Source organism: Salmo salar, chromosome 16 (genome assembly GCF_965601325.2).
Source record: "Salmo salar chromosome 16, fSalSal1, whole genome shotgun sequence".
NCBI classification, from domain to species: Eukaryota; Metazoa; Chordata; class Actinopteri; order Salmoniformes; family Salmonidae; genus Salmo; species Salmo salar.
Window position 1 is genome coordinate 84,418,658 of NC_138306.1, and position 117,125 is coordinate 84,535,782.

The 117,125-nt window shown below is 46.6% G+C and overlaps 6 protein-coding genes and 1 pseudogene across 10 annotated transcripts; 3 read left to right on the plus strand and 4 right to left on the minus strand.

Moving 5' to 3' along the window:
- The first annotated feature begins 11,981 nt into the window (after positions 1-11,981).
- Positions 11,982-17,351, plus strand: cryaa (crystallin, alpha A). The gene is made up of 3 exons (XM_014150795.2): positions 11,982-12,397; positions 14,703-14,825; positions 16,293-17,351. The coding sequence occupies exons 1-3, from the start codon at positions 12,200-12,202 to the stop codon at positions 16,503-16,505; spliced, it is 534 nt and encodes a 177-aa protein (XP_014006270.1). The 5' UTR covers positions 11,982-12,199; the 3' UTR covers positions 16,506-17,351.
- Positions 17,352-22,321: 4,970 nt separating this feature from the next.
- On the minus strand, positions 22,322-37,462 carry LOC106574764 (serine/threonine-protein kinase SIK2). The gene is made up of 11 exons (XM_082962430.1): positions 37,010-37,462; positions 35,481-35,597; positions 34,513-34,576; positions 32,807-32,968; positions 31,873-31,997; positions 31,473-31,596; positions 30,128-30,363; positions 29,495-29,795; positions 24,816-25,163; positions 24,272-24,479; positions 22,322-24,002 (listed from the first exon to the last, which is right to left on the minus strand). Exons 1-11 carry the CDS (start codon positions 37,154-37,156, stop codon positions 22,322-22,324), a joined length of 3,513 nt encoding a protein of 1,170 aa, XP_082818556.1. The 5' UTR covers positions 37,157-37,462.
- Positions 37,463-39,340: 1,878 nt separating this feature from the next.
- On the minus strand, positions 39,341-40,629 carry LOC106574766 (phospholipid scramblase 2 pseudogene; annotated as a pseudogene).
- A 763-nt stretch (positions 40,630-41,392) lies between these two features.
- LOC106574756 (heat shock factor 2-binding protein) lies at positions 41,393-51,529 on the minus strand. The gene is made up of 8 exons (XM_014150802.3): positions 51,320-51,529; positions 48,899-49,046; positions 48,626-48,729; positions 46,658-46,807; positions 45,682-45,826; positions 43,641-43,758; positions 42,609-42,712; positions 41,393-42,171 (listed from the first exon to the last, which is right to left on the minus strand). The coding sequence occupies exons 1-8, from the start codon at positions 51,461-51,463 to the stop codon at positions 41,912-41,914; spliced, it is 1,173 nt and encodes a 390-aa protein (XP_014006277.1). The 5' UTR covers positions 51,464-51,529; the 3' UTR covers positions 41,393-41,911.
- Positions 51,530-54,795: 3,266 nt separating this feature from the next.
- LOC123723692 (origin recognition complex subunit 4) lies at positions 54,796-59,846 on the minus strand. Of its 3 annotated transcripts, none has more exons than XM_045698227.2 (14): positions 59,710-59,846; positions 59,427-59,495; positions 59,010-59,086; positions 58,264-58,354; positions 58,088-58,163; positions 57,886-57,971; positions 57,756-57,804; positions 57,505-57,656; positions 56,995-57,168; positions 56,772-56,858; positions 56,578-56,686; positions 56,358-56,453; positions 56,205-56,272; positions 54,796-55,176 (listed from the first exon to the last, which is right to left on the minus strand). In XM_045698227.2, the coding sequence occupies exons 2-14, from the start codon at positions 59,481-59,483 to the stop codon at positions 54,994-54,996; spliced, it is 1,305 nt and encodes a 434-aa protein (XP_045554183.1). In that variant the 5' UTR covers positions 59,484-59,495; positions 59,710-59,846; the 3' UTR covers positions 54,796-54,993. The 3 variants fall into 3 exon arrangements, with proteins under 3 accessions (XP_045554183.1, XP_082819202.1, XP_082819203.1); XM_082963076.1 differs by having other exon boundaries at positions 59,629-59,779; XM_082963077.1 differs by lacking the exon at positions 59,710-59,846 and adding an exon at positions 59,679-59,697.
- A 1,037-nt stretch (positions 59,847-60,883) lies between these two features.
- Positions 60,884-80,975, plus strand: LOC106574757 (methyl-CpG-binding domain protein 5). 3 transcript variants are annotated; one of them, XM_045698231.2, is made up of 11 exons: positions 60,886-61,539; positions 63,456-63,643; positions 63,828-63,953; positions 64,164-64,266; positions 64,989-65,169; positions 65,605-68,097; positions 71,484-71,734; positions 71,977-73,323; positions 74,047-74,120; positions 76,249-76,324; positions 78,009-80,975. In XM_045698231.2, the coding sequence occupies exons 3-11, from the start codon at positions 63,832-63,834 to the stop codon at positions 78,078-78,080; spliced, it is 4,719 nt and encodes a 1,572-aa protein (XP_045554187.2). In that variant the 5' UTR covers positions 60,886-61,539; positions 63,456-63,643; positions 63,828-63,831; the 3' UTR covers positions 78,081-80,975. The 3 variants fall into 3 exon arrangements, 2 of the variants coding, with proteins under 2 accessions (XP_045554187.2, XP_045554184.2); XM_045698228.2 differs by having other exon boundaries at positions 63,456-63,953; XR_006759859.2 differs by lacking the exon at positions 78,009-80,975 and having other exon boundaries at positions 60,884-61,539; positions 63,456-63,953; positions 73,547-74,120; positions 76,249-76,322.
- Positions 80,976-81,322: 347 nt separating this feature from the next.
- Positions 81,323-107,089, plus strand: LOC106574758 (kinesin heavy chain). The gene is made up of 25 exons (XM_082963078.1): positions 81,323-81,781; positions 85,049-85,136; positions 86,125-86,198; positions 86,810-86,914; positions 87,217-87,265; positions 87,625-87,680; positions 88,064-88,151; positions 88,576-88,700; positions 89,112-89,216; positions 90,541-90,689; positions 94,009-94,157; positions 94,592-94,773; positions 95,027-95,095; positions 96,369-96,455; positions 96,871-96,990; positions 97,247-97,393; positions 97,679-97,876; positions 98,090-98,207; positions 98,305-98,381; positions 98,527-98,636; positions 101,094-101,256; positions 101,515-101,586; positions 103,488-103,592; positions 106,259-106,475; positions 106,582-107,089. The coding sequence occupies exons 1-25, from the start codon at positions 81,653-81,655 to the stop codon at positions 106,677-106,679; spliced, it is 2,880 nt and encodes a 959-aa protein (XP_082819204.1). The 5' UTR covers positions 81,323-81,652; the 3' UTR covers positions 106,680-107,089.
- Positions 107,090-117,125: the final 10,036 nt, after the last annotated feature.

A 117,125-nucleotide genomic window follows, 5' to 3' on the forward strand; every position in this document is an offset into this window, starting at 1 on the left:
TCCACCTGATCATTAATTGCACACACCTGGTGTCCCAGGTCTAAATCAGTCCCTCGTTAGAGGAAAACAATGAAAAAATGCAGTGGAACTAGCTTTGAGGTACAGAGTTGAGTTTGAGGGCTCTATATCATCCAAACATGGTTAAAACCATAATATTGATATCATGGATGGTGAGTCCTCGCATAATTGTCAGTCTTGTAGGCTACAAAATTCCTTCAACCGTGCAAACAGCATCTCTCGCAGACAGAAAGCTGTTTAGTTATGACATGGTAACACATTATGACCAATCCAAATCACACTTCAAATATCAATGGAACATATAAGCTCATTGATCATTTCAGCCATTGAAATATAGGCCACTCATTGAGTTTTGAATAACAGTGACTTATGAATGCCTAAACTAGTCAATTCCTGAAGTCTTTTAGCTACTGTACAACTAGCTATAGTAAGGGTAGGCAACACTGCTCCTGGAGTGCCACCTTATATTTTTGATTTAACCAGCCTGGAAGATCAGGTGTATTGAAGTTAGGCCATCACTGAACTGACCAATTAGCTCAGTTGGCCAGGTGTGGTGTCAAGCTGGAACACTACCCTGCAGTACCTGCAGCACTCCAGGAACAGGGTTGCTTACCCCTGAGCTAGAGCAAGCACACAGGCCCTAAGCAAGGCCTCTAAAGGCTTCCTTCCTTCTTTCCTTATATCTATCCAGCCTTCCATCCTTCCTTCTCTCCTTCCATCTTTCCTTCCTTCCTTCCATCGTTCAGTAGTGGTGGTTCAGTGAATCACACTTGTGTGGTGAGTAACCTTTCCAGAGGTCCAAAACACAAATTTTAGCTCAGTGTGCTAAACAGTCTTGTTGTGCCCCTGGATTCAAACCTTGTCTACCACATTTCCTTCCTTTCCTATTTCCCTACTCACTATCATTTTGTGATCACCTAAAGGAAGGAATACAAATCAGACTGTATTGGTAACGTACACAGTCGGCATAATAAAAGGTATAAAAGGTGCAGTGAAATGCTTGTGTGCTAGCTCCCTCAACATTCCAGTACAATAATCCATATCCCCATACATCCCCAACACCCTCAGGTTAGCCCCAGGTTAGGATACACACCGCTGTTCCAACCAGAGCTGACGATGAATAGCCTGACCTGTCTAGCGTACTGTAGGATATACACAGACCAGGGCTTCCATTGTCTGGACCATTGATAAAACCCTCTCTGCCCCTAAACCTGCTGACAGGGCTGTAACAAGGCCCAACCCCCGCCACGTCCGGCACCCCTAACCTCTTCCCCATCCCCCCTCTGGCCTCCATCCAGCCCCACAATGTCCCCTAAGCGCTCGGCCCTGGCCGAGGCCGGTTGGTCTTGGCGGGTGAGTCTGTGGGCTGGAAAAAGGGCCTGGCTGGTGCTTTGTGTAAGCCTCTGTGCTGGACCGGGTGAAAGCCCAGCGGGATTAGGTTAATACAGCAGTGAGCGAGGCCCGGAGGGAAGTCACCGGGAGAGGGATCAGAGCCATGGGAACTGGGGGTGGGTGCAGTGGGCGTGGAGGGGTCTGTTTGGGTGCATAGCTCCTCTCTCTGAGTTCTTAGGCTTTAATTCACACACACACAATTGTTCAGACACAAACACACACTGGTTCAGACACACACACACAACACACACAACACACACACAACAGACACACACACAACACACACACACACACACGCACACACACACACACACACACACACACACACACACACACAGACACACACACACACACACACGAGTTCAGACACACACACACACACACACACACACACACACACACACACACAACACAAACACACACACACACACACACACACACACACACACACACACACACACACACACACACACACACACACACACACATGGTTCAGACACACACACACACACACACAAGTTCAGACACACACACACACACACACACACACACACACACACACACACACACACACACACACACACACACACACACACACACACACACACACACACACACACACACACACACACACACACACACACACACACACACACACACACACACGCACATCAATAGAGACAGAAACTGTAAAAAGGCTACTGTATTTATTCATGTACATGACCCATGATACTGTAGGCTACATAACCCTGGGCCTAACATGACCCATGATACTGTAGGCTACATAACCCTGGGCCTAACATGACCCATGATACCGTAGACTACATAACCCTGGGCCTAACATGACCCATGATACTGTAGGCTACATAACCCTGGGCCTAACATGACCCATGATACTGTAGGCTACATAACCCTGGGCCTAACATGACCCATGATACCGTAGACTACATAACCCTGGGCCTAACATGACCCATGATACCGTAGCTACATAACCCTGGGCCTAACATGACCCATGATACTGTAGGCTACAGTAACCCTGCGGCCTAACATGACCCATGATACCGTAGCTATATAACCCTGCGGCCTAACATGACCCATGATACCGTAGACTACATAACCCTGGGCTAACATGACCCATGATACTGTAGCGCTACAGTAACCCTGGGCCTAACATGACCCATGATACTGTAGCCTACATAACCCTGGGCCCTAACATGACCCATGATACTGTAGCCTACATAACCCTGGACTAACATGACCCATGATACTGTAGGCTACATAACCCTGGGCTAACATGACCCATGATACTGTAGGCTACATAACCCTGGGCCTAACATGACCCATGATACTGTAGGCTACATAACCCTGGCCTAACATGACCCATGATACTGTAGCGCTACATAACCCTGGGCCTAACATGACCCATGATACTGTAGTACATAACCCTGGGCCTGTTTCACCCTGCTGTGTCCCTGCTGTTTCCCTGCTGTTTCCCATTCTGTTTCCCCTGCTGTTTCCCCTGCTGTTTCCCATTCTGTTTCCCTGCTGTTTCCCCTGCTGTTTCCCTGTTGTTTCCCCTGCTGTTTCCCATTCTGTTTCCCCTGCTGTTTCCCATTCTGTTTCCCCTGCTGTTTCCTCTGCTGTTTCCCCTGCTGTTTCCCCTGCTGTTTCCCCTGCTGTTTCCGTGCTGTTTCCCCTGCTGTTTCCCCTGCTGTTTCCCATTCTGTTTCTCCTGCTGTTTCCCCTGCTGTTTCCCTGCTGTTTCCCATTCGGTTTCCCCTGCTGTTTCCCTGCTGTTTCCCCTGCTGTTTCCGTGCTGTTTCCCCTGCTGTTTCCCATTCTGTTTCCCTGCTGTTTCCCCTGCTGTTCCCTGTTGTTTCCCATGCTGTTTCCCAGTCTGTTTCCCTGCTGTTTCCCCTGTTGTTTCCCTGCTGTTTCCCCTGCTGTTTCCCTGTTGTTTCCCCTGCTGTTTCCCAGTCTGTTTCCCAGCTGTTTCCCCTGCTGTTTCCCCTGCTGTTTCCCATTCGGTTCCCCTGCTGTTTCCCCTGCTGTTTCCCCTGCTGTTTCCCATTCGGTTCCCCTGCTGTTTCCCCTGCTGTTTTCCCTGCTGTTTTCCCTGCTGTTTCCGTGCTGTTTCCCCTGCTGTTTACCCTGCTGTTTCCTCTGCTGTTTCCCTGCTGTTTCCCATTCGGTTCCCCTGCTGTTTCCCCTGCTGTTTTCCCTGCTGTTTTCCCTGCTGTTTTCCCTGCTGTTTCCCTGCTGTTTTCCCTGCTGTTTCCGTGCTGTTTCCCCAGCTGTTTCCCCTGCTGTTTTCCCTGCTGTTTTCCCTGCTGTTTCCGTGCTGTTTCCCCAGCTGTTTCCCCTGCTGTTTCCCTGCTGTTTCCCATTCTGTTTCCCTGCTGTTTCCCTGCTGTTTCCCATTCTGTTTCCCCTGCTGTTTCCCTGCTGTTTCCCAGCTGTTTCCCCTGCTGTTTCCCTGCTGTTTCCACTGCTGTTTCCCCTGTTGTTTACCTGCTGTTTTCCCTGCTGTTTCTGTGCTGTTTCCCCTGCTGTTTCCCTGCTGTTTCCCATTCTGTTTCCCCTGCTGTTTCCCTGCTGTTTCCCTGCTGTTTCCCTGCTGTTTCCCCTGCTGTTTTCCCTGCTGTTTCCATGCTGTTTCCCTGCTGTTTCCCCTGCTGTTTCCCCTGCTGTTTCCCTGCTGTTTCCCTGCTGTTTCCCCTGTTGTTTCCCTGCTGTTTCCCCTGCTGTTTCACCTGCTGTTTGCCCTGCTGTTTCCCTGCTGTTTCCCTGCTGTTTCCCCTGCTGTTTCCCTGCTGTTTCCCAGTCTGTTTCCCTGCTGTTTCCCTGCTGTTTCCCAGTCTGTTTCCCTGCTGTTTTCCCTGCTGTTTCCCCTGCTGTTTCCCCTGCTGTTTCCCCTGCTGTTTCCCTGCTGTTTCCCAGTCTGTTTCCCTGCTGTTTCCCCTGCTGTTTCCCTGTTGTTTCCCCTGCTGTTTCCCATTCTGTTTCCCAGCTGTTTCCCTGCTGTTTCCCATTCTGTTTCCCCTGCGGTTTCCTCTGCTGTTTCCCATTCTGTTTCCCCTGCTGTTTCCCCTGCTGTTTCCGTGCTGTTTCCCCTGCTGTTTCCCCTGCTGTTTCCCATTCTGTTTCTCCTGCTGTTTCCCCTGCTGTTTCCCTGCTGTTTCCCATTCGGTTTCCCCTGCTGTTTCCCTGCTGTTTCCCCTGCTGTTTCCGTGCTGTTTCCCCTGCTGTTTCCCATTCTGTTTCCCTGCTGTTTCCCCTGCTGTTCCCTGTTGTTTCCCATGCTGTTTCCCAGTCTGTTTCCCTGCTGTTTCCCCTGTTGTTTCCCTGCTGTTTCCCCTGCTGTTTCCCTGTTGTTTCCCCTGCTGTTTCCCAGTCTGTTTCCCAGCTGTTTCCCCTGCTGTTTCCCATTCGGTTCCCCTGCTGTTTCCCCTGCTGTTTCCCCTGCTGTTTCCCATTCGGTTCCCCTGCTGTTTCCCCTGCTGTTTTCCCTGCTGTTTTCCCTGCTGTTTCCGTGCTGTTTCCCCTGCTGTTTCCCCTGCTGTTTCCTCTGCTGTTTCCCTGCTGTTTCCCATTCGGTTCCCCTGCTGTTTCCCCTGCTGTTTTCCCTGCTGTTTTCCCTGCTGTTTTCCCTGCTGTTTTCCCTGCTGTTTCCCTGCTCTTTTCCCTGCTGTTTCCGTGCTGTTTCCCCAGCTGTTTCCCCTGCTGTTTTCCCTGCTGTTTTCCCTGCTGTTTCCGTGCTGTTTCCCCAGCTGTTTCCCCTGCTGTTTCCCTGCTGTTTCCCATTCTGTTTCCCTGCTGTTTCCCTGCTGTTTCCCATTCTGTTTCCCCTGCTGTTTTCCCTGCTGTTTCCCCTGCTGTTTCCCCCGCTGTTTCCCTGCTGTTTCCCCTGCTGTTTCCCCTGCTGTTTCCGTGCTGTTTCCCCTGCTGTTTTTCAGTCTGTTTCCCCTGCTGTTTCCCCTGCTGTTTCCCCTGCTGTTTCCCAGTCTGTGTCCCTGCTGTTTCCCCTGCTGTTTACCCTGTTGTTTCCCTGCTGTTTCCCCTGCTGTTTCCCCTGTTGTTTCCCTGCTGTTTCCGTGCTGTTTCCCCTGCTGTTTCCCTGCTGTTTCCCTGCTGTTTCCCAGTCTGTTTCCCTGCTGTTTCCCCTGTTGTTTCCCTGCTGTTTCCCTGCTGTTTCCCCTGCTGTTTCCCTGCTGTTTCCCCTGCTGTTTCCCCTGTTGTTTCCCTGCTGTTTCCGTGCTGTTTCCCCTGCTGTTTCCCTGCTGTTTCCCCTGCTGTTTCCCTGCTGTTTCCCTGCTGTTTCCCCTGTTGTTTCCCTGCTGTTTCCCCTGCTGTTTCACCTTTTGTTTCCCTGCTGTTTCCCCTGCTGTTTCCCCTGCTGTTTCCCCTGCTGTTTCCCATTCGGTTCCCCTGCTGTTTCCCCTGCTGTTGCCCCTGCTGTTTCCCATTCGGTTCCCCTGCTGTTTCCCCTGCTGTTTTCCCTGCTGTTTCCGTGCTGTTTCCCCTGCTGTTTCCCCTGCTGTTTCCTATGCTGTTTCCCTGCTGTTTCCCATTCGGTTCCCCTGCTGTTTCCCCTGCTGTTTTCCCTGCTGTTTTCCCTGCTGTTTCCCTGCTGTTTTCCCTGCTGTTTCCGTGCTGTTTCCCCAGCTGTTTCCCCTGCTGTTTTCCCTGCTGTTTTCCCTGCTGTTTCCGTGCTGTTTCCCCAGCTGTTTCCCCTGCTGTTTCCCTGCTGTTTCCCATTCTGTTTCCCTGCTGTTTCCCTGCTGTTTCCCATTCTGTTTCCCCTGCTGTTTCCCTGCTGTTTCCCAGCTGTTTCCCCTGCTGTTTCCCTGCTGTTTCCCCTGCTGTTTCCCTGCTGTTTCCCCTGCTGTTTCCCTGCTGTTTCCCCTGCTGTTTCCCTGCTGTTTCCCCTGCTGTTTCCCTGCTGTTTCCCCTGCTGTGTCCCTGCTGTTTCCCTGTTGTTTCCCTGCTGTTTCCCATTCTGTTTCCCTGCTGTTTCCCTGCTGTTTCCCCTGCTGTGTCCCTGCTGTTTCCCCTGCTGTGTCCCTGCTGTTTCCCTGCTGTTTCCCATTCTGTTTCCCTGCTGTTTCCCCTGCTGTTTCCCATTCTGTTTCCCTGCTGTTTCCCCTGCTGTTTCCCTGTTGTTTCCCCTGCTGTTTCCCATTCTGTTTCCCAGCTGTTTCCCTGCTGTTTCCCATTCTGTTTCCCCTGCGGTTTCCTCTGCTGTTTCCCATTCTGTTTCCCCTGCTGTTTCCCCTGCTGTTTCCGTGCTGTTTCCCCTGCTGTTTCCCCTGCTGTTTCCCATTCTGTTTCTCCTGCTGTTTCCCCTGCTGTTTCCCTGCTGTTTCCCATTCGGTTTCCCCTGCTGTTTCCCTGCTGTTTCCCCTGCTGTTTCCGTGCTGTTTCCCCTGCTGTTTCCCATTCTGTTTCCCTGCTGTTTCCCCTGCTGTTCCCTGTTGTTTCCCATGCTGTTTCCCAGTCTGTTTCCCTGCTGTTTCCCCTGTTGTTTCCCTGCTGTTTCCCCTGCTGTTTCCCTGTTGTTTCCCCTGCTGTTTCCCAGTCTGTTTCCCAGCTGTTTCCCCTGCTGTTTCCCCTGCTGTTTCCCATTCGGTTCCCCTGCTGTTTCCCCTGCTGTTTCCCCTGCTGTTTCCCATTCGGTTCCCCTGCTGTTTCCCCTGCTGTTTTCCCTGCTGTTTTCCCTGCTGTTTCCGTGCTGTTTCCCCAGCTGTTTCCCCTGCTGTTTCCCTGCTGTTTCCCATTCTGTTTCCCTGCTGTTTCCCATTCTGTTTCCCCTGCTGTTTCCCCGCTGTTTCCCAGCTGTTTCCCCTGCTGTTTCCCTGCTGTTTCCCTGCTGTTTCCCCTGCTGTTTCCCTGCTGTTTCCCCTGCTGTTTCCCTGCTGTTTCCCCTGCTGTTTCCCTGCTGTTTCCCCTGCTGTGTCCCTGCTGTTTCCCTGTTGTTTCCCTGCTGTTTCCCATTCTGTTTCCCTGCTGTTTCCCTGCTGTTTCCCCTGCTGTGTCCCTGCTGTTTCCCCTGCTGTGTCCCTGCTGTTTCCCTGCTGTTTCCCATTCTGTTTCCCTGCTGTTTCCCCTGCTGTTTCCCCTGCTGTTTCCCATTCTGTTTCCCTGCTGTTTCCCCTGCTGTTTCCCTGTTGTTTCCCTGCTGTTTCCCATTCTGTTTCCCAGCTGTTTCCCTGCTGTTTCCCATTCTGTTTCCCCTGCGGTTTCCTCTGCTGTTTCCCATTCTGTTTCCCCTGCTGTTTCCCCTGCTGTTTCCGTGCTGTTTCCCCTGCTGTTTCCCCTGCTGTTTCCCATTCTGTTTCTCCTGCTGTTTCCCCTGCTGTTTCCCTGCTGTTTCCCATTCGGTTTCCCCTGCTGTTTCCCTGCTGTTTCCCCTGCTGTTTCCGTGCTGTTTCCCCTGCTGTTTCCCATTCTGTTTCCCTGCTGTTTCCCCTGCTGTTCCCTGTTGTTTCCCATGCTGTTTCCCAGTCTGTTTCCCTGCTGTTTCCCCTGTTGTTTCCCTGCTGTTTCCCCTGCTGTTTCCCTGTTGTTTCCCCTGCTGTTTCCCAGTCTGTTTCCCAGCTGTTTCCCCTGCTGTTTCCCCTGCTGTTTCCCATTCGGTTCCCCTGCTGTTTCCCCTGCTGTTTCCCCTGCTGTTTCCCATTCGGTTCCCCTGCTGTTTCCCCTGCTGTTTTCCCTGCTGTTTTCCCTGCTGTTTCCGTGCTGTTTCCCCTGCTGTTTCCCCTGCTGTTTCCTCTGCTGTTTCCCTGCTGTTTCCCATTCGGTTCCCCTGCTGTTTCCCCTGCTGTTTTCCCTGCTGTTTTCCCTGCTGTTTTCCCTGCTGTTTCCCTGCTGTTTTCCCTGCTGTTTCCGTGCTGTTTCCCCAGCTGTTTCCCCTGCTGTTTTCCCTGCTGTTTTCCCTGCTGTTTCCGTGCTGTTTCCCCAGCTGTTTCCCCTGCTGTTTCCCTGCTGTTTCCCATTCTGTTTCCCTGCTGTTTCCCTGCTGTTTCCCATTCTGTTTCCCCTGCTGTTTCCCTGCTGTTTCCCAGCTGTTTCCCCTGCTGTTTCCCTGCTGTTTCCACTGCTGTTTCCCCTGTTGTTTACCTGCTGTTTTCCCTGCTGTTTCTGTGCTGTTTCCCCTGCTGTTTCCCTGCTGTTTCCCATTCTGTTTCCCCTGCTGTTTCCCTGCTGTTTCCCTGCTGTTTCCCTGCTGTTTCCCCTGCTGTTTTCCCTGCTGTTTCCCTGCTGTTTCCCTGCTGTTTCCCCTGCTGTTTCCCCTGCTGTTTCCCTGCTGTTTCCCTGCTGTTTCCCCTGTTGTTTCCCTGCTGTTTCCCCTGCTGTTTCCCCTGCTGTTTCACCTGCTGTTTGCCCTGCTGTTTCCCTGCTGTTTCCCCTGCTGTTTCCCTGCTGTTTCCCAGTCTGTTTCCCTGCTGTTTCCCTGCTGTTTCCCAGTCTGTTTCCCTGCTGTTTTCCCTGCTGTTTCCCCTGCTGTTTCCCCTGCTGTTTCCCCTGCTGTTTCCCTGCTGTTTCCCAGTCTGTTTCCCTGCTGTTTCCCCTGCTGTTTCCCTGTTGTTTCCCCTGCTGTTTCCCATTCTGTTTCCCAGCTGTTTCCCTGCTGTTTCCCATTCTGTTTCCCCTGCGGTTTCCTCTGCTGTTTCCCATTCTGTTTCCCCTGCTGTTTCCCCTGCTGTTTCCGTGCTGTTTCCCCTGCTGTTTCCCCTGCTGTTTCCCATTCTGTTTCTCCTGCTGTTTCCCCTGCTGTTTCCCTGCTGTTTCCCATTCGGTTTCCCCTGCTGTTTCCCTGCTGTTTCCCCTGCTGTTTCCGTGCTGTTTCCCCTGCTGTTTCCCATTCTGTTTCCCTGCTGTTTCCCCTGCTGTTCCCTGTTGTTTCCCATGCTGTTTCCCAGTCTGTTTCCCTGCTGTCTCCCCTGTTGTTTCCCTGCTGTTTCCCCTGCTGTTTCCCTGTTGTTTCCCCTGCTGTTTCCCAGTCTGTTTCCCAGCTGTTTCCCCTGCTGTTTCCCCTGCTGTTTCCCATTCGGTTCCCCTGCTGTTTCCCCTGCTGTTTCCCCTGCTGTTTCCCATTCGGTTCCCCTGCTGTTTCCCCTGCTGTTTTCCCTGCTGTTTTCCCTGCTGTTTCCGTGCTGTTTCCCCTGCTGTTTCCCCTGCTGTTTCCTCTGCTGTTTCCCTGCTGTTTCCCATTCGGTTCCCCTGCTGTTTCCCCTGCTGTTTTCCCTGCTGTTTTCCCTGCTGTTTTCCCTGCTGTTTCCATGCTGTTTCCCCAGCTGTTTCCCCTGCTGTTTTCCCTGCTGTTTTCCCTGCTGTTTCCGTGCTGTTTCCCCAGCTGTTTCCCCTGCTGTTTCCCTGCTGTTTCCCATTCTGTTTCCCTGCTGTTTCCCTGCTGTTTCCCATTCTGTTTCCCCTGCTGTTTCCCTGCTGTTTCCCAGCTGTTTCCCCTGCTGTTTCCCTGCTGTTTCCACTGCTGTTTCCCCTGTTGTTTACCTGCTGTTTTCCCTGCTGTTTCCGTGCTGTTTCCCCTGCTGTTTCCCTGCTGTTTCCCATTCTGTTTCCCCTGCTGTTTCCCTGCTGTTTCCCTGCTGTTTCCCTGCTGTTTCCCCTGCTGTTTTCCCTGCTGTTTCCCTGCTGTTTCCCTGCTGTTTCCCCTGCTGTTTCCCCTGCTGTTTCCCTGCTGTTTCCCTGCCCTGCTGTTTCCCCTGCTGTTTCCCCTGCTGTTTCACCTGCTGTTTGCCCTGCTGTTTCCCTGCTGTTTCCCTGCTGTTTCCCCTGCTGTTTCCCTGCTGTTTCCCAGCTGTTTCCCTGCTGTTTCCCTGCTGTTTCCCAGCTGTCTCCCTGCTGTTTCCCTGCTGTTTCCCCTGCTGTTTCCCCTGCTGTTTCCCCTGCTGTTTCCCTGCTGTTTCCCAGTCTGTTTCCCTGCTGTTTCCCTGCTGTTTCCCCTGCTGTTTCCCCTGCTGTTTCCCTGCTGTTTCCCCTGCTGTTTCCCCTGCTGTTTCCCCTGCTGTTTCCGTGCTGTTTCCCCTGCTGTTTCCCAGCTGTTTCCCTTGCTGTTTCCCCTGCTGTTTCCCTGCTGTTTCCCCTGCTGTTTCCCAGTCTGTGTCCCTGCTGTTTCCCCTGCTGTTTCCCCTGCTGTTTCCCTGCTGTTTCCCCTGCTGTTTCCCCTGCTGTTTCCCTGCTGTTTCCCTGCTGTTTCCCCTGCTGTTTCCCTGCTGTTTCCCTGCTGTTTCCCTGTCTGTTTCCCTGCTGTTTCCCCTGCTGTTTCCCTGCTGTTTCCCTGCTGTTTCCCCTGCTGTTTCCCTGCTGTTTCCCCTGCTGTTTCCCCTGCTGTTTCCCTGCTGTTTCCGTGCTGTTTCCCCTGCTGTTTCCCTGCTGTTTCCCCTGCTGTTTCCCTGCTGTTTCCCTGCTGTTTCCCCTGTTGTTTCCCTGCTGTTTCCCCTGCTGTTTCCCCTGCTGTTTCCCCTGCTGTTTCCCTGCTGTTTCCCAGTCTGTTTCCCTGCTGTTTCCCCTGTTGTTTCCCTGCTGTTTCCCCTGCTGTTTCACCTTTTGTTTCCCTGCTGTTTCCCCTGCTGTTTCCCCTGTTGTTTCCCTGCTGTTTCCCCTGCTGTTTCCCTGCTGTTTCCCTGCTGTTTCCCCTGTTGTTTCCCTGCTGTTTCCCCTGCTGTTTCCCCTGCTTTTTCCCTGCTGTTTCCCTGCTGTTTCCCTGCTGTTTCCCCTGCTGTTTCCCTGCTGTTTCCCCTGCTGTTTCCCCTCTACTTTACATTCCATACTGGTCAATTGGAAAAATACCCATCCTCACAATGTTTGACCGCTGTTGTTGTGATGTTGACCGCTCCACGCCCTCACACAGCCACCCCCAGACTGTATTGTGACTGGAGTCTGCTCTTCATCCCAACAAAGTACCAGAACAATACTGTGTGTGTGTATGTGTGTGTGTGTGTGTGTGTGTGTGTGTGTGTGTGTGTGTGTGTGTGTGTGTGTGTGTGTGTGTGTGTGTGTGTGTGTGTGTGTGTGTGTGTGTGCGTGTGCGTGTGTGTGAAAGACAGAGAGAGAGGATGAGCATGTCGGTGCTCCACACCCAGACAGGTTTAATTCCCATCCCCCGTATCCAGTGTCAGAAACCCCACCAACCACAGGAGGCTGCTGAGGGGAGGACGGCTCATGATAAACCATGTTTTTGATTTGTTCAATACCATTCTATTTATTCTTTCCAGCCATTACTATGAGCCAGTCCTCCCCAGTTAAGGTGCCACCAACCCATTTATTTTCACCCCTGACCTCCTGATTCTCTCTCTCCATCTCCCCCTTTTCCTCACCAACTCGACAGGCCAAGCCTCGGCTTGTTTTGTCAGACCCTTGTCGTCCGGTTGGCGCTGGCACAGGTCCCGCACGTTACGAGGGCCAGGCTGTAGCTGAACGGGCCAGCGTGCACACCGCCCACCGATTCTGCTGACTGAGCCCGTCCCACCATGAGATAATGCCATTCCACAGAGATCCGCACTAAAGCCCCTCTTTTCTGCCCCACAGGTATATAAAGAGGGGGCGGCTGCAGAGGAGAGCACACGCACCACTTGGGACCCCTACTCCTCTCTACTACTACTACTGCTTTTGTTTCTCTCCCACGGCACCTCTAGTCCTCCCTCACGCCTCTCTCTCTCTACTCCTAACAGAACACAGGCACTAGCCAGCCGAGCTAAAGCCGAGCAGCAAGAAACTGCCTGTATTGAGTTTGGGCCCGTCGAGCTAAAACCTAAGCTACGCTAGTATGGATATTGCCATCCAGCACCCCTGGTTCAGACGTGCCATGGGTTCCATGTATCCCGCCCGTCTCTTTGACCAGTTTTTCGGGGAGGGCATGTTCGACTATGACCTGTTCCCCTACGCTGCCTCCACCATCAGCCCCTACTACAGACAGTCGCTGTTCCGCAACTTCTTGGACTCCACCAACTCTGGCATGTCTGAGGTAACAACTAACCTGTTCAACCTGACTGATTGATCACTGTGCTCAGCATTGGAAGTATTCAGTCTGATTTACCAGGCTGACCTGCTCCATCCTCTGGGGAAGAATAGGAGCAACTAAGACCTATTCATTCACCATCATTCTAAATCTGTAGTCACTTTAGTTTAGTTCAAACTACCCAAATGTATCATTTGCATGTTTTTTGTTGTCTATCTTTATGGATAGAAAGCAGACTTGGTTGTCAGTGTTTGATGGGGAAAGTTGTAATATATCATAGACAGAAGAGCCTGCATGTTGTCCTAGCTTACAGAGAGAGCTTGTGTGTCCTTGGGGGAATCGAATCATCCCCAGTTTACAATCCGCTCATTCATCCCCCCCTCCTCTCCACTGTAACAATTCTCCAGGTCGTTGCTGTGAATGAGAATGTGGTCTCAGTCAACAGACCTGGTAAAATAAGGGTCAAATAAATCAATAAATCAATTGAAGCCGGGTTATTAGTGCCATGATGCATTGGTTACATCCTCTACAGTTTTCATTAAAAAAGAGGATTCGCAAAATGGACTGAAATTGGACAGATTTGAATCGCACTGTAATTGCCCCAAAGGTGGTCTGTGTGCATATCTTTCACAGAGAAACTCAATGTATTTAATCTAGGAGGCCTACACTGAATTCATTACTAATACAGGGAGATGTAACAGTTATAGAGAAGAGAAAGCTGAGTGGGGGAGACAAGGACATGACCCTGGGGAAGTCACTATACTAAATCAGAGAGAAGCAGTAGTGCTAGCCAGATCTGTTATTGAATGGCTACGACAGCAGTAGCGCTAGCCAGATCTGATATTGAATGGCTATGACAGCAGTAGCGCTAGCCAGATCTGATATTGAATGGCTATGACAGCAGTAGCGCTAGCCAGATCTGTTATTGAATGGCTATGACAGCAGTAGCGCTAGCCAGATCTGTTATTGAATGGCTATGACAGCAGTAGCGCTAGCCAGATCTGTTATTGAATGGCTATGACAGCAGTAGCGCTAGCCAGATCTGTTATTGAATGGTTATGACAGCAGTAGCGCTAGCCAGATCTGTTATTAAATGGCTATGACAGCAGTAGCGCTAGCCAGATCTGTTATTGAATGGCTATGACAGCAGTAGCGCTAGCCAGATCTGTTATTGAATGGCTATGACAGCAGTAGCGCTAGCCAGATCTGTTATTGAATGGCTATGACAGCAGTAGCACTAGCCAGATCTGTTATTGAATGGCTATGACAGCAGTAGCGCTAGCCAGATCTGTTATTGAATGGCTATGACAGCAGTAGCGCTAGCCAGATCTGTTATTGAATGGCTACGACAGCAGTAGCGCTAGCCAGATCTGTTATTAAATGGCTATGACAGCAGTAGCGCTAGCCAGATCTGTTATTGAATGGCTATGACAGCAGTAGCACTAGCCAGATCTGTTATTGAATGGCTATGACAGCAGTAGCGCTAGCCAGATCTGTTATTGAATGGCTATGACAGCAGTAGCGCTAGCCAGATCTGTTATTGAATGGCTATGACAGCAGTAGCGCTAGCCAGATCTGTTATTGAATGGCTACGACAGCAGTAGCGCTAGCCAGATCTGTTATTAAATGGCTATGACAGCAGTAGCGCTAGCCAGATCTGTTATTGAATGGCTATGACAGCAGTAGCACTAGCCAGATCTGTTATTGAATGGCTACGACATCCTGCTATCCTATACAGCTGTAGTAGATGTTGCTGATTGTCATAAGAGAGTACAGAGAACAGAGAGGTCAAATATCCACACTACTGGAGCTGTAAACAACGATAAGAAGTGCATTTTGCAGTTTGCAAGATTATTGCAAGTATGTTGAAAATGAGCGGCAAATGGAATGCCTTAATGTTGAGTGATTCTCGGCAGGGAGGAGCTCAGAGACTGCTGCAGTGTTATCCACCTAGTCTACACCAGGCCAAACAGAGTCATGCTCTGTCCTGCCCATAATATACTGACTCATTCCATTACTAGCTCAAACTGCATTTCAACTTGGGTTATATGCCAGGATATCAGAATTTCGATGTCCAAACAACATCTAGTGTTTTGGTGACTAGTGACACACATTTTGTTTTGCAGCATCTACATACACACTAGAAATGGATAATCTTCATATCTCTCTGAGATATGACTCCATAACAACATATAGAACTGAACTGATATGGGGAAAAAACTACATTTCAGAAGATGAGCATCACTGTGGTTACCAGGTTCCCGCCACCCGTGACCTTTAACCTTCAACCCCTTTCCCTCTATCTCTCCAGGTGAGGTCCGACAGGGACAAGTTCTCGGTCTTCATGGATGTGAAGCACTTCTCTCCTGATGAACTCAACGTGAAGGTGACTGATGACTACGTGGAGATCCAAGGAAAGCATGGAGAGAGACAGGTGAGGCCACCCACCAGGGGTTAACATTCCATCCCATCCAAGCAGCACACACCCTAATCTCTCTGGACAGACAGGCCGAGCTAGCTCAAAACGGTCACTATGACTTGTGGTAGTACACCCACTCCTGAGTTCAAACACAATCCCTCTACTATGGCTTGGAACACCAAAGCCTGGTTTCTCACATGTGCACATCTATATCAGTGGGGGCTGCTGACGGGAGGACGGATCATAATAATGTCTGGAACGGAACGAATAGAATGGAATCAACACCTGGAAACCATGGAAACCATGTGTTTGATATATTTGATACCATTCCACTAATTCCGCTCCTGTCATTACCACGAGCCCATCCTCCCCTATTATGGTGCCACCAACCTCCTGTGTCATACTGTATATACTGTACATGTATAGTGTGAGTGCCTGCGCGTCTGTCACATCAAAACACCCTGTGGCAGTAATTGAAGCAACAAGCGCACCAGATACTGTCATCACTGTGCTTTCCAGGTCAGTGCATTCATCCTTAGGCAGGTTGCTCACTCCAACTAGCTAGACAGAGCCACTGCTACAACAACCAGCTTTAACCAGCCACGTCCTCAAAGAGATGCTAACAAGATGTGTTATTAGATTCAACATTTTGAGTCAGAGGAGAATTTCTCAACCTAATTAATTCAAAGAATGTGTGTGTTGTGTTGTTCACACGTGTGTTAAGTGAGTGTATGTGTGTGTTGATGAGCACACACACCCACAGCCTTGTTTTGTTTACTCTGGGAATTGGGCGGCTTACGCGCATTGCCCCTCATACAAATTCAATTCAACCCTTTTCAAGGCCCATGTTCAGCAAGGATGAAGTCAAACAACCAAGCAGTTACGTGTCCTCAGACCAAACTATACACACTGACACACTTTGCTAGGAAAAACATCTCCAATGATAGGGATTCCTACATAAACAATGGGACACATTGTTTGGGATCATTTCATTTCCTTGGCCACACGGTGACACAGAATAAATGTGATGTATGTTAGTCATAGAGGTGAACGTGACCCACAATGTTTTGTGTTTTTCTTTGTAAGATTTAAGCGTCATTAAATTAGATTACAATATGCTACTTATCTCTCTCTTTCTTCTCTCTCTCATCATTTATTTTCATTCTGGATGTTAGTGGCCTCCAGGGACACGCTGAGTGGGGGAGCCGTTGTAACTAAGGAACGTTTTGCTTTCTCTTACGTCCTTTCTGCGTCATTCCCAGCAGTCGCAGGTGTTTTGTTTCTTAGAGGGCTGAATTCATATGTTAGGCCCACATTTGACAGAAGGGATAATGATTTAAAAAGGCCTACATTTGACAGACAGTGCGAAGGGATAATGATTTAAAAAGCACTATAAAAACGTTCATAATTTTCCATCTAAAGTGTTGAACGTGGACACTATATCATTACTCTCATCCTCATTTCTCTCTCTCTTGTCTCCAGGACGACCACGGTTACATCTCACGTGAGTTCCACCGCCGCTACCGCCTCCCCTCCAGCGTGGACCAATCGGCTATCTCCTGCACACTGTCTACCGACGGCCTCCTGACCCTTTGTGGCCCAAAGGTCACCGGTGGCGGTGGCGACCTCGGCCGTGGCGACCGCAGCATCCCCGTCACCCGCGACGACAAGACTAACGCTGCCCCCTCCTCTTAAGAAGCCGGGCGTGCTGCCGGCCGGGTGGCACCGGGGATGCGGGGGGGGGGTCGAAGGGCGGGAGGGGGCATGCAGAGGGGGGCTTCTCTTCCAAATAAAGCAGCCGTGTGGCTGGGGCAGGGTGGGGGCTGAACAACACATTCCTTTACACCCAAAGTCTCCCCACCCCCTCGCCCCTCTCCCTTCCCCTCACCACCCTACCCCAATCCCTCTCTCCCTGACTCCACACTTAGAAGATATCAGTGTATTTCTAGTCTAATATTTTCTCCTTTTTAGACTACGCTAGACTATTATGGCAGTATTAATATTCTGGTTCTGATTATGACTCATGACCCATGAGGATGGATAAAGAGAGGGACGGTTGGGGCTTGGGGGGGACAACAACAAAACAAAAGGATTTAAGAGAGGGTCACATGACTTAACCCTGGCTTTCTACTTCCTGTGTAAACAAACAACAAATCGGTCACCCCAAGGGTACTGTGGGTAATATTTCACCAAGTGAGGAAGCTGCCGTCTTTCTCCTGGCTGTACTGAAGGGCTTTACTGAGCAACTCTTTCTAAGAGAAAGAAAGAGAGGGAGGGAGGGAGGGAGGATAGGGGGGATTTAGGGTTAAGTACATACCATTGTCTGGTCCTATAGGACTGCTGTAGTACTGAAAAGGGGTTCCATCGTTGGGCTTATACCACCACCTGGCTTTTTTCCATTCCTGTGTCGCAACTTTTTCCAAAACCTTCTCTCTTGTCCTTGAGTATTTCCTGTCCTGTAGCGTTAGCCCTGTTCAGCTGATATCTGCTCACTACCTGAGAAGTAGAAACAATAAAAGTGTAATATTAACCAAGAAGCAACCCCTTGTCTGTACTTTCTCTGTTTCATCAAGTATTCATTGGATGTGAACGTATCGGTTGCGCAGGTCAACCTGCAAAGCTACTGAGGAAAACTAGACCACATATTCATTGTAATAGAGGTGAGAGTGTTTGTTCTCTTAGAGCTATGATTAATCTTATCCTCTTCTTAATCAGTCACCTAAATAAGTATGAAATAAGTGGCACGAAAGCAAAAGAGTAAGACAGAGAGAGAGACTGAGACAGAGAGAGACAGACTGAAAGAGACAGACAAAGAGAGAAAGACAGAGAGACTGAGACAGAGAGAGACTGGGACAGATAGAGACTGGGACAGAGAGAGACTGAGACAGAGAGAGACTGAGACAGAGAGAGACCGGGACAGAGAGAGACAGACAGAGAGAGACTGAGACAGAGAGAGGCTGAGACAGAGAGAGACAGACTGAAAGAGACAGACAAAGAGAGAAAGACTGGGACAGAGAGAGACAGAGCGACTGAGACAGAGAGAGAATGAGACAGAGAGAGAATCTGAGAGAGAGACTGGGTCAGAGAGAGACTGGGACAGAAAAACTGAAACAGCGAGAAAGAGAGACAAAGATAAAGATAAGGGAGTGAGAGAAAAAGAGATAGCAGAGCCAGGGTCAGTAGTGCCAGTGGTGTAAAGTACTACTTAAGTCGTTTTTTGGGGTATCTGTACTCTACTTCACTATTTATATTTTTGACAACTTTTACTTTGCTACATTCCTAAACAAAAGGATGTACTTGTTGCTCCACACATTTCCCTGACACCCAAAAGTACTTTTACATTTTGAAAGCTTAGCAGGACAGGAAAATGGCCTAAATCACACACTTATCAAAAGAACATCCCTGGTCATCCCTACTGCCTCTGATTTGGTGGACTCACTAAGCACATGCTTGTTTGTAAATTATACTTGAGTGTTGGGGCGTGCCCCTTGCTATCCGTAAATAAATAAAACAAATATAGAAAATGACGCTGTCTGGTTTGCTAAATATAAGAAATATTTTACTTTTGATACTTAAGTATATTTAAAACAAAATAATTTTAGACATTTACTGAAGTAGTATTTTACTGGGTGACTTTCACTTTGGTCATTTTCTATTAACGTATCTTTACTTTTACTTAAGTATGACAATTGGGTACTTTTTCCACCACTGAATAGTGCATTGTCTCTCTCTCTCTCTCTCTCACACACACACACACACACACACACACACACACACACACACACACACACACACACACACACACACACACACACACACACACACACACACACACACACACACACACACACACACACACACACACACACACACACACACACACACACACACACACACACACACACACACACACACACACACACACACACACACACACACACACACCTAAAATAATGTAACTGAGATCATACACAAGATTTTGCTGTGACTCTTATGTGGATGATGTTAAAAATATTTGTTGGTCTGATTAATGAGGAGCATCCAGATGCTGCACTTGATGAAATTGCTTCTTCCAATTATTGATACATTTACATTTTTGTCATTTAGCAGACGCTCTTATCCAGAGCAACTTACAGTAGTGAATGCATACATTTCATACATTTTTTCCCCCGTACTGGTCCCCCGTGGGAATCGAACCCACAACGCTGGCGTTGCAAACACCATGCTCTACCAACTGAGCCACACGGGACCAATGATAAACATCTACCTGTTAAGAAACTGACTTTTAGAACTGTTAAGGCTCCATGGATTGATGAGGAATTTAAAAGAGATTGGGCAAAAGGAGTGGCTAATAAGTCTGGCTGCACATCTGACTGGCTGACTTACTGCAAATTGAGAAATGATGTGACTAAACTCAACAAAAAGAAGAATAAGCTGTATTATGAAGCCAATATCAATGATATAAAGAAGCTACTGAGGATGGTAACTGACTCTATAACCACTCCTATCTGTCATATTTGTCCTCAGGCCTGGTGGGAAGCCAAAGTCATTCCGCTACCCAAGAATGGTAAAGCAGCCTTTACTGATTCTAACAGCAGACCTATCCGCTCGCTGCCAACTCTTAGCAAACTGTTGGAAAAAAATGTGTTTGATCAAATACAATGCTATTTCTCTGTAAACAAATTAACAACAGTCTTTCAGCATGCTTATAGAAAAGGGCACTCAACATGTAAATTGATAAGAAGATTGTGGGAGCTGTACTGTTAGATGGCAGTGCAGCCTTTAATATTATTGACCATAATTTGTTTTCAACCTCTGCCATATTGTGGATTCAGAGCTATCTAATAGAAGTCAAAGGTTTTTTTTTATGGAAGCTTCTCTAATGTCAAACATATAAAGTGTGGTGTACCGCAGGGCAGCTCTCTAGGACTTCTACTCTTTTCTATTTTCACCAATGACCTGCCACTGGCATTAAACAAAGCACGTGTGTCCATGTATGCTGATGACTCAACCATATATGCATCAGCAACCACAGCTAATGAAGTCACTGAAACCCTTAACAAAGAGTTGCAGTCTGTTTTGGAATGGGTGGCCAGTAATTAACTGGTCCTGAACATCTCTAAAACTAAGAGCATTGTATTTGGTACAAATCATTCACTAAATTCTAGACCTCAGCTGAATCTGGTAATGAATGGTGTGGCTGTTGAACAAGTTGAGATTAAATTACTTGCCGTTACTCTAGATTGTAAACTGTCATGGTCAAAACATATAGATTCAATGGTTGTAAAGATGGGGAGGGGTCTGTCCGTAATAAAGAGATGCTCTGCTTTTTTGATACCACACTCCAAAAAGCTCTGCAGACTCTAGTTTTATCTTATCTTGATTATTGTCCAGTCATATGGTCAAGTGCTGCAAGGAAAGACCTAGTTAAACTGCAGCTGGCCCAGAACAGAGCGGCATGTCTTACTCTTCATTGTAATCAGAGGGCTGATATAAATACTATGCATGCCAGTCTCTCTTGGCTAAGACTGACGGCATCACTTCTTCTTTTTAGAAGAAACATTAATGTGTTGAAATTCCCATATTGTTTGCATCGTCAATTTACACACAGCTCTGACACACACACTTACCCCACCAGACATGCCACCAGGGGTCTTTTCACAGTCCCCACATCCAGAACAAATTCAAGGAAATGTACAATATTATATAGAGCCATTATTGCATGGAACTTCCTTCCATCTCATATTGCTCAAATAAACAGCAAACCTGGTTTCAAAAAACAGATGAAGCAACACCACACAGCACAACGCCTCTCCCCTATTTGACCTAGATAGTTTGTGTGTATGTATTGATATGTAGGCTACGTGTGCCTTTAAAAAAACAATTTTATATAGTTCTGTTTGTGTCTATTAATGTTTTGTATATTGTCATGTTTCATGTTTTATGTGGACCCCAGGAAGAGTAGCTGCTGCTTTTGCAACAGCTAATGGGGATCCTAATAAAATACCTAATACCAATACCAAAAGAAAGTGACAGGAAACAGACAGGAAACACCACATATTCGTTTAACCATTAAATAACCAAATAAATGACAATAGGAAAGGGGGATACCTAGTCAGTTATACAACTGAATGCATTCAACTGACATGTCTCTTCCGCATTTAACCCAACCCCTCTGAATCAGAGAGGTGCGGGGGGCTGCCTTAATCAACATCCACATCTTCGGGGGCCGGGGAACAGTGGGTCAATTGCCTTGCTCAGGGGCAGAATGATTGATTTTCACCATGTCAGCTCAGGGATTCGATCCAGCAACTTTTCAGTTACTGGCCCAACAGTCTAACCACTAGGCTACCTGCATTAGGTCATTAGGTGTTGGCGTTAGGCTCTGCTTCTTCAGGGGAGCTCTCTGCCAGAGCAATAACATTACAATAATAACAAACTACAGGCAGTGAGGGAGGTATAGCAATACCAACCCCCTGACTGGAACCAAAGCAGAGCCAGACAGGTGGAGGCTGGGCGGGGTGGTGGGCCAGCTGACAACAGACGAGTCATAAGGAGCAACAGCAATAAACAGCAAAGACCAGTAATGGCTTTTTTCATTCCTTTGTTAAAAAATGATCCAACAATGTATGAAAAAGTATTCAACTACAAAACTCAATTTACAATGTTCGACAAATACAATAAACGTATTACAGAGAGGTTTGTTGAGTCTGGTCTACTCAATACAACAGTCATCTTGTGTGTTCAAAAGGCACAAGGCGGGTCTGAATTCAAACTGCATGAGAAAACACTTATTTTAAGTCGTCTTCCTCATGCCAACTGCACTGAATCAAAGACAGTTTATGGAAGACGACAGGGAGACAACTACCACTTAACCTATTATGTAATAGGATAATAGGAGAATACTGGGAGTCGTGCTTCCTGGAAAGGACTGCTGTCTCCACAGTAGGTCAATTATTGGTATTTTCAGTTCACACAACAACAGACATGACAGTTTGCACATGATCAGCATTACATTATATAAAAAAAATGTAGAGTCATTTAGCAGACACCTTTATCCAAAGTGCATTCATATTAAGATAGCTAGGTGAGACAACCACATATCACAGTCGAAGTACATTTTTCCCCAATACAGAGGGCTAAGCCAGTGCTAGTAGGAAAAGAGAAGTGCAATGTCTTATTTAAGATACTGTTTGAAGAGGTAGAGTTTCAGTTGTTTTCGGAAGATGGCCAGGGACTCTGCTGTCCTAGCTTTAGGGGAAGCTCATTCCACCATTAGACTCACAGTCCATCCTAAGTAGGTCCCACTGATGTCATCCTTCTTTATTAACGTCCACTGTTGCCAGAGCATCGAGGCAATGAGTCATTGGGGACATCAGTCTGAGGCCCAGTTCCATTTCTCTAGTCTCTCTCTGAGTCCTAATGTTAGCCTTGAGACAGTTGCTGTCCAACAGCTTCTAGGCCTTTAGTCCTGGGTGTTTCCTACGGTCCGTACCCAGGATCCATTCTCCCTACTGGGCATGGAGGCAGACGTGGCTGGCGCTGGAGCTGGGGCCGCCTGGAGGTCTGGGAGTGGGTATTGAGGCGGTGGTTGGCCCAGGGCCTTGGCTGAGGCTGGGGGTCAGAGTGGGAATACAGTAACTGAGGCTGAGACTGGGGGTCTGGGTAGTTGTGGGGGTGGTTGTGGAGGTGCTGTAGCTGAGACTGGGGGTCTGGGTAGTTGTGGGGGTGGGAGTGGGGTTGCTGTAGCTGAGACTGGGGGTCTGGGTGGTTGTGGGGGTGGGGGTGCAGTAGCTGAGACTGGGGGTCTGGGTGGTTGTGGGGGTGTAGTAGTTGAGACTGGGGGTCTGGGTGGGGGTGGAGTAGCTTAGGCTGATACTGGGGTTTTGGGTGGGGGTGCAGTAGTTGAGACTGGGGTTTCGGGTGGGGGTGGGGGTGTAGTAGTTGAGTCTGGGGGTCTGGGTGGGGGTGTAGTAGTTGAGTCTGGGGGTCTGGGTGGGGGTGCAGTAGTTGAGACTGGGGTTTTGGGTGGGGGTGCAGTAGTTGAGACTGGGGTTTTGGGTGGGGGTGCAGTAGTTGAGACTGGGGTTTTGGGTGGGGGTGGGGGTGCAGTAGTTGAGACTGGGGTTTTGGGTGGGGGTGCAGTAGTTGAGACTGGGGTTTCGGGTGGGGGTGGGGGTGTAGTAGTTGAGCCTGGGGGTCTGGGTGGGGGTGCAGTAGTTGAGTCTGGGGGTCTGGGTGGGGGTGCAGTAGTTGAGACTGGGGGTCTGGGTGGGGGTGCAGTAGTTGAGACGGGGGCGGGGGGGGGCGGTGGCGGGGTCTGGGTGGGGGTGCAGTAGTTGAGACTGGGGGTCTGGGTGGGGGTGCAGTAGTTGAGACTGGGGGTCTGGGTGGGGGTGCAGTAGTTTAGGCTGAGACTGGGGTTTCGGGTGGGGGAACTGGGGCTGAACAGGGAGGTGAGGAGCGTCAGAGAAGGGTTGGGTGTGGTTCTCAACCCGAGGAGAACTGATATGGAGATGGGTCTCCAAGAGGTGGCCAGCTGACGCCACCATGGCTGAAGAAGAGAAGGAGGAAGAGGAGGAGGAAGGGGATAAGTCTAGCGGTTGATCCGAGCATAGAGATAGGTAAGATTGTGGTTGTGGGTGTGTCTTTTGGTGTAGCTGTGGGTGTAGCTGTGAGTGTGGTTGTAGTTGTAGTTGTGGGTGTAGTTGTGACTGTGAGTGTAGTTGTGAGTGTAGTTGTGGTTGTAGTTGTGGGTGTAGTTGTGGCTGTGGGTGTAGTTGTGGTTGTAGTTGTGGGTGTCGTTGTAGGTATGGGTGTAGTTGTGGGTGTAGTTGTGGTTGTAGTTGTGGCTGTGGGTGTAGTTGTGGTTGTAGTTGTGGGTGTGGCTGTAGGTGTAGTTGTGGGTGTAGTTGTGGTTGTGGGTGTAGTTGTGGTTGTAGTTGTGGCTGTGGGTGTAGTTCTGGGTGTAGTTCTGGGTGTAGTGAGTGGTTCTGTTGAAGGGAGGGTGTGAGGAAGTCATGTGACAGTGTGCGTGTGGAGAACAGACCAATAGGAGGACGAGGAGGTGCGGGAACGTTAGGAGGGACGGGAGGAGACAGGAAGAGGTGTGGTGGCGGGGAGGAAGACATGGGGTGGTGGGGAGGAACAGGTGTGGTCGGGTGGAATTGGCACAGTGGAATCTGGATCACTCTGGGGGAAGACACAGAGAAAAGTCAGTACAACAACAGGTGTCTAATATTTTCAAATACTTGGGCTGCGCTTCATTTAGTTTGCTCCAATACAATGGAACCAATGGAACCAGTGGAACCAGTGGAACCAATAGAACCGGTTGCAGGTGCAACGTCCAAGACAAATCAGGCAAATGCTTAAAAGCTTTTGACAAATGTATTTAACCCAAATCAAAATGGCTTGATAATAATTTGAGTCACAATGATAAGAAACAAAAGGGTCTGCCTCACTTCTGCTGCTGGAAGCCCTCCTCTGACAGTGGTGTGGTGGGGACACAGTGGGACAGGTCTCGCCCCCCCCAGGCAGGGGGGCTGGGTGCAGAGCCAGAGGCTGGGGGGGACCACCCGTGCAGGATCCCGGGGCTCTTCATCTTGTTCAGTCCCAGCAGGCCCTTGGCACTGGCCTCCCTCCTCAACTGCTGGCGGAACACCCTCAGACCTGAAACAGAGGTCAAAGATCATGACATCATAAACCTTTATGAAAGCCGACAAGAATAGATCTAGAACTAAATTGTTACAAACGGTAACGGAATGATGTTTATTTTAGAGAGCAGTTTGTGTGTGCAGACCGACGGGTATCTTAATATCTTGTGGAGTTCCTCAAGGATCCATTCTAGGACCTTTGTCATTTCTGATCTACATCAAAGATGATTAAAACACAAGAGATGTCTCCAATGTGTAAGACAGGAGCCAATTACAGTATACATAAGAAGGTTTTCTTTTTTCCATCCGTCATACTTGATCTGTGCTTTAATTTTGAAGTGGTCGTCCATACCTTGTGTTAGAGTGCCGGTGTCCATGTCGGAGGCTCGGCGGCCCTCCTGGAAGCTAGGTATGGGGAGGCTGTCCTGGGGAGGGGGCTGCAGGGTGGATGACAGTGCCTGGGCCAGATGTCCTGTAGTGACCAGTAACTGATAGGGGCCGTCAACAGTGCTGGGCACGGTAGAGGACAGGGCCAGGGGGGACTCTGTGGGGCTATAGGTCCCAGGGCCAACCACAGTAGTGTCAAGTAACATATAAGAGTCCTCAATAGGGCTGGACAGGCTGGGACTGGCAGAGAAGGATGAGGAGGAAGAGGAGAAACTATCTGAGGAAGCTTGGTCAGATGAGTTTACCACAACACCTGTAGATGAGGAGAGAGTAGGGAACTTTAGCCATGTAACTTTGTGACAATGTGAAAGTGGGCTATGTATAGTGGTGTGTATAATGGTGTGTATAGTGGTGTATATAATGGTGTGTATAGTGGTGTGTGTATAGTGGTGTGTATATAGTGGTGTGTGTATAGTGGTGTATATAGTGGTGTGTATAGTGGTGTATATAATGGTGTGTATAGTGGTGTGTTTATAGTGGTGTGTGTATAATGGTGTGCATAGTGGTGTATATAGTGGTGTGTATAGTGATGCATATAGTGGTGTGTATAGCGGTGTGTATAGTGGTATGTATAGTGGTGTGTGTAGTGGTGTGTGTATAGTGGTGTGTACAGTGGTGTGTACAGTGGTGTGTATAGTGGTGTGTGTATAGTGGTATGTGCATAGTGGTGTGTATATAGCGGTGTGTATATAGCGGTGTGTATAGTGGTGTGTACAGTGGTATGTGTATAGTGTGTGTATAGTGGTGTGTAAAGTGGTGTGTGTATAGTGGTATGTGTATAGTGGTGTATAGTCATGTGTGTATAGTGGTGGGTATAGTGGTGTGTGTATAGTGGTGTGTATATAGTGGTGTGTGTATTGTGGTGTATGCATAATGGGTTATACATAGCGGTGTGTGTATAGTGGTTTGTATAGGGGTGTGTATAGTGGTGTGTATAGTGGTGCGTGTATAGTGGGCTATGTATAGTGGTGTGTGCATAGTGGTGTGTATATAGTGGTGTGTATAGTGGTGTGCATAGTGGTGTGTCTATGGTGGTGTGTATAGTGGTGTATGTATAGTGGTGTGTCTATAGTGGTGCGTGTATAGTGGGCTATGTATAGTGGTGTGTGTATAGTGGTGTGTACAGTGGTGTGTATAGTGGTATGTGTATAGTGTGTGTATAGTGGTGTGTAAAGTGGTGTGTGTATAGTGGGCTATGTATAGTGGTGTGTGTATAGTGGGCTATGTATAGTGGTGTGCGTACAGTGGTGTGTGTATAGTGTGTGTGTATAGTGGTGTGTATAGTGGTGTATATAGTGGTGTTTATTGTGGTATGTATAGTGGTGTGTGTATAGTGGTGTGTGTATAGTGGTGTGTATAGTGGTGTATATAGTGGTGTTTATTGTGGTATGTATAGTGGTGTGTGTAGTGGTGTGTGTATAGTGGTGTGTATAGTGGCGGGTATAGTGGTGTGTCTATAGTGGTGTGTATAGTGGTGTATATAGTGGTGTGTATAGTGGTGTATGTATAGTGGTGTGTCTATAGTGGTGCGTGCATAGTGGGCTATGTATAGTGGGCTATGTTTTGTGGTGTGCGTACAGTGGTGTCTGTATAGTGGTGTGTATAGTGGTGTATATAGTGGTGTGCATAGTGGTGTATATAGTGGAGTGTGTATAGTGGTGTGTTCATAGTGGTGTGTATAGTGGTGCATATAGTGGTATGTATAGTGGTGTGTGTAGTGGTGTGTATAGTGGTGTGTATAGTGGTGGGTATAGTGGTGGGTATAGTGGTGTGTGTATAGTGGTGGGTATAGTGGTGTGTACAGTGGTGTGTGTATAGTGGTGTGTGTATAGTGTTGTGTATAGTGGTGTGTGTATAGTGGTGTGTATAGTGGAGTGTGTATAACGGTGAGTATAGTGGTGTGTATGTAGTGGTGTGTATAGTGGTGTGTGTATAGTGGTGTGTATAGTGGTGTTTGTATAGTGTTGTGTATAGTGGTGTGTACAGTGGAGTGTATAGTGGTGTGTGTATAGTGGTGTGTACAGTGGAGTGTGTAATTATTATTATTATTTTTTTTAATATGTATATATATACACACACACACACACACACAACACACACACACACACACACACACACACACACACACACACACACACACACACACACACACACACACACACACACACACACACACACAGCTCTGAAGTGACAACGATACTGAAGAGTCTGCTTAGGAGACAAATAGTCTCAACTGTTTGAATAATAAAAATAGAGTTTAAGTTACCTGTGATGAATGCTCTAAACAAAAACTGTAATTTCTATATGCAGGAAATCCTATTTTAATAATGGGCATGGTAAGAATTGACTACCAAAGTGCGAGTCATAATTCCCATGACACCTTCTAGCAAAATCTGAAAAGCGGTTCCTTAATTTATTCCATAGGATATTTTTAGATTAACTTAAAATAAGGTCTGTGTTTGGTTTAGGCTTACACCACCTTGCCAATTTCATAACTGTGTAGATATCCATAGGATATAACTCTGATCAATATAAGCGAAGATAATTTTTTTTGTAGAGTGGATTTATGAAAATATGTTGCCAAACGTTACCTAGTGAGATTTACACGGGTATCAAAACGCCGAGGCGGGTTAAGCACAAAACACAGACCTTATTTGAAGTAGATCAAGACATTCTCTATGGAAGACATGAACGGTAAAACAACGAAGGAACCCCTTTCAAGTTCAGCCGCAAGTTATTACAGGAATTATGACGCGTCAACTATTTCTCTCTAAACCATATACCTTTGACTATTACGAGCCTGCTGCTGCCTACCACCGCTCAGTCAGACTGCTCTATCAAATATCAAATCATAGACTTAACTATAATATAATAAACCTTAGGTCATTAATATGGTCAAATCCGGAAACTATCATCTCGAAAACATTATTCTTTCAGTGACATACGGAACCGTTCCGTATTTTATCTAACGGGTGGCATCCATAAGTCTAAATATTCCTGTTACATTGCACAACCTACAATGTTATTTCATAGTTCCGTAAAATTCGGGCAAATTAGTTCGCAACGAGCCAGATTCTGTATACCCTGATTCTGCGTGCAACGAACGCAAGAGAAGTGACACAATTTCACCTGGTTAATATTGCCTGCTAACCTGGATTTCTTTTAGCTAAATATGCAGGTTTAAAAATATATACTTCTGTGTATTGATTTTAAGAAAGGCATTGATGTTTATGGTTAGGTACAGTCGTGCAACGATTGTGCTTTTTTTTCCGCAAATGTGCTTTTGTTAAATCATCCCCCGTTTGGCGAAGTCGGCTGTCTTTGTTAGGAAGAAATAGTCTTCACAGTTCGCAACAAGCCAGGCGGCCCAAACTGCTGCATATACCCTAACTCTGTTTGCAAGAGAAGTGACACATTTTCCCTAGTTAAAATAAATTCATGTTAGCAGGTAATATTAACTAAATATGCAGGTTTAAAATATATATACTTGTGTATTGATTTTAAGAAAGACATTGATGTTTATGGTTAGGAACACGTCGGAGCAAAGACGGTCCTTTTTCGCGAATGCGCAGCACATCGATTATATGCAACGCAGGACAGGCTAGATAAACTAGTAATATCATCAACCATGTGTAGTTAACTAGTGATTATGATTGATTGATAGTTTTTTTATAAGATAAGTTTAATGCTAGCTAGCAACTTACCGTGGCAACGTAAAGCAGGTGGTTAGAGCGTTGGGCTAGTTAACGTAAGGTTGCATCCCTAAGCTGACAAGGTAAAAATCTGTCGTTCTGCCCCTGAACAAGGCAGTTAACCCACCGTTCCTAGGCCGTCATTGAAAATAAGAATGTGTCCTTTAACTGACTTGCCTAGTTAAATAAAGGTTTAAAAAAATAAAATAAAAACGGTTTTTTTTATTTAAAATCGGCAAATCGGTGGCCAAAAATACCGATTACCGATTGTTATGAAAACTTGAAATCGGCCCTAATTAATCGGCCATTCCGATTAATCGGTCGACCTCTAGTGTGTATAGTGGTGTGTGTATAGTGGTGTGTATAGTGGTGTGTACAGTGGAGTGTGTATAGTGGTGTGTACAGTGGTGTGTATAGTGTTGTGTACAGTGGTGTGTATAGTGGTGTGTGTATAGTGTTGTGTACAGTGGTGTGTATAGTGGTGTGTACAGTGGAGTGTGTATAGTGGTGTGTATATAGTGGTGTGTGTATAGTGGTGTGTATCTTGGTGTGTATATAGTGGTGTGTGTATAGTGTCTTCCCTGTGGCTCAGTTGGTAGAGCATGGTGTTTGCAATGCCAGCATGGTGTGTGCAACGCCAGGGTTGTGGGTTCGATTCCCACGGGAGGTCAGTACACATTTTTTTTTTTTATAAAAAAAAATAAATGCATGAAATGAAATGTATGCATTCACTACTGTAAGTCGCTCTGGATAAGAGCGTCTGCTAAATGACGTAAATGTAAATGTAGCGGTGTGTGTGTGTGAGAGTTTGTGTTTGTGTGTACTTCATGCAAATGTTTGTATCTAAATTAACATAGTTCAGATTTGTGTATGTGTGTGTCTCAGTACTCACAAGGTGGGCTGCACTGCTGGAGGCGGGCAGAGACCTCAGCCAGAGTGTGTCTGCAGGAGGGGTGTAAGGAGAGGGGTGCTGCCCCTCCCTCCTCTTGCAGCTCCTCTTCCTGTGGCTCCTCCCCCTGGTTTCCATGGTGATCCTCCTCACTAATGCAGGTCGGTAGCAGAGTGCCGTGGTCAGGGTTGGGGGTCACCTTTTCGGTGCTCGAGGGTTGTCTGAGTGAGCGGAGCTCTTTCACCTTCTCCAGCATGAGACGATAGATAGCAGAGAAGTGGTTGTAGCTGCTGCTCTGAAGAGACTGGAGAGAGGTAGAGAGAGAGAGGTAGAGAGAGGGGGGGAGGGAGAGAGCGAGGGAGAGAGAGAGGGGGGGAGGGAGAGAGCGAGGGAGAGAGAGAGAGGGGGGAGGGAGAGAGCGAGGGAGAGAGAGAGAGAGAGAAAGAGACAGAGAGAGACAGAGAGAGAGAGGTAGAGAGAGAGAGAGAGAGAGAGAGAGAGAGAGAGAGAGAGGGGGGGGGGGGGGGGGGGAGAGAGAGAGAGCTATTGAAATTACAAACAGTAGGAAATGTAGCTACACAGATATGGAGTAACACATAGGACTCATACTGGTTTCTTAGTATTTCTCCGACTCACCTCAATGGTCCTCTGCCGGTCGATGCCCAGGGTCTGCATGAGGCCAAGGACCGGCTTGCTGTAATTCTCGCCCAGACAGGGCTCTGCATCAGGGGCAGGGTTCGGCTGGGGCATCTCTGGAGGGGCTGCCGTGGCCGGGGGATCCGACTTCATCCAGCGGTGCTTCTTGATCCGGGCCACCGTGATCCGTTTGGCTGGTTCAATTACCAACATCCTCCTCACCAGGTTCTCACAGTCTGATGGTATGGAGGGAGATAAGGGACAAAATGAAGAGGGTTTCAGAACCGGCTGAGGTCACCGCTGTAGTTTGATTGGTTTTAGTGTTCTATGATCTAAAGAAAAGACGATAGTTTTGTTGGTGGTGACTACAGCAGTGTTTGGTTGATGTAATACAACATGGATTTATAAGATCTACAATCATATCTAACGTTGTCTGTGAATGGGTCCGAAATGGCACCCTATTATCAAGGGCTGGGAATTGCCAGGGACCTCACAATGCAATATTATCACCATACGATATGTATTGACAATTGATGTTCCAAACATACTGCTCACTATATGTCTGCTGCAGAGAGACTAGCGAGTTTTGATCAGTCATGGAAATAAAAGTGCGGAAAACATGTTGGCTCACTATTTAAAAAGAAGATGGAGAACAAGCTATAGGATGAAGAATACCAGAGTTATGGCACAGGTACAGTCAACTAGCACTAGCTAACGCTACCTAGCAACAACAACCAAAATATATACAGTACAAAAGGTTGGACACACCTATTCATTCAAGGGTTTTTCATTATTTTTACTATTTTCTACATTGTAGAATAATAGTGAAGACATCAAAACTATGAAATAACACATGGACTTGATATTTTACCAAATAGGGCTATCTTCTGTATACCACCCCTACCTTGTCACAACACAACTGATTGGCTCAAATGCATTAAGGAAAGACATTTCACAAATGAACTTTTAACTAGGCACACCTGTTAAAAGTCCAGCTGGTTGAGAGAATGCCAGGAGTGTGCAAAGCTGTCATCAAGGCAAAGGGTGGCTACTTTTAAGAATCTAAAATATATTTTGATTTGGTTAACACTTTTTTGGTTACTACATGATTCCATATGTGTTATTTCATAGTTGTGATATCTTCACTATTATTCTACAGTGTAGAACATAGTCAAAGAATAAAGAAAAACCCTTGAATAAGTGGATGTGTCCAAACCTTTGACTGGTACTGTAAATATATATATATTTATCGATACTTAGAGTAGCACACAAAATAGGTAATAGGGTGTGGTTTCAGCCTTGTGCTGTGAGTATCTGTCATGTGACCACTCCTGCAGGACCGTACCTTGGGACATGTAGAAGGGGATTCTGAAGCGGCCCTCCCGGACCCTCTGTCTGAGCGCGGGGAGTGAGGGGCCGTCAAAGGGCAGGACGCCACACACCAACACGTACAGCACCACGCCCAGACTCTGAACACCAAAGGGGGTGAGCGAGATGAGGACCACAGTCCTGCCACTTCCTACTGCTATTAGTACTATTGTCACTACCAGATAAAGATATAGAATTCCTGATGAATCCTCTCTACACCACAATAACTACCTATAAGGTTATTACAGTACAAGAGGGATTCTGAGATCTGAAAACATACAACCTTCATCTGCACTTTCATTCCCATGACATTATAGAGAAATAATCAACCCAAAGCAAGAGAATAGGAGGGAAACCATCCCTTCCTGGTCCCTTACCCAGATGTCTAGAGGAGGCCCCTCGTACTCAATCCCCTCAAACACCTCTGGAGCGGCGTAGGGAGGGGACCCACACCAGGTGGACAGAAATTGTCCTTCACTGAAGAAGTTCCCAAAACCAAAGTCTACAGGGAGGGAGAGGAAAAAGTCCATTAATATCAGATCAGTCCATTAATATATCCCCTAAAGCCAGGGCTGTTCAATTCCGGTCCTGGAAAGCCAAAATACTTCTGTTTTTCATCCTCTCCTTCTAATCAGGGACTGATTCAGACCCGGGACACCAGGTGAGTGCAATTAACTACCAGGTAGAAACAAAAAACAGAGATGTTTAGGCCCACTAGGACCGGAATTGAAAAGCCCTGCCTAAAGCCCTTGTGAATCCTCTGGAACATTCTCAATCATATCATAGGACACATATGCACATGACAAGGGACACCATAGCAACCATACTGTAGGTGAATAATTGTTTACATTTTTTAAACCACCACCTTTAATAGAATCTAAAAAAATATTATATAATATACAGTGCATTCGGAAAGTATTCAGACCCCTTGACTTTATCTACATTTTGTTACGTTACAGCCTTATTCAAAAATTGATCAAATATTTTTTTCCCCTCATCAATCTACACACAATACCCCATAATGACAAAGTGAAAACATGTTTTTAGAAATTTTTGCAAATTTATTACAAATAAAAACAGATATACCTTATTTACATTTTGGATTGATGAGGGAAAAAAACGATTTTATTAATTTTAGAATAAGGCTATAAAGTAACAAAATGTGGAAAAAGTATTTGGGTCTGAATACTTTCCGAATGCACTGTAGCTTAATTACTATCTAAAGCAATTCTATTTGGCCTGTTTTTTAAACATCCATCTTTCTGTGATTCAAGGTTGATTGATTTCCGAAACTCTCCTTTCTGCCTGTACCTGCTACTTTGATGTCCATGTTGGAGTCCAGCAGAAGGTTCTCAGCCTTCAGGTCTCTGTGGACGATGTGGTTGCTGTGGCAGTAGTCCACCGCTGACAGGATCTGACAGAACTTCCTGCGAGCCTCACTCTCACTCAGCCGCCCCAACGACAACAGGTAGTCTACAGAAAGAGGGTGGGATGTAGGGAGAGGGGATAGAGGGTGGGTGGATGGGAGAGGAGGGGATAGAGGGTGGGATGTAGGGAGAGGGGATAGAGGGTGGGATGTAGGGAGAGGAGGGGTTAGAGGTTGGAAGGATGGGAGAGGAAGGGATAGAGGGTGGAAGGATGGGAGAGGAGGGGATAGAGGGTGGAAGGATGGGAGAGTAGGGGATAGAGGGTGGAAGGATGGGAGAGGAAGGGATAGAGGGTGGAAGGATGGGAGAGGAGGGGATAGAGGGTGGAAGGATGGGAGAGGAAGGGATAGAGGGTGGAAGGATGGGAGAGTAGGGGATAGAGGGTGGAAGGATGGGAGAGGAGGGGATAGAGGGTGGAAGGATGGGAGAGTAGGGGATAGAGGGTGGAAGGATGGGAGAGTAGGGGATAGAGGGTGGAAGGATGGGAGAGTAGGGGATAGAGGGTGGGATATAGGGAGAGGAGGGGATAGAGGGTGGAAGGATGGGAGAGGAGGGGATAGAGGGTGGGATGTAGGGAGAGGGGATAGAGGGGGGATGGGAGAGGAGGGGATAGAGGGTGGGATATAGGGAGAGGAGGGGATAGAGGGTGGGATATAGGGAGAGGAGGGGATAGAGGGTGGGATGTAGTGAGAGGAGGGGATAGAGGGTGGGATGTAGGGAGAGGGGATAGAGGGGGGATGTAGGGAGAGGGGATAGAGGGTGGGATGTAGGGAGAGGAGGGGATAGAGGGTGGGATATAGGGAGAGGAGGGGATAGAGGGTGGGATGTAGGGAGAGGAGGGGATAGAGGGTGGGATATAGGGAGAGGAGGGGATAGAGGGTGGGATGTAGGGAGAGGAGGGGATAGAGGGTGGAAGGATGGGAGAGGAGGGGATAGAGGGTGCGATGTAGGGAGAGGAGTGGATAGAGGGTGGGATATAGGGAGAGGAGGGGATAGAGGGTGGGAGGATGGGAGAGGAGGGGATAGAGGGTGGGATATAGGGAGAGGAGGGGATAGAGGGTGGGAGGATGGGAGAGGAGGGGATAGAGGGTGGGATGTAGGGAGAGGAGGGGATAGAGGGTGGGAGGATGGGAGAGGAGGGGATAGAGGGTGGGATGTAGGGAGAGGAGGGGATAGAGGGTGGGAGGATGGGAGAGGAGGGGATAGAGGGTGGGAGGATGGGAGAGGAGGGGATAGAGGGTGGGATGTAGGGAGAGGAGGGGATAGAGGGTGGGAGGATGGGAGAGGAGGGGATAGAGGGTGGGATGTAGGGAGAGGAGGGGATAGAGGGTGGGAGGATGGGAGGATGGGAGAGGAGGGGATAGAGGGTGGGATGTAGGGAGAGGAGGGGATAGAGGGTGGGAGGATGGGAGAGGAGGGGATAGAGGGTGAATAATGAGGAATGTAATTGATTGGTTGGTTCAGATTGTTTGATTGAATCATTGTAAATAATTTGTGATCAAGTACACATGTGCACACACACAAACACACTGTTCTAAGAGATTGCACCAAGCATCATGGACACCTCTAGAGCGATACCCTCCCACTTACCAAACATCTCTCCGTTCCTGGCATACTCCATCACCATGTACAACATGTCCTTAGTTTCCATGACCTGCAAGACACAAGAGAGGCACACTCACTGATAAATACAACTTAAATATACATTTCCCATGTCATTATTACGTGTAAGCCTGTGGAAGAGTGTGCCCAAAGTGTAATGTGAGAATATGACAGCAGGAACCATATTGGAATCCTTAAAAACCATTACAAAAACAAGTAAAAGATTCTCTGTTTTAAGAAATATTTGCTTTGAGACCATATTGGAAGTAGGGGAGGGTTGACGGGGTCGTCATTTTCCATTCTGAAAATCCCCATGTGACTCATAGAGCTGGGGGTGGCTGGGCTGAGGGCTGGGAAACATACACTTAACCCCTATTACAAGATAAACAACCTGACCTTTCAAAATCCTCCATGTAGAGAATGAGAGAGAGGGGTCAGAGAGAGAGAGAGCGTAGTTTCACAACTCTATCCTCTACCTGATAGAGCTTGATAATGTGAGGATGGTTGAGAAGCTACCTGATAGAGCTTGATAATGTGAGGATGGTTGAGGAGCTTCCTGATAGAGCCTGATAATGTGCAGATGGTTGAGAAGCTTCCTGATAGAGCCTGATAATGTGAAGATGGTTGAGAAGCTACCTGATAGAGCTTGATAATGTGAAGATGGTTGAGAAGCTACCTGATAGAGTTCGATAATGTGCAGATGGTTGAGAAGCTACCTGATAGAGCCTGATAATGTGAGGATGGTTGAGGAGCTTCCTGATAGAGCCTGATAATGTGAAGATGGTTGAGAAGCTACCTGATAGAGCTTGATAATGTGAAGATGGTTGAGAAGCTACCTGATAGAGCTTGATAATGTGCAGATGGTTGAGAAGCTACCTGATAGAGCTTGATAATGTGCGGATGGTTGAGAAGCTACCTGATAGAGCTTGATAATGTGCGGATGGTTGAGAAGCTACCTGATAGAGCTTGATAATGTGCGGATGGTTGAGAAGCTTCATCACCTCGACCTCTCTGTAGATCTTCTTCAGGTCAGAGGGCTCCAGTCTCTTCTTATCAATGATTTTAATGGCCACCTGTGTGTACAGAAAGCAGATAGTTAATTTCAAAATGGCACCCTAACCCCTATATAGTGCACTACTTTTGACCAAAGCCCTGGACCCTGTTCAAAAGTAGTGCACTGTGAATATACAGGGAATAGTGTGCCACTTCGGACGCTGCCAAGGTCCCATTCCAGCCTGGTCACATATACTAGACGTAACATAGTAAACGTAAATCCGTGGACACTCAAATTAGTGTTAAAGTTGCGACAGTTCGTTTCTGGTATCAGAACAAAATAGTCAGCACATAGTAACTTCTGATTTAGCTGTACTTTAATTAATGCAAACACGTGTGTGGTAAATGGGTGGTTCGTATATACAGTCTCTCTGTGACACCTAGCAGGGCAGACAGAAGAAGAGAGCGTCACATTCCATTGTTCTCTCTTTTATACTCTGACAGAGATAGTTCCCGCTCAATGCTGGCCTGTCAGAGGGAGGAGAAGCGTGGTTTAAACTTGCTCCTCCTATCGTCGGCGTGCAGGCTGGTCCCACTTCCTGTTGTTGGTTGTAGTTCTTCTTGTCTTCAACAGTTGATTTACCCGTAGTTTATGTACTTAGCATAGCTTCCCCAGTATATTATATAAGTTATGCATACAAATAGCCAGTTCAACCCTAACATTAGTATGATATGATACTTTGGGATTTTGTCAAAGAGGCCCTTTATCCACTTCCCCAGAGTCAGATGAACTTGTCAATTCCATTTGTATGTCTCTGTGTCCAGTATGAAGTAAGTAAGAGGTTGTTTTGAGAGCCAACGCTAACTAGCATTAACACAATGACTGGAAGTCTATGGGTATTTGCTGCTAGAAGAAACCATAGACTTTCAGTCATTGTGCGAACGCTAGCACTAGTTAGCAGCTTCCTTCAAACTGCACGCAGAGACATAAAAATGGTATCCACGAGTTCATCTGACTCTAGGTAAGTAGATATCCAGAAGTGTCCATTTAACACTTTAACCTGACTCCTAGCCTTAACCCCGACCCCTAGCCTAGCTAACGTTAGCCACCTAGCTAATGTTAGCTACAACAAATTGGGATTCATAATATTTCATACATTTAGCAAATTCGTAACATATCATACAAATTGTAATTCCTAACATATCATACGACATGGATGATGGACATCCACAAATTAATACGAAAAGTAACATATCACACTGTCTCGGATTTATGTACAGAATAATATGAAATGCTCTGAAACCATGTTTCCCATTCTGTTACTTGTTTGCTCAGCAGCAGCTGGCTGTAAGTCCTAACAGTATGAAATCCCTCTATGTTAACAAACTGTATAAGGACCAAAAATGAATATAGAGGTGGAGTTGAATATTGGAGATTTTATGGTGTAGGGAAGAAATGTTTCATATGCATTATGCATGCGTAATTACGCACCTGGGTTTTTGTGACTTTGTGACAAGCCAGTTTAACTACAGCGAAGTTTCCCTTCCCCAGCGTCCTGATGATCTCGTAGAAACCGACCTGAACCGGCCCCCCGGGGCATGGCTGGCTCAGGGGAGAGCCATCTGATAAAACCACCATGGTGCAGAGGAACCCAGTGACTGGATAAACCTATTGTCCATTTCCCAGGATTAGAGTACCGTTATTAGGCCACTCCCGTAAACACAATTGAGAGACCATATTTTGTCAATATATAGGCTGCATATAATAGGAAAGAAAAAATATACAATTGTGATATTAAATCTACTAGGCCTAGGCTATACATCTCAACACCTATCAGAAGTGTAATTCCATTTAACTATTTCTGAGAGGAAAGACTATAGCCTACGTAACAGTGTAAGAGTTGAACAAACAGATATCATTTAGCCAACAAGTGTCATTGAAATAAAAACAGACCATAGCCTATTATTCATTTGCAACACAAAATCATGTAATTTACCTTCAGAGAAAATCTACAGTTCAATACATCCACCTATGTTGTTGGAATCCTCCGCCGTTCTAGAACAGCACCCAGGCTACTTTCCTAAGAACTGCGCACAGACGATTTGTTCCTCATATTTTGTTAACAGGGGATAAATCTGGTATGCAATAATCCACACAACCTCTGTAACTCAAACTCGGCTGGAAATCTTCTCCTGCCATAATAAACTAAAACACACTTAATTAACGTCAAGCTTGCGTCAGAGTTGCCGAGCAACTGTCCCGCGCGCTTCTCGTGGAGCGGAAAGGTAGCTTGGAGCTGGACAAGGTGACGCCAAAGTGATCTTCACGAGGTTTGCACAATGAATAGGCTGTAGCAGCCGCTCAGCGTACAGTAACGCTAAACAATAACACTGAGCAGTAAAATCTCTCTTTTGAATTAGACCAACACTTCTAGTAGACTGGAGGATCACTAGTCTCCTCCCTATAAGCAGTTTAACGGACAGGCATAAAGTTAAGTGGGTCATGATGACCAATGTGGTGATGACTCATGAGCTAAGGCTAACATTGTTCAACTCAATTTGCGACACTCAGCAGCATGATATTTTGTTGGATTCTAGCCACCATTTAGTTGCTGTCAATGTTGCATTGAGCTTGTATGATGCAACATACTTTGTATTGTCCATTTGCATTGGAATTCTACTGTATATATGACACAAAGGAAATACACAAATTCAATACACTGTAATACAATATAATGGAATACAATACAAAGTAAACACACATTCACACACAGTACCCTGTGACATGTATAGCCTACTGTCTGGCCATGTAGTGTAAATTGTGTCCTATGTCCCACTATTCAATAGGATGATGGCTGTTAGGATGAAGCTTGCCCTGCTTCTGTTGTTACGGAACCCACGGACCTTGTAACTTTGTAGTTGTTTTGTTGTTACGGAACCCACGGACCTTGTAACTTTGTAGTTGTTTTGTTGTTACGGAACCCACGGGACCTTGTAACTTTGTAGTTGTTTTGTTGTTACTGAACCCACGGGACCTTGTAACTTTGTAGTTGTTTTGTTGTTACGGAACCCACGGGACCTTGTAACTTTGTAGTTGTTTTGTTGTTACTGAAGCCACGGACCTTGTAACTTTGTAGTTGTTTTGTTGTTACGGAACCCACGGGACCTTGTAACTTTGTAGTTGTTTTGTTGTTACGGAACCCACGGGACCTTGTAACTTTGTAGTTGTTTTGTTGTTACGGAACCCACGGGACCTTGTAACTTTGTAGTTGTTTTGTTGTTACGGAACCCACGGGACCTTGTAACTTTGTAGTTGTTTTGTTGTTACTGAACCCACGGGACCTTGTAACTTTGTAGTTGTTTTGTTGTTACGGAACCCACGGACCTTGTAACTTTGTAGTTGTTTTGTTGTTACTGAACCCACGGGACCTTGTAACTTTGTAGTTGTTTTGTTGTTACGGAACCCACGGTACCTTGTAACTTTGTAGTTGTTTTGTTGTTACTGAACCCACGGGACCTTGTAACTTTGTAGTTGTTTTGTTGTTACGGAACCCACGGGACCTTGTAACTTTGTAGTTGTTTTGTTGTTACGGAACCCACGGGACCTTGTAACTTTGTAGTTGTTTTGTTGTTACGGAACCCACGGGACCTTGTAACTTTGTAGTTGTTTTGTTGTTCGGAAGCAGGACCTTGTAACGGGTTGGACGGACCCCGGGACCTTGTAACTTTGTAGTTGTTTTGTTGTTACGGAACCCACGGGACCTTGTAACTTTGTAGTTGTTTTGTTGTTACGGAACCCACGGGACCTTGTAACTTTGTAGTTGTTTTGTTGTTACGGAACCCACGGGACCTTGTAACCTTCTTCACAAAACACTAAGGATAGTCGGCACAGAGTAAAATTTCAATGTTTCTTGTCTCCTTTCCTTTCCTCAAAATACAGGAAATCGATCAGGAAGCAGGCTCCCAGCAGCACAGCCTTCATCTTCACATCCAGGTCCATTGGGAACACGATTCCAAAATGATCTGCGTCCGTGTAGGCTTCGCGCAGGAAGCCGGACCACTGCTTACTGATATGCCCTATCAACATTGAGTCATCCAGAGTCTTCACCTCAAATGTGACGTCTCTGCAACAACTACAGAAAAACAGCGGCCCTTTGATCCTCAGCTGAGGCTGTCTCCTCTCGTTCAGCACAGTGAGTTTGGGGAGGAACGGGTGACACTCCTGCACCACATACCCTATTGGAATACCGGGGGGACTCTGCACCTCCAGGTCTTGCAGGCAGCAGGGGAAGCAGCAGTAGCTGCACGCAAGAGGGCGCATCAGGGTCAACACCTCCTGCCCCAGGTTGTCCTGGATGTGAAAGGTGAAAGGTCGGCTGGGGCCAAAGCACTGTAGGGTGCAACAGTTGTTCTCCTCTTCCGCCAGAAACACTTGTTGCCCGATACTGTTCTTCACATTGTAGGAATTTCTAACCTCCCAACCCAGCAGTTCGGCCAGATGAAAAGTCTGATGGACGAGAAGCTGGTCGACATGAATCAGGTATTCCAGTCCTGGGGGGCAGCCGGTGGGTCGGAGATCAGGCGGAGGGGCAGGCATCATCGCAGGGACCGGAGGGGTAACGTAGCCTGGGGGTACTGGCGGGATTCTGGGGTTCATGGGCGCGGGGTAGACAGCATTAGGGTGTCCGAAAGGGGCAGGCATCATCGGGGGAGCGGAAGGGGTCACGTATCCAGGGGGTGGGAATCCAGGGTTTGTGGGAGCTGGGTAGACAACATTGAGTGGTTCAAGAGAGGCAGGCATCATCATATGAACCGGTGGGGCTGAAGGTGTCAGGTAGCTTGGGGGTGGTGGCACCAAGGTGGGCGCTGGGAACACAGCATTGTGACCAGGCGGCACCTCTTCGGAGTAAGCTGGGGCCGAGGGTAACCGTCCTGAGTTGGTGTCGCCATGTCCTTTGGAGGCCATTGAAACGATGCACTTCCACGTTCTACAAGATCAAACAAGACACCAAAAATGTTCTTCCTTATTTTTTAACTACAAAACCAAGTTACACCTTTATAGCTTCACATGCTCTGACACATACCTTTTCTACAAGTTAGCAAGGTATTGGAAACACATCTCTTCTGAGTGTAAGCAAGTTCCTGTTGGTTCTTGAGAGGATTTGCAAATGACTATTATTAGCAGAGATCCTTAGCGGACACAGTCCAGCCCAGTCTTTTAGCCCTCTCATCTTGAGTGTACAGTAACACTTCAGAGATCCAATCATGTTGGGAATGGAGGTCGATCAGAATATGGAAATGTTTTGTAACTTTGAAATGGACTGTAACTCAACAGACTGAGGCTTGACTATATATGTACACAGAGACTAGCTTGCTTCAATACCCTACAGCCTGTTGTACACGTGCCGAGTCAGCTTACTCAGTGTCACCCCCCTCACACACTGAAAGGCTTATCCACTTTAGGTGGCTCCTAATGACCAGGCCAATTTCTACGTCATAATCTGTTTATCTGGGAGTCGGAGGCTCAGTTGGTAGAGCATGGTGCTTGCAGCACCAGGGTTGTGGGTTCGATTCCCACGGGGGACCAGTATGAAAATGTGTGGCTGTGGACAAGAGCGTCTGCTAAATGACTGACAGTTAGGGAGTCACGTGTGAGGTGGTCCAGGATATGGTAGTGGGAGAACAGGACAGTCAGACAAATTCATACACACAAACCGCTCCTAACCTGGTAAAAATAGGCTACATATCAGATATAAATGAATGTTCATTTGGAAAAGTTTGGAATAATATTTTATTGTCTGTAACAATGGTAGAACACAACACACCATTGTTACTTGACCTCAAGGTATTTGACCTAATGAAATAAGGCCACGAGGCTGAAATGGTATTAGCTGGTATTAGGTCAACAGGCTAACAGGTAGAAACAGATCCAACTCACCTGACAACAGTAGATAAATATTTGAAACAAACAGACTGCTTCTCTTTAACATATGGCAAGCAAAAGTCATCCTTGCTTTGGACTATGTCAACAAGTTTTAATTTGAGCTATTTGTTGATTTTGTTGACATACACAATTTTGTAGTTCTAATGTATGTTCTATGTATGGGTTCTGAATGTGTTATGGAGCACTTAGGTACACTTATGGAGTTCTACTGGTCCGGAACATCTGCTGTGGTGGGTTAGGAACCAACCTGACTAAGTCCCTGAACCCGGGGGAAAAGCGAGACAGGGACACGATGGAACCAACCTCTTCCACATTGCACCATGGGAGCTCTCCTCAGTAGAGCTCTCTCTAATCAGAGAACCGTTTACTCTACAGTAGGAAAGCATCATCATCATCATGTGAGTGGGATGTGTCGCTAGTGCTGTGTGTTTAACTTTGGGTTGGATGTATTTATACATGTACTTGGTTAGAGGAGGAGGTGCCGTGGGGGTCCAGGAAGGAGGCGCGGAGGGAGCCCAGGTCATCCAGTGTCTCCTGGGCCGTCTGCCTCAGGGCCGGGTGGCGGCTGGAGGTGGCCAGCGTGCGTATGCGCTCCAGTGGGAGAAGGGGGTCGTCCAGCAGCAACCCGGGCCCCACCAGGGCCACCGCCTCCTCCAACAGCACTGACTGGAGCAGCCGCAGGGCGTGGAGGCATACCTCAGAGTCCCCGTCTCAGGAAGGGAAGAGGGGTCGGGAGAGGGGAGGACAGGAGAGAGCAAAAAGAGAGAGATAGAAGGAAACAGAGAGGGCGAGGTAAGAGAGGAGGGGCAGAATCAGACAGAAGCGAGTGAGAGGAAGGGAGAGAGAGAGAGAGAGAGAAAGAGAGAGGGAGAGAAGAGAGAGGGAGGCGAAAGAGAGAGATACAGTCTTAATCCTCCTAACTGACCACAACACGAGCCCTTCTTTGCTGATCTGAGTTAAACACACTGATGCCAGCTCTCTGACCTCTGATTCAGGCTCTCTCTTTCGGACACACACTGGACTCTTGAACGATTAGCCCCATTGTGGGTTATAAGAGATCCAAATTAACAAATAAATGCTTTTGAATGCACACATTTTATAACGCCACATACAAAGCACACAAGCCCACCCCTCACTCCCCTCTTACCCTCCAAAAGGGTCCAGATGAGAGAGAGAAGTCCTGGAAACTCCCTGATATACTTCAATCCACTTACACTGATACTGACATTATACAGAGCCATCAGCATCAACCTGTAACACAGAGAAATTAGAATAACCACCATCATTCATCCACCTGCAGAGAAACTACAATGGCCATCATCATTCATCCAACTGCAGAGAAACTACAATAACCATCATCATTCATCCACCTGCAGAGAAACTACAATAACCACTATCATTCATCCACTTGCAGAGAAACTACAATGGCCATCTCACATCCACCTGCAGAGAAACTACAATAACCATCATCATTCATCCACCTGCAGAGAAACTACAATAACCATCATCATTCATCCACCTGCAGATAAACTACAATAACCATCATCATTCATCCACCTGCAGATAAACTACAATAACCATCATCATTCATCCACCTGCAGATAAACTACAATAACCATCATCATTCATCCACCTGCAGAGAAACTACAATAACCATCATCATTCATCCACCTGCAGATAAACTACAATAACCATCATCATTCATCCACCTGCAGATAAACTACAATAACCATCATCATTCATCCACCTGCAGATAAACTACAATAACCATCATCATTCATCCACCTGCAGATAAACTACAATAACCATCATCATTCATCCACCTGCAGATAAACTACAATAACCATCATCATTCATCCACCTGCAGATAAACTACAATAACCATCATCATTCATCCACATGCAGAGAAACTACAATAACCATCATCATTCATCCATATGCAGAGAAACTACAATAACCATCGTCATTTATCCACCTGCAGAGAAACTACAATAACCATCATCATTTATCCACCTGCAGAGAAACTACAATGCCTAGTTCATTTATTATTGTAGGTATCATTTGATCTGGATTCAGATGGCTGTGTGTATTGATGTTGGGTCGGCCAACATAACTGCTGAGGAGACCGTGTGTGTGTATGATTATTAATGTGAGTGATTTAGAAGTCCTCCAGTCTTACACTTTGAGTTTGGGGAAGACCCCAGGCTTCAGGAGCTCCAGCAGCTGCATCAGAGTCTCCAGGAGGACGTGGGCGGAGCTGGACAGGTAGTCCCGCCCACACGTCACCGCCGCCACGTCTGAGTGGACAATCAAACAGCAGAGAGGTCACCGATTGGAGAGCTAATGATGTTAACGCTGAGCAGGGTGTGCCATTTATTATAAACTGGGTGGTTCCAGCCCTGAATGCTGATTGGCTGACAGCTGTGGTATATCAGACCATATACTACGGGTATGACAAAACGTTTATTTTTACTGCTCTAATTATGTTGGTAACCAGTTTATAATAGCAATAAGGCACCTCGGAGGTTTGTGGTATATGGCCAATATACCACGGCTAAGGGCTGTGTCCAGGCACTCGTAAGAACAGCCCTCAGCTGTGCTATATTAGCCATATACCACACCCCCTCATGGCTTATTGCTTAATTATATGATGCAAAATATGTTATCCTCTTACATCTAGATGTTCCGCTAGCGGAACGCCTCGCCAATATCCAATGATAGAGCGTGGCGCGAATTACAAACTCCTCAAAAATCCCCAAAATTCAATTTTTCAAACATATGACTATTTTACACCATTTTAAAGACAAGACTCTCCTTTATCTAACCACATTGTCCGATTTCAAAAAGGCTTTACAACGAAAGCAAAACATTAGATTATGTCAGGAGAGTACCCAGCCAGTACCCATTTTTCAAGCTAGCATATAATGTCACAAAAACCAAAACCACAGCTAAATGCAGCACTAACCTTTGATGATCTTCACCAGATGACACTCCTAGGACATTATGTTATACAATACATGCATGTTTTGTTCAATCAAGTTCATATTTATATCAGAAACCAGCTTTTTACATTAGCATATGACGTTCAGAACTAGCATACCCACCGAAAACTTCCGGTGAATTTACTAAAATTACTCACGATAAACGTTCACAAAAAACATAACAATTATTTTAAGAATTATAGATACAGAACTCCTTTATGCAATCGCGGTGTCCGATTTTAAAATAGCTTTTCGGTGAAAGCACATTTTGCAATATTCTGAGTAGATAGCCCGGCCATCATGGCTAGCTATTTTGACACCCACCAAGTTTGGCACTCACCAAACTCAGATTTACTATAAGAAAAATTTGATTACCTTTGCTGTTCTTCGTCAGAATGCACTCCCAGGACTTCTACTTCAACTCCCAATGTTGTTTTTGTTCCAAATAATCCATAGTTATATCCAAATAGCTGCGTTTTGTTCTTGCGTTCAAGACACAATCCGAAGGGTGACGCGCCGGCGCGTATCGTGACAAAAAAATTCAAAATATTCCATTACCGTACTTCGAAGCATGTCAAACGCTGTTTAAAATCTATTTTTATGCGATTTTTCTCGTAAAATAGCAATAATATTCCGACCGGGAGACCTTGTTTTCGTTCAAACACTGAAAATAGAAAATGGAGTCTTCACATGTAGGCGCGGGCCCGTGTCATTGTTCTCAGAACGACCACTTTCCAAAAGCCCTACTGTTTTTCGCCCAGGGACTGCAGAGTCATCATTCCCCGTTCTGGCGCCTTCTGAGAGCCTATGGGAGCCTTAGAAAATGTCACATTACAGCAGAGATCCTCTATTTTCCATAAAGAGGCTATAGAAGGACAAGAAATGGTCAGACAGGGCACTTCCCATATAGAATCTTCTCAGGTTTTGGCCTGCCATATGAGTTCTGTTATACTCACAGACACCATTCAAACAGTTTTAGAAACTTTAGAGTGTTTTCTATCCACATCTACTAATTATATGCATATTCTAGTTTCTGGGCAGGAGTAATAACCAGATTAAATCGGGTACGTTTTTTTATCCGGCCGTGAAAATACTGCCCCCTATCCTAAACAGGTTAAATAACACAGCATAGACTGGAATAACTCACAGTGAGATGGTGTAATTATAAACTGTGGTTATCAAAATACATTCAATAGACAGTTTGGATGGCATGCCATGGTGGCATAGCCGCACACTCACTGGTGACGACTCCGGCCAGCGCCAGAACAAACTGGTGCTCATGGGAGTTGGAGTCTTGCTGCTCGGCCTTGGCCTCCCCATCCAGAGACTTGACAAAGCTCTCCAGGGTCTGGCCCGCCACGCTCAGGAAGGACTGCAGCTTACCCTACAATCAGAGTAATGAGGCAGGGTCAGAGGTGGCCAGAGGGAGAGGGGAGGAATTAAGGAGGGGAACAAGGAGGGTGATGGAACAGGATAAAGGCAAAGAGAACCAGGACATGGACTGGAGTTCAAAGAGAACCAGGACATGGACTGGAGTTCAAAGAGAACCAGGACATGGACTGGAGTTCAAAGAGAACCAGGACATGGACTGGAGTTCAAAGAACACCAGGACATCGACTGGAGTTCAAAGAGAACCAGGACATGGACTGGAGTTCAAAGAGAACCAGGACATGGACTGGAGTTCAAAGAGAACCAGGACATGGACTGGAGTTCAAAGAGAACCAGGACATGGACTGGAGTTCAAAGAGAACCAGGACATGGACTGGAGTGGAAAGGATCAGAGGCAGAGGAATAGGTTCAGATGAATGCTGACCCCTAAAAAAAAATGTTTTACACTTTTTATTTCACCTTTATTTAACCAGGTAGGCCAGTTGAGAACAAGTTTTCATTTACTACTGCGACCTGGCCAAGATAAAGCAAAGCAGTGCGACAAAAACAACAACGCAGAGTTACACATAAACAAACGTACAGTCAATAACACAAATGAAAGAAAAATAGAAACATCTATGTAAATTGACCCCTAGGCCATTGGTACTTCTGTGTCAGCGCAATACAGTAAACATTCCACCAAGTCTATTAAAGGGTGTGATGAAGCCACTGTCATCATGTTATAGCTATCCAGTCCTCTCAGATCTCCACAGGTGTGTAAGCGGCTAGGGGTTGGTTTGGAATTGGGTGAAAGGTTTTGTACGGTCTGTGGATGAATGCCTCTCACATCGGCCAGGATGTCTTTGACTGCCTCCTCCTTACTGGAGGTGCTCCACAGCAGGGTGCAGGAGGCAGCCCCCAGCCCAGTACAGAACTCAGCCTGCTGCTGCAGCTGTTCCCGACTCTCCCATAGCTGCTCCCTCAGAACCAGCTTCTCCTGCAGGGGCATGCAGCAGATAGGTTAACACTCAGACACACACACACACTTACACGCATACACACACACACTTAAACTCATACACACACACTTACACTCAGACAGACACACACTTACACGCATACACACACACTTACACTCAGACACACACACTTACACTCAGACACACACACACTTACACGCATACACACACACACTTACACTCATACACACACACTTACACTCATACACACACACTTACACTCAGACACACACACACTTACACGCATACACACACACACTTACACTCAGACACACACACACTTACACTCATACTCATACAAGTGAGGCCTTAAGACATACTCTGACACACACAATGTTACCTAGAGAACAGGTTACCCTATCCATAGACTCAACACACGTTTAGTTAATATCCCTCCATCTCTCACCTCTCTTTAATATCCCTCCATCTCTCACCTCCCTCTTTAATATCCCTCCATCTCTCACCTCTCTCTCTTTAATATCCCTCCATCTCTCACCTCTCTCTTATATCCCTCCATCTCTCACCTCCCTCTCTTTAATATCCCTCCATCTCTCACCTCTCTTTAATATCCCTCCATCTCTCACCTCCCTCTTTAATATCCCTCCATCTCTCACCTCTCTCTCTTTAATATCCCTCCATCTCTCACCTCCCTCTCTTTAATATCCCTCCATCTCTCACCTCTCTCTCTTTAATATCCCTCCATCTCTCACCTCCCTCTCTTTAATATCCCTCCATCTCTCACCTCTCTCTTATATCCCTCCACCTCTCACCTCCCTCTCTTTAATATCCCTCCATCTCTCACCTCTCTCTCTTTAATATCCCTCCATCTCTCACCTCTCTCTCTTTAATATCCCTCCATCTCTCACCTCTCTCTTATATCCCTCCATCTCTCACCTCCTTCTCTTTAATATCCCTCCATCTCTCACCTCTCTCTCTTTAATATCCCTCCATCTCTCACCTCCCTCTCTTTAATATCCCTCCATCTCTCACCTCTCTCTTATATCCCTCCATCTCTCACCTCTCTCTCTTTAATATCCCTCCATCTCTCACCTCTCTCTCTTTAATATCCCTCCATCTCTCACCTCTCTCTCTTTAATATCCCTCCATCTCTCACCTCTCTCTCTTTAATATCCCTCCATCTCTCACCTCTCTCTCTTATATCCCTCCATCTCTCACCTCTCTCTCTTTAATATCCCTCCATCTCTCACCTCTCTCTCTTTAATATCTCTCCATCTCTCACCTCTCTCTCTTATATCCCTCCATCTCTCACCTCTCTCTTTAATATCCCTCCATCTCTCACCTCCCTCTCTTTAATATCCCTCCATCTCTCACCTCTCTCTCTTTAATATCCCTCCATCTCTCACCTCTCTCTTATATCCCTCCATCTCTCACCTCTCTCTTTAATATCCCTCCATCTCTCACCTCTCTCTCTTTAATATCCCTCCATCTCTCACCTCTCTCTCTTTAATATCCCTCCATCTCTCACCTCCCTCTCTTTAATATCCCTCCATCTCTCACCTCTCTCTTATATCCCTCCATCTCTCACCTCTCTCTCTTTAATATCCCTCCATCTCTCACCTCTCTCTTATATCCCTCCATCTCTCACCTCCCTCTCTTTAATATCCCTCCATCTCTCACCTCTCTTTCTTTAATATCCCTCCATCTCTCACCTCCCTCTTTAATATCCCTCCATCTCTCACCTCTCTCTCTTTAATATCCCTCCATCTCTCACCTCTCTCTCTTTAATATCCCTCCATCTCTCACCTCCCTCTCTTTAATATCCCTCCATCTCTCACCTCTCTCTCTTTCTGACACTCGTTCTGCGCTGCGTCCAGACGAGAGCGGAGGTGCAGACACTCCTGTCTCAGTTGCTCCTGCTCCTGACCAAGGCGATCCTTCACTACACACACATACACACACACACACAAACACACACACACACACACACACACACGCACGATTTCCCTTTCACTGTTTAGGCTGTTTCCCAATACCAACATTCATGTTATTCATTATCTGCCCACTTGTATGATAACAACCGGCGTAGAGCCATTTTAAGGGCAGCTTACTTGTCTCTGCAGCACGGGCTTTCTGCAGCATCTCAATCAGGTCTCCATTCACTACTTTGGGTAAGAACTCTCGGAGCTGCATGACCTCTGTAGTCAATCTCTCCAAGTCTCTTTTTCTGATTTGGACTAAGCCATCTCGGCTGTCAACCTAGAACAGAAAATCAATAGCCAGTCATGTGCATAAATTTTGTTACAGCTTTACTTGATTTTTGCAAGGTGTGGCTTATTTTTGCCAATGTGCCAGGCAAATACACTACCGTTCAAAAGCTTGGGGTCACTTAGAAATGTCCTTGTTTTTGAAAGAAAAGCACATTTTTGTCCATTAAAATAACATCAAATTGATCAGAAATACAGTGCAGACATTGTTAATTAAGGCCAGCATCCCTGAGCTGCATCTTCATTGTTGACGTTGAGACTGGTGTTTTGTACTATTTAATTATGCTGCCAGTTGAGGACTTGTGAGGCATCTGTTTCTCAAACTAGACACTCTAATGTACTTGTCCTCTTGCTCAGTTGTGCACCGGGGCCTACCACTCTTTATTTTCTGGTTAGAGCCAGTTTGCGCTGTTCTGTGAAGGGAGTAGTACACAGTGTTGTACGACATCTTCAGTTTCTTGGCAATTTCTCGCATGGAATAGCCTTTGTTTCTCAGAACATGAATAGACTGACGAGATTCAGAAGAAAGTACATGGTTTCAAGCTATTTTGAGTCTGTAATTGAACCCACAAATGCTGATGCTCCAGATACTCAACTAGTTTAAAGGCCAGTTTTATTGCTTCTTTAATCAGTCAACCGTTTTCAGCTGTGCTAACATAATTGCAAAAGGGTTTTCTAATGATCAATTAGCCTTTTAAAATGATAAACTTGGATTAGCTAACACAACATGCCATTGGAACACAGGAGTTATGGTTGCTGATAATGGGCCTATGTACACCTATGTAGATATTCCATTTTAAAAAATCTGCCGTTTCCTGCTACAATAGTCATTTATAACATTAACAATGTCTACACTGTATTTCTGATCAATTATATATTATTTTAATGGACAAAAAAAATGTGCTTTTCTTTCAAAAACAAGGACATTTCTAAGTGACCTCAAACCATTGAACGGTAGTGTATGTGTATGCAGTAGTCATATCTGTAGTCTCCCTAGGCAAAAAGGGTGCCTTCACAATGTGAACAATGCTCCTAGTGCTGTTGCCCTAGGTCTGGGATTTCCTGAGACTATCATCTGTAACATTAGGTGGTATGCAGTAGTCATAGCTGTAATATTAGGTGGTATGCTGTAGTCATATCTGTAATATTAGATGGTGTGCAGTAGTCATAGCTGTAATATTAGGTGGTATGCTGTAGTCATATCTGTAATATTAGATGGTGTCCAGTAGTCATAGCTGTAATATTAGGTGGTATGCAGTAGTCATAGCTGTAATATTACATGGTGTCCAGTAGTCATATCTGTAATATTAGGTGGTATGCTGTAGTCATAGCTGTAATATTAGATGGTGTCCAGTAGTCATAGCTGTAATATTAGATGGTGTGCTGTAGTCATAGCTGTAATATTAGGTGGTATGCAGTAGTCATAGCTGTAATATGTGGTATGCTGTAGTCATAGCTGTAATATTAGATGGTATGCAGTAGTCAGCTGTAATATTAGGTGGTATGCAGTAGTCATATCTGTAATATTAGGATGGTATGCAGTAGTCATAGCTGTAATATTACATGGTATGCAGTAGTCATAGCTGTAATATGTGGTATGCTGTAGTCATAGCTGTAATATTAGGTGGTATGCAGTAGTCATAGCTGTAATATTAGATGGTGTGCAGTAGTCATAGCTGTAATATTAGATGGTATGCAGTAGTCATAGCTGTAATATTACATGGTATGCAGTAGTCATAGCTGTAATATGTGGTATGCTGTAGTCATAACTGTAATATTAGGTTTTCATTTAAGAGTCCCTATATGCATACAGTTCACTAGAAGCAGACCATCTTTGCTAGCTCTGTAATAGTTATTGCAGTTCTGGCATCTAGTGGACAAATCTGAAAATTACAATGTACATTTCAAGACAAGGACGGACAGAACTTTCAGGTAAATGATCTCTTCACACGACAAATAACGAGCTCGCTCCTGACCAGACCGAAATAGTAACCTAATCCAACATTACTCGACCTACAAGTCTAGCTGACAGTGACTCTTCAACTTTGTTTGCTGAGATGGTTGTTACAAAGAGAGAACCTACTTGTGAATAAGTAGTAACTTCATCTTCATGTAAGTACCTGTGTTCGTGTCTGGTTAGCTCTTGTTAGCTAGCTAGTTACAGTAGCAAGCGTAGCTAGCAAACGTGCAACTTCATGGAAGCTAATTTGCGAGCTCAATATTTTAGTTTTACTGTAGTGATAGTCAAAAATATTAAATAAATACCTTTCCTTTCTTGCACAAAGCCAACATTTTTGTGTCTATTGCTTGAGTCATTAATTCCTCGGAGGTTTGCTTTGAGATGAGTTTAGTGCACTTGCCACTAGTGATGAGCATTGCGGGTCTTTTCGGTGAGCAGAGCAGGCTCATTTGGCTCCGTTCAGGTAAAAGAGTCGGCTCATTTGGCTCCGTTCAGGTAAAAGAGTCGGCTCATTTGGTTCCATTCAGGTAAAAGAGTCGGCTCATTTGGCTCCGTTCAGGTAAAAGAGTCGGCTCATTTGGCTCCGTTCAGGTAAAAGAGACGGCTCATTGGGCTCCCAAATGGCTCCTCGTTCGAAATGCTTAAAAAAATATATAGAACCAAGGAAAACGTGCAAATCTCCAATGTAAATCACAAAAAGTAGGCTACCATTATGTCAGATCGTGATATGCGCGTTCAAATGCATTTTTACCTGGATAAATGATTCAGTTCTTTTTAAAGCACTGCAAATTTTAGGGTGGACCAGAATGACCCGCTCTCCACACTATTTATTGTTTCTGAAGTGAGAATTCACCCTCTTTAGATAATTTAGTAACTTATTTGCAGGTAATCGTTGTTTTGAAAAAAAAAACGGTATGTAAATCACCAAAAAGATCATTTCAAAAAGAGCCGTTCGTTAGCGAACGACTCATCACTAGTACTATAGGAAGAATAGATATAATTTTATCTCAGGAATAAGTCGAAAATTAACCAATGCTCTGTCTTATTTATATACACGAAACTGTGAAATGTGTTGGTCTGATTGACCAAATCTTTTGGGTTATATTCAAACTATAATGTTTCTTGCTCAGGGGTTTATTGGGGGAATGTTGAATTACTGCAGCATAATTTCCAATAATCATATGTAATCTCAATGCCACCGCACTTTTTCACTGGGACACCAGTATCTTTTGTAAAGACACGACCCCCCACCCCCCCCAAACATCTTCCTGCAGCAATGACCCCTGGGCCCTCAGTGGCCCTGACCTACATCACGTCACTTTTGACCTTTCTAGCTTCCAGTGGGCTAGCTACAGTATACAGTGATCAGTTTCAAGAGTTCCTCTGTCATGTACTAAAAATCTACAGTACTCGCTGTATATTTGACCCAGGGGCGAAAATCTGATATCAACTTTGGAGGGGACAATTATATGAAATTTTCTCAAGAGCAATTCCTGAGGGGGACACCAAAAGTAGTGCTGTAACACATAGCCTACATTGTAATATGGTAAATGTATATTGAGGAACCAAAGAAATAAGGTGTTTGCCGTACTCCTAACTACCGGTACCCAAAACTACACAACTAATCACAACAGCAATACCATTGCCTTTAACAAATCTTAGTTCAGTCACCAGTTTAAGTTGAGAGTGGGGGTATCCATGGCATTTTCCAATTATGTTCCTATTTTACAAGTAAAAAAAATTGAGAACCTTTCATAATGTTGCCAAACAAAGACTCAACAAACTTACCTGAGACTCCCTGTCTCTGCCAGTCTGTCCCTGCATATCTGTCCCCAACTCTGCTGTCTGTGTGCCATCTGTTGCCTGCTCTGCCTAATGACATCATTGTGAAACATTTCTATTAGAATTTCATTTCTTTCTTATGAACATTTTATCAACTAGTCTTTGAGATATTAGGCTACTAGGGTTCTTACTTTGCGTTTTGGTGTACTGAAAAATACTCTGATGTCCGTCTTTTATTTTTCTGCCATTTTTCTACCTGGCTGGCTGGCTACACACACACACAGTGTGTAGGTTATATACAGTAGGAGATGGGCTTCTATCATCTTATCTTTTATCATTCTATTTGGGCTTCGATCTAAAAGTTAGCTAGAAAATGTGAAACGGATTAAAATTACGAGTTGACAGCTGAATGAGTTCACCATTTACACAACATATGCTGCAACCTTTTGTAATTTTAATAGTTTGTTTCATATTGGCTGGCTTCCAACAATAACTGAATTTGCAAAGCTAGCGAGCACCAATTCCGTTTCAGTGGTGTTACCCGGGTTAAATAAAGGTGAAATAAAATAAATAAATAAAAGTTCCCTTGCGACAATTTAGCTTTTGCAACGAGACCATTATATATATTTAAGACAATGGTAGAAGAGAGTGTAGTTCTGTTCAGTTTGGACTTCAGTTTATCGCTAACCTTATCACAGGGACTTTGAAGTACTAACTTACATCATCTGCATGCTGATCTTGGAATAAATTGACGATAGCAAAGATTCCATCTTTGACGAGGCCACATAAATGGAATAGGTACTAGCTAGCTTAATAGTTAATATTTGCGCGCTAGCTCTGCATATTCAGCTAGTGTGTGTGCGCGATTGACTGGATTAACCTCACATCAGTTACGTTCATTGAGTGCCTTTCAGACAGTAGATACGACCCCTCTGTTACCTTGCCAACTAAGGAACTGGCAGTGGATCAAACCATTGTGAGGCAAAGGGTGGGGGGGGGGGTCGCAATCTTTTGAAACTTAAAAACGCGCTATTAAGTGTCTATAATCAGCACAATTGCTTTCATTGCGTATTATTAATATTATTTAAATTACATAGTTATGTTTCAGTAATATATTGGGGTGGACAAATCATATTTTTCCCAGGATGGGGGGGGGGGGGGGGGTCGTGTCCCCCCTGGGATTTCCGCCCCTGATTTGACCCATCTCTCATGGTTCAAATGTTTCAATTCTCTCAGGTCGTGCAGTTGTTAAAGTGTACGAACGCAGTGCGGCGGCTGGACCTCCTAAACAAGAACTTGTCGTATGTCCGAGACCAGCCCCTCACGCCTCATGGAGGGGGCAGTGCCTCCGCTGACCGGGCGTCCACTGGTTCTACAGAGGGATACCCGGTCATGTTTTTGAGGATTGTGGTCGACTGAGTGGTAGCTGCGGATGGAGAAACTACCACGTCATGTTCATTAGAACAGATACTGACTGTTGAATGACAGCCTTTCATCAGCCCAATACACACACACCTTATCTTTTAAGCTAGTCCTTCAGTGGTAGTGATGTCCGGGTGGATTCTACAGTTAACTAAAGTGTCCTGCTCCCTGACAGAGGGAAAGGTGCAGAAGGCTGTGCAGTACGGTGGTGGGGATACCGACATCAATGACGAGATGCAGGTCTTCCAGACCCCAGAACCTGTAAAGGTGCTGCATCTCTCCTCTAGCATGGTAAACACATTTAATGCAAAACCTTAAACTGACACACTACTGTTCAGGAGTATTACAATTTCTTATTTTCTGAGTGACATTGACAATTATGCATTCATCTTTGCATTAATTTCAGATGCCTGGTTGTTAAATATAGTACAGAGAAAGTGTATGCTATTCCCCCTGACAAAGCATAATGATTGCTCAATGCGAAGTTTTGTACCCTGTAATGTCAGTTCCAAAACAGACCACTAGATGGCAGCATTTAGCGTTGAATACTTTTAGGTTCCAAGAACTGGTACACTGATGACCAAAACAATTGCATGACTTTATTCAATAAGTACAGCCAAATATGTACATTTACACACAAGGAATGAACACATGGCAGAAACATTTGTCAGGTCATTCATTGTCTGTCCCTGAGGACAGGGTCCAGGCCACAGTCCCATATCTTTCATTGTTTTTTTCAAAACTCCCTGGACCCAATATAGAAGAATATGTACCTTTAACCAAAAGCAGACATGGCCCACTGTTTGACATCTGTGGGGCATTGTGGGTATTTCTGCAGGGCCTCCATGATCTGGCTGTGGTCCAGCATAAGTTTCACCAGCTGGTACTCCTTCTGGATCTTTGCTGTGGAGCTGTCCATAGACCTAATCAGCTCCAACTGCTGCAGGTGTTCAAACGCCTGGAACAGAGTGTTGTTGGGTTGAGTATCAAATAATACAATAGCCACATGTATGCCAAGACTGTATGTATTACAATAAACTTTAGTCAGGGGTATTACAGAGAAGGGACAACCAACGGCATTATGTACTGAACAAAAATAAACGCAACATCCAACAATTTTACTAAGTTACAATTCATGTAAGGAAATCAGGCAATTTAAATAAATAAATTAGGCCCTAATCTATGGATTTCACATGACTGGGCAGGGGCGCATCAATGGGTGGGCATAGGCACAGCCAATCCAAATGAGTTTTTCCCCACAAAAGGGCTTTATTAGAGACAGAAATAATCCTCTGTTTCATCAGCTATCTGGCTGGCTGGTCTCAGACGATCCCACAGGTTAAGAAGCCGGATGTGGAGGTCCTGGGCTGGTGTGGTTACACGTGGTCTGCGGTTGCGAGGCCGTACTGCAAAATTCTCAAAAATGCCGTTGGTGGTGGCTTATGGTAGAGAAATTAACATCCAATTCTCTGGCAACAGTACTGGTGGACATTCCTGCAGGCAGCATGCCAATTGCACACTCCCTCAAAACTTGAGACATCTGTGGCATTGTGTTGTGACAAAACTGCACATTTTAGAGTGGCCTTTTATTGTCCTCTGCAGAAGGTGCACCTGTGTAACGATCAAGCTGTTTAATCAGCTTGTTAAACTGCCACAGCTGTCAGGTGGATGGATTATCTTGGTAAAGGAGAAAGTTCACTAACAGGGATGTAAACACATCTGTGCACAAAATAACAGAAATAAGCTTTATGTACGTATGGAACAGTTCTGGGATCTTTTATTTCAGCTCATGAAACATGACAACACTACATGTTGCGTTTATATTTTTGTTCAGTATACATCAACATTCAGCACATATCCACCCTTCTTCATTGTGAAATAAACTGACCTTGAGAACGATCCACAAAAACATTATAGGATCTTTATGAAAAATACTATTGGAAGGGTCTGATGTCATTCTACTGAGACCATGTCATGCAGACCCACCTTTATGACGACTGGCTTGTCAAAGTTATGGATAGAATGGGATTTCCTCTGCAGGAATTTCTTGAACTCTGACAAAAATAAAATATCTATTAACACAAACGTATGTCATTCCCAACAATTACACACCAGCTCTTACTAACTGTTGATCCTTACCATTGTGAACCATCTGGAAGTTAAACGGCTCTCCTTCATAGATGTCATTCAAGTGTTTCATGGCAATTATCAGGCACAGTTCAAGAATGGACAGGCCTGGAAAGATCAACAAAGCAAAAAGCAGGCCAAATGATCAATGTTTTATCAAATGTTCATACATCCATCAAAGAAATCCTCTAATAATGACCTCTACCCCTAATGGCTTTAGGCTTTAAATTACCATGAAGAATGTTTGCTTTAGAGTCCACCATACAGACTCTACTGGCCTCCAGAAGATCAGTGGGCTTGATGGCAGGTTTAGATGCGCTCACACGGCTCAGAGCCAGCATCTGCAGAGAGGGGTCCACACACACAAAGCAACATTTAGAGGGGTTTTTCCACTCTTTGCTTTATACTACAGATACAAACTCCTACCAGTAACAAGTGCAGGAAACGGAAGTCTTTGCTGGAGTTATAATGTCTTTGTAAGACGTCCACCACTAGTTGGTCTTCACATAGCGTCTGAAAGAGAGTCAGGAGGCATCGTGAGTAAGAAGAAAAATGCCTTTCAGATAAAGCCCACTACAGCACATCACAAATCTAGTACTGTTACATTTTTTTTTTTAAATTATAGTTTGCAGTCCTGGACTGGCCTCACCTTGATGCCGTCATTCCACTCGTCATGGAACTTGGTGTCGGGGAAGTCTTGTGGCAGGCTGAGCTGTGAGCGGACGTTGTCCAGGTACTGTATGAAGCTCAGGGAGCTGAGCAGGTGGATCTGTCTGTGGCTGAACCTGGACTTGACCCTCTTCTCTAGCAGCTCCAGGACATCCTGCAGCAAGCAGAGATGAAACCAGTTGTGATCACCAGAGAAGAGAATAAGGTAGAGTAAAGTCACAGGAGACTGCTGAGGGGAGGACGGCTCATAATGCCTGGAATGGAGTAAACAGAATGGTATCACACACACATACAAACCATGTGTTCGATACCATTCAATTTATTCTGTTCCAGCCATTACTTAGAGCCCGTCCTCCCCAATTAAAGAACCACCTGTGAGTAGAGTAGAATATAATTCGATTGAAACCTATCCTTTTGAAACTAAAACTAGTTAATCACTGGAGAGGTCTAAAAGCTAGATAGTACACAACTGAGGTAGAAGAGACCCTACCAGTCTGCAGGTGAGGCCGATCACAGCGATGGGAGCCTGGGCAGACTGGGAGACATCCAGGAGGTTGTAGAGCAGAGTCTGGTTCTTATGGTGGGCAAACAGGTCAAACTCATCCAGAATGAAGAGGACAGGCCGACTGCTGCTACGATCACCTGGGACAAAGACAACAGTACACTGTAGAGACATACTGTCAGCATAAAGAGGGCGGATTCTTCAAAATTATAGTGAGGGCAATGTGCAGAAATTATTACCTTTCTTTAACGCCTCAAGAAGGAAGGCCAGGTTTTCTGCAAAACTACCCTGAAAATAACAATAAAATAAAGAGCAAGCTATAAATTGCAAAGGGACAAAACATACAGCATAACTTCTGTAAACACTTACAAACACTTTGTCTCCAACAACATTCTCCAGATTGAGCTGGCGTGTGATTTCTTTGAGCGCTATTCTATCATCAGTCTGTAAAAGACCTAGAGAGACAGAGAAGAAGAAGAGTTGGGGAGAGAATTAAAAGACAATGCAGAAACAGAGGATCAACAGACACAGAAACAAACATAAAAACAATCACAGACATCCTACTACCAACCATTCAGGTGGACAGGTAACACATTCTTATTGATATCCTTCACCTCCAGCAACTCTCTCAAGATACAGTTCAGGAGCTGGAGAAAACAGAAGTCAACATGCATGACGACGACAATAGGAGTTGGCTATACAGCACAAACAGATCTGGGACACGGCTATCCTTGTAGCATTCCATACCATTGTTTTCCCAGATCCCCTGGGTCCAACAATGAGTACAGAATTACTCTCTCCATGGACAGCTGTCCTCCTCAGCAGCTCCAGCAGGTGTCTGGAACATTAACACAAGGACCGTTACCCACAATGCCCCACTCTCTGCAGCTCAGCATACAACCTGGCCAATTGCCACGTTCAAAACAACTGGGAACTCTCCGACTTCAGTGCGTTCAAAACAACTGGGAACTCTCCAACTTCAGTGCGTTCAAAACAAATGGGAACTTGGGGAAAAAATGAGCTCCGACTGGGAAAAATCTATTTAAACGGTTATCCAACTCGGGAACTCAGGCCTCTTTCTAGAGCTCCGACCTCGTATTTCTCAGAGTTCCCAGTTGTTTTGAACGCGGCCGGTGGCTACCAAGGTGTAACATGGGTAACACTAGACAGCATAGACACACAGAAACAGACATGACAGGTGTAGGTGGGGCTGGAGCCAAATAATAAACAACAGCTGGGTCCTTGTGAAATTGAAAATCTGAACAGTTAAGCTTATTATGCTGAGACTTTCAGCCCCCAACAAAATGCACATTGCCATGACACATGACCTGTGGAGTACCCCTCATAAAACACACTTGTCATGTGTTATGGCAAATAGACCCAACTCATACCATTACCCTTACATTAATCAATCTTCTAAAGTAGTCAGTGAGTGTCACATTTGTAAATGAATAAAACCTTAGTTAGCAGGTCAGCACCACCAAGGTACCTACTTGTGTTGTGATTCCATTCCCACTGGCTTTTCAGGAAGTCTCTGATGACAGAATCTCTCCCTCAATATCATCTGAACCTGAAAAAGAAATCCATACTAAAAAGGGTTATTATTAAGTATTTGAGAGTAATGTTGTCCATGGGACATCATATCTTAATGTGTTATCTGGGTAAGGTTTATTTGATTTTTGTTTTTTTTAACCTTTGTTTAACTAGGCAAGTCAGTTAAGAACAAATTCTTATTTTCAATGACGGCCTAGGAACAGTGGGTTAACTGCCTTGTTCAGGGGCAGAACGACAGATTTGTACCTTGTCAGCTCGGGGATTCGATCTAGCAAGGTCACCACAACCAACTAATGTATTGATCCTTTACGTTACCTGCTCAATGTAAACATTCAATAAAACAAACGAATACAAACCTGAGAAATACATTCGCCGACTGGCATGTGTGTTTCTTTCACTTTTCGTTTACTCATGGTGGCAACAATCTAGAATGGACAAAACACAAGAGAGACTTGAGCTAAAGCTAACTACAGTAGCTAGCTAGCGAGCAAGCAACATGGCATGCAGTGCAAACGAAGCGATATATTTCTCTATTAGAGGAACTAGCTGCTGACTCGCCTTATAAAAATAAAAGTCTAAGATGAAACATATGACTGAGTGATATTTACAAGTTCGGTGACGTTAATAATAATTCTTTACTTTTTTCCCGATGACAGTGGTCTAAGCGCGAAATTGTAATCTTTGCAAAGACATTTCTCACTTAACAATCACAACTCCAACCCACTTCCGGGTCACCTAATTATTGGACCTACAATAGGAGGCTATATCACTGCACAAAACAATCTACACACATTTAAATGAATAATTCCAGTATGTAAGATTCCCTGCATCTAATTAATATAAAATGTACTTAATCAAAGAGGGGATGTTCTCTTCCAACAGTGATTATCCCACCACCGCCACCAAGTTAGCACTTGGGAATGCATTATGAATGGTCCGGACCTTTTGGTAGCCAGAAGTAGTAGTATGCTCATGGAAGCTTTACTTATTCTATGCCAGGTCAGACACATATGTGTTGAGCCTTTTATCAGTGGTGGAATAAGTACCCAATTGTCATACTAGAGTAAAAATGAAGATACCTTCATAGAAAATGACTCAAGTAAAAGTGAAAGTCACCCAGTAAAATACTACTTGAGTAAAAGTCTAAAAATATTTGGTTTTAAATATACTTAAGTATCAAAAGTGAAAGTATAAAGAATTTCAAATAGCTTCTATTAGGTAATCCAAACGGCACAAATGTTATTTTATTTTTTATTTACGGATAGCCAAGGGCATGCTACACCATTCAGACAGTTTACAAACGAAGCATTTGTGTTTAGTGAGTCAGCCGGATTGGGGGCAGTAGGGATGACCAGGGATGTTCTCTTGATAAGTGTGTGAATTTGACAATTTTCCTGTCCTGTTAAGCATTCAAAATGTAACAAGTACTTTTGGGTGTCAGGGAAAATGTATGGAGTAAAAATTACATTATTTTCTTTAGGAATATAGTGGAGTAAAAGTTGTCAAAAATATCAATAGTATAGTACAGATACCCCCCAAAAAGTGTTTTACTTAAGTACTTTACACCACTGCCTTTTATTGAATCAGCAGAAGTGAAACGTGACAGATTTGTAATTTAATTTGAATTCATATCTGGATAGACACTTTTCTGTTGGGTTTCATAATTGTGTAACACCATGTGTTTCTTGATTTTGCTCTTTGCTCTTGTCCTGTCAGACACATCTCCACCACTGTGCTCTCGGAAAATACTAAATGGAATCCTTGGGACATCCCAATTCTGACGTCACCCCTTTAAAGTTTCAATCTAAAAGGAAAAAGGCAAAGGCAAAAAAGGCAAAGAAAAAAGGCACGAAAGGAAAAGAAAAAAGGAAAAGGCAAAAAAGGCAAAGAAAAAAGGCAAAGGCAAAAAGAGGCAATGAAAAATAGGCAAAGGCAAAAAAAGGCAAGGTTTAGAGTTTAGGGTAAGGACGTCCCAAGGATTCCGAATTGCGCTAACGCTGTGTTCTCCAGCTCTCTCCTCATCTCTCTGAGGCGCAGGAGCAGTAAAGCACTCCATCTTTATCCCAAGCCTAGGGAGAACCAGCCGAGACATTTGATGGGTAGGCTTTTTATTTTTATTTTTAAAGGGCCAGAAGGAAATTGGAGGGAGTTGAAATTTACTATTTCAGCCACCATGGACTTTCAAGGAATCATTTGATACTCGGAAAGATGGAAAAACGTTTTTTTAGGCTATAAGATTGGAATCTCAAAAGCTCCTGTCTTTGCAAAGCAACCCTCTGCTCAGCTATTCTTTCACTGGCCTGTCTCTGCCTCGTCCCTAGCTGGAGACGTTTCACATAGGAAAATACGCTCAACGCTCCCCAGTTACGATAAAAACTTCGACATTTCAATTCGGGGTATACTTTTTTCGTACAGTGGAATATCGATAAAGGCATGTTAATGTTTTGGAGTTTGTGTTAGATTACACAGGTATGTTTATTTACAATTCCTTTTCGGTTAACGTTAGCTACTTATTAGCATTCTGCTAGTTAGCTAGCTTAGCTAAGTTGGTTACCTAGCCTGCCATCGAAAGATCATGTTTTGCTAGCTGTCTACTAGCTAACGTTAGATAGCTAGTTACTATCGATGGGCTAAATAAGGACCGCTAGTGGTTGTTTTTCTTAAAACAACCGTCTTATATTGACTTTGTAACGTTAGACCGAAGAGTTAGGTAACTGTTAGTGAGCTAATATCAGGTGACTAGATATCACCCACCAACCAGTAAACATGTTGATTCTTTGTAGCTAACGTTAGCTAGCTAGGTTAAGTAACGTTGGATATCAGCTGATTTGCTAGTTTGGTAACTAGCTATGTAGATAGTTGGCTACCTTGCCAACTGAACTATGTCACTGTCTAGCTAACGTTAGCTAGCTAGGTAAAGTAACGTTGGATATCAGCTGTTATGCTAGTTTAGTAGCTAGCTATGTAGGTAAGGTAGCCAACTATGACACTATCTAGCTAACGTTAGCTAGATAAAAACTCTATGTCCCCCAAAGGTAGCTAACGTTATCTGGGTAGCTAGCTAACTTGTAATAATTTATAGTAGCTAGACCTTTTTGATTCTGCAGACGAAAAGGAGTGCTTTATGTACAGTAACGTTATGCTATGTGATGCATTGATCGAGCCATTTCCACAAGCCATTTGATTTGTCATTTCAGATTTCTATGGTGCAATAGCTTGCCATCACAGATCGTGCCAATTATTAACAATAGCCTAGTTTCGCAGCTGTACAGGTGTGTGTCTGTTTCTTCCTCATCTTCGTGTGGTTGTCAGTTTAATAAGAGTTAGTGAGCTACCTGCTGTCATTTCTCAAAATATATTGTGGAAATGCAGCACCTGACTCACAGAGAGCTGTGCAATGCCATTATGCCTGCTGTCATAAATGGGTCGTTGCTTTTCTGCAACCCAAAATGGGCCCAGTCTGATGTGTCAGCCCCATGACATTCCAGAGGTTCAGCCAGTAGATCTTTCACCAAATGAAATCCTCACACAGGAGATTTGTCATAGATGTATTAGCCCTGTAACACCTCCGTATTCATATTCAGTGTTTTTGGCATGACGATTTCCATAAAGACGATTAGGTATTCTTTGACAGTGGATAGGGGTTTTACATAATCAACTATCATAAGTAGCCCTGGCTTGTGCGAGTGGAGCAGCTCATCTCCTGTTTCTGTATTGTGAGGCAGCTTGATGTACAAGTACACCTCCTGGACAGGACGCTAGTCTATAGCAGGGCCTTACGCTCAATCTCCTTAATGCTGAGTGCCAAGCAGAGATGCATCGGGTCGCTATCATAGCTACATCATATAATACAGATCCTTCTCTCTTCCCATCTGCTTGTTGTGACCCTGGGCACCTCTCCACCCGTCTGCCCATACCTTGACTCCAGATAGAACCTGATGCTTGTGTTGCCTCTTTAGCTCTCCCCCTCCCTCCATTCCTACACAGGGACAGTTATGAGTCAGCACACAAGGGCTTGGATTAGTAGCCTGTGACAGTACAGCACTGAGCCTTCTGACAGACAAGGCCAACGCATGGCCACACAATAATAGTAAGATCCTTGGTCTTTAGAAAATACATTTACACCCCCGGAGTGCCACTCCTATATCTTTGACAGAACTTGTCTGCAAGGAATTATTCAGTGGATCAAACTGATGTTAAATCTGCACCATTAGATAATGGTGGGTAGGTCAGGTAGGTCTGAATTGGACATAACATGAATGTAGGCTACAACCACTGCACATACACAAACCTTTCAGTTTGTTGTTGCAGGTAGTTTTGTGTAAATGTCTATTGATGTCATACAACAATGTTTTCTAATACTTTTCTTTATTTTTCCCAATCAGGAACCATGGGAATCCCTCAAATAACCTGCCCCAGAAGGAATACCTAGCATGTCTTCATGAGCCACTCCTGGTTCCAGCTGTTGCCCCAGTCTCTCTGAATCTGATTCAGTGTCTATGGCTCTGAATGACCGAGACAAATATGGAAATCTCGTTGGTGTTCAGTAGTAAAACTATGAAGGGTCTCAAAGGTTAGAATTCACAGTGAGCTTGCCTCACATCACACTGACCCCAGCCCATACTTCATCCAACTTTGAGAGTGAAATTGTAGTGCACTGCAAAGTCCTCTTTATTGGAAGACAAAGATGCCATGTACTCTGAAGTCTCTGGTTGATGTGTGATATGCTCTAAGGTGTTGTGTACTAAACCAACTAGAACAATGAATGGAGGAAAGGACTGTAAGGGAGGGGTCTCAGAGGGGGTGGGGCATACAGCCCCTGTCCAGGTCCCTATTGGCTGGCATCGCAAGGTGGATCCAACTAATGGAGTCCTCTACATCAGGTAAGACCCATTGCAGTGCTCTGTTTTTTGTAATGATGCTGTTTGGTTTGTAACCTACAGTCTTGGTGGCTAGTATCATCTATCCAACCTGTGTGTTTCTTTCAGAGAGGTTGGGATAAAGCAACAGATACATTTCCTTATGAGACACTCATGTATATTGGACGATAAATGTTTTTGTTCTAAGCATTTGTTTTGGTTTGTAACCTCCAGTCCCAGTGGCTCGGTGCTGTCCTGTCTAGACCAGGTGAAGAGCTACCTGCTCACAGACGGGACCTGTAAGTGTGGCCTGGAGTGCCCACTCATCCTCCCAAAGGTACGTTAACTAACCATCTTGGTTGTCCTGTCTGTCTAAGCCTTTAGCTAACCTACATTGACTCTCTGAATGCGTAGCTGCCAAAGAAACACCACACAAAGCTTGAAGGGATACTTGGGGATTTTGTCAACAAGGCCCTTTATCTACTTCCCCAGAGTCAGCATGCTAGCAGAGTTAGCAATTGCGCTAGTAAGCAACTTCATTTAAACCGCACGCAGAGAAATAAAACTGGTATCCACAAGTTTATCAGACTCTGGGGAAGTATCAGGCCTCATTTCCAATATCCCGAAGTATCCCTTTTAAGGGTAGAGATGAAGGTTTACTCCTGAGTGATGCAATGAACAGTTTTGTTAAACCCAGGTATTCAATTAAACTGAGGTTGTTTCCCCTCATATAGCAGGTTATATTTAAAAAAAACATCATATAGTAGGCTATGTTTTCTGCTGCATACAGTCTTATTTTCTACTTTCTTTGTGTGTTGCATTATATTGAAACGCGGCAGGGAACTGCGTTCATATTCAAGGCAGGGGCCAATATGTATTCATATGCAAATGTGATGTAGTCTTCTGGAGACGCAGGAGGCTTGGAGGAGGATATGACCTGACAAGTAGCGGACGTTCCATTTTCTACTGATGTTTACTTTATGTACTTCCTTGTGGATAAACGCCACTCCTTTCACCAAAACCGGCCAGGTAACAGAGAGCTGACTCTCCTTTCCTCAGGTGTTTAACTTTGATCCGGGGGCTGCCGTTAAACAGAGGACGGCAGACGACGTGAGGGCAGATGAAGACGTCACCAAGCTGTGTATCCATAAGAGAAAGCTGCTGGCTGTGGCCACTCTACACAAAACTATGGCGCTACCACACCCTGCTCTGACTCTTACCAGTCCTGGTGGAGGTACAAGTAAGTATCCTAGTGACTGTGTATCACTACTGTTTTGGTTGTTTTCCAATGATACATTTCTCACAGATTTCAGACTGTTTCATGGGTGATATAGAACAAGGTCAGAAAAAAAGGTGGACCTTTTGAAATTGGCTTCACAGTGGCATTATACACTTTCAATGTTTTAAAGCTGGAAAACGGTGAAACTGCTACGTCTCTTTGCGGTATTACAAAAACAAAGATGATGCTTCAAACAACAAACACTGTTTTATTTCACTCTGACATTGCATGAGCGATAGAACAATCAAGTCTTTTTTTTCTCTCCACAGTGGTGCATCCCCTCTGTTCTGTTTCATCAACAAAAACAACAACAGATGTCCTAAGGCAAACAGTGGTGCTGTTTCCTCTATTGCAGATTTCAGCTTTAACACTAATTTCACTTATCTTCCCCCTCAGGTTCAACATCAATGGTCCCGTCACATTCCACGAATCCCCGAGCAATACGGAATAAATCTCACCAGTCACTGCTACCCAACTCTGTGGTTCCGAACTGCAAGAACCCTTTCAAAATGATGATGGCGGCTGCAGCAGGTCACCGGCACTTTCCCCAAGAGCTAGGAGGTCCACCCCAGCAGCTGGAGCTTTACCCTGGTTATCCCAACAGACAGCAGAGACTGAGCAGTGAGCCTGGGCCCAGGTCTTCGTACTGCTCTGGCTATGGTAGCATGCTGAGTCCAGGGGGCCCCGGCTCCCAGCTCTATGGGCCCAGGGACGGGTCACCACTCTCCCCTAGCCTCAGGTCTGATCCTCTGGGGAGCCCAGATGGGTTTAGAAACAACCCCTGTGGCTTCCCTGGAGCCACCAGCTCCAGCCCCATCCACGGGGCCAACAGAACGCCTCTCTCCCCACCAGGGATGCTCCTCCACGGTTCTCCGGCTGGGGCCCAGACGTCCTGCGCTATGGCAGGAAGGACTAGCACGCCCCTCTCCCCTACTGCCACTGCCAAAAGCCCAGTCATGATGAAGAAGCCTGTGTGTAACTTCCCCAGATCCCCCAGTATGGATATATCCATACGAGCACCGTTTCACCACAATACACAGCCCGGCGCCCCACACCCTGGTCCCCCGTCTGCCATACCTCCCTCCTGCACCCTCCAGAAAAAGCAGATGACCTCTGAAAAGGACCCGTTAGGCATCCTAGACCCCATCCCCAGCAAGCCTAGCATCAGTATCAGCCAGACCAACTCCAAAACAAACTCCAACTTCCAACCTAGTGTCCACTCCTCTCAGGTAGCAATGATGAATGTAAACATGAACAACCACCCTCCTCCCGCCATCGTCCCCTTGCCAAGCAACCTCCCTCTCCCCACTGTCAAACCCGGCCCAGTGGGCCACAGCCACGGAGGCCACATGCAGAGGACTCAACAGCAGACCTCCATAACCACCTCCATGTCCCCCTCTCCCGTCACCTCCCCAGTCCACATGTCAGGCCCTGTCCTGGGCAGCAGGATGGAGGCCTCTCCCCAGCGCTCCCGCTCCTCGTCCACTTCCTCGGACCACGGGAGCTTTGCCATGCCCTCAGGCCCCAGTCAGGGTCCGTGTTGCGGGATGAAAGTTCCTCCTCGCTCCCCCCGGCCCACCATGCCCATTAACATGCCCTCCAGCCCCTCCTCTGCCAAGTCTGACTCACACCCACTCCACCAGTACAAAGACCTACCCAGTCAGCTGCTGGTTGAGATCAGTAACCAGAACACTATCAACACCCAGCACAACAACCCCGGCATGTACCCCCCTGCCACCTCCTCTGGTCCCTCCATCGCTGCTCCTCACCAGGCCCAGAACCAGAAGGGCCAGAACCACCCAGGTCTGTTAGGGATGCCCCTGAACCAGATCGTGAACCAGCAGAATGCTGCTTCCTTCCCCGCCAGCAGTCTACTGTCAGCAGCAGCCAAAGCACAGCTAGCAAATCAAAACAAACATGGTGACAACAGCAGTGAGACTGGCAGTAGAGGTGGAGGCCCAGGTAGGGTTGATGGTAATGGTGGTAGTAGTGGAGTTGGGCATCCCAGTGGCCCTCTCAGTGGCAAAGAGGGGCCCAGTAGCAGCACTTTAAACCCCATGCTTCCCCCTAACTCCACCATGCCCTCCATTGCGGAAGCAGCAGCAGCAGGCGGCCAGAGCGGTCGGGCTGCCCTCCGGGACAAGCTCATGGCCCAGCAGAGAGACAGAGGAGACCCCCTGCTCCGTAAGCGCAAGCAGCAGCCGCCAGGCCCACCACCGCCCAACAACCCCCTCAACCACCACGACCACATGGTCTTTAACATGCTCAACAAGCCTCCTAACATGGGTGGAGGTCCAGGTCCCAGGCCACCACCACCAAGCTCAGCAGAACAGCTGAGGAAAGTGGCCCGGCTTGGGGGCCTACCGACCAACACCTCCATGGCCCAGCTGCTTCAGTCCATGAGCAACCACAACAACCACCATAACCAGCAACAAGGCCCTGTAGGCCCCCCAGGACCTGGTCAGATGCACTACAGCGATGTGGCTGGGCTCATGCCTCCTGGAGCCTCCCAGCAGCAGAACCTACTGGCCCAACAGAGGATGCTAGGCCAAGGGGAGGGTCAAGGTATGTACTGCCGGAGTATGGACTCTGGAGGCCGTCATTCTCACAGCCCTCGGTTCCCAGGGTTGATGAACCAGATCCAGGCCAATTCGTTGGTGAACTGTGGCCCTTTGGGGCCTGGTGGACAAGTGGGCCTTGGCCCAGGGAACATGCCCCTGAGCCACCATCCTAACACTAACCCACCACCACTGTCCCACCCAAGTCAACATCCACATCAGCAGCAGCAGCAGCACAGCCACCTTCACGCTGCGCTGGGACGGACTAGTATGTCAGGAATGACTCTCGGCAACAATGATGGGAGTTGTGGTCCAACCATCTCTGAGCCAGGTGAGCCACTGAGAGAAACACACACTTTGTTCGATGATTGTGCTTTGCTCTGTGATGGTGTGTGAGTTTGGTAAATCGACCTGGCCTTTGAGTTGAACGACAGTCTTTAGTCTCTCAGAGAGTGTACGTTGAGAGGCTGGCCCTCGTGTTTGTATAATCATTCAGGCTTCTCTCTTTATTAGCATGCTAGTTGCAGTGCTCAGCTCAGTGGCAGAATAACATGAAAACAGATCTTTTTTCTCCCTCCTTTTTAAGAAACGAGCTCTTGACCAGATATAGTGAAGAGCTGGTGTGAGCTGGCTGGTAGCTATAGTAACGCTGGCTTCTGAATGGAGGCCTGGGTGAAGCCTTTGGAGAAGGGTTGTATTCCTTCATTAGCCCTAGTATGTGTCTGCTCTGATATAGGCCTAACTGAATAGATCATTTTTTCCTTTGGCCCACTGTGTTGCACATGGCTGTAGTTGGCCTACTGTTGTGTGAACACTATAGCAGGAAACAATGCTAAGGACTATAAGATATGGCATATGTTTCTCAGGAAACCTAGTGGCTATCTTTCATCTCTTTGTGGACTGCTAGCCTATCTCCCTAGATGGGTTCATTCCAACCAAGCACTTCTCTTCCCCTACCTCATGCCCAGACAGCTCCCCCTCCCCAGCCACCACCATCCAAGCATCCAGCATTGCCTCTGACCCCATCCCCCTGCCTAGGCCATTAAATCACATCCCTTCCTCCACCCCCAGTCTTCTCCCAGGCTGCAACCTCTGAAATAAGCCACGGCTCAGACAGCACCACCAATCACACCGTTCCCATAGCAACCTCCCCGGCAACCATCACCACTATATCGTAGCAGTGCAGCCACACTGGCTGAGTGCTGGAGAGGCTAGTGGGAGGGAGAGGCAGAGGCTAGTGGGAGGGAGAGGCAGAGGCTAGTGGGAGGGAGAGGCAGAGGCTAGTGGGAGGGAGAGGCAGAGGCTAGTGGGAGGGAGAGGCAGAGGCTAGTGGGAGGGAGAGGCAGAGGCTAGTGGGAGGGAGAGGCAGAGGCTAGTGGGAGGGAGAGGCAGAGGCTAGTGGGAGGGAGAGGCTAGTGGGAGGGAGAGGCAGAGGCTAGTGGGAGGGAGAGGCAGAGGCTAGTGGGAGGGAGAGGCAGAGGCTAGTGGGAGGGAGAGGCTAGTGGGAGGCAGAGGCTAGTGGGAGGGAGAGGCTAGTGAGTGAGCTGGGGAGGCGTTAGGAAGGGGAGGGGAAGATGATGAGTAGAGGCGAGGCAGAGGCGAGGGAGAGGAGCTCGACTAGTGAGAGGGGGAGAGGAAGAGCTAGATTAGTGGGAGGGGAGGCACTGGAGAGGGGCGGCGAGTGGGAGGGGAGGCTAGTGGGGGGAGGAGAGGAGCTAGTGAGAAGAGGAGCTTGGGAGGCGAGTGAGAGGGGAGGCGAGTGAGAGGGGAGGCGAGTGGGGGGTGGAGAGGAGCTGGGGAGGCGCTAGGGAGGGGAGGCTAGTGAGAGGGAGGAGAGGCAGAGGCAAGGCTGAGGCTAGTGAGAGGAGGAGAGGAGCTACACTAGTGAGAGGGGGAGAGGAGCTACACTAGTGAGAGGGGGAGAGGAGCTAGACTGGTGTGAGGGGGAGAGGAGCTAGACTGGTGTGAGGGGGAGAGGAGCTAGACTGGTGTGAGGGGGAGAGGAGCTAGACTGGTGTGAGGGGGAGAGGAGCTAGACTGGTGTGAGGGGGAGAGGAGCTAGACTGGTGTGAGGGGGAGAGGAGCTAGACTGGTGTGAGGGGGAGAGGAGCTAGACTGGTGTGAGGGGGAGAGGAGCTAGACTGGTGTGAGGGGGAGAGGAGCTAGACTGGTGGGAGGAGAGGAGGAGCTAGACTGGTGGGGGGAGAGGAGCTAGACTGGTGGGAGGAGAGGAGGAGCTAGACTGGTGGGAGGAGAGGAGGAGCTAGACTGGTGGGAGGAGAGGAGGAGCTAGACTGGTGGGGGGAGAGGAGCTAGACTGGTGGGAGGAGAGGAGGAGCTAGACTGGTGGGAGGAGAGGAGGAGCTAGACTGGTGGGAGGAGAGGAGGAGCTAGACTGGTGGGAGGAGAGGAGGAGCTAGACTGGTGGGAGGAGAGGAGAGGAGCTAGTGAGGAGAGGAGGGGAGCTAGTGATGAGAGGAGGGGAGCTAGTGATGAGAGGAGGGGAGCTAGTGAGGAGAGGAGGGGAGCTAGTGAGGAGAGGAGCTAGTGAGGAGAGGAGCTAGTGAGGAGAGGAGCTAGTGAGGAGAGGAGGGGAGCTAGTGAGGGGAGGAGGGGAGCTAGTGAGGGGAGGAGGGGAGCTAGTGAGGAGAGGAGCTAGTGAGGGGAGGAGGGGAGCTAGTGAGGAGAGGAGGGGAGCTAGTGAGGGGAGGAGGGGAGCTAGTGAGGGGAGGAGGGGAGCTAGTGAGAGGAGGAGGGGAGCTAGTGAGAGGAGGAGGGGAGCTAGTGAGGGGAGGAGGGGAGCTAGTGAGGGGAGGAGCTAGTGAGGAGAGGAGGGGAGCTACTGAGGAGAGGAGCTAGTGAGGGGAGGAGGGGAGCTAGTGAGGGGAGGAGGGGAGCTAGTGAGGGGAGGAGGGGAGCTAGTGAGGAGAGGAGGGGAGCTAGTGAGGGGAGGAGGGGAGCTAGTGAGGAGGGGAGCTAGTGAGGAGAGGAGGGGAGCTAGTGAGGGGAGGAGGGGAGCTAGTGAGGGGAGGAGGGGAGCTAGTGAGGAGAGGAGGAGAGCTAGTGAGGGGAGGAGGGGAGCTAGTTTGGAGAGGAGGGGAGCTAGTGAGGGGAGGAGGGGAGCTAGTGAGGGGAGGAGGGGAGCTAGTGAGGGGAGGAGGGGAGCTAGTGAGGAGAGGAGGGGAGCTAGTGAGGGGAGGAGGGGAGCTAGTGAGGAGAGGAGGAGAGCTAGTGAGGGGAGGAGGGGAGCTAGTGAGGAGAGGAGGGGAGCTAGTGAGGGGAGGAGGGGAGCTAGTGAGGGGAGGAGGGGAGCTAGTGAGGGGAGGAGGGGAGCTAGTGAGGGGAGGAGGGGAGCTAGTGAGGAGAGGAGGGGAGCTAGTGAGGAGAGGAGGGGAGCTAGTGAGGAGAGGAGGGGAGCTAGTGAGGGGAGGAGGGGAGCTAGTGAGGGGAGGAGGGGAGCTAGTGAGGAGAGGAGGGGAGCTAGTGAGAGGAGGAGAAAATAGACCTGTGACGAGTGGAGCACAGTACTACAGCCTAAGCCATCGGGCTCTTCAGTTTATGCGTTCAATTACAAGAATTTCCATCTTCCCACTCTTCTTCCATCATTTTGTTCAGAATTGATTTACCCCTCTGACCTGTCTTCTCCAGGCAGTTAAGGTGTGGAATTTCCCTGATTTGAAAATAACAATGAACAGTACTATTCTTCCACCCCAACAGGAGACCCATCTAACCTAGTAAACTGCAGCATGGCCAGCCTCCAGCCCCACGTCATCAACAGCTCCAGCAGTGGTGGTGGTACCCAGGTGTTCCAGCAGCATCATGCCCAGCAGCAGCAGCTTCATCAGGGCATTCAGCGGGCCATGCAGGGCCTCCCTCCTGGCTACCAGGGCTCACAGCAACCTGGCTTCCCTGAAAACAACAACTCCTCCAACTCCCACCCTATGGCCTGCCTGTTCCAGAACTTCCAGGTTAGTCTGTCTATTTGAAGGGTGTGTTCAGTGAAGTGAAACTCTCTGAACGTTGCAGATAGAAATAGATGAATAGAGATGACAAGAATATCTGATTCACTCTTGACTACGGGTGGACGATCTACATGATACATTCCGTCCTCCTCAAAAGGCCCAGTAGTTGTGGATTCTCTGACATGCTAGGAGTGATAATGACACCTTCAACTTTTGTCTCAATGAACTTTGCGTCTGTGTTGTTTCAGGGGTGTTTGCCAGACAACAGCATTTCAGTCCCTCACTCACAGATGATCTCTCAGTCTGGGATGACATCACTTCCTGAGTCTCAGGGGATGGTGTCACACACCCAGTTTGGTTTCAGCCAACGGGAGATGCAGCAGACGCAGGGAGAGGGGCTTCCCCCAGGGATGCACGGCTCTGATAGGCTACCCAGCGGAGGGGTGGAGTCTGTAGACGCCATCTACAGGGCTGTGGTGGATGCTGCCAGTAAAGGACTGCATGTAGTCATCACCACCACGGATAGTGGCACTACCCAGTCCAGCCCTGTACCCTCACTCAGCACCATGACTGCCTTCACTAACTCCGTAGGGGAGCCGCTCAGCCTCAACCATAACCTCCCTCACAGCCATGCTGCAGTCAGCCATAGTGGCCACCGGGTAGCGCACCAGGAGGGGGAGCAGACACCGACCCTGAGCCAACAGCCCAGACCCAGGCAGGTCAGAGCAGGACGGCCCCGGAAGAACTCTGGTCAGGGGAAGAGTACTGTTAGCATCCCCGAGGGTCAGGGAGCTCTTCCAGAGGCCTCCCACCAGGACTACTTCAGATCCCCAGGCCATGGCACCCCCAGGGGGCAGTGGGAAGGCGAGACTGTGTACCCTGGAAGTCTGGACAGAGGTCACACGGCGTGGGGCGGTGAGGAGTTCCTAGAGTGCTCCACTCATGTCCGCAGCAGCCCCTGTATGGAGAGACCTGGGAATCTAGCTCCTGCACCCCCCTGTCCAGCCGACAGCGCCCCCCACGAAGGTCACCACCACTCTCTCCCCGTCCCCTCAGACAAGGCCTTCCTGGAGGATGGATTCAACCGCTTCAACAACTGCAACCAGACGGCCGTGAACATCGTTAACTACAAAGAGAGGTTGGATCAGACTGTGGAGAGATGCGCCCATATGAACGGAGGTGGCGTCGGACCCCCCCAGGTCCAGTTCTCTCTACGGGGGTACGGTGTGTCTGACCCCCTCGGCCCCCCCAGACAGGGGGACCTAACCGGGGACGACCAGTCTCCCAGCTCCTCCACCAGCCTGGAGGGTCCGTTGGTTAAAGAGTACGTGGGCCACTACAACGGTCACTTCAACGGAGGCTGTGCCCCCAGCCCGTCTGACACCAAGTCCCTGAGCAGCGAGGAGGACCTGAGGCAGCCGGACAGCCCCTCGTCAGAGATGCTCCACTATAGACCCAGGACGTTTAACATGGGGGATCTGGTCTGGGGACAGGGCTTTAAAGGGTTCCCATCCTGGCCTGGTAAACTGTCAGGGGAGGAGGTGGGCCACAACCATCACCACCATGGCAGCCTGCAGCTCAGAGAGGACAGCAAGGTGAGATGTCTTCGGAGAGAGGTGAAAGAAAAATGCACACCCACAAATCTAGTTCTTTCACTATTGACTTTACTTTGTACCTTTTCAGATGAAAGTAACTGTCAGCGATCACCACTTCTGAGCTCTTTAGACAGCTACTGATGGTCATGTTGATGGGACCTAGTCTGGCTTTTGGTCCTATTCTTAGACCCAACATAATGTCTGGCATCTGTTATTACCCCAGGTGGAGCCAGAGAAGCTGAAAACACTGTCTGACATCTGTTATTACCCCAGGTGGAGCCAGAGAAGCTGAAAACACTGTCTGACATCTGTTATTACCCCAGGTGGAGCCAGAGAAGCTGAAAACACTGTCTGGCATCTGTTATTACCCCAGGTGGAGCCAGAGAAGCTGAAAACACTGTCTGGCATCTGTTATTACCCCAGGTGGAGCCAGAGAAGCTGAAAACACTGTCTGACATCTGTTATTACCCCAGGTGGAGCCAGAGAAGCTGAAAACACTGTCTGACATCTGTTATTACCCCAGGTGGAGCCAGAGAAGCTGAAAACACTGTCTGACATCTGTTATTACCCCAGGTGGAGCCAGAGAAGCTGAAAACACTGTCTGACATCTGTTATTACCCCAGGTGGAGCCAGAGAAGCTGAAAACACTGTCTGACATCTGTTATTACCCCAGGTGGAGCCAGAGAAGCTGAAAACACTGTCTGACATCTGTTATTACCCCAGGTGGAGCCAGAGAAGCTGAAAACACTAACACATGACCTAGAGGCCCTCGACAGAGCGACCAAGAGGAACAGAAAGTAAGTTATATTGCTGTAGGATGGATGGTACTGTACATGTTGTGATTATTTATATCAGTGTGTATGTAGAACCAGTTTCTCCTGTGTTTTAAAAAGGTGAACGGATGTGTTTTATTTGCTCTATTTTAAGAGTGGAATTCCATTCTAGAATGTTGATGGGTCGGGTTAGTTCCATCCTGGCTGGCTAGTTCCATCCTGGCTGGCTGCTCTGTGTTGAGGAGAGGTTAATACTACTGAATCGCCTGTCTGTACTCTCTGTCTCACTCTGAGCCCTGGTCAAAAGTAATGCACTGAATAGGGTGTTTTTGGGACTGCCGCTTCCCTGGTGCTGCCCTGGCTGGGTAGTCTTTACCCCCTGGTGCTGCCCTGGCTGGCTAGTCATTACCCCCTGGTGCTGCCCTGGCTGGCTAGTCATTACCGCCTGATGCTGCCCTGGCTGGCTAGTCATTACCGCCTGATGCTGCCCTGGCTGGCTAGTCATTACCGCCTGATCCTGCCCTGGCTGGCTTGTCATTACCGCCTGATGCTGCCCTGGCTGGCTAGTCATTACCCCCTGATGCTGCCCTGGCTGGCTAGTCATTACCCCCTGATGCTGCCCTGGCTGGCTAGTCATTACCCCCTGATGCTGCCCTGGTGCTGCCCTGGCTGGCTAGTCTTTACCCCCTGGTGCTGCCCTGGCTGGCTAGTCATTACCCCCTGATGCTGCCCTGGCTGGCTAGTCATTACCCCCTGGAGCCCTGGCTGGCCCCCCTGGCCCTGGCTGGATGTCATTCCCGCTGAGGCCCGGCGGCTCGCACCCGCTGATGCTGCCCTGGCTGGCTAGTCATTACCCCCTGGTGCTGCCCTGGCTGGCTAGTCATTACCCCCTGGTGCTGCCCTGGCTGGCTAGTCATTACCCCCTGGTGCTGCCCTGGCTGGCTAGTCATTACCCCCTGGTGCTGCCCTGGCTGGCTAGTCATTACCCCTTGATGCTGCCCTGGCTGGCTCGTCATTACCCCTTGATGCTGCCCTGGCTGGCTTGTCATTACCCGCTGATGCTGCCCTGGCTGGCTAGTCATTACCCCCTGATGCTGCCCTGGTGCTGCCCTGGCTGGCTCGTCATTATGCCCTGGTGCTGCCCTGGCTGGCTAGTCATTACCCCCTGGATGCCCTGGCTGGCTAGTCGTTACCCCCTGATGCTGCCCTGGCTGGCTCGTCATTACCCCCTGGTGCTGCCCTGGCTGGCTCGTCATTACCCCCTGAAGCTGCCCTGGCTGGCTCGTCATTACCCCCTGGTGCTTCCCTGGCTGGCTCGTCATTATGCCCTGGTGCTTCCCTGGCTGGCTTGTCATTACCCCCTGGTGCTTCCCTGGCTGGCTCGTCATTACCCCCTGATGATGCCCTGGTGCTGCCCTGGCTGGCTCGTCATTACCCCCTGGTGCTGCCCTGGCTGGCTCGTCATTACCCCCTGAAGCTGCCCTGGCTGGCTCGTCATTACCCCCTGATGATGCCCTGGTGCTGCCCTGGCTGGCTCGTCATTACCCCCTGGTGCTTCCCTGGCTGGCTCGTCATTACCCCCTGATGATGCCCTGGTGCTGCCCTGGCTGGCTCGTCATTACCCCCTGGTGCTGCCCTGGCTGGCCTCTCTCTCTCTCTCTCTCTCTCTCTCTCTCTCTCTCTCTCTCTCTCTCTCTCTCTCACTCACTCACTCACTCACTCACTCACTCACTCACTCACTCACTCACTCACTCACTCACTCACTCACTCACTCACTCACTCACTCACTCACTCACTCACTCACTCACTCACTCACTCACTCACTCACTCACTCACTCACTCACTCACTCACTCACTCACTCACTCACTCACTCACTCACTCTCACACTCTCACACTCTCACACACACACACAGCGCTTACCTCACCTTAGCTCTTCTCCCTCAATGTTCGTTAAAATGTACCTGGACCACAGTCAGTCTCATTGCTTTCAGCTCATGTTATAATTGCATACTTTATCCTTCCTTAGCAGGAGGCAGAGTTGAACAAATCTATTCATATTTTTGTCCAAAGCTAAAAAGAAAATGCTTAGTGTTTACTTGTGGACTTATTGATGTTTCTGAAACATGATTTTGTTTTCATTGTTCCCAACAGAGCTGGGAAGTTGAATAATCATTTAGAAGCTGCTATACATGAGGCCATGAGTGAGCTGGACAAGATGTCAGGGACTGTGAGTATACAAGTACCATCTAGAAAGATTACAACACCATGCTCTCCCAGATGGCCTCTCCTCTGTCTCCCTCCTTCTCTCTCCCTCTGCCCCTCTACCTCTCCCCTCCTTCTCTCTCCCTCTGCCCCTCTACCTCTCCCCTCCTCCTCTCTCCCTCTGCCCCTCTACCTCTCCCCTCCTTCTCTCTCCCTCTGCCCCTCTACCTCTCCCCTCCTTCTCTCTCCCTCTGCCCCTCTACCTCCCCCCCCCCGCCCCTCACCTCTCCCCTCCTCCTCTCTCCCTCTGCCCCTCTACCTCTCCCCTCCTTCTCTCTCCCTCTGCCCCTCTACCTCTCCCCTCCTTCTCTCTCCCTCTCCTCTCTCCCTCTGCCCCTCTACCTCTCCCCTCCTTCTCTCTCCCTCTGCCCCTCTACCTCTCCCCTCCTTCTCTCTCCCTCTGCCCCTCTACCTCTCCCCTCCTTCTCTCTCCCTCTGCCCCTCTACCTCTCCCCTCCTTCTCTCTCCCTCTGCCCCTCTACCTCTCCCCCCCTTCTCTCTCCCTCTGCCCCTCTACCTCTCCCCTCCTTCTCTCTCCCTCTGCCCCTCTACCTCTCCCCTCCTTCTCTCTCCCTCTGCCCCTCTACCTCTCCCCCCGCCTCTCCCCTCTGCCCCTCTACCTCTCCCCTCCTCCTCTCTCCCTCTGCCCCTCTACCTCTCCCCTCCTCCTCTCTCCCTCTGCCCCTCTACCTCTCCCCTCCTTCTCTCTCCCTCTGCCCCTCTACCTCTCCCCCCCTTCTCTCTCCCTCTGCCCCTCTACCTCTCCCCTCCTTCTCTCTCCCTCTGCCCCTCTACCTCTCCCCTCCTTCTCTCTCCCTCTGCCCCTCTACCTGTCCCCTCCTTCTCTACTCACTCTGCCCCTCTCCCTCCCCTCCTTCTCTCTCTAGACTGTCCCCCAGGGTAAGCTGAGCAGAGCTAAGACTACAGCCACTGTTGATCAAAGGGCTGTCTCTGTGTCAGCTGGGAGACCCACACACACACACACACACACACACACACACACACACACACACACACACACACACACACACACACACACCCCCCCCCCCCCAGTCAGAGGATTACATAAACAAGCTGCAACAACCCCTCAACCAGCACCACATTTCAATTTGAAAAGGATTCACTGTGCTGTTAATGCATCTTTCTGCCTTTCCTCTGAATTCAGACAGGCTAAATATGAAACCAGACACTGTGAGTGGAAAAGAGGACAGTTTAGTCAGATTAGGATGTCTGTGGAGTTCTGTTTGAACTCAGGTGCTATTAAACACTGTAGAATGTACGCTACTAGCCGCACAAGCCAACAGAGACTGGGTTGTTTGTTGGTATTAATACGTCTTCTATTGTCTTCTCTGTCCTCAGGTAAGGGTTAAAAGTTAGGGTTCGGGTTAAGGTTAAATGTTATTTAAATGTTAGGGTTACATTTAAGCAATAAGGCCCGAGGGGGTGTGGTATGTGGCCAGTATACCCCGGTTACCCCGGTTACAAACTGGTTACCAACGTAATTAGAGCAGTAAAAAGAAATGTCATACCCGTGGTATACGGTCTGATTATATCACGACTGTCGGCCAATCAGCATTCAGGGCTGGAACCACCCAGTTAAATTAGAGCCCTGGTTATGCATTAATGTATTGTGTCTTCTCTGTCCTCAGGTTCATCAGATCCCTTCCAGAGACAGACAGGTGAAGCTGCCCAAACCCAAGAGGAGAAAGATCTCCAGATAACATTGAATGTGTTTGGTCAGCTAATGACAGTCCAGTATCTAGCCAGTACCCAGCCTTGGAACAACGGTTCAGACCGCCCCGCCACGACCTTTGAACTCCAACCAGGTGCTACAATATGGATAGTAGTGGTACATTATCGTCCCACGACCTCCCTAGCTGACTGACATTGAAAGTACTGGAAAAGCCAAACAAAAATATTACAGTTTTGAATTTCAACTGTAAAAAACGACGGTTGTAATTTGTCTACAGCTAGCTGAATGAGAACTATTTTTTTTCTAGAATAACATTAAAAAAACTGATAAATAGAAGAAAAATACTACATTTTAAAGAAAATAGACAGTCCAAATATTTCTGATACATTTTCAATAGGTATATAGGTAATACGGAAGATTTCATGAACATTAAGAAACGTATGTAAATATTGTACAATGGTAATGTACAACATACTTAATAATGCACATTTGAACTTGTATTGTACAAAGCAGCAGAAGAAGTGCACCAATGTCTTGGTTTTTATTCAATACATACACAGTCATTATGACTGTATGCAAGGGACAAATAAAGACAAGATACAGCCTAAAGCTTTTATATGGTTATGTTATAGACATGCTGTTTATTGTATTGAAAAGCAGGGTCTGTATTCAGAAAGCATTCGAGGAGTAGGAGTGCTGATCTAGGAGCAGTTTAACTTTTTATATTATAATGAATAAGATTACATATACAGAGGGGGGCCTGCTACTAGAGCATCACTGGCAGTAGGATCAGCTGATCTTGGATCAGGTCCCCCCCTTGTCCAGATCATCTTATTCATTAGGATCTAAAAAGGGCTAGACTGATCCTAGTTCAGCACTCCCAACTCTGAGACGCTTTATGAATACAGACCCAGGAGAAACAGGCATTACTTCAACACCACTAAGTGTTTGTTCATTTATGTGTTTTAAAAACAGAGTGAACTTTACCAGCTGAAAGGCTTTCTGTTTCTAGGGTACCATAGAAAAAGGATGATTGGAATGAAGCATCCTTCTAATTCCAGGATCTCACCCTACTAAAACCACAGACTAAGTTGTCAAATACCAGTCAGCTGTTTTTGCGCAATTTAATTTTCTTTTTGATGTGACTTATTTTTCTTAATATCATTTTCAAATAGTGTCATCATTTTATCAGCTATAGCTTTAGATCGCGTAACCAACCTTGAAAAGCATAGATGCAGTATATTATTATGACGTAAGAGTGGATTGTGAAAATAACACTAACTGCCTGAGGTAAAATGGTGGAAAAGAGTTCATCCTACAATTTAGGGGCCTTATGTGTAGTTTATTTGTTCTAAATTATTTATGTACAGTATTTCATATTTATTTGAAGCTTTACAATATTCTAGATGGCAATAATACAACCGAGAGTTAAAAACTCAAAGCCTTACGTGTTTATTTTACACAGGAATAGCCTATATGCTGTATTCAGTTTAGCCATTAACCTGTTTTCCAGTTTGATTTAAAACGTGTTCTTTTTGGATCCCTTGACGTTGTGTACTACTGTGTTTTTCCCTTCTGCTAGCTATTTCTTCTGTAGTGTTTGTTACAGTAGATCATGTCGACATGTCCTGAAGAGGTCATTGACTGCCTCCTTCCAGAAAGTTTAGGTTGCATATCTCCACAGTCTCTGGGGACCATGCTTAGGTCTGAAAAGGCTTCACTATATATTTCGACAGCATGCTGTCTTTAAAAAATAAATTAATCTCAATCAACTTTTAACGACCTAAATGATTCATTAAAATCAGTGCAGATAGTACAATAATAGTTTAAAGGATAGAAGAAACGTTTAAAATGGATAATATGCAGTATGTTATCTTAGTATGGAAAGAAGTGATAATTTGGCCCTTCAGGCTGAGCCCTGTCAGGGCTGTCGTAGAGTTGTTTACATTGGTGGAGAAATCACTACTGAATAGAATTTCAATAGAAGTTTGTTAATTGGAGACTGTCCACACATATAGAACTGCTTCACTACGTTTTGTGCTGATGCAATTTGGATGATTTTTATGGCCCCATTGAAAACAGACTTGTTATATTCACTACAGTGTGTTGTGTGCAATACAAATAAGTTACATCATAAATCATTAAATCAACTTCAGAACGTCAATCTTTAAAATAAAAATGAAAAACTGTGTAACCGTTCATGTTACAAACCATGTCTAGATGGATCAACTGTAATTCACTCCAGACAGAAGTATTTCACTCTCCTTCTAGAAAAGTATTCATGCTTTTAATGAAGCTTTTCACAAATACTCTTGAGAGCAGTCAAGAGAACACGTGAACTATTTGGGGTAAAGTTCATTCTGCCCTTGTGCAATGACCTAGAGACCCAGTCAGTCTCATGTTCAAACCCCATGTTGTATAATGTCTTTTCACTTTTACCTTTCTGTTGTCGCTCAAATGGTCAGTGCAGCCCAATTTCTTCACACGTGTGTATTTTATTTTTGGAGCTATCTCTGTGTGTGTGTGTGTGTGTGTGTGTGTGTGTGTGCGCTGTTTTTCTTACCCTTGCTTGCTCTTTGAATCTTTATTTCTGTGTTATTAACATGTTGCTGTTGTCAGTGTTGGTTTTTCCACATGTAACTAAGTTTTCTCACGTGTGTGTGTGTATGTGTGTACTTTACAAAAGTAGACTACTTTGTAAAGTATGTTGTGCACTTGATGTCATTTGTTGCATTGTGGGTGCTAGGACAAATAGTGTGAAGTTCCATATTTTCTCATTGTTTGGCATTTTCTATTATTTCATGTAAGCAGCCGTTTTTTATTTTGTAAATATTGTAAACATTACAGGTCATAAAGTGATGTAACATTTGAACAATGTTGCACAGATGTTTAAGATATTAAAAACTGGTCACTCCTACTTGAATTATTTGGCATTTAAGTGCACCCTTCTTATTGAAATTTTATGTACTGATACACATGATACTGTTTTTAAAGTTCATGCACATCCAATCATCACATGCTATCAAAAGGAATTTAAATATATTGCAGTTAATTGCAGGTAGTAGTTTTTTCCATTGATGGTCAATAGAATTTCAAATTTGAAACGGATACATTTCCTTTAGGGTTAAGTACTGACCTCTAGCTGCTGTTTCGAGGATAGAGCAGCGAGATGCTGGGCCCCAGCCCGAGGGGAGGAGGAGGAGGAAGGAGGGGGAGGAGGAAGGGGAGTGGTACTGATGCTGATGCAGTGTGGAAGAGAAGAGCGCAGAGCAACGTGCAGGACGATGCGGGGGTTTCTCAACTCCGTGGCACTCGTCTCTTCTGAAGGATAGGCTTTACCTATCCCCTTGTAAATTATATTTTTGTAGGATTTTGATAATTTTTTTCATCCAAGACTGTCTCCGGACCAATATTTTGCATTCTGATCGGAATGGACGACTGCAGTTGATTTCTCTGTCTCAACTGAATGCCCATGGCGTAGCGAAATAGAGGCACGCTGAGTGAAGGACGCGTTGGTTTACTTACAATCATTCAACAGATAAAAACCATCCGCGGATCAAAGTTGATCTGCATATCTGCTTGCCTGGACAGAACGCAACCATGGCGGATGCTGCAGCCGAATACGGCGTGAAAGTAATGTGCCGATTCAGGCCACTAAATGAATCCGAAATAACAAGAGGAGACAAATACATCCCCAAATTTAAAGAAGACGACACCGTGGTTATAACTGTAAGTGCTGCATCTAATAGTTAATTTATCTGCTGAATATAACGTTGCTTGTGTAGGTAGGTATATTGTTGCCACAACTAGACTACTGAAACACCAGCAAAACGCGCAGAGGAAATGTGCAATGCAGTGAGCATTTCCAATAGAGCGCCCAATGTATTGACAATCTTTACACGCAGCACATTGGCTTGTAGCCTATAGATTTTTGTAAAAATAAATAAAAATTGTGGCAACTTCCACAAACATCCCAAAAAATGCTTGTGACCCTCTGCAGAGCATTTGTTGGTAGCCTACATGTTTTGATTGTGTTGCTGTAGCTATCTCCAGCGGCAGCTGATGGCCTGAGATGGAGTATTGGGAATTGTTTTCAGACAGGGCCTGGGCCATTGCCAGAGAGAGACAGGGACCCGGGGCTGTTGCCAGAGAGGCAGCTCGTGCTTTGACACTGCTGTTATGCGGTATTCACTCTGCTGAGATGGCAGATTACAGGTGGCTAACACACTGTTCTTCTCTGTCACCTGTGGTGAATGAAAGCACTCATAATAGGAAAATAAACAGCATAAGGCATTTTCTCTCATTCTACTAACATAAAGCACACGCAGCCTATACCTTTGAATGTGTTGATTGGATTGGATCTAATAGGATTTATTTAATGTTACTAATTTAAAAGTGGCAAGCCTGTTAAATTGATGTCTAGGGATTACAGTACAGTAGTTGGATGACCTGGCTTGGCTTGAATGATTCTTCAAGTTCAGGTTATCAGCTAGTGGCAAGGGAGACATGCACTTCTCCAGCCTTACGCTGTGTGTGCCCATCACCTGCCTAATCAATATACACTATATATACAAAAGTATGTGGACATCCCTTCAAATGAATGGATTCAGCTATTTCAGCCGCACCTGTTGCTTACAGGTGTGTAAAATCGAACACACAGCCGTGCAATCTCCATAGACAAACATTGGCAGTAGCATGGCCTTACTGAAGGGCTCAGTGACTACCAACGTGGCACTGTCATAGGATGCCACCTTCCCAACAAGTCAGTTGGTCAAATTTCTTCCCTATTAGAGCTGCCCTGGTCAATTGTAAGTGCTTTTATTGTGAAGTGGAACCATCTGTGAGAAACAGCGGCTCAGCCGTGAAGTGGTAGGCCACACAAGCTATCAGAACGGGACCGCTGAAGCAAGTAGCGCTTCTAAAGCGTCTGTCCTCGGTTGCACCACACACTACTGAGTTCCATACTGCCTCTGGAAGCAACGGCAGCACAAGAACTGTTTGTTGGGAGCTTCATGAAATGGGTTTCCATGGCCGAGCAGCCGCACACAAGCCTAAGATCAACATCTGCAATGCCAAGCCTCGGCTGGAGTGGTGTGAAACTCGCCACCATTGGACTCTGGAGTAGTGGAAACGCGTTCTCTGGGGTGATGAATCACGCTTCACCAACTGGCAGCACGACTGACGAATCTGGGTTTGGCGGATGCCAGGAGAACACTACCTGCCCGAATGCATAGTGCCAACTGTAAAGTTTGGTGGAGGAGGAATTATGGTCTGGGGCAGTTTTTCATGCATCGGACTAGGCCCCTTGGTTCCATTGAAGGGAAATCTTAACGCTACGGCATACAATGACATTCTAGATTATCTTTTGCTTCCAACTTTGTGGCAACAGTTTGGGGAAGGCCCTTTCCTGTTTCAGCAAGACAATGCCACCGTGCACAAAGCAAGGTCGATACAAAAACGGTTTGTCGAGATGGTGTGGAAGAACTTGACTGGCCTGGCACAGTGCCCTGACCTCAACCCCATCGAACACCCTTGGGATGAATTGGAACGCCGTCTGCGAGCCAGGCCTATTCACCCAACATCAGTACCCGACCTCACTAATGCTCTTGTGCCTGAATAAAAGCAAATCCCCGCTGCAATGTTCCAACATCTAGTGGAAAGCCTTCCCAGAAGAGTGGAGAGACTGTTACAGCAGCAAAGGGGGGACCAATTCCATATTAATGCCCATGAATTTGGAATAAGATGTTCGACAAGCAAGTGTCGACATAGATTCTTACAAAACATCTAGATTAGAACTAAAGGTCTTATTTTGCATGCTCAAGTGCAGCATTTTATTAAAATGTCTTCTGTACAGGCCTACAGAGTTCTCATCACAATAGCTTGTCTGTCTGTGAACAGTATCTCGTCATTATGCTCCTCCCCTTGCTCAACACCCGTTTAGTGTTCATGTATTATGCATAAGGTTGCCTGCCATCATAATGAAACATTGTGTCAGTGTGTGTGTTAAGGAAGTACACTGTATACCACATATTTACCGAATATAATATGAAATTGAGGCCTAATACAGTTGTGTACTATGAAGGCCTGTGAGATCTCACATCAATCACTTTAGTTCCAAAGAACAGAAGCCTCTGTTTAAAGCAGTAGGCCTACTAGCTGTTACAGACATCTCCTCATTCTCCTGTAGCCTGTAGACAGCTCAGCTGGTACAGACATCTCCTCATTCTCCTGTAGTCTACAGACAGCTCAGCTGGTACAGACATCTCCTCATTCTCCTGTAGTCTACAGACCGCTCAGCTGCTGACAGGCTGGTTGTCAAATGAGGGAGTCTTGTGTTGTGTCCGTCCCCATAGACCAGGCTGGATCGTGTTGATTAAACCTGCTGCTTGTAGCTCTATTATAATTGTCTCACAAGCTCTGCTACTGATGATTGATTACCATTCACAAGCTCTGCTATTGAATATTTATTACCATTCACAAACTCTGCTATTGATTACCATTCACAAGCTCTGCTATTGAATCATTTATTACCCTTCACAAGCTCTGCTATTGATTACCATTCACAAGCTCTGCTATTGAATATTTATTACCATTCACAAACTCTGCTATTGATTACCATTCACAAGCTCTGCTATTGAATATTTATTACCCTTCACAAGCTCTGCTATTGATTACCATTCACAAGCTCTGCTATTGAATATTTATTACCATTCACAAACTCTGCTATTGATTACCATTCACAAGCTCTGCTATTGAATATTTATTACCCTTCACAAGCTATGCTATTGATTACCATTCACAAGCTCTGCTATTGATTATTAATTACCATTCACAAACTCCGCTATTGATTGATTACCATTCACAAGCTCTGCTATTGATGATTGATTACCATTAACATAGTGTTGTTAGAGAGAATATAGGATGAGGTGGTATTTACCCATTACCTCTTTCCCATAGAGCCCTGTAATCACTGTGCATTTTGTCTGTTCTGGACAGGGTAAACCGTATGTCTTTGACCGCGTCCTGCCTCCCAATACAGCCCAGGAGCAGGTCTACGATGCCTGTGCCAAACAGATTGTTAAAGGTAGGCTAACCCCAAACAGATTGTTAAAGGTAGGCTAACCCCAAACTGGTTGGTGAATGTAGGCTAACCCCAAACAGATTGTTAAAGGTAGGCTAACCCCAAACTGGTTGTTGAAGGTAGGCTAACCGCAGACAGATTGTTGAAGGTAGGCTAACCGCAGACAGATTGTTAAAGGTAGGCTAACCCCGGGACAGATTGTTGAAGGTAGGCTAACCCCAGACAGATTGTTAAAGGTAGGCTAACCCCAGACAGATTGTTGAAGGTAGGCTAACCCCAAACTGGTTGTTGAATGTAGGCTAACCGCAGACAGATTGTTGAAGGTAGGCTAACCGCAGACAGATTGTTGAAGGTAGGCTAACCCCGGACAGATTGTTGAAGGTAGGCTAATCGCCAGACAGATTGTTGAAGGTAGGCTAACCCCAGACAGATTGTTGAAGGTAGGCTAACCCCAGACAGATTGTTGAAGGTAGGCTAACCCCAGACAGATTGTTGAAGGTGGGCTAACCCCGGACAGATTGTTGAAGGTAGGCTAACCCCGGACAGATTGTTGAAGATAGGCTAATCCCAAACAGATTGTTGAAGGTAGGCAAACACCAAACAGGTTGATGAAGGTAGGCTAACCCCAAACAGGTTGTTGAAGGTAGGCTAACCCCAAACAGATTGTTGAAGGTAGGCTAACCCCAAACAGATTGTTGAAGGTAGGCTAACCCCGGACAGATTGTTGAAGGTAGGCTAACCCCAAACAGGTTGTTGAAGGTAGGCTAACCCCAAACAGATTGTTGAAGGTAGGCTAACCCCAAACAGATTGTTGAAGGTAGGCTAACCCCAGCTGGTGAGTCCTTCCCCTTGTAGAATAAGTGTTATTATGACTGATCCACATTCCTTGTGTATGTGTGGTGTCTGGCGGGTTGGTAAAAAAACACAAGACAGCAAAAATACACATTTCTGGACTAATACAGTTGAACAGAATTGTATTGTATTCACACAGACGTCCTTGGAGGATACAATGGAACCATCTTTGCCTATGGACAGACCTCCTCGGGGAAGACCCACACCATGGAGGTCAGCCTGATTCTCTGTAGTAATGGCACCTGCCTAAATGAAGAGAGACGTGAAATATATGATCTAAAGGCAACCTATATGTTGTAGGTACAGTATGCCCTGAGAACACGTTACCGAGACGACTGAACTGATTATTCTCAGACAGTTCAGCAGAGCACCTTCTGACATGATATTTCACTGGAAGTCAGTCCAGCCTTTCTAAGAGCAGTAAAACACATCAGATCAGTTAGTGGGGCAGACATACATTGCGTCATTTCATTACTCTCTGAGACTGAATTGATTTAGGATGAGATTAGGGTTTTGTAGTGTGGGTGATTTACAGAACTGGACCACCAACACTATAGGTTGCATTTGTCCTCGAGCAGTTAATGGCTTTTTAAAGTGGCAGTTGTTTCTTCTTCACTGAGAACAGCAAGGATCAGCTAAAGCCAGCAGTAGATAGAGAACAGCATATAGAACAGCTGCTTCTTGGGGGTATAGATGTATATTATATAGAACCGCTGTAGATATTCAGTGTATATAGAACAGCTGGCTATAAGGGATGTTCCCCAGACTATTTAGTGATAATAATCAGTATTGAGTGTGATGTAATGTATTGTTCCTCCTCGCAGGGCAAGCTCCACGACCCCCAGCTGATGGGCATCATCCCACGCATCGCTCACGACATCTTCGATCACATCTACTCCATGGACGAGAACCTCGAGTTCCACATCAAGGTATTCAATTGTTAAATTCAACTTTATTTATCCCCTCAGGTGCCAATAAAAAAGACAAAGTCATTCTACAAGTATCAATATCAACAAGATGTCTGGTCATCAAAATGTAAAAAAAATCGGAATAAATCCAGAGGTTAAACAGTGTGTCTGTCTCCATCCCTTCCAGTATTCTCATGTTGATACCTACATACCTGGAACAGACACTATTTGGTATCAAGGACCTTTAAGGAGCACAGACGACCTCCTACCATTTCTATGGTCATCAAAATGTACCCTGTATTGATTCCTGTTTTCTTGTGCAGGTCTCGTATTTTGAAATCTACCTGGACAAGATCCGAGACTTACTAGATGGTAAGAAGAACTCGTATTGGATGGACTTCAAAAAGAGAAGTCTTTTGAAGATGAACAGAGATCATTTTAGACAGATCATAATGGGGTAGCCTAGCGGTTAAGAGATTTGAGCCAGTAACCGAAAGGTCGCTGGTTCAAATCCCTGAGGCGGCAAGGTGGAAAAATCTGCCGTTCTATTCTTGAACAAGGCAGTTAACCCCCGACAGCAACTGCTCTGCGGGTGCTGATGACATGGATGTGGATTAAGGCAGCCCCCCCACCTCTCTGATTCAGACACATTTCAGATGATTGCATTCAGTTGTACAACTGACTAGCTATCCCCCTTTCCTTTCCTAATGACTCGTTCCCCTCTTTTCCAGTGTCGAAGACCAACCTGGCTGTGCATGAGGACAAGAACAGAGTTCCCTATGTCAAGGTGAGCAGTACAGATGGTTAGGTAACACATTCTGCAGGTGTATAATGCTTTATTACTTGTCATAAGCATGTATCAGCCTACATAATGTCTTATTATAAGGCTGCCTCCCGAGTGGCGCAGTGGTCTAAGGCACTGCATTGCAGTGCTAGAGGCGTCACTACAGACTCGGGTTTGATCCCGGGCTGTATCACAACCGGCCGTGATCGGGAGTCCCATAGGGCGACGCACAGCGTCCGGGTTAGGGGAGGGTTTGCCAGGGTAGGCTGTCATTTTAAATAATAATTTGTTCTTAAACTGACTTGCCTAGTTAATTGTTCAAATAAAAAAATGAGAAATCAGAAAAGGCACCGACCTGTTAAAGCTGTGATGTGATCCTGTCCCAGGGTTGTACAGAACGCTTTGTGTCCAGTCCAGAGGAAGTCATGGATGTCATCGATGAGGGAAAGGCCAACCGGCACGTGGCTGTGACAAGTATGTTGTGTCTCCTTCTCATCAATCACATCAATCAATCAATCAATCACATCTCCTATTTATGAAGCCCTTCTTAGATCAACAGTTGCAAGCAGACGCACAGAGGCCAGGAAACACTCCCTAGAAGGGTGTATCATTGCTACTATAATATATACTACTTCTATAATATATACTTTTTCAATAATATATACTTCTTCTGTAAGATATACTTATTCTATAATATATACTCTTTCTATAATATAGACTTCAATTAGATATACTTATTTCATAAGATATACTTCTTCTATAATATATATTTCTTCTATAATAGATACTTCTTCAATAAGATATACTTCTTCTATAAGATATACTTCTTCTATAAGATATACTTATTTTATAATATATACTTCTTCTTTAATATATGCGTATTTTGTCCTGTTCATAGACATGAATGAGCACAGTTCCAGAAGTCACAGCATCTTCCTGATCAACATCAAACAAGAGAATGTGGAAACAGAGAAGAAACTGTCAGGGAAGTTATACCTGGTGGATCTGGCTGGTAGTGAGAAGGTAAATCACTATGATGGTAAAGACAGACTCCAACAAACCACCACAACTTGTGTTAGAACTGTTTATAACTTGTCATAACTGTGTTATAACTCTAGGCTTGTCTGATGAAGACACCAATGAACCGCCATAACTTGTTAGAACTGCACCCCTGTGTTATAACAGTATTATCACTGTGCTATGATTGTGTTATAAGCTGTTATAACTCCCAGCTTGTCACTCAGGTGTAAGATGCTGAAGCATCATATGTCCTCTCCCACCTGCTGACTCATGAAGACAGACTTTGTGTTATGACTGTTATAACTGTTTTATAATGTGTTATAACTCCAGGCCTGTCAGTTAGAGGATGCTGCTGCATTGTGTGGCCTCTCTCCTGCTGACAGAGTCTTTTCTCTCTCTGTTTGTCTCTTTAAGGTCAGTAAGACAGGTGCTGAAGGAGCCGTGTTGGACGAAGCTAAAAATATCAATAAGTCCCTCTCTGCTCTGGGGAATGTCATCTCTGCTCTGGCTGAGGGGACTGTGAGTTCTCTCTATATATCTTACCCTTCTCTCTTTAATATAGTGACATCAGCAGGGATTACTGAATACTTAGCATATGTGACATTGAAATCGTGTAAAAACAATAAACCAAAATGTGCTTTTGCTGAAAAAAGTTATGCATCAGCGGTGAGGTCATGTTTTTCCTCTGATCTGGTCCTGATGGCTGACTGGTTATCTATGAGGCTGTCTGTTGAAAGGTCCTGATGGCTGACTGGTTATCTATGAGACTGTCTGTTGAAAGGTCCTGATGGCTGACTGGTTATCTATGAGACTGTCTGTTGAAAGGTCCTGATGGCTGACTGGTTATCTATGAGACTGTCTGTTGAAAGGTCCTGATGGCTGACTGGTTATCTATGAGACTGTCTGTTGAAAGGTCCTGATGGCTGACTGGTTATCTATGAGACTGTCTGTTGAAAGGTCCTGATGGCTGACTGGTTATCTATGAGGCTGTCTGTTGAAAGGTCCTGATGGCTGACTGGTTATCTATGAGGCTGTCTGTTGAAAGGTCCTGATGGCTGACTGGTTATCTATGAGACTGTCTGTTGAAAGGTCCTGATGGCTGACTGGTTATCTATGAGGCTGTCTGTTGAAAGGTCCTGATGGCTGACTGGTTATCTATGAGACTGTCTGTTGAAAGGTCCTGATGGCTGACTGGTTATCTATGAGGCTGTCTGTTGAAAGGTCCTGATGGCTGACTGGTTATCTATGAGGCTGTCTGTTGAAAGGTCCTGATGGCTGACTGGTTATCTATGAGACTGTCTGTTGAAAGGCCCTGATGGCTGACTGGTTATCTATGAGACTGTCTGTTGAAAGGTCCTGATGGCTGACTGGTTATCTATGAGACTGTCTGTTGAAAGGTCCTGATGGCTGACTGGTTATCTATGAGACTGTCTGTTGAAAGGTCCTGATGGCTGACTGGTTATCTATGAGACTGTCTGTTGAAAGGTCCTGATGGCTGACTGGTTATCTATGAGGCTGTCTGTTGAAAGGTCCTGATGGCTGACTGGTTATCTATGAGACTGTCTGTTGAAAGGTCCTGATGGCTGACTGGTTATCTATGAGGCTGTCTGTTGAAAGGCCCTGATGGCTGACTGGTTATCTATGAGACTGTCTGTTGAAAGGCCCTGATGGCTGACTGGTTATCTATGAGACTGTCTGTTGAAAGGCCCTGATGGCTGACTGGTTATCTATGAGACTGTCTGCTGTCTGCTGAAAGGCCCTGATGGCTGACTGGTTATCTATGAGGCTGTCTGCTGTCTGCTGAAAGGCCCTGATGGGTAAATGATGTGTTGTTTGTTTTCAGAAAACCCACGTCCCGTACAGAGACAGCAAGATGACCCGTATCCTGCAGGACTCTCTAGGGGGGAACTGTAGGACCACCATCATCATCTGTGCATCTCCCTCTATCTACAACGAGTGTGAGACCAAGTCTACCCTCATGTTCGGACAGAGGTGGGTCAGCACCTCTCTACAGTTTACCTGGTCTAGTGACAGACTGTTAACATAAGTCTACCCTGTTGGGACAGAGGTGGGTCAGCACCTCTCTACAGTTTACCTGGTCTAGTGACAGACTGTTAACATAAGTCTACCCTGTTGGGACAGAGGTGGGTCAGCACCTCTCTACAGTTTACCTGGTCTGGTGACAGACTGTTAACATAAGTCTACCCCTGTTCGGACAGAGGTGGGTCAGCACCTCTCTACAGTTTACCTGGTCTAGTGACAGACTGTTAACATAAGTCTACCCTCATGTTCGGACAGAGGTGGGTCAGCACCTCTCTACAGTTTACCTGGTCTGAGTGACAGACTGTTAACATAAGTCTACCCTCATGTTCGGACAGAGGTGGGTCAGCACCTCTCTACAGTTTACCTGGTCTGGTGTCAGACTGTTAACATAAGTCTACCCTCATGTTCGGACAGAGGTGGGTCAGCACCTCTCTACAGTTTACCTGGTCTAGTGACAGACTGTTAACATAAGTCTACCCTGTTGGGACAGAGGTGGGTCAGCACCTCTCTACAGTTTACCTGGTCTAGTGACAGACTGTTAACATAAGTCTACCCTCATGTTCGGACAGAGGTGGGTCAGCACCTCTCTACAGTTTACCTGGTCTGGTGTCAGACTGTTAACATAAGTCTACCCTCATGTTCGGACAGAGGTGGGTCAGCACCTCTCTACAGTTTACCTGGTCTAGTGACAGACTGTTAACATAAGTCTACCCTGTTGGGACAGAGGTGGGTCAGCACCTCTCTACAGTTTACCTGGTCTAGTGACAGACTGTTAACATAAGTCTACCCTGTTGGGACAGAGGTGGGTCAGCACCTCTCTACAGTTTACCTGGTCTAGTGTCAGACTGTTAACATAAGTCTACCCTCATGTTCGGACAGAGGTGGGTCAGCACCTCTCTACAGTTTACCTGGTCTAGTGACAGACTGTTAACATAAGTCTACCCTGTTGGGACAGAGGTGGGTCAGCACCTCTCTACAGTTTACCTGGTCTAGTGTCAGACTGTTAACATAAGTCTACCCTGTTGGGACAGAGGTGGGTCAGCACCTCTCTACAGTTTACCTGGTCTAGTGACAGACTGTTAACATAAGTCTACCCTGTTGGGACAGAGGTGGGTCAGCACCTCTCTACAGTTTACCTGGTCTAGTGACAGACTGTTAACATAAGTCTACCCTGTTGGGACAGAGGTGGGTCAGCACCTCTCTACAGTTTACCTGGTCTAGTGACAGACTGTTAACATAAGTCTACCCTGTTGGGACAGAGGTGGGTCAGCACCTCTCTACAGTTTACCTGGTCTAGTGACAGACTGTTAACATAAGTCTACCCTGTTGGGACAGAGGTGGGTCAGCACCTCTCTACAGTTTACCTGGTCTAGTGACAGACTGTTAACATAAGTCTACCCTGTTGGGACAGAGGTGGGTCAGCACCTCTCTACAGTTTACCTGGTCTAGTGTCAGACTGTTAACATAAGTCTACCCTGTTGGGACAGAGGTGGGTCAGCACCTCTCTACAGTTTACCTGGTCTAGTGACAGACTGTTAACATAAGTCTTCCCTGATGGGACAGAAGTGGATCAGCACCAGTCCACTGCACCATACCCAGTTCCCCTATTTTATGTGAACAGTTAAAGGTTTCCCATGGCAGATGGGCCGTCCTTAATCCACCAGGAGACGGACAGGGACTGTTGATGATGAGTAGAGCTGGTGATTCCCAGTATCTTCCCTCCTATTCAGTGCTGACTGAGTCGTTGCATAACAAGCCTCTTCTCTAAATCTTTATCCAGATGATGAAGACATTGTTCATCCCTCTGACCTTTAGCTAAGTGTTACATCCATCCACTCCACTAAATCCTGATCCATAGGGCTTTATCCTGCCTCCTGCCTGGACAGCAACAGTAGCATCAGTGGGAGTTAGCCTAGGCTGCTCTGTGTGTTAGAGGACACAATGGACTTCCAGAACATTCTATCTCTGCTGCTCTGCCAAAGGACACAGGGGACATCCAGAACATTCTATCTCTGCTGCCCTACCAGAGGACACAGGGGACTTCCAGAACATTCTGTCTCTTCTGCCCTGCCAGAGGACATCCAGAACATTCTATCTCTTCTGCCCTGCCAGAGGACACAGGGGACTTCCAGAACATTCGGTCTCTACCATCCTGCCGGAGGACACAGGGGACTTCCAGAACATTCTGTCTCTACCATCCTGCCGGAGGACACAGGGGACATTCAGAACATTCTGTCTGTGCTGTCCTGCCAGAGGACACAGGGGACTTTCAGAACATTCTATCTCTTCTGCCCTGCCAGAGGACACAGGGGACTTCCAGAACATTCTATCTCTTCTGCCCTGCCAGAGGATACAGGGGACTTCCAGAACATTCTGTCTCTTCTGCCCTGCCAGAGGACACAGGGGACTTCCAGAACATTCTATCTCTTCTGCCCTGCCAGAGGACACAGGGGACTTCCAGAACATTCTGTCTCTGCTGCCCTGCCAGAGGACACAGGGGACATCCAGAACATTCTGTTTCTGCTGCCCTGCCAGAGGACACAGGGAACATCCAGAACATTCTGTCTCTTCTGCCCTGCCAGAGGACACAGGGGACATCCAGAACATTCTGTCTCTGCTGCCCTGCCAGAGGACACAGGGGGACATCCAGAACATTCTGTCTCTGCTGCCCTGCCAGAGGACACAGGGGGACATCCAGAACATTCTATCTCTTCTGCCCTGCCAGAGGACACAGGGGGACATCCAGAACATTCTGTTTCTGCTGCCCTGCCAGGCTGAGGAGAGGAGCTAGATAGAGGTAGAACAGTAGGGGCTACAGAGTGATGTGCTGCGGTGCGGCGTGGTGTGGTGCGCTCTGCTGCACTGTCTGCACCCATGTGACCACCACTGTCTGTGAGAAGAGGCTGAGAGGAGTTGGACTTTACACATCATTCAACAGTCTACAGTACCCAGCAGTGCTAATTAGTCCCTGGTCACCTTCACAGGGGACAACCTCCTGCAATAGATCTCAGACCAGTTCAAATATGGAGCTATCTGCCTCCCTGCTTCTTATTGGATCATCTCCTCCAGTTGTGTTGACTCAATGTTTATCAATCTGTTCCTGTTCTGACAAAGAATAATACTGTGGAGAAAAAAGGGATGAGTAAATTAGGCCACAATGTCCTTTGGTGGATGAATTACAGCCCATTAGCCATGTCAAAGTAGTGCACTGCTGTATAGGGTGTGATTAGATATAGGAATCTGAGTGTCTATCCCACCCTCCACACAGAGCCAAGACCATCAAGAACACAGTGTCTGTGAACCTGGAGCTGACTGCTGAGGAGTGGAAGAACAAGTACAACAAGGAGAAAGACAAGAACAAGAGTCTGAAGAACGTCATCCACAGACTGGAGATGGAGCTCAACCGCTGGAGGAACGGTGAGGGAGGGGGGAGGGGGGAGAGGGAGGGAGGGTGGGGGGAGAGGGAGGGGGGGAGGGAGGGAGGGGGGAGGAAGGGGGGGAGAGGGAGGGAGGGAGGGGGGAGGAAGGGGGGGAGAGGGAGGGAGGGAGGGAGGGAGGGAGGGGGAGGGAGGGGGGGGAGGGGGGGGAGAGGGAGGGAGGGAGGGAGATGGGAGGGAGGAGGGGGGAGAGGGAGGGAGGGAGATGGGGGAGGGAGGGAGGGAGGGGGGAGAGGACAGAGAGATGGGGAGGGAGGGAGAGAGAGAGATGTGATTGAAACCCTTGTATGAAATCAACAGAGCCACACTGAGTTAAACATGAGTTAGTGTTCCCATGGTAGACATTGAGTGAATAAGTGCACAGTTAAGGGAGAAGGGAAGTGTGATCTAACTAGCTGTCTGTCCCTGTCTCAGGTGAGAACGTCCCTGAGGAGGAGCAGCTGAGTGCTAAGGAGCAGAAGCACCTGGAGCCGTGTGACAACACTCCCATCATAGATAACATGGCTCCAGCTAACGGCCTGGTCCTGGTCTCCACCGAGGAGAAGAGCAAGTACGAGGAGGACATCAGCAATCTGTACAAACAACTGGACGACAAGGTCAACCAGGGAAATCCAACCAGACTAGATTAGAGAACTGAGTCAATTCATTTTGGAGCATATAAACGCAACGTACATAAAGAATAACAGACATTAAAATACAGTTTAAATAACAGACATCATCAACATTAAACGGTAGGCTAGAATGGGCAGGAACAGGAAGGGGTTGGATTTTTTATACAGTCAAATCAATGCTTCCTATTCTATTCTAACTGAAATGTAAATTGCTGCTTGTTTTGTTTGTGTCCCCCAGGATGATGAGATCAACCAGCAGAGCCAGCTGGCTGAGAAACTGAAGGAACAGATGTTAGACCAGGATGAGGTGACCAATCATGAACAACCCTCTTTTCTCATGTTAAAGGGGAATGTCACTCAAAAACTATATTTTGGTATTGTTTTCATTAGTCCACTGTTGATACAGTCCCAAAATGTTCTGCATGTCAGCAGTCAAGTTGTCAAGATATTGGATGTTTTGAGTCATCTGATGCATTTTGCTTCTTCGTCATGATGATGTGGCTGGAAACACTGTTCTTCTTGAAAGGTCCAATGTCTTGATGATGCTTTCAAATGGATGATCTACATCTAAGGGGGATTCAACCATGTTAAATGGTGTGCATTTGTCTGTGTGTCGTCCCTTTTTCGTGTGTGTCCCTGTTTGTGTCCCCGTGTGCTGTCCCCGTGTGTGTGTGCGTCCCTGTGTGTGTCCCTGTGTGTGTCCCTGTGTGTGTGTGTCCCTGTGTGTATGTGTGTCCCTGTGTGTGCCCCTGTGTGTATGTGTGTCCCTGTGTGTGTCCCTGTTTGTGTCCCCGTGTGTGTGTGTCCCCGTGTGTGTGTGTCCCTGTGTGTGTCCCTGTCCGTGTGTCCCTGTGTGTGCCCCTGTGTGTATGTGTGTCCCTGTGTGTGTCCCTGTGTGTGCCCCTGTTTGTGTCCCCGTGTGTGTGTGCGTCCCTGTGTGGTGTGTCCCTGTGTGCGTCCCTGTGTGCGTCCCTGTGTGTGTCCCTGTGTGTGTCCCTGTGTGCGTCCCTGTGTGTATGTGTGTCCCTGTGTGTCTCCCTGTGTGTGCCCCTGTGTGTGTGTGTGTCCCTGTGTGTGTCCCTGTGTGTGTCCCTGTGTGTATGTGTGTCCCTGTGTGTGTCCCTGTGTGTGTCCCTGTGTGTATGTGTGTCCCTGTGTGTGTCCCTGTGTGTGTCCCTGTGTGTATGTGTGTCCCTGTGTGTGTGTGTCCCCCTGTGTGTATGTGTGTCCCTGTGTGTATGTGTGTCCCTGTGTGTGTCCCTGTGTGTATGTGTCCCTGTGTGTGCCCCTGTGTGTATGTGTGTCCCTGTGTGTATGTGTGTCCCTGTGTGTGTGTCCCTGTGTGTGTGCCTGTGTGTGTGTCCCTGTGTGTGTGTCCCTGTGTGTGTGTCCCTGTGTGTGTCCCTGTGTGTGTGTGTGTGTCCCTGTGTGTGTGTGTCCCTGTGTGTGTCCCTGTGTGTGTCCCTGTGTGTATGTGTGTCCCTGTGTGTGTCCCTGTGTGTATGTGTGTCCCTGTGTGTGTCCCTGTGTGTATGTGTGTCCCTGTGTGTATGTGTGTCCCCGTGTGGGTCTCTCCTCAGCTGCTGGCGTCGACAAGAAGGGACTCTGAGAAGATCCATGAGGATCTGTCTCGTCTGCAGACGGAGAACGAGGCAGCCAAGGAGGAGGTGAAGGAGAACATTCTGAATGAATCCATATTATTCTAGAATTCTAAATGAGTCCATCAAATCAGATTTTATTAGTCACATGCGTAGAATACAACAGGTGTAGACCTTACAGTGAAATGTTTACTTACGAGCCCCTAACCGACAGTAAAGTTTCAAGAAATACGGATAAGAATAAGAGATAAAAGTAACAAGTAATTAAAGAGGAGCAGTAAATAACAATATATACAGGCGGGTGCCAGTACACAGTCAGTGTGTGGGGGCACCGGTTAGTTGAGGTAGTATGTACAGAGTTAATTAAAGTGACTATGCATCGATGACGACAGAGAGTGACAGTGGTGTGGAGAGGGGATGGGGGAGATGTGAATAGTCTGGGTAGCCAGACTAGATGTTCATCATTATTGTCTTATGGCTCTAGGTGAAGGAGGTGCTGCAGGCGTTGGAGGAGCTGGCTGTCAACTACGACCAGAAGAGCCAGGAGGTGGAGGACAGGAGCCAGGCCAACCAACAGCTGCAGGAGGAGCTGCAGCAGAGGACTGTGGGTCTATGGGCATGATGGATGGGATAGAGGGGCCTAGAGCAGTTCAGCCTTAGCTTATTATGGGGTTTACCGCACCCCTAATTACATTTTGTTCTGCCGAGGTACCCCCTGATGTGTGAGTGATCCATATACCTATGTTCTAATGAGTCTTCCCAAGTTTCCACTGTGGATAGATGAGGTACTAGAACCGTATAGAGGGTCCTTAATGATGCGGTGAAGGACAACTGGCATGTGACTGATGTGTGTTCCCCAGACGGTCCTGTTGTCAGTTCAGAGGGAGCTGGTCACGCTCCAGGAGCTCAGTGGACACCAGAAGAAGAGAGCTGCAGAGATCCTCCACCTGCTGCTCAGAGACCTCAGTGAGATAGGAGCCACCATGGGCACCAGCGACATCAAGGTGGTGAGGGGACCTACACAGCAGATATACATAGACACACATAAAGTAGAAACACACACACACACACCGAACCAAATACAGACAGACCCATTCACAACAGTCCTGTTAACTTAACGGGTTGTAACATCGTTGACCTGTGTAGCTAGCAAACCTCTCCACAACATACAACACAACATGAGTCAGAGTTGATGCTCTTTAGTTTCCTAACAGTATATCTTCTTCCTGGACTGTTCTAATCATACTGTTCATCCTCCAGGCTTTATAGACAGTCTTCTGTTTCCTGTCTAGATGGTTGAGGGGAACGGTAACGGTGGAGTGATTGAGGAAGAGTTCACCATGACCCGTCTCTACATCAGTAAGATGAGGTCAGAGGTCAAGTCTCTGGTGAACCGCTCCAAGCAGCTGGAAAGCTCCCAGTGTGACAACTCACGCAAGATGGCCGCCAACGAGAAGGAGCTGGCTTCCTGTCAGCTGCTCATCTCCCAGGTAACAGAGGAGGGGCCAGGTTTCCCTGTAATTGTGAAGCATTCTAAAGGCCGATGCAGAAATGCACTTTCATTGTCCTTAAGTTGAGTCTCTGAATATCTTTTCACTCTTTGCTAAAGCCCTACAAAACGGCGAAACAGGGCTGTGTTCAGTAGGTGTGACAACAGGGAAGGTTTTGAAGCGCTGACCCTGTGTTTGTGTGTTGTGCTGTAGCACCAGGCCAAGATCAAGTCCCTGACAGACTACATGCAGAACATGGAACAGAAGAAGAGACAGCTGGAGGAGAGTCAGGACGCTCTGACTGAGGAGCTGGCCAAGATGCACGCTCAGGGTGAGACGCACGGACTCGCTCTACACATCCCCTCTATCGACACCACTGCTGCCTTTATAACATGCTTCACATTGTTGTTCACGCTGTTGTTCCTCAGAGAAAATGCACGAGGTGTCAGTGGTGGACACGGAGAAGGAGCACATCAGTAGACTGGAGGGTGAAGAGGAGATTAAGGTGATTAAACCCGGGATTAAGACATCCACAAGGTGGATCTGGAAGTGCTCTTAGGATGATTATTCTGTTGGAGAAACAGATTAGTTTTACCCGGGTGTGTGTGTCTCTGTGTGTCCTCTGATCCGTCGTCCTGTCCATCCTGTAGAAGACTCTAGAACAGCAGATGGAGGCTCACAGAGAGGCCCACCAGAAGCAGCTGGCCCGACTCAGGGACGAGATCAATGACAAACAGAGGATGCTGGATGAACTCACAGAGTGAGAAGTTATATATACCGTCCGGCGACTCTGTGTTTGACAACACTTTTCTAACTGCAACTCATAAAGGCTTCATAGGTCATTCATAAAGGCTTCACAAATCCTTTACAGGCTGTCATAATGCAGTACTAAATGAAAGGTGGTATAAAAGGTCATTACATCTGAAGCATCTATATAGGCCTTATAAAGCTCCATAAAGCCTCGATAACTTAGTCTTTTCTCTCCTCCTTTTCACCCTCTCCCCTACCTCTCCTCTACCTCTACCTCTCCCCTACCTCTACCTCTCCCCTACCTCTCCTCTACCTCTACCTCTCCCCTACCTCTACCTCTCCCGTACCTCTCCCCTACCTCTCCCCTACCTCACCTCTACCTCTGCTCTACCTCTACCTCTCCACTACCTCTACCTCTCCCCTACCTCTCCTCTACCTCTACCTCTCCCCTACCTCTACCTCTCCCCTACCTCTCCTCTACCTCTACCTCTCCCGTACCTCTCCCCTACCTCTCCCCTACCTCACCCTCCCCTACCTCTGCTCTACCTCTACCTCTCCACTACCCTCCCTACCTCTCCCCTACCTTTCCTCTACCTCTACCTCTCCCCTACCTCTACCTCTCCCCTACCTCTCCTCTACCTCTACCCTCTACCTCTACCTCTCCTCTACCTCTACCTCTCCCCTACCTCTCCTCTACCTCTACCTCTCCTCTACCTCTACCTCTCCCCTACCTCTCCTCTACCTCTACCTCTCCTACCTCTCCCCTACCTCTACCTCTCCCCTACCTCTCCTCTACCTCTACCTCTCCCCTACCTCTCCTCTACCTCTACCTCTACCTCTCCCCTACCTCTCCCCTACCTCACCTCTACCTCTCCTCTACCTCTACCTCTCCCCTACCTCTACCTCTCCCCTACCTCTCCTCTACCTCTACCTCTCCCCTACCTCTCCCCTACCTCACCTCTATCTCTGCTCTACCTCTACCTCTCCACTACCTCTACCTCTCCTCTACCTCTCCTCTCCCGTACCTCTCCTCTACCTCTACCTCTCCCTACCTCTACCTCTCCCCTACCTCTCCTCTACCTCTACCTCTCCCCTACCTCTACCTCTCCCCTACCTCTACCTCTCCCCTACCTCTCCCCTACCTCTCCTCTACCTCTACCTCTCCCTACCTCTCCTCTCCCCTACCTCTCCTCTACCTCTACCTCTCCCCTACCTCTCCTCTCCCACTACCTCTCCCCTACCTCTCCCCTACCTCTCCCCTACCTCTCCTCTCCCGTACCTCTCCCCTACCTCTCCCTCTACCTCTCCTCTACCTCTCCCCTACCTCTCCTCTACCTCTCCTCTACCTCTCCTCTCCTCTACCTCTCCTCTACCTCTCCCCTACCTCTCCTCTACCTCTCCCCTACCTCTCCCCTACCTCTCCCTACCTCTACCTCTCCCCTACCTCTCCTCTACCTCTCCCCTGCCTCTCCTCTACCTCTACCTCTCCTCTACCTCTACCTCTCCCTACCTCTCCTCTACCTCTACCTCTCCCCTACCTCTCCTCTACCTCTCCTCTACCTCTCCCTCCCCTACCTCTCCCCTACCTCTCCTCTACCTCTACCTCTCCCCTACCTCTCCTCTCCCTACCTCTCCTCTACCTCTACCTCTCCTCTACCTCTCCTCTACCTCTCCCCTACCTCTCCTCCTACCTCTACCTCTCCCCTACCTCTCCTCTACCTCATACCTCTCCTCTACCTCTACCTCTCCCCTACCTCTCCTCTACCTCTACCTCTCCCCTACCTCTCCCCTACCTCTCCTCTACCTCTACCTCTCCCCTACCTCGCCTCTACCTCTCCTCTCCCCTACCTCTCCCCTACCTCTCCCCTACCTCCCCCCTACCTCTCCTCTCCCATACCTCTCCCCTAACTCTCCTCTACCTCTCCTCTCCCCTACCTCCCCCCTACCTTTCCTCTCCCATACCTCTCCTCTACCTCTCCCCTACATCTCTCCTCTACCTCTCCTCTATCTCTCCCCTACCTCTCCCCTACCTCTACCTCTACCTCACCTCTCCCCTACCTCTCCTCTACCTCTCCTCTCCCCTACCGCTCCTCTACCTCTACCTCTCCTCTACCTCTACCTCTCCCCTACCTCTCCTCTACCTCTACCTCTCCCCTACCTCTCCTCTACATCTACCTCTCCCCTACCTCTCCCCTACCTCTCCTCTACCTCTCCCCTACCTCTCCTCTACCTCTCCTCTATCTCTCCCCTACCGCTCCCCTACCTCTCCTCTACCTCTCCCCTACCTCTCCTCTCCCGTACCTCTCCTCTACCTCTCCTCTCCCCTACCTCTCCTCTACCTCTCCCCTACCTCTCCTCTACCTCTCCCCTACCTCTCCTCTACCTCTCCTCTACCTCTCCTCTCCTCTACCTCTCCCCTACCTCTTCGCTACCTCTCCTCTCCCCCTCTCCTCCATATTTCTCCCAGTCTGAACCAGGGCCTGATGCTGGAGCAGAGGAGGCTGATGTCTGACCATGAGAAGCTGAAGGTGGAGGAACAGGAGAAGGACATGAAGCTCCAGAAGCTGGTCATCTTCAACGAGCAGAGGGAGCAGGCCAGACAGGACCTCAAGGGATTGGAGGAGACTGTGGTACGTCAAGGCTCTATGACTGACTGACTGACTGACTGACTGACTGACTGACTGACTGACTGACTGACTGACTGACTGACTGACTGACTGACTGACTCGCTCGCTGGCTGGCTGGCTCGCTGGCTGGCTGGCTGGCTGGCTGACTGACTATAGCTCTTCACTTCCTAAATCTTGCAGGTAAACCAATACATCATAGATGTCCATTTCAACGTTTCACACTGAGCACAAGTGTGTCTTCTCTCTGTTTTGTCTTTAAAGGCCAAAGAGCTGCAGACTCTTCATAACCTACGCAGGCTCTTTGTTCAAGACCTCACAACACGTGTCAAGAAGGTGAGGTATTCTCCCATGTAAGAGAGGCTGTGTATCAGAATGCACCAACCTGTCTGCAGAATGTCAGAGATACTCGTCTGAAGTCTGTTGTCGTTCAGTGAGGACCTGTAGTCTGTAGTCTGTGCTCTGTAGTCTGTAGTCTGTGCTCTGTAGTCTGTAGTCTGTGCTCTGTAGTCTATAGTCTGTGCTCTGTAGTCTATAGTCTGTGCTCTGTAGTCTGTGCTCTGTAGTCTGTGCTCTGTAGTCTATAGTCTGTGCTCTGTAGTCTGTGCTCTGTAGTCTATAGTCTGTGCTCTGTAGTCTATAGTCTGTGCTCTGTAGTCTATAGTCTGTGCTCTGTAGTCTGTGCTCTGTAGTCTATAGTCTGTGCTCTGTAGTCTATAGTCTGTGCTCTGTAGTCTGTGCTCTGTAGTCTATAGTCTGTGCTCTGTAGTCTATAGTCTGTGCTCTGTAGTCTATAGTCTGTGCTCTGTAGTCTGTGCTCTATTGTCTGTAGTCTGTGCTCTGTAGTCTATAGTCTGTGCTCTGTAGTCTGTGCTCTGTAGTCTATAGTCTGTGCTCTGTAGTCTATAGTCTGTGCTCTGTAGTCTATAGTCTGTGCTCTGTAGTCTGTGCTCTTTAGTCTATAGTCTGTGCTCTGTAGTCTGTGCTCTGTAGTCTGTAGTCTGTGCTCTGTAGTCTATAGTCTGTGCTCTGTAGTCTATAGTCTGTGCTCTGTAGTCTGTAGTCTGTGCTCTGTAGTCTATAGTCTGTGCTCTGTAGTCTATAGTCTGTGCTCTGTAGACTGTGCTCTGTAGTCTATAGTCTGTGCTCTGTAGTCTATAGTCTGTGCTCTGTAGTCTGTGCTCTGTAGTCTATAGTCTGTGCTCTGTAGTCTGTGCTCTGTAGTCTATAGTCTGTGCTCTGTAGTCTATAGTCTGTGCTCTGTAGTCTATAGTCTGTGCTCTGTAGTCTGTGCTCTGTAGTCTATATTCTGTGCTCTGTAGTCTATAGTCTGTGCTCTGTAGTCTGTGCTCTGTAGTCTGTAGTCTGTGCTCTGTAGTCTATAGTCTGTGCTCTGTAGTCTGTGCTCTGTAGTCTATAGTCTGTGCTCTGTAGTCTATAGTCTGTGCTCTGTAGTCTATAGTCTGTGCTCTGTAGTCTGTGCTCTGTAGTCTATAGTCTGTGCTCTGTAGTCTATAGTCTGTGCTCTGTAGTCTGTAGTCTGTGCTCTGTAGTCTATAGTCTGTGCTCTGTAGTCTATAGTCTGTGCTCTGTAGTCTGTGCTCTGTAGTCTATAGTCTGTGCTCTGTAGTCTATAGTCTGTGCTCTGTAGTCTGTGCTCTGTAGTCTATAGTCTGTGCTCTGTAGTCTGTGCTCTGTAGTCTATAGTCTGTGCTCTGTAGTCTATAGTCTGTGCTCTGTAGTCTGTGCTCTGTAGTCTATAGTCTGTGCTCTGTAGTCTGTGCTCTGTAGTCTATATTCTGTGCTCTGTAGTCTATAGTCTGTGCTCTGTAGTCTATAGTCTGTGCTCTGTAGTCTGTGCTCTGTAGTCTATATTCTGTGCTCTGTAGTCTATAGTCTGTGCTCTGTAGTCTGTGCTCTGTAGTCTGTGCTCTGTAGTCTATAGTCTGTGCTCTGTAGTCTGTGCTCTGTAGTCTATAGTCTGTGCTCTGTAGTCTATAGTCTGTGCTCTGTAGTCTATAGTCTGTGCTCTGTAGTCTATAGTCTGTGCTCTGTAGTCTATAGTCTGTGCTCTGTGTTGATATACTGACTGATGTTTCTCTCCTCTCCTGTTGTGTCCAGAGTACAGAGTGGGCAGTAGTCTGTATTGACTGTCTGTCTTCTCTCCTGTTGTGTCCAGAGTGCAGAGTGGGCAGTAGTCTGTATTGACTGTCTGTCTTCTCTCCTGTTGTGTCCAGAGTGCAGAGCTGGACTGTGAGGACGGAGTGGGCAGCGCCGCCCAGAAACAGAAGATCTCCTTCCTGGAGAATAACCTGGAGCAACTCACTAAAGTCCACAAGCAGGTACTGTACTGGGACATTATTAAGCAGGTACTGTACTGGGACATTATTAAGCAGGTACTGTACTGGGACATTATTAAGCAGGTACTGTACTGGGACATTATTAAGCAGGTACTGTACTGGGACATTATTAAGCAGGTACTGCACTGGGACATTATTAAGCAGGTACTGTACTGGGACATTATTAAGCAGGTACTGTACTGGGACATTATTAAGCAGGTACTGTACTGGGACATTATTAAGCAGGTACTGCACTGGGACATTATTAAGCAGGTACTGTACTGGGACATTATTAAGCAGGTACTGTACTGTGACATTATTAAGCAGGTACTGTACTGGGACATTATTAAGCAGGTACTGTACTGGGACATTATTAAGCAGGTACTGTACTGGGACATTATTAAGCAGGTACTGCACTGGGACATTATTAAGCAGGTACTGCACTGGGACATTATTAAGCAGGTACTGCACTGGGACATTATTAAGCAGGTACTGCACTGGGACATTATTAAGCAGGTACTGCACTGGGACATTATTAAGCAGGTACTGCACTGGGACATTATTAAGCAGGTACTGTACTGGGACATTATTAAGCAGGTACTGCACTGGGACATTATTAAGCAGGTACTGCACTGGGACATTATTAAGCAGGTACTGCACTGGGACATTATTAAGCAGGTACTGCACTGGGACATTATTAAGCAGGTACTGCACTGGGACATTATTAAGCAGGTAGTGTACTAGGACATTATTAAGCAGGTACTGCACTGGGACATTATTAAGCAGGTACTGCACTGGGACATTATTAAGCAGGTACTGTACTGGGACATTATTAAGCATGTACTTTACTGGGACATTTTTAAGCAGGTACTGTACTGGGACATTATTAAGCAGGTACTGCACTGGGACATTATTAAGCAGGTACTGTACTGGGACATTATTAAGCAGGTACTCACTGGGACATTATTAAGCAGGTACTGTACTGGGACATTATTAAGCAGGTACTGTACTGGGACATTATTAAGCAGGTACTGTGCTGGGACATTATTAAGCAGGCACTTCTGGGACACCTTTGCAGGTGGAGAAAATGTATCGTCTGATTGTTTGATTTGTTCAAAATGCTAAATACATTTGATTGATTTATTAACATTCCTGTCCCTTCTGGCAGTGTCCATCCAGTTGGTGCATGATAACGCCGACCTGAGCTGCAAGCTTCATAAGCTGACCCTCATATCTCTGTTTCCCTCCCTCCCTGTCTCCCCCCTCTCCCTCCCTCCCTGTCTCCCCCCTCTCCCTCCCTCCCTCCCTCCCTGTCTCCCCCCTCTCCCTCCCTCCCTCCCTGTCTCCCCCCTTTCCCTCCCTCCCTCCCTCCCTGTCTCCCCCCTCTCCCTCCCTGTCTCCCCCCTCTCCCTCCCTCCCTCCCTCCCTGTCTCCCCCCTCTCCCTCCCTGTCTCCCCCCTCTCCCTCCCTCCCTCCCTCCCTCCCTGTCTCCCCCCTTTCCCTCCCTCCCTCCCTCCCTCCCTGTCTCCCCCCTCTCCCTCCCTGTCTCCCCCCTTTCCCTCCCTCCCTCCCTGTCTCCCCCCTCTCCCTCCCTGTCTCCCCCCTTTCCTCCCTCCCTCCCTCCCTCCCTCCCTCCCTCCCTCCCTCCCTCCCTGTCTCCCCCTTCTCCCTCCCTCCCTCCCTCCCTGTCTCCCCCCTTTTCCTCCCTCCCTCCCTGTCTCCCCCCTCTCCCTCCCTGTCTCCCCCCTCTCCCTCCCTGTCTCCCCCCTTTCCCTCCCTCCCTCCCTCCCTGTCTCCCCCCTTTCCCTCCCTCCCTCCCTCCCTGTCTCCCCCCTCTCCCTCCCTGTCTCCCCCCTTTCCCTCCCTCCCTCTCTCCCTCCCTCCCCTCCCTCCCTCCCTCCCTCCCTCCCTCCCTCCCTCCCTCCCTCCCTCCCTCCCTCCCTGTCTCCCCCCTTTCCCTCCCTCCCTCCCTCCCTCCCTCCCTCCCTCCCTCCCTCCCTCCCTCCCTGTCTCCCCCCTTTCCCTCCCTCCCTCCCTCCCTCCCGGTCTCCCCCCTTTCCCTCCCTCCCTCCCGGTCTCCCCCTCTCCCTCCCTCCCTCCCTCCCTCCCTCCCTCCCTCCTGTCTCCCCCCTTTCCCTCCCTCCCTCCCTCCCTCCCTCCCTCCCTCCCCCCTGTCTCCCCCTTTCCCTCCCTCCCTCCCTCCCTCCCTCCCTGTCTCCCCCCTTTCCCTCCCTCCCTCCCTATCTCCCCCCTCTCCCTCCCTCTCTCCCTGTCTCCCCCCTCTCCCTCCCTGTCTCCCCCCTCTCCCTCCCTCCCTCCCTCCCTGTCTCCCCCCTTTCCCTCCCTCCCTCCCTGTCTCCCCCCTCTCCCTCCCTCTCTCTCTCCCTGTCTCCCCCCTTTCCCTCCCTCCCTGTCTCCCCCTTTCCCTCCCTCCCTGTCTCCCCCCTTTCCCTCCCTCCCTCCCTGTCTCCCTCCCTCCCTGTCTCTCCCTCCCTCCCTCCCTCCCTCCCTCCCTCCCTCCCTCCCTCCCCTCCCTCCCTCCCTCCCTCCCTCCCTCCCTCCCTCCCTCCCTCCCTCCCTCCCTGTCTCTCCCTCCCTCCCTCCCTCCCTCCCTCCCTGTCTCTCCCCTCTCCCTCCCTCCCTCCCTGTCTCCCCCCTCTCCCTTCCAGTTGGTGCGTGACAATGCGGACCTGCGCTGCGAGCTTCCCAAGCTGGAGAAGCGTCTGCGGGCCACTGCCGAGCGGGTCAAGGCCCTGGAGAATGCCCTGAAGGAGGCCAAGGAGAATGCTATGAGGGACAGGAAACGCTACCAGCTAGAGGTGGACCGCATCAAGGAGGTTGTCAGGGCCAAGAACATGGCCAGGAGGGGAAACTCCGCTCAGATCGGTAAGGATGGAGGAAGGGAGAGAGGAAGGAAGGAAGAGAGGGAGGAAGGGAGGGAGGGAGGGAGGAGAGGGTGGGTTTGTATTGATGACTATGTTCTGTCTTCCAGCTAAGCCCATCCGGCCAGGCCAACACCCCCTGTCTTCCCCTACAGTCATCAGAGGAGGAGGCCTCTACAGCCACAGCTACAACCACAGCACCAAGTAACCATGTAGAATGTAGATCCTGAGTCACGAGTGCATGTGTGGTAGGTACAGACTGTCCCATTCCCAGTAAGACCCCTCTGTCCTCATCCTCCTGTCCTTCCTCTGGGTCTAGGAGTAAGACCCCTCTGTCCTCATCCTCCTGTCCTTCCTCTGGGTCTAGGAGTAAGACCCCTCTGTCCTCATCCTCCTGTCCTTCCTCTGGGTCTAGGAGTAAGACCCCTCTGTCCTCATCCTCCTGTCCTTCCTCTGGGTCTAGGAGTAAGACCCCTCTGTCCTCATCCTCCTGTACTTCCTCTGGGTCTAGGAGTAAGACCCCTCTGCCCTCATCCTCCTGTCCTTCCTCTGGGTCTAGGAGTAAGACCCCTCTGTCCTCATCCTCCTGTCCTTCCTCTGGGTCTAGGAGTAAGACCCCTCTGCGTAAGACCCCTCTGCCTCATCCTCCTGTCCTTCCTCTGGGTCTAGGAGTAAGACCCCTCTGCCCTCATCCTCCTGTCCTTCCTCTGGGTCTAGGAGTAAGACCCCTCTGCCCTCATCCTCCTGTCCTTCCTCTGGGTCTAGGAGTAAGACCCCTCTGTCCTCATCCTCCTGTCCTTCCTCTGGGTCTAGGAGTAAGACCCCTCTGTCCTCATCCTCCTGTCCTTCCTCTGGGTCTAGGAGTAAGACCCCTCTGTCCTAATCCTCCTGTCCTTCCTCTGGGTCTAGGAGTAAGACCCCTCTGTCCTAATCCTCCTGTCCTTCCTCTGGGTCTAGGAGTAAGACCCCTCTGTCCTAATCCTCCTGTCCTTCCTCTGGGTCTAGGAGTAAGACCCCTCTGCCCCCTTCCACTCTACTCTGTGGCATCTTTCATAGTTTTCACATACTGTATGTCTCTCTCTTTTCCATTGTACATGTACATATATATTTCATTGTAGTGTTGTCTTGGAGGAGAAGATGTGTGCTGATAGAAGGTTACATGTATATTACAGAGGGTGTTATGCCATCACTAAGAACCACATTGTATAGTATATGACAGTCACAGTAATGTAAACTGGATCTTGACTTGTTGTTGAAGAATCCTTTGCTTTGCCGACTGCATTAGGAATGTATGATAGTTTTCCTAAAGAAGTTCAAAGTTCAGATTGGAATGATCGCCCACCTGCACTGTGTTTTGTACCACATTCATTTACTTCAGTTATGATCAGCACATTGTTTTTGCTCTATTCTATTGGTAAGCATATTGATAATGGTTTACCAATGCTTTTAGGGACACTTTATTCTTAAAAGAAGCTAAGTCTGAATGTAATGTTTTAATTCACTTACAAAACAAGCTGTGCTCTATTTAAGCAATAAGGCCTGAGGGGGTGTGGTATATGGCCAATATACCACGGCTAAGGGCTGTTCTTAAGCACGACGCAACGTGGAGTGCCTGGATACAGCCCTTAGCCGTGGTATATTGGCCATACACCACAAACCCCCGAGGTGCCTTATTCTATTATAAACTGGTTACCAACGTAATTAGAGCAGTAAAATATTTATGTTTTGTCATACCCGTGGTTTACGGTCTGATATACCACGGCTGTCAGCCAATCAGCATTCAGGGCTCGAACCACCCAGTTTTAATTTCAATTATGCAACTGATTGTAATGACCACTGCATTGAGAAATTTGTGGGGCATAGACCAAAAAAAATGTCCCAATTTTACCAAGAGCCTCAAATTGTGAGGTAGATTTCAATATCCACCAGTAGAGGGCAGTGTTTGACAGCTTAGTGCACTGCACTGTATCTATACTAGGCTAATGCAGTGATGCTGATCAGCCAATCAGAGATGTTCATGCAGTGATCCTGGGGAACAGTGCAATACACTCCATATCCAAAACACAGAAGAGAGATGGTAAAAATGTAGGTTTTAATGTAAGCTTTCTACTTACACTGTGGCTCCAATTGTTTTAGTTATTTATCACCGTACTTGCCTCTCACCACTTGCCAAACCGCCATTGTAAATAAACATGTCTTCGTAACTGACTTACCTAATATAAACTCATTTTAAGTAAGGTCATGTAAATAAATCTCATCAGGAAGTGAATTATGTTTAATCTGAATGGAGATCCATCCCCAAGTATGTGTTGATAATTCTGTCATGCTTTTAATTTGATCATCTCAGAGCATGATTTGGATATATGTACATAAGGTTCTAGATGTGTGTTCCATTTGTAAATTATTACATTTTTTCAGCTTTCACCGCCATGCCTATAGCTGCTTACCGTAGTATGGCTATGGGATATTGTAAGACGTTCCCTCAATGAAGGAACAGCACCACAAGGCAAATTAGCTTTGAGATGTTGCTTTGAACTCTGCCTGTGAACATATGGATGGCTCAAAATAAAAGCAGGAATATGATTGATTAATGGCAATTATAACTGCATGGTGTATAATTCATTTTAAATGTTTAAATCGAAGCGAATAAATAAAGATATTTAACAAACTGTTTGTTTTTATTGAAACTTCACTCAAGTTTACACAAGGCTCTTAGTTTGTTGATTAACTTCTATGGGCTACGTGGGACGTTAGCGTCCCACCTGCAGGACACAGCCAGTGAAATATCAGGGCGGCAAATTCAAAAACAACAAAATGTCATAATTCAACTTTCTCAAACATTCAACTATTTTACACAATTTTAAAGATACACTTCTCCTTGATGTAACCACATTGTCCGATTTCAAAAAGACTTTACAGCGAAAGCAAAACATTAGATTATGTTAGGAGAGTACATAGACAAAAATAATCACACAGCCATTTTCCAAGCAAGGACATGTGTCAATAGAACCCAAAACACAGCTAAATGAAACACTAACCTTTGACGATCTTCATCAGATGACACTCCTAGGACATTATGTTACACAATACATGTATGTTTTGTTCGATAAAGTTCATATTTATATCCAAAAACAGCATTTTACATTGGCGCGTGATGTTCAGAAAATGTATTCCCACCAAAACCTCCGGTGAATGTGCACATCAATTTACAAAAATACTCATCATAAACGTTGACAAAATATATAACAATTATTTAAAGAATTATAGATAGACTACTCGTGGATGCAACCCCTGTGTCAGATTTTAAAATAGCTTTATGGAGAAAGCACATTTTTCAATATTCTGAGTACATAGCTCGCCATCACAGCGAGCTATACAGACACCCGCCAAGTTCGGGGCAACCTAAACTCAGAATTAGTATTAGAAATATTCTCTTACCTATGCTGGTCTTCATCAGAATGCACTCCCAGGACTGCTACTTCCACAAGAAATGTTGTTTTTGTTCGAAATAATCCATATTTATGTACAAATACCTCAGTTTTGTTCGTGCGTACAGATCACTTATCCAAAGGCATAACGCGCGAGCGCGGAACCAGAGACGAAAACTCAAAATGTTCCAATACCGTACTTAGAAGCATGTCAAACGCTGTTTAAAATCAATCTTTATGGTATTTTTTACGTAAAATTGCGATAATATTCCAACCGGACAATAGCATATTCATTCAAGAAGAAAAAGAAGGACCGGCGTGCTCGCGGGACCGAGCATATCGAATCCCTTTTTTGCCAGGCAGACCACTCAGTAACTGAGCTCCTATACTTTGGCCAGTGACAGGAGAATGCTCAAACCACTTTCTGAAGGCTGTTGACAGCTAATGGAAGCCTTAGGAAGTGGAACGTCACCCCACAGACACTGTAGTTTCGATAGAGAATCAAGAAGAACTACAATTCTCAGACTTTCCACTTCCTGCTTGGATTTTTCTCAGGTTTTTGCCTGCCATATGAGTTCTGTTATACTCACAGACACCATTCAAACAGTTTTAGAAACTTCAGAGTGTTTTCTATCCAAATCTACTAATAATATGCATATTCTAGTTTCTGGGCCAGAGTAGTAACCTGTTTAAATTGGGTACATTTTTCATCCGGCCGTGAAAATACTGCCCCCTGCACCCCAACAGGTTAAACATGACTGAATGATGTCAAGCTCTGATGTGTCCAGGAGTGGAACATCTGCTACCTAACATAGCATGTCTTATTTAGTCAATAGAGGGTTGATAACAGTCATATTTTCCTCAGTTTCTTCGTTGCTTCCCACACACAGCACGTCCACACAAGCAGTTCACCACAAATATTCCGTAAAATCTACTCAGCATTGGAGGAGGTAAAAAATGTCATGCTCTGAAAGTTCAACAGTGATGAAATCCAGAACTGAATAAAACACTGTATTCTGTTGTAGCCCTATGAAATCCAGAACTGAATTAAACACTGTATTCTGCTGTAGCCCTATGAAATCCAGAACTGAATTAAACACTGTATTCTGCTGTAACCATATGAAATCCAGAACTGAATAAAACACTGTATTCTGCTGTAACCATATGAAATCCAGAACTGAATTAATCACTGTATTCTGTTGTAGCCCTATGAAATCCAGAACTGAATAAAACACTGTATTCTGCTGTAACCATATGAAATCCAGAACTGAATTAATCACTGTATTCTGTTGTAGCCCTATGAAATCCAGAACTGAATTAAACACTGTATTCTGCTGTAGCCCTATGAAATCCAGAACTGAATTAAACACTGTATTCTGCTGTAGCCCTATGAAATCCAGAACTGAATTAAACACTGTATTCTGTTGTAGCCCTATGAAATCCAGAACTGATAAAACACTGTATTCTGCTGTAGCCCTATGAAATCCAGAACTGAATTAAACACTGTATTCTGTTGTAGCCCTATGAAATCCAGAACTGAATAAAACACTGTATTCTGTTGTAGCCCTATGAAATCCAGAACTTAATTAACACTGTATTCTGTTGTAGCCCTATGAAATCCAGAACTGATAAAACACTGTATTCTGCTGTAGCCCTATGAAATCCAGAACTGAATAAACACTGTATTCTGCTGTAGCCCTATGAAATCCAGAACTGAATTAAACACTGTATTCTGTTGTAGCCCTATGAAATCCAGAACTGAATTAAACACTGTATTCTGCTGTAGCCCTATGAAATCCAGAACTGAATTAAACACTGTATTCTGCTGTAGCCCTATGAAATCCAGGCTCTACTCTGTATTGAACTGCTCATTGGTCCATAGAGAACATCTAACCCCGACACACCTGGGCAGATTACTTGTATCTTAATGAATCATTTACTAATAGCTCTGGATTTAAATCCCTCTCCCATGTTCATGTTCAGGTCTACAGACAGTCAGTGGTGTGAATAGACCAATGTGTTGTCCCGTGAGTATGAATGACTGATCTGTTCATAAGAGACTAACTGGCTGACCTGGTCATAACAGACTAACTGACTGACTACTAACGGACTGACCTGTTCATAACAGACTACTAACTGACTGATCTGTTCATAACAGACTACTAACTGACTGATCTGTTTATAACAGACTACTAACTGACTGATCTGTTCATAACAGACTACTAACTGATCTGTTCATAACAGACTACTAACTGACTGATCTGTTCATAACAGACTACTAACTGATCTGTTCATAACAGACTACTAACTGATCTGTTCATAACAGACTAACTGACTGATCTGTTCATAACATACTAACTGACTGATCTGTTCATAACAGACTACTAACTGATCTGTTCATAACAGACTACTAACTGATCTGTTCATAACGACTACTAACTGACTGATCTGTTCATAACAGTACTAACTGACTGATCTGTTCATAACAGACTAACTGGCTGACCTGGTCATAACAGACTAACTGACTGACTACTAACGGACTGACCTGTTCATAACAGACTACTAACTGACTGATCTGTTCATAACAGACTAACTGGCTGACCTGGTCATAACAGACTGACTGACTACTAACGGCCTGACCTGTTCATAACAGACTACTAACTGACTGATCTGTTCATAACAGACTAACTGGCTGACCTGGTCATAACAGACTAACTGACTGACTACTAACGGACTGACCTGTTCATAACAGACTACTAACTGACTGATCTGTTCATAACAGACTACTAACTGACTGATCTGTTCATAACAGACTACTAACTGACTGATCTGTTCATAACAGACTAACTGACTGATCTGTTCATAACAGACTAACTGACCGATCTGTTCATAACAGACTACTAACTGACTGATCTGTTCATAACAGACTACTAACTGACTGATCTGTTCATAACAGACTAAACTGACTGATCTGTTCATAACAGACTAATGGACTGATCTGTTCATAACAGACTACTAACTGATCTGTTCATAACAGACTACTAACTGACTGATCTGTTCATAACAGACTACTAACTGACCTGTTCATAACAGACTAACTGACTGATCTGTTCATAACAGACTAACTAACTGACTGATCTGTTCATAACAGACTACTAACTGACTGACTGTTCATAACAGACTACTAACTGACTGATCTGTTCATAACAGACTAACTGACCGATCTGTTCATAACAGACTAACTAACTGATCTGTTCATAACAGACTACTAACTGATCTGTTCATAACAGACTAACTAACTGATCTGTTCATAACAGACTACTAACTGACTGATCTGTTCATAACAGACTACTAACTCACTGATCTGTTCATAACAGACTACTAACTGATCTGTTCATAACAGACTAACTGACTGATCTGTTCATAACAGACTACTAACTGATCTGTTCATAACAGACTAACTGACTGATCTGTTCATAACAGACTAACTGACTGATCTGTTCATAACAGACTACTAACTGACTGACCTGTTCATAACAGACTAACTGACTGATCTGTTCATAACAGACTAACTGACTGATCTGTTCATAACAGCTACTAACTGACTGATCTGTTCATTACAGACTACTAACTGATCTGCTCATAACAGACTAACTAACTGATCTGTTCATAACAGACTACTAACTGATCTGTTCATAACAGACTAACTGACTGATCTGTTCGTAACAGACAACTAACTAACTGATCTGTTCATAACAGACTACTAACTGACTGATCTGTTCATAACAGACTAACTGACTGATCTGTTCATAACAGACTACTAACTGACTGATCTGTTCATAACAGACTACTAACTGACTGATCTGTTCATAACAGACTCAACTAACTGATCTGTTCATAACAGCACTAACTGACCGATCTGTTCATAACAGACTACTAACTGACTGATCTGTTCATAACAGACTACTAACTGACTGATCTGTTCATAACAGACTACTAACTGATCTGTTCATAACAGACTACTAACTGATCTGTTCATAACATACTAACTGACTGATCTGTTCATAACATACTAACTGACTGATCTGTTCATAACAGACTAACTGGCTGACCTGGTCATAACAGACTAACTGACTGACTACTAACGGACTGACCTGTTCATAACAGACTACTAACTGACTGATCTGTTCATAACAGACTAACTGGCTGACCTGGTCATAACAGACTAACTGACTGACTACTAACGGACTGACCTGTTCATAACAGACTACTAACTGACTGATCTGTTCATAACAGACTACTAACTGACTGATCTGTTCATAACAGACTACTAACTGACCTGTTCATAACAGACTAACTGACTGATCTGTTCATAACAGACTAACTGACTGATCTGTTCATAACATACTAACTGACTGATCTGTTCATAACAGACTAACTGACTGATCTGTTCATAACAGACTAATGGACTGATCTGTTCATAACAGACTACTAACTGATCTGTTCATAACAGACTACTAACTGACTGATCTGTTCATAACAGACTACTAACTGACCTGTTCATAACAGACTAACTGACTGATCTGTTCATAACAGACTAACTAACTGACTGATCTGTTCATAACAGACTACTAACTGACCTGTTCATAACATACTAACTGACTGATCTGTTCATAACAGACTAACTGACCGATCTGTTCATAACAGACTAACTAACTGATCTGTTCATAACAGACTACTAACTGATCTGTTCATAACAGACTAACTAACTGATCTGTTCATAACAGACTACTAACTGACTGATCTGTTCATAACAGACTACTAACTCACTGATCTGTTCATAACAGACTACTAACTGATCTGTTCATAACAGACTAACTGACTGATCTGTTCATAACAGACTACTAACTGATCTGTTCATAACAGACTAACTGACTGATCTGTTCATAACAGACTAACTGACTGATCTGTTCATAACAGACTACTAACTGACTGACCTGTTCATAACAGACTAACTGACTGATCTGTTCATAACAGACTAACTAACTGATCTGTTCATAACATACTAACTGACTGATCTGTTCATAACAGACTACTAACTGATCTGTTCATAACAGACTAACTAACTGATCTGTTCATAACAGACTACTAACTGATCTGTTCATAACAGACTAACTGACTGATCTGTTCGTAACAGACAACTAACTAACTGATCTGTTCATAACAGACTAACTGACTGATCTGTTCATAACAGACTAACTGACTGATCTGTTCATAACAGACTAACTGACTGATCTGTTCATAACAGACTACTAACTGACTGATCTGTTCATAACAGACTAACTAACTGATCTGTTCATAACAGACTAACTGACCGATCTGTTCATAACAGACTAACTGACTGATCTGTTCATAACAGACTAACTGACTGATCTGTTCATAACAGACTACTAACTGACCTGTTCGTAAACAGACTAACTGACTGATCTGTTCATAACAGACTACTAACTGATCTGTTCATAACAGACTACTAACTGACTGACCTGTTCATTACAGACTACTAACTGATCTGTTCATAACAGACTAACTACCTGATCTGTTCATAACAGACTACTAACTGATCTGTTCATAACAGACTAACTGACTGATCTGTTCATAACAGACTAACTGACTGATCTGTTCATAACAGACTAACTGACCGATCTGTTCATAACAGACTAACTGACTGATCTGTTCATAACAGACTAACTGACTGATCTGTTCATAACAGACTACTAACCGATCTGTTCATAACAGACTAACTGACTGATCTGTTCATAACAGACTAACTGACTGATCTGTTCATAACAGACTACTAACTGACTGATCTGTTCATAACAGACTACTAACTGATCTGTTCATAACAGACTAACTAACTGATCTGTTCATAACAGACTACTAACTGATCTGTTCATAACAGACTAACTGACTGATCTGTTCATAACAGACTAACTAACTGATCTGTTCATAACAGACTAACTGACTGATCTGTTCATAACAGACTAACTAACTGATCTGTTCATAACAGACTACACTAACTGATCTGTTCATAACAGACTACTAACTGATCTGTTCATAACAGACTAACTGACTGACCTGTTCATAACAGACTAACTAACTGATCTGTTCATAACAGACTACTAACTGACTGATCTGTTCATAACAGACTAACTGACCGATCTGTTCATAACATACTACTAACTGACTGATCTGTTCATAACAGACTACTAACTGACTGATCTGTTCATAACAGACTAACTAACTGATCTGTTCATAACAGACTAACTGACTGATCTGTTCATAACAGACTAACTAACTGATCTGTTCATAACAGACTAACTAACGGATCTGTTCATAACAGACTAACTAACTGATCTGTTCATAACAGACTAACTAACGGATCTGTTCATAACAGACTACACTGACTGACCTGTTCATTACAGACTACTAACTGACCTGTTCATAACAAACTAACTGACTGATCTGTTCATAACAGACTAACTGATTACAAGTTTATAGACACAATATTTTCAAAATGTGGACAACAGCAATGCATCATGTTTTATTGTGTATTCATCAATGCAAGATCCATGTTAACCAGTGTCTATGACTGCCGTGTGGGTATTACTAAAAACCTGATGAATTGTTTTTCAACCGACTCAGTCATGTGTTGTGTACCAAGTGGGTTGGTTCAGAGGGTCTGTTTGTTGAACCAGAGATGTATGGGATGTGTTTGGATTTCTCTGACTGTGTTTTTCAGTTTACTTTCCCATGCACTGTGTCACCCCCATCCTAGCGTTTCAGTAACCTGAGTATAAGTCATACAACACATTGGGCAACTGATCGCCATTCCTGTCAATATTGCCTGTGCCGCAAACACTACTTTAAATACTTCTAAACAACGCTGTGCAATAGCTGTTGTTCGCCTTTTTGCTACTCTACTGAGTTCTAGAGTCCTGCAGGCTGGTTGAGTTAGAATCTGTGTGGACATTTTCTTAGCTTTAAAGAGCAGTAAGTCATATCATTCATTCAAAGGAACATTGGGCATCTTGTGTGCTTTCTTGCAAAGCGTTGAGTTGTTCCAGAAACATACAGATTAGATGAAGCCACGGCTTCCACATCACCTCTCTGTTCCACATGTGACATATGACAGACCTTGTTTCTGTCCTAGGTTATTTAGAGACCCA

Coding starts and splice junctions, on each gene's coding strand:
- LOC106574756 (XM_014150802.3), bottom strand. CDS start 51,463: ATGAGCCTGCTCTGCTCACCGAAAAGACCCGCAATGCTCATCACTAGT. Junction 48,730..48,898: donor AGCCCGTGCTGCAGAGACAA/GTAAGCTGCCCT, acceptor ATGTGTGTGTAG/TGAAGGATCGCCTTGGTCAG. Junction 45,827..46,657: donor TCAAAGACATCCTGGCCGAT/GTGAGAGGCATT, acceptor CTCTGATTGTAG/GGTAAGCTGCAGTCCTTCCT.
- LOC123723692 (XM_045698227.2), bottom strand. CDS start 59,483: ATGAGTAAACGAAAAGTGAAAGAAACACACATGCCAGTCGGCGAATGT. Junction 57,657..57,755: donor TCTTGAGGCGTTAAAGAAAG/GTAATAATTTCT, acceptor TCTTTGTCCCAG/GTGATCGTAGCAGCAGTCGG. Junction 56,859..56,994: donor AGTGGAATGACGGCATCAAG/GTGAGGCCAGTC, acceptor ACTCTCTTTCAG/ACGCTATGTGAAGACCAACT.
- LOC106574758 (XM_082963078.1), top strand. CDS start 81,653: ATGGCGGATGCTGCAGCCGAATACGGCGTGAAAGTAATGTGCCGATTC. Junction 86,199..86,809: donor GGAAGACCCACACCATGGAG/GTCAGCCTGATT, acceptor TCCTCCTCGCAG/GGCAAGCTCCACGACCCCCA. Junction 101,587..103,487: donor TCACAACACGTGTCAAGAAG/GTGAGGTATTCT, acceptor TGTTGTGTCCAG/AGTGCAGAGCTGGACTGTGA.
- LOC106574757 (XM_045698228.2), top strand. CDS start 63,832: ATGAATGGAGGAAAGGACTGTAAGGGAGGGGTCTCAGAGGGGGTGGGG. Junction 71,735..71,976: donor GCCTGTTCCAGAACTTCCAG/GTTAGTCTGTCT, acceptor GTGTTGTTTCAG/GGGTGTTTGCCAGACAACAG. Junction 73,324..74,046: donor AGCTCAGAGAGGACAGCAAG/GTGAGATGTCTT, acceptor TTATTACCCCAG/GTGGAGCCAGAGAAGCTGAA.
- LOC106574764 (XM_082962430.1), bottom strand. CDS start 37,156: ATGGTGGTTTTATCAGATGGCTCTCCCCTGAGCCAGCCATGCCCCGGG. Junction 29,796..30,127: donor ACCGGCAGAGGACCATTGAG/GTGAGTCGGAGA, acceptor ACCTCTCTCCAG/TCTCTTCAGAGCAGCAGCTA. Junction 25,164..29,494: donor CCAGCAGTGCAGCCCACCTT/GTGAGTACTGAG, acceptor CCTCATCTACAG/GTGTTGTGGTAAACTCATCT.
- cryaa (XM_014150795.2), top strand. CDS start 12,200: ATGGATATTGCCATCCAGCACCCCTGGTTCAGACGTGCCATGGGTTCC. Junction 12,398..14,702: donor CCAACTCTGGCATGTCTGAG/GTAACAACTAAC, acceptor CTATCTCTCCAG/GTGAGGTCCGACAGGGACAA. Junction 14,826..16,292: donor GAAAGCATGGAGAGAGACAG/GTGAGGCCACCC, acceptor TCTTGTCTCCAG/GACGACCACGGTTACATCTC.